The sequence below is a fragment of the Dreissena polymorpha genome, chromosome 8, assembly GCF_020536995.1.
Source record: "Dreissena polymorpha isolate Duluth1 chromosome 8, UMN_Dpol_1.0, whole genome shotgun sequence".
In the NCBI taxonomy this organism is placed as follows: domain Eukaryota; kingdom Metazoa; phylum Mollusca; class Bivalvia; order Myida; family Dreissenidae; genus Dreissena; species Dreissena polymorpha.
Genome location: NC_068362.1, coordinates 51565489 through 51709667, shown reverse-complemented (window position 1 = coordinate 51709667; position 144179 = coordinate 51565489). Strand labels below are relative to the sequence as shown.

General features: G+C 35.3%; 3 protein-coding genes and 1 long non-coding RNA gene across 4 annotated transcripts in view; 3 read left to right on the top strand and 1 right to left on the bottom strand.

Moving 5' to 3' along the window:
* The window catches only part of LOC127840824 (uncharacterized), a 1736-nt gene extending 1179 nt beyond the window's left edge, over positions 1-557 (top strand). The window contains exons 1-2 of the long non-coding RNA XR_008030570.1: positions 1-199; positions 336-557. The exon at positions 1-199 is cut by the window's left edge and continues 1179 nt beyond it. This is a non-coding gene — a long non-coding RNA (uncharacterized LOC127840824). The remainder of the gene's footprint in view (positions 200-335) is intronic.
* Positions 558-4278: 3721 nt separating this feature from the next.
* On the top strand, positions 4279-13043 carry LOC127840529 (ficolin-1-like). Its single transcript, XM_052368944.1, has 2 exons — positions 4279-4348; positions 12502-13043. Exons 1-2 carry the CDS (start codon positions 4279-4281, stop codon positions 13041-13043), a joined length of 612 nt encoding a protein of 203 aa, XP_052224904.1.
* Positions 13044-28119: 15076 nt separating this feature from the next.
* LOC127840821 (BLOC-1-related complex subunit 7-like) lies at positions 28120-41801 on the bottom strand. Its single transcript, XM_052369238.1, has 5 exons — positions 41646-41801; positions 39261-39323; positions 37008-37051; positions 32590-32610; positions 28120-30631 (listed from the first exon to the last, which is right to left on the bottom strand). Exons 1-5 carry the CDS (start codon positions 41763-41765, stop codon positions 30580-30582), a joined length of 300 nt encoding a protein of 99 aa, XP_052225198.1. The 5' UTR covers positions 41766-41801; the 3' UTR covers positions 28120-30579.
* A 201-nt stretch (positions 41802-42002) lies between these two features.
* LOC127840528 (UV-stimulated scaffold protein A-like) lies at positions 42003-85232 on the top strand. The gene is made up of 14 exons (XM_052368943.1): positions 42003-42052; positions 43796-43945; positions 44382-44557; positions 45251-45405; positions 47139-47259; positions 49688-50310; positions 64357-64495; positions 67658-67735; positions 68794-68908; positions 72932-73219; positions 78124-78319; positions 80809-80911; positions 83222-83375; positions 85125-85232. The coding sequence occupies exons 2-14, from the start codon at positions 43824-43826 to the stop codon at positions 85219-85221; spliced, it is 2367 nt and encodes a 788-aa protein (XP_052224903.1). The 5' UTR covers positions 42003-42052; positions 43796-43823; the 3' UTR covers positions 85222-85232.
* The last annotated feature ends 58947 nt before the right edge of the window (positions 85233-144179 follow it).

The window sequence follows — 144179 nt, the reverse complement described above, 5'->3', positions numbered from 1 at the left end:
ACAGACAGACAAACAGACAGACAGACAGACTTTTTTATTCAAGACTTGCACATTGTACATCGTCTAAACACATATATTTACAACTTATATGTCAACATGTTTTCATCAAATATGTATGAAATTAAGTCAGAATGTTATCTTGATGAAATCTGGGTTGGATTGTATTTGGGTCATTTGGGGTCAAAAACTAGGTCACTAGGTCAAATAATAGAAAAACATTGTGTAGGCAATAGAGGTCACAGTTTTCATATATAATTCGATGAGAATGTTTATTTTGATGATATCTGGGTTGGGATTGTATTTGGGTCATCTGGGGTCAAAAACTAGGTCACTAGGTCAAATGATAGAAAAACCTTGTGTAGACAATACAGGTCACAGTTTTCATCCAATCTTTATGAAATTTAACCGGAATGTTTATCTTGATGATATCTGGATTGGTGGTTTATTTAGTTCAAATAGGGTTAAAAACTAGGTCAAATCAACAACGACGGGTAAGACACCCCCGAACTCAGAGTTTCGGTTCGAGGGTGGGGAGGTGCCGATGTGTCACTCCTTAATGTGGCTTCCTGTGAACGCTTTGTTCTCAGGGAACGGTCCAAAGCCCGTGTAAACACAGATGGGGGAGAACACAATTTATGTGAGTAGGAATATAAACATACTAATGAAACATTTCCAATCGATGTTTACATTTAGCATTTGTTATGCGTTATTTTGCGATTTACAGGCGACTTTTCACCCAAGAAAAACTACATCGCAGTCAGCGCACCAGGTAAAAGGCCTGGTAAATGGCCCAAATATCAGCCTCAGCGTAGTTTCTTTTCCTGTTCTTCTTAACTTTAATTTTATTTGATATTGAAATATATGTATTATATATAATATGTTTTTTACACATTTTATATAAATTCATAGATATTTAACAAAATCGTATAATCTCGCTTTAAAATTCTTGTTGTTAGTTTAGAAGTTATTTAGCAGTTTTAAAGTTGTTCTGTTGACTCAAGTTGATGGTGTTTCTCCAACTGATGAGTCCCGGAAACACGGTACGAGTCGACAAAACATTAACAGTAAGTAAAATTTGTAACTTCTGGTCATAAGCATTATTTCAATATGACCTACTGTAAGAGAAAGACGTATGGGAACCTTTTTATGCCCTCAAAGGGTGGCATATAGTTTTTGAACTGTCTGTCTCTCTGTCAGTCTATCTGTCCGTCCGAAAACTTTAACATTGGTCAATATTTTTGCAAATTTGAAGATAGCAACTTGATATATGGCATGCATGTCTATCTCATGGACCTGCAAATTTTGACAGGTGAAATGTCAAGGTCATTCTTCAAGGTCAAAGGTCAAATATATGGCTTCAAAGTGGTGCAGAAGGGGGCATTGTGTTTCTGACTAACACATCTTTTCTTATACCCTACTTATAAGCAATTATTAATTAATGTAATTATTGTGCTTCATCCAGAAGTTCACAAGTTTACTTTCTGTAATATTGGGCAGTCTGCAAAATTAACCCAAAGCCTGATTGCCAATGCGATGAAATCTCGGCACTAGCGATAGAAAAATTGAATATATATTGCCTGAATTGCAATGAAAAAAATTCAGAGCAAATAAACCAATTACATGTTATAATCAATTACGCATTCCAGGTGTAAATTCTTACAGTGACAACGCTTAATTACTTCCCTTAGTTTTCTATCATTAGTCATATCCATTAGATATTATAGAGAGTGTAAAGTCTGGCTCGCCTATTTAAAAGTAATACTTTTGGTAAACTGAACTTGTATTCTACGCCGATAAATAAAATAATAGTGCGAGGGGTTTTATACATTAAGTAAAACGTTTAAATGTCTTTATTACAATAGCTTTGAAATAACGAAATAACCGTAACAGTGTTTATCATTCATATCATAAATAATGAAAATAATATTTCAAAATATTATATTGTAAAAATCTCTCAGTGTCAGATGTGATGGAATAAAAGTTTAAAACCTGGGATACTGATTAGTATGCAATCTTACCCCCCCCCCCCCCCCCAATTGCAATTGATATATAACGACTGTTGATATTACTTTCATAATAATGTCACTGTAAATTATTTTTTCTGGACATGAAACTCTTCTGGCTATGACATTTTCAAAGATTCATAGCCACATTGGCTATGAAGACAAAAAACTTAGTTTTGCAGACTGATATTGGGACGAAACACACCAGACGTTCGGGTCCATAATTTTCAAAATCCTCAAATATGAAATAGTTAATACGCAAATTTACTTAAGGTTTTCCAAAATTTAGCAATTATAAATGTTTAATCATGAATTTGGTAAGTGTCTGGGGTGTCTTGGAGAGTACTTTTCTGTCAATAAGATAATAGAGCCAATGTTAGCACTAATGGTTTTATTTTCCCTAAGTATACACTGATGAAATTGAACACTTATCATAACTTATGGTTATAATAATAATATATTGTGTAGGTTGTTTAAAAAAAAGATATATACAGTCTAATAATCATATTAAGTCATAAGACATGTATTTCTTAAAAAAGAATGACATTATGTGTGTTCGCTGTAAAAATATTTTACAGAAAAAATCGACTTAAGCTCAATGTCACCCGGGTTGTTAAAGTGCATTTTGACGGTATTGCCCTTGACTTTTGCCCAATTTGTAACAATGCCCTATTTTGAGAGCCCATTCTGAATTAAGTTCATGTCAAAGGGAAAAGTTATGCCTAAATAAATGAATATTACGAAACTAAACATTGTTACACTGTCGCTAATTTTTGATATAATTTTTATGACACTTGATTGTTTATGGCTTTAAAAAGCTAGTGGTTCGGCCGAAATAACAACATCTGTAATTAAGTGGCCTAGGCTTAAATATAAACAATCTCTGCAAGAAGTACTGTATAGTTGCAATCATCATTTGCACAGAAAAAAATCTCAAATTTATTTGAACTCCACACTCATTCCATCACGCGAAACCCTTAAGGTGTCGCAATACTGGTACAAAAAACAACTCGTTTTAATCCTATTATCATGGGGGTGTTCCTTACATTTTAAGAGCTGCAATACCCCGTCCCCTGAGTCCCGCATTCCTATTTGTATAACCCGTTAGACCCGAATGACATTTTAAAGACACAATAATCGGCGGCGGCTGCTAAAATGTCCCTATGTTTTACTTTTAACGTCACCTTACATAATAGAATGTCAAAGTTGTATTAGTACAGCCACTATTGAAAGAAAGAACAGGACGAAAGGAGAATAAATATATAAAAAATGTTTTAATCTTATGGAACGGTAAAGTGCAAGGTGTCTAATATATAATTTCCAATTCGTTCGATTAATAACAAATACATGTTGCATTTAACAACTGCATTGTGATATGTCTAGTGATTTTAGCTCTTAAACAAGAGTTATAACCAAACACCTTATATGAAACCGCTTTGCGCTTGAAGAAAATGAAATGAAATTAAATATAATTAATAAATATACCAATTTAATAACTTATTAAACAACATATTTAATGTTCCTGAAAGAGCGCCCAAGATTAAGTAATTGCTAACAAGATATGTACATTCCAATGATATTATAACGCCGCTTAATACTTTTTCCTTTAAACGTTACGTTACTTAAAGAAGGCGAATATCATGCGTCACGCCTATAGAATCTACTTGCACTCGTTGAAATGTTCCGTTTATGACCTCGGTTGTCTCCTAAAATGAAACTCGAATTCCATTATAGAAAAGTGTTTACATTTGTAACAATACGCATATGATTTGCTGAGTCAATGATATACATGAGGAGCGCGCCATCAAGCTTTCGCTTGCACGATCTGTTAAAGTACATTTATAAGTCGAAAAGTGTATTATTTTATTCGTTTTATACACATCCAGTTCATTTTAACAGTCCTTCACAAATTGGACAAAATCTGTTCACCAAACAAAAACGTTATTAAAACTAAGTAAATAAATTTGTAGCAACGTCAGAGTTGTAACTTATAAAATAAAATCCATTGACATGTTCTAAACTTAGCGTTGATTTTTCTGTTATTTGAATGATGTGTTCTCGCAAAGAGTTTCAAATGATTTTATAATCGTTATAAGCAAATTTTCTTTATTCTTAAAAGGGCGGAGTACCAAATATAATCATGCTGATAAAATTTAAAAAGAACTCAGTGCGTGAACCGATAGCTTTATAACAACATAAATTGTTACATTCAGGACCAGTGTCGCACCCTACATTTGCCATTTGTTGCAAATCACTGTTTCGATGCAAGAACTGCATGGACACCTGGTATGAGACCCCACCGCCAGCCAGTTACCTGAAGTGTATGAGCCAGGACGGCACACGACGTGCCATGACTGGGCTTTATGAGGCCGTGCATGCTCTTAGGAATAATTCACCATACTAATTGAATGTACATGTGTATATATTTAGCAATAATGTGGATTTTTATTTCATTTCTTAAACAGATATGAATACAGTGTAGTAAATAATTCGATTGTTGTTTATTACTTGAAGAGAAAGGCTACGCCGAACAAAGATATTTTATTGTGCAATGCTTATTGTAAAACATTTTGTATATTAAATCAAATCCAATGACTTGAAACAAAAGCAGGCATTTATATTGGTATCGTTATATAACTTTACTGTTGATCTATTCATTATTCTATTAGACTAGCCAAAAAGAGCTGTTCCAAGACTCGTCTTTTCTTCCTCTATAATACATGTAATAGTGAACATTTTATTATGCAAAATAATAGTTTCCAAAGGGAGGAAACTGCGCACTAAGATTAATCATGAGTTATCATCCAAATAAAGCTGCGCAGCGCCCCTCGTTTACCGTTTTCCGTGTATCGTTTTATCAAATCAAGAACGATAAATGAGAGCAGGCGCTTTGTTTCAATTTTCAAATATTGATTTTTTGTAATATAAATTGAAACGAAATAGGAATAGACATACACGTTTCGTGTTTTGTTTTGTAATTAGTAAAACGAAAAACGATATAAATAACTCGATTTGTTCTTTGTTTTTTGTATTTTTGTTTCGGTTATAAGAAAATCGGAATATGAACTAATATGCGTTTATTTTCGTGTTTCGTGTTGTCGAATGCAAAACGAAAAACGAAAAGACGGTATGTACACGGACCTTCGTAATATCTTTAATCCTTGAAACTGTCCATGATATAAACATTAAAAAATGTCGACAATTTCTAACCAATGACATGCCTTTTTATACTTTTGACAGGTTTGTTAAGTCACAGACTTTCCATCATGTTTTTTGGATGTCAACTCAACTGCTGTATACACAGTTTCTAACAAAATTGATAACACGAATGATTCGGCACTTGTTGGCTCTTGCTTTTTTGATTCGAAAAAGTTTGCGATCGGCTGATAATTTGGCGCAACAATCTCGGACGTCTTTCGACCTCTCTTAGCTATTTTTATTTCGCATCGTAATAGAAACTGAAAGTACAGACGCTTTACAAATACATGCACAATGAGCGACGAATTAGGTCAGATTGAAAACGCATAGCGTTCGAATAAATATGACCGTTTGCTGAGCTTGCTGAATGTAAGCGTCACCGCGTTACGATAATAATTCCAAAGAGAAAATACCTAAAATGAGCAAAGCATTTTTAATCGAAGTTTTGTATTGTTAATTTGACGAATTTGCGTAAAAGTTAAATTGGATGCGTTTTCAATACTCATGATATTGTATTTCTTTGCATTTTTAAACATTTTAATAGGGTGAAAGAGGCAGATACGTAGCTTATCTGGGGCACTGAGAACTGGTTAACAGACATGATATTTTGGATCATTGTAAAAGTTAGGACAGCAGATATACATGTATGGGGAGAACGAGAAACGTAAACAATGTTAACCAGAAAGGCACAATCACAGGCAATCGGCACCTGTGTCAGAAGCAATTATTAAGAATCATTAAGAATTATTACACTTGCGCACCCATTGATCAGTCATCGTCGTGATTTTCGCAAAAGTTTTAACAGCCGTTAGACATTTATGATCGATTTTCTTATTAAGCAAATGGCAACAATTTTTTGATCGACTAGTTTGCAGCCAAAATATAAAGCACTTACCGCGTGTCAATGTTAAACTTTAAACAGGTCGTCACATAAACTTGCAGAAGATGTGAAAAAGGCACCATCGTGGCGGCAGCCATTTTTTCCAAACAAACCATTTTCGTACCAAATGGCAAATATAACAAGAGTTCTGATTGGCTTATGCCATAATCTAAAAATAAATGCTGGTCGAGCAGGATTTTTCTGCTCGAGCAGAAAAATGCTGGTCGAGCAGTAAATTTGCTGCTCGAGCAGCATTTTTTTCTGCTCGAGCAGAAGTTAAAGTTTCGACCCCTTTGGTATCCCATAGAACGGGATGTGAACATGCTTGAACGTGTAGTTTTGGTCAGAAAAAAATCTACAATATGATTGAATACACAGTTCGCACTACGTGCAGCTCGCTCCTATCCCGTCCTATCCCGTTGCCAGTTCGTCTTTATCCAGTTCAAATCGGATCTATTTTCGCATTGTCCCCGTTGGTATACCGTTTCCAGTCAGACCGAGCCCGTCCTCAGCCAGTTCGATCACGTTCGTACGCAGTTATTCTTTATTCGTTGTACAGTGGTAACTCGTTTAAAGGCAGTTCTCACTCCGTCCTACTACGTTCTTAGTACGATAAGGACGGAGTTGCAGCCCCTTTCTGCACGGCGATTATAAAACCGACTACGTTCCTGCCAGTTCTCATTTATGTTTCACGCTTTGAGCCGACCAGTCGTGCAGTTGTAATGCCTCCAAGAAATAATTCCGCCAAATTGGCAGTGCGACTTAAGGCTGACGCAATTAAAAAAAAAAAAAATCAATATCTCAACTGAAAAACGTCATGAAAATGCAGAAGGTATTGAAAATCCTGAATCTGCCAAAACTTAAAATAAAAAGGAGCGCGCTGTGTCTCCGGTAGCTTCAGATGAAGGACCTACGGCTATTCTTCTCTCTGGCTTTAACCAATTTCTCACCCAACAAGTTCTGTGTCGTCTCCGCCTTCTTTTTCGGCCCAACAAAACATTATATTGCTGCTCTGCTTCTAACATTAATTGCACGAAGGCAACATTAAACAAAATTTGATACAACGACCTCTATTTATATGCACATTGTCTGAACGTATTGTATTTATGGTTTGAACGTTGTAACAACTGCATTGAACGTGACAACGTACTTTGAACCTACTCCTAACTCCTTAAAACGAGTACAACGTACTAAGCACTTACTGAGAACTTATAGAACGTGTTGCAAACGTTGTAAGAACTTATCTTTTAGTTTCTATTCATTTACACGAAACAAGATCGTATTTGAGACGTAGTGCGGACGGGATCGGTCTGTCTGAGAACAGATTTGACGGACTAGAAACGGACTCGATCGGTGTGGCATCGTACAGGTAATTTCGGTCCAATCGCACTCATTCTGGCACGTTCATAACCCAATTAGCTCCGTTCCCATTTTAACAATCGACAATTCCCGGGGAGTAACTTCCTATATACGGGTATATAGGAGTGAGCCAAAAATATGTGGTGTGTTTTTCGACTAAAATTATAGACATGGGTATGATTTTGAGCATCTAAGTACAGATATGGGTATTGAAATCTGAAATTTGCTTGTATATAAATGCATATACAGCATGTAGACTTGAAAGCATCAGTATCAAAATGGGTATGATAAATTTCATTTTTCTATATAAATGGGTATCAAAAAATAAAATTTCGCCCAGCTGTATCCGCAATCACATAACCTGTAAATATACAGGTGTAACTTGGAACATTACCGGGGTGACAATAGAACCTATTGCATCCAGTAATGGTACACGAAAGTCTGTCCGCAAGAGGAAGGCAATAATTTACGAATCGGTGTAGCAATAATAGCCACATTATATAAGTATAAAGCTACATGATATATTAAATGTGTTTTGAAAATCACAATATGATAATGAGGACTGAGTTGACCTTTGAAAATTAAACACTTATTGTGTTGTATGACTACAATATACAGACATATTTTTGGCAAAGTTGTATGATACATATATAAAATTTATAAATAAACATATAATGGCAAATTCAATAAGTATACTGTATTGATATGATAGAGATTAAAATTCTAGTATGAAATGTGTCCACTTTATCAAATTCTAGTATTGAAATGGGTCCAGTTTATCAAAATTATTGTATTGAAATGGGTCCACTTTCTAAATGGTATCGTATACAAATGGGTCTGCTTTTTCAAAAATCTTGTATCAAAATGGGTCTACTTTATCTGAGTTCCCATATAAAAATGGGATACATTTCTGAAGTCTTAGTGGGACACCCCTACCCTTAAATTTGGGAAGTTACCCTCCCCCCCCCCCTCCCCCCGGGGGACAAACATGGCCGCTGTTTGTTATTATTGTCAGGAAAGCAACTGGTTATTTATTATAACATATACTGAGCAGCTCCGTTTGGAACTGTTCTAAAATTACGAGAATGTGTACTTAGCTATATACCTCGCTTTCTGTCATCCGGAGTGGTTGATGTTTGAATTACCAAGGAAATTTCGTTTGAAAAGTATTAGGGAAGATTGGCAGTTGCTCCGAAAAAAAGTCGGGGTTTATATACCCTACGAATCACTGCGGATGACGTCATCAAAGTTATGACGTGTACGAAGCTCTCTAGAATAGGAGTTTACGGTCTTAACCGATGTTCGTAGCGCACGGAACATGCCGAAGCGTATATTTTGAAGTCAACATGTATATTTAAAGATAATCTATTCTTAACAATTATTTATATAACAATAATAAAGCAACATAAACTCCGCCATCTAGCTAGTTAGAGTGAAAACAGTAGAATATAATTTAACATCCATTATACTCAAAATGAGGGAACGCCCATGACGACAATTCGATTCGTCTCGGAATTACTTACTATTTTTAGAACGAGGTCTTCCGGACATGCAGGTTGTTTAGCAGTTGTAATGACAATTGACCTTTCGACAGCCGATTGATTGACAGGCTTATTAACCAATCAGATTACAGCATAGATTAGGCCCGTTACTATCCGCCATTTTGTCCGTCAAACTCGCCGTTGTCCGACACATAAGCTTATACGTAATTCTGTGTTTTAAACAAAGAAAATGGTTGAAAGGTGCTGTTATGGCACTTGTTATTCAGACACAAGGTATCCAGAACGGTTAAAAGATGGAAGTACGTTTTTTCCGTTCCCTCAACCGGGTACTAATCTTGAAAAATTCAAACGTTGGATTCGTCTTTGTGGTCGTCCACACGAACAGCTTAATCTCAACATATTAAGCGATCGCCCGAAAGCAAAACACAGTCGTTATAATAAGATACTACGCGAAAATAGAAAATGTAAGTTTTGCAACGGACACGTTATAAAAAAGAGTATAACTTTGTACTTGTTTATCCTCTATATAGACAAATTAGAAAGGAACATTTAAAACCATTTTTCAAAGGTGGCCAACGTTAAATAAATTTGACATTCTAATGCAGTCGGCAAATAAATAAGACATTATAAACTTTGCTAGATTTTTTTTAATGCTAATGAAATCGTAATAATAAAGACAATCAGTTATTATTTTTAATAATATCACATAGAATAAAACATTTTTTATTTCTTTCGGTTTAAGTCTTCCAAATTTAATGTAAGTTAAGAAACTATTTTCAAATGCGCAAGTAATTATCAATAGGGGCCAATAAGTGTCATTTTACACCATATGTGGGCTTTCTACTAATCCGTTATCAAAACAGATGCCGCAAACTGTGAATGACCCTTTGAAAACCCGGTCTGATTAGCGAGTTTTTTTGTACATGAAAATTCTTTCAACTTTTTATATTTTAAACATTGCAGAAGATAGTTTTCGAGGAAATAATAATATATAATAATATATTGTGTATGTTACTTTTTTGACGACTTTGACTTTGTTATACGATTATAACAATGCGCATGGGTCATTTTGACCAAACGCATTGTAGATATGTGTTATATCGGATTTCAATAGAAACGTTCTTCGTCTTCTATTATAATAAATTTACTTACCTGTGCCACATTTGCGATGTTGCCATCGGTTGCAAAAATTAACGGCTTTTAATTAAAAAACTGAAACATCTATTACTCAAGGAAAAATATTGTGACTAACGAACAATTCATACTGTATGCGATAATTGGCGATAATTTTGCCGACTTTGATGATAAATTTAACGGCTTTTAAGTAGACTAATAAAAAAGTTTTGACTATTTAATAGATATGATAATTATATTCAGCACCACTATTCAATGATAATAAAAACTAGTGTATGGCCTTTCTGGTATACCATGAGGCCTTTTTGGTTCACTTATGCGGCCGATTCGCGTAGCCATTTTTATGACGGACTTCGGCGGAGTGACCCCCCTTGAAATCGGTGGGCGTGGCTTCACTCTCGCTGTCGAAAGGTCAATTAATTATGCGTAGTAGCATTTCATGACGAAAACTTTCTAACAATATAATAAGAAATATCTTTTAATAGATATTCGGCGAACATGCTGACTTTGAAATAAAGTTTGAAATTTATGTTTCTAAATAATTAAATTGAAAAACCAAAAGTTTAACAATTGTGTGTGTGTTTTTACTTGTTTGTCGCATGTTCACCGCATGAAATGTGTATTACTATAGTCCAACCACAGATTAGTGTTATTAGATAAAAATTATACTACGGGAATTCACATCACATGTGTCCTCACATGGCTTATTATGAGTTTATTTCTCCACCATCGAAATATATCGTGGTGTAAACAAATAACACGGATTTCCTAATATTAATCAATGGTACGATCGACTAGTCTAGATTCACACCAACTCCGCGGCATTGGCAGTATGCGGGGAAAACAAAACACTTATCAAGGGTACAAAAAAGCTGACACATTTATTTTAAATTAGGAAATACCAGATTACAACAAATGTGCACACGTCTTTTTATTCAGTTTTCAACAACGAAGAAGAATTTACCAGTTGCAATAAAGTTTATTCGCTGACTTCCATTTTAAGAGCTCAATACGTTATTAACTATGGCCACACCTTATCTACGCGAACTTGACGTTAAATATAAATGTGATGGAAAGCTTTTGGGAACTTGTCCGTCAATGCATATCTCGCTCAAAAGATCTTCCGCATCAATTTGAATTAATTGCATTATTTAGCGTATTTAAACACCACATCCATCATCTTACTGCATTGTCTACGTCATAACCAATGCACAATCATCACCACTAATCAGTCACAATTATCATTTTAAATACCATTTTGTTTTGTATAACTTGATATATAAATAAAACTATGTATCTACATTCATAGTATGTATGTCTCGTTCTGCACCGTAGCTAGGCGCACACGCCGAAGTCTCAAATGGGAATATGTATGTCTGTCTGTGTATCTGGTTCTCACACACCTTTCTCCCTATATATAAATTATCGACTGTGAACGAGTATCTATTAATAGATCCTGGAAATAGGAAATGTCGTTGTTGTGAAATATAATTATCTCCCTGTTAATACACAAATATATTCATAATTTTACTGTATCTTCTAGATCCAACGGATTTCCGCGGTGTCTCTAACATAGTGTAAGGGTAGTTTAGAATCCTTATCGGATCTTGCCCTAATGCAACTATGGTTTCATGTTTGTAAATAAGTGTCTATGTATGTAACATTGTCCATTCTGTGTATGTAAAAAATTGTTCCCACGTCGAGATGTGTTGCGGTGTAAATGCGATGTATATAGCTGTGAATGAACCATCCTTTTTAGGGGAGTAGCGGATCCGTGGTCTAGTGGTAACACACTGGCTTCACAATCCAGAGATCGCTGGTTCGATCCCCCGCTGCACCTAACCTACTAACTCGTCTTTCGCATGAGACATTAAACCGAGGTGCAGTGTACTAGGTGCTATACACCTGGCACTAAAAGACCCAGGGTCACCTCTGGAACGGGGTGTCTCCTGTATCTTGCACTATCCCCCGTAACCAACTAACACGTCTTTCTGGGGGCGATGGCCATATGGGAGACAATCCCGGTGCACTCGATAAAAAAAGAAAAACACACACACCTTTTTAGGGGATGGGGATTTGATAGTATGTATGTCTCGTTCTGCACCGTAGCTAGACGCACACGCCGAAGTCTCAAATGGGAATATGTATGTCTGTCTGTTGTATCTGGATGTTCACACACCCTTGTCCCTTTATATATGTATATATAGGTTGTATAACATTTACTAGTTTGTTTCTGGTATGATAACCATGGCCAGAATATGTTATTTATGTTTTGTCTTAACTCTTGTAAACATATCAGCTAATTAAATCAACACTGTAAGACTTCACATGGACTTCACCGATTGTTCCGACTTGCTCTGACACGGATTTACTGCTAATGGTGTTTACACCATCAGGCCATCGACTCTCTGGCGACCACTTCAAGTCTACTGCGATCAAACGACGGCTGGGGGTGGCTGGACTGTGATTCAAAGGAGACAAGACGGTTCAGAAAACTTCACCAGGCCCTGGATCGATTATGCTTATGGATTTGGGTCCCTGGAAGGTGAATTCTGGCTGGGTAATGAGTTCATACACCGACTTACTTCAACCGTACCCAATAAGCTGAGAATTGAGTTGCAGGATTTTGAAAACGACTTTCGCGTTGCTCAGTACGGACGCTTCGTTGTGGCACCAGAATCCGATCTGTATAGATCAACGATTGCATTCTTCAGCGGGAACGTCACAGATTCTTTGATTTCTCATCACAACAACAAGCAGTTTTCCACTGTCGATTACGGCCCGAATAGCACCTGTTCACATCAGTACAAAGGCGGTTTCTGGTACGGAGCGTGTCATCTTGTGAACATAAACGGGTTATATCTTAAAGGGAAACACGAAACATTCGCGGACGGTGTAAACTGGAAGGATTTTAAGGGATATCATTACTCTCTCAAATTCACCGAGATGAAAATCAGACCTTATTAAACTTTAACAAGAGTTAAACGCATGCCACAACCCAAAACAATGGTCTGATCATGTGTTTGTTTTGTTTTTCAGTTATAAAGTAATAAATATTTTATTAAATGATAAATTAGTCGGGAAGTGTTTTGTTTGTATGTCTTCACTAGAAATTAATTTTAAAAAATGTTAAAGAATAGCACTGGCATAATTCGTTTAAATTCGTGTTGAAAATAGCAGCATAAATCGACACATACAAATTCATAAATGTATTGATTATATTTGTGATGTTAATTTATCATCGGAATGTTATATTCGTTGACCTAAATATATTACTCATATTTTATTAATACTTAAAAAGCGACACTTTCTATAAAAAGCTATTTTCATGCTGCAGTTGACCGGTTGAGGGATAGTTGATCACGTGCGGATTCTCTCTTTCCATGTGTTGTCATGATGTTTATTTTTGTTTAAATAATACAGTATAAATGGCAGATTTCTGTATTTGTTTGGCTAAATAAATCACAGGTCATATTAACCAATTCAAATATAATAGTAAGGAAACAATAAGTTCTGATCACGCTTTTTGGTGTAATCACTTCAGGAACTCTTCAGGAACAAGTGTATTGATTATAAAAATTGGCAATTCATTCATAAGTGTCAATTCACAATTCAATGATCTGCAGCTGACTATGCGATCCTACTGAAATGTGCAACATTCTCACCGTTGTTACTGTGTCAAACTTCAATGTTTTATAGACTATGGAATAGAAATGACCACTTTTTGTTTCGGTTCAAATTAAAAGAAGTTGTCAACTTCATTCATCTAAACATCGTACTATTTTGTCAATGTACACCATTGAAATTTCTTTCGGTAAAGTCACGTCAAACACAATGGCTAATTTAAATTAATGTCATACATTTTCTGGGAAATAATACTAAACGCCGTGGTTGATGCATGCACATGCTAATATGCATAGTTTTTGTTATGCACATGGATATAGGAATCTCCAATTTATTAGGTATAATGAAAATAGTTCTTAGTTTCTTAATTTTTTGACACAACAAACAGAAAACTAAGATTAATGACGGTCTATGCATTTGAAAGTCCCGATATGAATTGACCTTATCGCAAAGTCCCGATATGAATTGACCTTATCGATGGCTTTGTTGACAAAGTCCCGATACGAATTGACCTTATCGATGGCTTTGTTGACAAAGTCCCGATACGAATTGACCTTATCGATGGCTTTGTTGACAAAGTCCCGATACGAATTGACCTTATCGATGGCTTTGTTGACAATGTCCGGATATGAATTGACCTTATCGATGGCTTTGTTGACAATGTCCGGATATGAATTGACCTTATCGATGGCTTTGTTGACAAAGTCCCGATACGAATTGACCTTATCAATGGCTTTGTTGACAAAGTCCCGATACGAATTGACCTTATCGATGGCTTTGTTGACAAAGTCCCGATACGAATTGACCTTATCGATGGCTTTGTTGACAAAGTCCCGATACGAATTGACCTTATCAATGGCTTTGTTGACAATGTCCGGATATAAATTGACCTTATCGATGGCTTTGTTGACAATGTCCGGATATAAATTGACCTTATCGATGGCTTTGTTGACAATTCCGGATATGAATTGACCTAATCGATGGCTTTGTTGACAATGTCCGGATATGAATTGACCTTATCGATGGCTTTGTTGACAATGTCCCGATATGAAGTGACCTCATCGCAATGTCCCGATATGAATTGACCTTATCGGTGGCTTTGATGTATTAGTATGTTAATTGTTTAAGCCAATGTATTAACGGCGACACGATAACGAATGGCACATTGCCTCTTAAGGTTTAGTGCATCAATTTATAAGTTGTCATTTTGCGTTTTGATTGTGATGTGTATTTGTTACCCAGCCAGAAATTATGAATGAGACTATAATAAACTTTAAACTTTAAACTTTCAAAAATATTCACTCCATATGTCTGTCCGCTGTTCATCCGTTCATCTGTCTGACCGTCGACAGAAAAAAAGAAATAATTCGTGCACGAATTATTTAATTAATTAGTGCAGGAGTTAATTAATTCATTCATGCACGAATTATATAATTTATAAACGGATTAATTAATTAATGCACGAATTGCTTAATTAATTGCACGAATTAATTAATTAATTAATCTTGACTGAAAACAAATCACATTATCTATTATTTCAAATATTTTCTTCTCTAAATATTTCATTTTTGTTGACGGTCAGACAGATTGACGGATGAACAGCGGACAGACATATGGAGTGAATATTTTGGAATGAGTACAACAATTTTCATGAAAACATCATGTTCACAATCGGAGTTATTACAAGTTTAACTTATGCCTAATTTACTACCTATGACCTGAAAGTTTACATAACCAAATATCATCCACTTATCGTGATTTTTTATTAATTAATAAGATTTTGTATATCATTGAACACGCAATAAACTGTCTTTCACTCTCTTGAATGGTGATACATTTTAGGGAAAATATGTGTTTTAATGTCCGAGATTTTATTAATTATTTGTTCACGAATATTCCTCCATTGTCCTTGTCTGTCGTAATATATTCGGTTTCACAAGCCAAGTCAACCCTAAATGACTTTGTTTGGGGCATTATCATGCATATACACATCCAAAATACTTAAAAAATTATAAAAATAAATAAATTTGACACAATATAAAATTCAACATAGTATGGGTTTTTTTATATTAAAATATGCGTCTTATCGAAAACAAATGTAGTATTTAAATTCCAAAAGTACTACTATATTATGTTGTTAAAATACGTAAATTTCATCAAACAACAATTGCGGAGAATGTTGTCTAGAGTAATGTCTTCAATTGATCGATTATACTAATGTACTATTTGACGTATGTGTAGAGAAATGTGATGACTATCACGCTTGATAAAGAGTATTGTTCACACATCAGAATTCGGTTAGTGTTATTGAAATTGATTTGTTTTGAATGCTGGTTTGTTTTTGAACGACGCCATTTATTAGCTGAAGGTACTTAAAAGTCGAAATTTACTAGTGTTTCGATTCATCTTTCACAGGCAGATAAACTGCAAACAATCATTTTGTGTACCTAGCCCCTTAACACAAGTACACATTGGTTAAAACCAAAATACTGGTCGTGATGTTTGCGAATAAAAACGTTTTGGTTTTGCTGAGATTATCTTGTAACCAAGGCAAACTGTTACTTAAAAAAATTGGCAACCGCATTAACCCATTGGATTCTCCCATCCTTCTAGATTGGATCAATTTATTTCCAAACTTAGGGATGTCTAGAATATTATTTCTATATTTAGAATATTTCTTACAGCAATTCCTTTAAGCAAACTGCGCAAGCCCTGATGAGACGCCGCATCCTGCGGCGTCTCATCTGGGTCTACGCTGTTTGCAAATGACTTTTATCTAGACGTTAGGCATAAATGGGTTAAATATTGTGTTCGGCTTTAACACATATTTCCCATAATCAAATATTAAGCATTATCTTGCTTCTTGGTAACAACGACCCAATTCCTTTACCTCGACCAAGACATTATAATTTATCTCAATTGTAATCTCAATCATGTTAATACCTATCATTGTTTTTTCGCCTTTAGAAATAAAGTTATTGTACTAATGTGTCACACTTAAGCACTCAATAATGACGAAAATGTCATAAACATTGCATGATTGTTTTGGACACGAACATATATAATCAATGAACTTACAAAAACGATCCATATTTGCTAACAGCGTTAATGGGCTAAATTATACCCTATTTGATTTGCACCAACATCTATCCATATCGTCATGAAGAGTTTATGTTTGTGTAAGGATGCTATAAATGCTTTACATTATAAATAGTTACATACTTAAATTTGAATAAATATTAAAATGTGAAATGTATTTTGACATTATGTGAATTCGAATACATATTTCACATTCAACTCTATCTAACACTTTTCACATTGTGAAATACAGCACCACTTACCGTCGTGTATACATCCATTAAAGAACCCCACAAAGTCACGTGATCATGCACCCTGGTTAATTGTTTTGTACATTTAAGATGGAAAGCAGCTAAAATATGTTGAAGACGTGCACTATCGATGTTCCAGTTTTTTGTTATAGTGCATGAATTATATTCGAAAGGTATTGCAATTCGAGTTTACTATTTCGCAGGATTTGCAATACGAGTTCGCTGTATTGTTGCACGTCTAGCAATTTATATTTTTATGGGCTACAGATGTTTCAAAGTACGTATCTAAGTGGAAAAGTGATAAAGCATGTCACGCTTGACTTATAATATACTTGTTTTCAAATGCGTTTTTCTTTTTCATTCTGGTAAATTGCGTTCTGAAAATTTTAATTAAATACTTTTCTTGCTAAATTAAAGTTTTAAATGCCTTATTTCCAACCCTCAGCTGTTTTCCATTTGTCAGAGATGAAGATAATAAAAAGAGGATATTTGTTCATGTCAGTGTAAGATCGTTTGTTAGTTCACGAGTGATCATAGAAATTATATTTTCACGAGTGGCGCAGAAATATATTTTCTTTGATCACGAGTGAAATAACAAACGATCTTACACTGACATGAACAAATTTTATGTTTCTTGTATGCCCCTTTTTCAAAAAAAAAAATTAACAGCTGTTTCCCTTTCGCTGGAAAGTAAACCTTTCTCCCGTGGCGTGCCTCAATACATTTCAAAACACAAAATGACGTCATTATACCAGCAAAATTCTCCAGTTAAACTCTTTTACAATTATATATATATATATACTAATACATAGTGCCAGTAACGCGGTATCGGTAGTTTTCAGACTATACTTACGAGGTCAATATAAAAAAACGGGGTCTGTATACAACCCCGCGTTCTAGGCACCTTTAATAACTATGAGGGGGTGCAGGGGAGGTAATGCATCAAATGTCACAATAAGGTCTTAAATCGAGTACCACAATCACGTCTGAAATTGAAATGTTATATACTCGCAATTAATTTCGCTATATATTTCCTTGTATAAGACGTTAAATAAATGACGTATTTATATATAATAATATATAAGGTACCCCTATATACCTTAATTCGTGTTTATATCGGATAAAAAAGGGTATGGAGATACATGTGTTTAAAGTGGGAACCCCATGACCTATTTCTAAATCAGAGACCCTGTAACTGACAATATATGTGTGAATATATAAATATATATATATATCTGATTTAGATACAATGAACAGATTCACCGTGATATAAACATCATTATTTTTTTAAAGGTACAAATAGATAAATGTGTATAATAATCATAAATATAAACAGTTTTTGTGATGTATTAAAATGTCATCGCAGGCTTTGGCAGTGTATTTAACAAAGGACTCATAAAACATTAACTGACAAAATTGTTACGTATCTAACGATAAGACATCAGGTTCAAAAGTCATAACATTATCAAACATATTTTAGCTAATTCTGTCATACCAGTTGCTGTGCATTAACACATGTTCTTTATTCATTTGCTATATAATCGAGGCAGTGAAATCAAGTCCGTTAATGTTCGGATAGTCCCTCGTATGTCTGATTCTATTCTAAGAGGTGCAACCCCGCATCTTAATTAAGACAGTTCACTTCTTCTCGCCATCGACATACTATAACATTTAAGATAGGATTCAGTCTCAAAATTAGTTTTAAATGTCTTTTAAGTTCTTAATTTATTCCGTCCGCCTATCGCGCGTCAAAGCCAACAACTTATTTGGCACAGTAAATTTAAGTATTAATATGAAGCATAATGTATCTATGCCAGTTAGAATATATATGGTGGTTACGAGGTAGAACTCTGTCTTTTTGCGCTTTAAAACATAAACAATAATAATGTTTGTCGAATTGGACGTATACGTCTAGAAATCCTACTTCCGGTTTTAAAAGCGGTACCGTTTGAAAAATAATAAATTACTTGCTAACTAGGCTATACATTTAATTTATCTATGCCAATTAGACTATATTTGGTGGTTACAAGGTAGAAATCCGTCTTTTTTGCGCTTTAAAACTTAATAATCACGTTTGTCGAAATGGACGTAAACGTATAGAAATCCTACTTTCGGGTTTAAAAGCGGTTCCGTTTGAATAATAATAAATTACTTGCTAACTATGCTATAGATTTAATGACAATTTTGCACACTTTCAAATAGCATCTATATGTATTGATTAACATGTATTTCATTTCAAGGTCAGAGGCTTTAACGCATGTTTTCCAGTTGTTTTTATATTGTTCAAAAAGTAAAGTCACTACTTGATCGCTTATTCGTTTGCATGTAGAGTTTGGTATAACATTGTCAGTATATATTCCCTCGATGTTGTTTGATGACAATACATTGTCTATGTCTATGTTAATATTTTCAAACGTTTTACGGTTACGATACGACCAAATGAAAACTCGTTTGTTCAGTCGCGTGCTGTCCATGTTCACACAGCGGAAATGGTGTCCCATTATGCACTTCTACTTACGGACGATTGGAGGTTCCGAGCCCATACCGCCATTGACAGCCGCATTCGGTGTGTACCAGCCGACGCCAATGACGTATTGTAATATGCGGTGCTGTACATCGTTGACGCAGAAGATTTGCTTAGCTCCCCATATAGCGGCGCAATAGTTGACGATCCGTCATACTTTTGAATCGTAGAGCTTGCTGGTGACATCAACCGGCATCCCTCCGAACACTTTATCTTTGGAGATGAGTAACCCCAGGGCACGTTTTGCTGAGTTAGCTACAAATTTAGCTGTAATATAAAAAGTATAAATGTTCTGCCAGTACGAGTCATAGACACATGTAATGGTCTGTAAATTCAATACTTGACTCACAACAAATGAAGACGGAGTTTGAGCATTCTGCGTTTGGACAGCGGAAGTGCATTATTGTAGTTTTCGCTGTATAATTGTCATGAAATTTCCCTTACACAATTTACTTTCGATTTCTAATAGTGTTTTTAATATCTTTTTCGCTTTCAGCAATAAGAAAGAGGTCATCGGCATAGAAGAGATGGTTGATCAGGTAGTTGTCGATATCTATTCCAACGTAACTGGCGTTGAAGCTGTGACTCAAGTCATTTATGGACAAGTTAAAGGGAAGGCGTAGAGAGCAAACACCCTTGTTTCAGACCAGATTCTATACAGAAAGTGTCAATTATGTAGCGATTCACTTTAGCAAAGTATTGCACATTCAAATCCAGGGAGAAATTAAAAAATCAACTTAATGATAATGGAATGTCATTTCAGCAGAAATAATCTTTGTACAAGTAACTGCTAAGGAAACACACCCTATGGTATGCCGCTTGCTACAGCATATTTCTAGTCACGCAATCAAAATATTTTAGTTTTTTGCAAACAAAGCGAGCGTAATATATCATAATATATTTCATCGACCTGATTATCAATACAATTGGGATCGCATCGGTCATTCTTCAAATAAAAATAAAACGCCGACATAAACTAATGATATATACCCTACTTCCTTGATTGATTTCGGGTTAATTGCGGTTTAAGGTTAGAACAATACTATATATAGGAAAAAGCGCTGGCAAAACACGAGAGGTATGTACTTTATCTTGTATAAGAAAATATATTATGAGTTGCATTTTGAGAAAACACGGCAGAATGCATGTGCATAAAGTGTCGTCCCAGATTAGCCTCAGCAGTCCGCACAGGCTAATCAGTCCGAACAGGCTAATAAGGGACGACACTTTCCGCCTGAGTTGGATTTTTACTAAGAAGAGACTTCATTTAAACGAAAAATGTTATAAAAGCGGAAAGTGTCATCCCTGATTAGCCTGTGCGGCCTGCACAGGCTTATCTGGGATGACACTTTACGCGCATGCATTATGCCCCGTTTTCTCAGAACACGACTCCTTATATATTTTGTTTAATCACATGTTGTTAGTACTTTCTTTTTTTATAAACAGGTAAAGTCGTTTTACCTTTAGAGATGAGTAAAATCACAAGTATAAAATCTAGCATTTATCATTGTAATGCGTACTTTATTTATAAACTTTACATTACATGGACAATATATATGTATAATACTTTATTCATAATTAACGATAAATTCGTTTATTATGTATATTGTGTTCGCTTTAAAATAAATTCTGTATTTTGTTGCATATTTAATGGTTCGTAAATCTTTTCGTTCAACAGGTTCTTGGTCAAGTATTTAAACTAGCCACTTACACTTAAGATGTTTGTATTTGTTTATGCAACATGTTACAGTTTGTTGAAAGATTGTTAATCTTATATAAACGACTTCTATGGCATTCTGACGTTTCAACAAGACAAAATATGTCATTCGCATTACTGATTCAAAAACCGCACAAAACATCATCAAAGAAATGGTTATTTGCCGATTGACAATGCAAAAGATGTTTAATGATTTTTTTAGAATTTACTTTGCGATTGCAATTAAAATTACATTTTCAAAATATGTTTTAGTGATTCGTGACCTTAATAGTTGCTCCAAAATATGTTTTCTTATTTTCTGATCAATGTTGAAAACACAACTTTGTACTTTATTGACAGCTATTCAACCATGAACGCAAATCTGCTCGTATCACTGCTGATCGCAGCTGTTAAAGCTCATCCTTGTGGCGCGGGTTCCGGCTATGGATATGGAAGCAGCTATGGCGGAGATTATGGCGGTGACTATGGCGGGGATTATGGTGGACTAGGAAGCTGTGGCGGAGGTTGAGGTGGACTTGGAGGAGGTTATGGTGGCGGAAAATGGGGTGGAATAGGAGGCTATGGCGGAGATTGGGTGGACTAGGAGGAGGAGGTTATGGCGGCGGAGTTTGGGGTGGACTAGCAAACTATGGCGGAGGTTGGGGTGGATATGGCGGAGGATTTGGCGGGTAAAAAGAATTTAAATGTTTTATATGTTGTTTATACTAACGCTAGATTCGTTTATTTGTGTTAATAACTTGAAATTAATTTCTTTTTAAATATAACATACGCGTTTGCAGATACAACAAATGGCGCCCGAACTACAAAAAGTGGCGTCCGCAGTACAAAAAGTGGCCGCGATTCAAGAAATGGCGCCCGAACTTTAAGAAATGGCGCCCACAAAAAATGTATTAACACGTATGTGCACAATGGTATGCTTCCAATACATTTAAGACTATAATTTTGCTGATTATATTTAAACTTAACGCACATGCTTGCTATGTTTTTGATATATAAAACCGAATTTATCATTTCCCATTCTATAAAGCGCCTGAATATAAGTATTGTGTTTAACCCCTATATTTTTATTTTTACTATTTATTTTCATAGTCAACATGTTCTGTCTGTGCTTTTCAGAATTTGAGTCATAAACTAACAACGACTGCTTCAACGGACTGTGGACAACGATGCATGTACCCGTTCTTTCTGTTCTTGACTTTATACTAGATTATGAAAATAAACAAACTTTTTGGTATTCTATTTTCGTGTGGCTTATATTGTACAGGCAAATGGTAAACCGGTTTTAACATCAGGCAATTTTCTAGTGTTACACATTTTACTGTTGATTTTTTTTTCGATTGTTTATATTATATCAATACATGAAACGTGCTTTACTTTACCAATACATATATATGAGCAGTTCAATGTGAAAATGGGGTTTATTGCATGTGCGTCAAACGTCGTCCCAGATTAGCCTACACAGTCCGCAAAGGCTAATCAGGGACGACACTTTCCGCCTAAATTGGATTTTTGCAAAAAAATACTTTCTGTAAAAATACCATACAAGTGGAAAGTGTAGTGCCAGATTAACCTGTGCAGTCCGAACAGGCTTTTCTGGGACGACTCTTTACGCAAATGCATTAAACCCCCTTTTCACAGAGCACGCCTTATATATATAGGATCTGGCACGAGTTGTCATATCATACCATATTTTATTAAACGAGCTCAGGAATTGTGTTACTAAGCGAGCCTTTGGCGAGCTTACCAACGAATTATCTGGACGAGTTTAATAAAATATGGTATGATATGACAACGAGTGTCAGATCCTTTTTATCACATGCTTTTAGATGAGCAAATGAAATAAATATTTACGCAAACATAATGATAAATCCCGAATGTCGTTTACATTTCGTGACGTCATTTGACGTTGCAACGTCATTTCAGCAAAATAACAAAATGCGATTGGTCAATAAACAAAAACTAAGCCAATGAAAACGCTTAAAATGTTGTATTACACATGTGTAATAAAAAAAAATATGTAATGGTTATATTACATGGGAAACAGGGTATGGCATGTGATAAATATATTCCTTATATAAAGGTGCCTGATATTATTGCTTATAACACGTCAACGTGGTTTATATCTGTCATTGATTTTAGGCAGGTAATATTACTTTTTTTGGTAAAATATAATCAGATTTTACTAAGCAAGCAATTTGCTACCAATAAGTAATATAAAGTGCAGGCACAAAAAGCAACACAGATATCAAACAAAAACATATTCAACAAATAGTGCTTATAACGTCATGATAAACAGGTCGAACGTAGTACAACGTATTTATTCCATTATATTTCAGTATTTCTTTTAAAAATGGGAACGTAGAGGTGTGATAAATAGAACAAGACTATTGCCAAGCAATATATGCCCCTACCGGCTCCACCATTGTCAGAAATTCCACTATTGTCAGAATTAAAAAATATATATATATTTGTTTCCATAGCACCCAGAATTTTTGACGTAGGAACAAAATGAAATGACGTGCATAATGTCCATATTGTCATCTATACATGTTTCAAGTTTCATGAGAAAATAGTTAGCATAATAGATTGCAGTAAATCGTTCGTGTTGAGCCTTGTCAACATATTGCACCTTTTGTTACGTTATATTGCACACACACACGCACGCACGCGGCGCGCGCGCGCACACACACCAGGCCCGTACCCAGGCACTGGGCCCAGGGGCCCGGGCCCCCCCAGCTGGCTGTCGAGTAATGATTTTTTAATAATGGGCCTACTGCAAATTTTCTCACATAAAAGGGCCCACAGTACACTTCCCTGCAATACAAATGTGCAGATGTGTTTTATTGCCCCTGATACACAAGGGGATTAGCGCTAATTTACTCGCCAGTGGAGATAAGCCCCTAGGCATTATTTTCTTATCACCTTGTACACACATCCCCGATCTGTCAATTACCTATTGTGCTCAATGCTTCATCTTTTGATGGTGGGTGTAACACGTCTTTTGATTGGACAAGGAAAGAGAAACAGCGAATGGATGGAACTGATACAGAAGTTCGTAGGTCTGAACGATAATAGTGTTTTCTCTTTTGAATTCAAACCTCCTCTAGAATCATAGCTTATTAAACATTTCTGTGAAAACTGTGTTGTAGATGATGAACATTTTATAATGAATTTACTTTGAAATTTTATATAGAGGAGGTTTGATTTCAAAGAGAAAATACTAGTAGGTTATATGTCAGTTACTGACATATAACCATAGTAGTATTTTCTCTCTGAAATCAAACCTTCTCTACAGTCATACTTTATGTCACATTTCATAATAAAGTTTTTTTTAGTTTCAAAGGTTGCTTTTACTTCTTTATAAAGTGTAATACATTTCTGAAATCTAAAGCTTTATACATGTGTGTGAATTTCACACCAAGGGGTCGTTGATAAAGCATGTCACGCTTTTTTTACCATTTTTACCCCGGCATGTCACAAACTGTTACAAAATCTTGGACCCCCCTCCCCTAAGGGACGTCACAAACTCACACTTTCGAACATTTTTTTAAAAGTAATACTTAATTTAAATTTAATCTTAAACTAAATTCACTATTAAACCGTATTAAAATTTCACTTACCGGTAAAAGAACTATTACATCACAGGCTTTTATAACTGTAGGGTTGTTACGATGAGCAGTATGAATATTTATCCACGTGTTAACGTCTAATAAAAACGAAATTATAATTAAGATTTTCTTTCAACCCTTTACTAACTAAATATGGAACAGTCCAATTATTTCGTCATTGAAATCTGTGTGGAGGTTGTGCCTATTGAATAAGCCGGCTCAGCCAAGTTGCCTATAAAACATTCGAACAACAGAATCAGGAGATACGCAATTCGTCTTATTTTGACATAAAACTAATTCAAATGTTTCACAAATTTTTGAAAATTATTTTTTAATTCTACTAAAGAAATAATAAATAAATTATACAATTTTTTTAAAATAAATGTGTGACATCACACATGGCCTGACTCCCCTCCCCCATGTCACAAACTGTCACTTTCTTACTCACCCTCCCCCCACCTGGAGCGTGACATACTTTATGGACGGCCCGTAATGGTTAAAGCTTTAGACTTCAGAAAGGTGCTGATTTACTTGTTATATATCCATAAATTTATAACACAACATATGTTTCTATATGCATTAAAATTTACCTTGAACAGTGCCTAATAAAAAAAATCTATTCCGGAGGGGCAACCCCTCCCGCACCCTCCCCGTTTGGGCCCCCCCAGTCAACATTTCCTGGGTACGGCCCTGCACACACACACACACACACACACACGCGCACACACACACACACACACCACACAAACACAAATTAATAGCTCTATTTAAAGGGTCTGTCAACCACGACGACGAAGAAAGAAAAGTTGTAAAATACCGTGTGTTTTTTTTACAATTATTAGTTTATATTGATTGAAATATTACGACTGGTATATTACAATACTTGAAAAAAGTCAATATTTTCAGTATATTCGGTAATAAAATTTCGCGATGTGAAATCGAAAGTACATCGCGAAAATAGGTGACATAACGCTATACACACTATAAATAACGAAATTTGATTGATCATTTTATATATAATATATAAACAATTCACTACACATGCACAATTTGCATTCCTGTATTTACCACGTGACGATGATCAATCTACTGGCGTTATTTATAGTTAACTGGTAGTTACCTGGTAGACATACCTAGTACAATTTATTACCGACTATACTGAAAATATGAAAACTTAACCACTTTTTTTCAAGTAATGTAATATACCAGTCGTGATATTTTAATCAATATAAACTAATGATTGTAAAAAAAACGGTATTTTACAACTTTTCTTTTCTTCTTCGTCGTGGTTGACAGTCCCTTTAAGTCTTCTATGTCCTTACAGCATGTCATTCCAAATAGGCATTTCTACGGCGAGGTGCGATGGGCAGATCATAAGTACTGACCTTGTATAGTCTCAATAGTCGCCTTGGTGATCGTGTAGATGTTTAAACCTATCATACCTCTGTCAAAGTTGAAATTGTTCATAAATGCTTATACAGACTTTAAATTTGTCATTTGTGTGCCCACTCCATCCTAAGACCCCCCATTTGTGTGCCCACTCCATCCCCTGAACCCCCCCCCCCCGATTTGTGTGCCAACTCCATCCTCTGAAACCCCCCCCCCCACATTTGTGTGCCCACTCCATCCTCTGAGCCCCCCCCCATTTGTGTGCCCACTCCATCCTCTGAACCCCCCCCCCCCTCCCATTTGTGTGCCCACTCCATCCTCTGAACCCCCCCCCATTTGTGTGGCCACTCGATCCTCTGACCCCCCCCCCCATTTGTGTGCCCACTCGATCCTCTGAACCCCCCCCCCATTTGTGTGCCCACTCCATCCTCTGACCCCCCCCCCCCATTTGTGTGCCCACTCCATCCTCTGAACCCCCCCCCCATTTGTGCCCACTCCATCCACTGAACCCCCCCCCCCCATTTGTGTGCTCACTCCATCCTCTGAACCCCCCCCCATTTGTGTGCCCACTTCATCCTCTGAACCCCCCCCCCATTTGTGTGCCCACTCCATCCTCTGAACCCCCCCCATTTGTGTGCCCACTCCATCCTCTGAACCACCCCATTTGTGTGCCCACTCCATCCTCTGAACCCCCCCCCTCCATTTGTGTGCCCACTCCATCCTCTGAACCCCCCCCCATGTGTGTGCCCACTCCATCCTCTGAACCCCCCTCCCATTTGTATGCCCACTCCATCCTCTGACCCCCCCCCCCGCCCCATTTGTGTGCCCACTCCATCCTCTGAACCCCTCCCCATGTGTGTGCCCACTCCATCCTCTGAACTTCCCCCCCCCCATTTGTATGCCCACTCCATCCTCTGAACCCCCCCCCCCATTTGTGTGCCCACTCCATCCTCTGACCCCCCCCCCCATTTGTGTGCCCACTCCATCCTCTGAACCCCCCCCATTTGTGTGCCCACTCCATCCTCTGAACTCCCCCCCCCCCCCTATTTGTGTGCCCACTCCATCCTCTGAACCCCCCCCCATTTGTGTGCCCACTCCATCCTCTGAACCCCCCCCCATTTGTGTGCCCACTCCATCCTCTGACCCCCCCCCCCCCATTTGTGTGCCCACTCCATCCTCTGAACCCCCCCCCCCCCTCCCAAAAAAAAAAGAAAAATGGACGTCCGTTCGACCGAATGGAAACTTATGCGACTACTACATAAATAACCTTTAGCCTTTAGATTGCCGTAGCGTAGTAAATATGGTGTACGCCTAGCGACCGGGAGGTCACGGGTTCGATCCCCACTGGGAGCGTTCCATCGACTGGTTCTAGTCCCAGGAAACGGACTCGAGAGTGTTTCAATAAACCAAAGTCAATGCAGTCTAGCTAAAATAAATAGGTTTAAACTCTAATGCCTAAAAGAGGAATAATTTAGCCTTTCACATAGTGTTCTCTTACACATGTTAATCAATAATTAACAAGGGTTCCACGTGGCTTAATAATTGTAGTAGCGAATATTTAAGCCAAATTGATTTTTTCATAGACAAATTTAAGAAACTGTAGTCAAAGGTTAAGCCATGCATTTATGACCTTTTTTAAGTGTAGGGCTGTAAGAGAACACATAACTATGTAACAATACAACACTTTAATATATTAATTACTATAATCATCATTTTATTGTGCATAACCGAATCTCATTTTGCAATCAAAAAACATATTTAGATATACATACATCATACACATATTCTATAATTGTACATGAACGAATCACATTTTTTAACAAAAAAAAGATATAAATATATATAACTCAAGTACATGTTCAAGCAACATGACAGATGATCGAAACAATACAAACATCAAATTTATGTTCATAACAGAATGCATGCAGCACATAAACAGTAACATAATATACAAGGACTAACATATTCAACGTTCTGTAAGTATCCTGAACAACATACATGTACATGTTTAACAGAATTTCACCATTTGAAATGACTCCATGCCAGCCCAAATTTAGAAAGCAAACTGTTTCATTGCTGGGCTGTCAATAGGAAAAAATCATTTAATTGTCCAGGTTTTCAATTTGTATGGAATTTATGAGAGCTCTTTTTATAAGGTTTTGCTTGCTAAATACTTCTCGCAGTCAGCTGTGGCCACATGAGCTTCCAGCAATTTACATGCTTATTCAGAATGGCCTGTTTATGTGTCTTAGTTTCTTATGGCAAAATTGCCTCAGTTGTAATGTTGTTTACTGACTTATTTTCACTCAAAACACTGGCCCTGCAGAATTTTGAAAAAGGTTTTTTATCCAGTTTTGATCCCTCATGACCAATATTATCACCAGATTTGCCATTCTTAATTCTGTAGAAAAAAAGTCAATGGTGGCTGTAAGAAGTGGGTGAATTTCTGAAAAGTTAAGATCTTGATTGTGAAAGGATTTTGAAAGTAATGCCAATGGTGCCAAATAGTCAGCAAAAAATGAGATACATAAATGAAATTGTATGTTGTTATTCGTTTTTGAAGTGAAAGTGCTTTGCCAGCCATTTCTTTTACAAAAAAATATGTCAAACTTTTTAAATTAGCAATAATGGCATCAACTGACACTTCAAAACTAACCACGCACAATGAAACATGTTCTTGAATGTTTTTGTACCTATTAAGAATCATCTGAATTTGAGAAAGTGTAGCCTTGTTCTTTTGTTAATTTTGAAAGAATTTATAACACACATTCAGAATTTCTAGATATTTTAACAAATATGGAATAGTATCAGCCTTCCAAGCACAACTTAAAGCCATATGCAGTGCTATGCAGAGTGTAACCAAAAACACATGTTTCAGATGGCTGAAATAAACTGAAACATAAGTTACAAATAGGATATAATATAAAGAGGGAAATGACAAAACATGAAAAAGGGGAAAATGTCACATGTTGAGTATTTAAAAAACTACAGTTTTCATCATAGCAAAATCTATTTTTGACTTGTGTTTGTGCTATTTTCAGCAATAACCAAAGATTATAGGTGTGTTATTTAACTTATTTATTGCTCATTTTTGTTTTAAGTTACATTATTAGGACTTACCGTTTTTGTAACTATAACATCTCTTCTGCCAACATTTAATTTTGCAAAAAACAAATACATAGAATCGACCAAAAATATATATTTTCTTGTAGACTGAACTTGACATTACAATTGGGGAAAAGGTGACATGGTCCTTCAGATGGAAACATTTTAAGACAAAAGGGGCATTACATGTTTGTTGATAAGCCTCATCATATGTGCATATTATCTGTTTTTATAAAACATTCATAAAATGATGTTCTTAACATGCTTACTGGTGTTACCCTCAAACTTAGTAAGCTGAAAAAAAACTTGGAACATACAAGTATACGAAAATGCTTCTATCTTAGTCACATTTTCCACAAATTAAGTCCATTTTATAGAAAATTAAGCTAACTGGTACATACGGAGAGGAATTTAAAACTCATAAATATATACCTTTACAGCAAGGAAATTGTGCATAATTTTTTCCGCCGTAAATAAGCTTAACAAAAATCGGTCTTCACACCGTCCTAAAATTAAACAAGAGTTCTGCGGTCAGAGACATATGCCCCCAAAACAGTGCTTTGAACTAGTGACCCCAATTTCAATAGGGGTCATCTACTGTCCAAGGCCTATGCACATGTGAAGTATAAAGCCAATCAATGAGTTTATTGGAAACAATTTTCACACTGAGTGTGACAGTGACCTTGACCTTTGACATAATGACCCAAATTTCTGTAGGGGTCATCTACTGTCCAAGGCCAATGCACATGTGAAGTATCAAGCCAATTTGTCAATTTGTTGATGAGTTATTGATTGGAAACAAACTGGTCTACCGACAGACAGCAGACCGACTGACATCCAGCAAAACAATATACACCCTCTTCTTTAAAGGGGGGGGGGGGGGGGGGGCATTAACAAACTTTGGTAGTTGGCTAATAAGTTGGTAATAACTCATTCACCAGTCTCAATTATTTTGAAACACAAAATGATTAGTTGCAATAAATGAATTAGGCCTGTAAAGAAGCCTTAAGTAAACTAAGCATGCTAATTAAAATGTGGTAAAAGCAAACAAATTATATTGTGTAAATTTCATACTGCATTTGTGGACATTTGCCAATGTGACTGTTTGAGAAAGTTTATTGCACATGTAATTTGGAATAAATAGACTCCATCCGTCATAAATGGCGAGGCAGATGACAAATCGCAGTCATAGCATCCATTGTTTCCATCACCTTTGGATTGTCTTGAGTTGATCTTGAATTTCTTCTAGACTTGACACACTGTTATTTGAACGAAATTAAAATTCTATTCCATGATTAACTGTTAATGACTCAAAACACTACTTGTATTACAAATTTTGATTAACATAGCATCATAAAAATATAGCAAACAGGTACTTAATTGAATCGAAGCAAATGCATATGTTTACAATAATAATTTATGAGTTAACATGTTCAACCACAGTACATGTACAACTTTTTTAACTTGAGGTCACAAAAGGATGACAAAATTGTTGAGGTATCAACGAGATGAGTAATAGAAGTTATTACTAAATGAACAAGATAATGTAAGTAGTTAAAAGACATGACTAAACAAGAAATGTGTCTACACAACATAAATACCCCCAACTCCAACTTTGTCACTACATAAAAGCATAACCGTGTTAGTGACCCTGTGACCTAGTTTTTTGCCCGGCATGGCCCATGTTCTAACTTGGCCTAGAAATCATCTAAATTCAACTTCTGACAAAGTTTGGTGAAGATCGGATAAAAACTGCTAGAATTAGAGAGCGGATACCATGCTCAAAATGTAAAATGCACTAAGTGACCCTGTGACCTAGTTTTTGGCCCGGCATGGTCCATGTTCGAACATGGCCTAGAGATCATCTAAATAAAACTTCTGACCAAGTTTGGTCAAGATCTGATGACAACTACTTGAATAAGAGAGCGGACACCATGCTGAATGTTTAAACCGCACTAAGTGACCCTCTGGCCTAGTTTTTGACCCGGAATGGCCCATGTTGGAACATGGACTAGACATCATCTAGATACAACTTTTTGTCAAGTTTGGTGAAGATTGGATGAAAACTAGTTAAATTAGAGAGCAGACACCATGCTGAATGTTTAAAACGCACTACGTGACCCCATGAACTAGTTTTTGACCTGGCCTGACCCATCTTCGAACTTGGCCTAGACATCATCTAGATACAACTTCTGACCAAGTTTGGTGAAGATCAGATGAGAACTACTTGAATTTGAGAGCGGACACAAAAAGTGTGACAGACAGACAGACTGACCGACAGACGGACAGTGCAAAAACTATATGCCTCCCGTTGGGGGCATAAAAACTTTGAATGTTCTGCAATTGTTATACCTTGTTCTTAAAATAATAAACATTCAATATAGCTGTTTTCTGTTTAAATTTGTAAACCAAATTTTAAGATAATACATAAAATAATATTGCAGAGGATAGAAATTTTGCTATTTAAGCTAATATCAGCCTTCTAAATGACATGTGTTGAAAACACAAACCCTCAGTCTGTTGGCAGCTATGTTATGGTGCAAATGATTTCCCCTAGCAAAAGCTATCACTAGAACAATTTACGAATTTGATTTTGCTACGACTATAAGAATTGTTTGAGTTAACAAAGGTATAGAAGATATATGTTGGATTGGGTTGAATAACGATTTTAATTCACGAGTGATCATAGAAAATGATATTTTTACGAGTGACGCAGCCAGAAGTAAAATATATTTTTTCTATGAACACGAGTAAATAAAATCGATATTCTACTAAATCCAACATATTTTTTCTTTTTCTTTTATGCTTACAAATGATTATTTTTGTATTTTTTGCCATTCCATACACTACAATTCCCTGTTGGGTCCATCAAAATGTTATTGCATATATGTTCAATGGAAACTTATCACTATGTATTTATAAACATTCAATGCAGAGTAATCGCCCTTGGATACATTGAGGGAGGGGGTCACAATGGGAAATGAAAGATATCTAAAAATAGTTCAGGTCAAACAATGAAAATTATCAATAATTTTCACTGTTATTTTTCACGGTTTGAAACAGTTTTAATTTACTGTTTATATATCTCTATAAACCATTGGAAAACATAAAATCAATATTAATTAATGATGCATGATTTAAAGATGTTATACTGTATATTATTTGCAAAATATTTAGGTACTAAGTTGTATTTTTTGCACCACAATGGTGAACTTACCTTCTTTCAATTGCCGATTGTCTGAAAAGAACAAGAAAAGGTTTCATCAAGACATATACGGTAAAATTCTGGCATGTATGCATATACCCCATATATAATCATTTTTTATTTTGTTTGTATTGTCATTTATTGTTTTTGCAATTTGCTACAATCCTAAAATAATAAAAGACAATTTATCACTTGCAGGTGTTGATAAAAATTACTCCTCAGATAATGTTTTGTGGAGTTTCATTCAGTGTTCCAGCTAGGCCTAAATTGAAGGGCGCCCCTCCCTGCCCTCCTGATGCTCCGCTCTGCCCAACCAAAGCCCCGCCCTGCCCTTTATTTAGATTTTTTTTTTTTTTTTTTTTTATAAAGACATATTATAATTTATAAATCTCTTATTACATTTTAATTAATGTATTCCTCATTGTAGACATTTTATTTGCATGGTTTAATAATAATGGAAATAATATGTTCTAACCATTATTAATAACATAAAAATAAATATTCAACATGGAGCATTACTGATACAACCACGCGCTCGAAAGTGCCCTTTTGACAAAATTCTGCGCATTGAAAGTGCCCTTTTTACAAAATAGCCCCCTCTGCCCTTTTCAAATCTGAGCTGGAGAACTGTCATTATTTATAAAACATTTATCAAATAATCTGATTGATCCTTACTAATTAACTACACATGATGAGTATATATCAATGGACAAATATGTATAACCAGGCCTTGACATTATTTTGTTTGAACTGGTGACCTTCCTAAACAATCTTGGTGCTAGACAAAACCTGTATGAAATGGAATAACATCAAAATACTAATTCTCAGTAGGAGAATGTTCACGATGTACACAGATCATAAATTGAAATTGTATTCAGTCAGACTGATTTTGACCTCGGCACAAAACTGAACTAACATTTGAATCTTTAATACAAAATGTTAAGCAATAAGTTCTTTACAATGGATTTAGTCCAAAACGATGACCACTTATGTACCAAGTTGGAATATTCATGTCAGAAAGCATGACTTCAGCATTTTATTACTTTGGACAATTAAAATTATATATGCACAACTTTATTGCATAAGAGACTATGCATGTAAGTTTGTATGTAAACTATGAGGAAGTACATTGTTCGACATGTTTGTGTCTGCACAAACAGACATCCAAGGTGAATCCAGCACTAGCATACCCCCTCTATTGCAATCCAGCACTAGCATACCCCCTCTATTGCAATCCAGCACTAGCATACCCCCTCTATTGCAATCCAGCACTAGCATACCCCCTCTATTGCAATCCAGCACTAGCATACCCCCTCTAGAATCCAGCACTAGCATACCCCCTCTATTGCAATCCAGCACTAGCATACCCCCTCTATTGCAATCCAGCACTAGCATACCCCCTCTATTGCAATCCAGCACTAGCATACCCCCTCTAGAATCCAGCACTAGCATACCCCCTCTATTGCAATCCAGCACTAGCATACCCCCTCTATTGCAATCCAGCACTAGCATACCCCCTCTAGAATCCAGCACTAGCATACCCCCTCTATTGCAATCCAGCACTAGCATACCCCCTCTAGAAGCCAGCATTAGCATACCCCCTCTATTGCAATCCAGCACTAGCATACCCCCTCTATTGCAATCCAGCACCAGCATACCCCCTCTATTGCAATCCAGCACTAGCATACCCCCTCTATTGCAATCCAGCACTAGCATACCCCCTCTAGAATCCAGCACTAGCATACCCCCTCTATTGCAATCCAGCACTAGCATACCCCCTCTATTGCAATCCAGCACTAGCATACCCCCTCTATTGCAATCCAGCACTAGCATACCCCCTCTATTGCAATCCAGCACCAGCATACCCCCTCTATTGCAATCCAGCACTAGCATACCCCCTCTATTGCAATCCAGCACTAGCATACCCCCTCTAGAATCCAGCACTAGCATACCCCCTCTATTGCAATCCAGCACTAGCATACCCCCTCTATTGCAATCCAGCACTAGCATACCCCCTCTAGAATCCAGCACTAGCATACCCCCTCTATTGCAATCCAGCACTAGCATACCCCCTCTAGAATCCAGCACTAGCATACCCCCTCTATTGCAATCCAGCACTAGCATACCCCCTCTATTGCAATCCAGCACTAGCATACCCCCTCTATTGCAATCCAGCACTAGCATACCCCCTCTATTGCAATCCAGCACAAGAATACCCCCTCTTTTGCAATCCAGCACTAGCATACCCCCTCTATTGCAATCCAGCACTAGCATACCCCCTCTATTGCAATCCAGCACTAGCATACCCCCTCTATTGCAATCCAGCACTAGCATATCCCTTCTATTGCAATCCAGCACTAGCATACCCCCTCTAGAATCCAGCACTAGCATACCCCCTCTATTGCAATCCAGCACTAGCATACCCCCTCTATTGCAATCCAGCACTAGCATACCCCCTCTATTGCAATCCAGCACTAGCATACCCCCTCTATTGCAATCCAGCACTAGCATACCCCCTCTATTGCAATCCAGCACTAGCATACCCCCTCTATTGCAGGAGTTAAAGGGGTGTATATTAAACATGCAACAAATGGAAGCTTAAAATTCACTGGGATTTATTTGGACTTGATATTCATTTGTTATGAATAATACAGCATCCCTTAAATACTATTAACATAAAATAATATACAGTCATAAATCCTTCTCTTTACATGTGTTTTATAAACACATAAATCCTTGAAATTTATTGAGCGCATACACATATAAGTCATTCATAATAATTAATAATTCAGTTTATATATCGTATACTTGCCAAAGCAAGTAAATAAAAACTTGACTGCCATTATAATTTTCTTAAATAAAACATACTACAAACAAGCAAATTTTTTTATTTGATATTTGGTGCAAATCCCTTGATTTACAGTATAATCATTAAGAGTAGGGTAATAATGCATAGGTAATAATTAAGTGTAGGGTAATTGTTCTTGTGAAATGCAATTCTCCTCATTGAAATCTGCACACCCATGAAGTTTGATGTTCAAATCTTGTAGATATTTGTGAGATATAGCCTTACATCATACAAAAACAACAAAGGGCAATAGCACTTAGTTAAAAAAGTGCAGGGTTATGGTTCTTGTGCATGGTACTTCTTCCCATTGATTTCTACACACCCATGAAGTTTCATGTTGACATGTTGTATCATATCTTGAGATATAGTCCTGAAAAATTCCATCATATAAATACATCAAAGGGATGTAACTCTTCTTTAAGAAAGTGAACGTTAATGGTTATTACACATGACACTTCTCCTCATTAATATTAAGAAGAGCTGGAGGCAATCAACCAACACGCAGTGACTGGTCATCACTGTGGGCCCACCGCTATCAGAATGTTCATGGAATTAAAAGGGCCGAAACATTCTAAGACGGCGGCATCCATGCTGATTATGTTGGTAGAGGAGCAGTCTTCAACCAAGCACAGATTGGTTAGACTGTATTCAATCAAATACATCCATGAAGTTTCATTTTGCATAGTATCTGAGATATAACCCTGAAAAAATGCATCATATAAAAAACAAAGTGCAATAACTCGTGTTAAAGAAAGTGTAGGGTTATCGTTCTTGTGCTGGGCACTTCTAATTGATATCTATAAACCTATGAAGTTTCATGTTGATATCTTATATTATAGTTCCTGAGATATAGCCCAAAATGTTATGTGACAGACAGATGGACGGACTGACAGACTGACAGGGAAGCCCAATTCTATATCCCTCAACTTTTAGCGCAGGATTAAAGTCAGGGATTTTAATTGGATCAGAATCATGCCTTTTGATGCAAGCATATTGTGTTTTACATTTTTTTCTACTATAATGTTTATAAGTCATGAGGTCAAACCTTAGAAAAAGCTTCATTCTTCTACAAAACTTGATCAGAATGTACATTCACAAGATAGAATTCAGGTTCTGTACTTCCAGAAGCTAGGTCACAATCATTTTGAAGCACTTATTGGTATTTATAAACTGTCCCCATTATAAAACTAAAAACTTACTTTTTAATGTAACTTTGTCAGAAAAACCAAATACCTTCACACCAAATTACACATCCATTTAGAAACAAAACAGCTATCAAGCAGCTCAATACTTTGACCCTTCACATGTTTACCATCTACTGAAATCCCTATATGCTCTTTTGAAAGAAGCTTCTTAAGCAATCAGAATATAATTTTAAGTTCTAACATAACAGCCAATACATGTCCAATTTAGCAACATTTGAAAAAATTGCCATTTTGTATGAAAAAGAAAAACATGCAAATTTTTTAAAATAATAAAAACATTTTTCAAGCTGTACGTGCACTTTTTTTTGGTTTATTTAAACTAAAACTAAAGGTTTAAAAATTTAAAGCATGAATATTATACCTTTAAAGATACTTACTGGAACTCAAACTGTGCTTTTATCAAACCCATCTTCATAAGAGTCTGCAAAATAATAACAACAACAAAACATCATTCTCATTATAAAAAGAGGGCCATGAACGAGGTCGCCGTGGAGTAGTGGATATGGTGTCCGCCTCGGAGGTCACGGGTTCGAACCCCACTGGGAGCATTCCTTCCATCTCCCCAAAACCACCAAGTACTGGTTGTAGCCCCAGGAAACGAACTCGAGAGTTTCAATAAGCCAATACCGGTACGTAATCCAGTTAAAATAAATAGATTTGAACAAAGTACTCTCCCAAGATCAAATACACAAAATGTTAAAGACTTGAACTGGAAATGTTAACCCTACTTGACAAAAAGCCAAACATGGCCTTTAAAAGGACTGCATTATAAAGATAAACATTCTAACACATTTAGCTTTAGCTTTTTTATGCACCTGACCCAAATTCACAATTAGCCTAGATATTGTCACAATTAATATTCTGACCAAGTTTTTTTGTGTGAGCCAAGCTCACAAATAATGCAGACGCAATTGTGCAAATCAGTATGGATCAGTATGGGTTTAGCTACGGCAGGAACCGTAACCCGTGACTGCCTGTGTGGATAACTCCAGTAAACTTTAGCAGGCAATAATGCTAAAAGCGTCTGCTTTAATCACCGCATCTACCTGTTCTCACTGGTACAGTACATAGAGTGTATTTAACAACTAGTAGTAAGACAACGTTGGCCAGTCTAGTGTTTATCTTTGAAATCTGTACATATAGGCTGCTTTCAGGGAAAACGGGGCTTAAAGGGGCCTTTTCACAGATTTTGGCATTTTTTAACTTATTCATTAAATGCTTTATATCGATAAATGTAAGCATTGGATCGTAACAGCTCCAGTAAAAAATCAAGAATAAAATTTAAAAAAGGAAAAGAACATTGCCCGGTCCAGGTTTCGAACCAGTGACCCCTGGAGTCCTGCCAGAGTCCTGAAGTAAAAACGCCTTAGCCTACTGAGCTATTCCGCCGAGTACACATACTTGACGTATTTTATACCTTATATAAGCAATCTTCGTAGTTTCACAAAATTTAACGACAAAAACAGAACTCTCCAAATTATTCAATCGTTTCGCGTTGCAACGCTTTATAATTTTTAGGTTTTAAAATCGTCAAAAGATGCATATAATGGCTATATTAAACCATGGTAAATGTTCAGTATTACTGTTTCCTCACAAATATCATAACTAAAACAAAAATTTGCGAATCTGAAACAACTTTTTTCAATTTTGTCAATTTACCAAAGCGTGAAAAGATCCCTTTAATGCATGTCAAATAAGATTAGCCTGTGCACACTGATTAGCTGTATCAATGATTTGAAAAAAAAGCAAAAAACATCTCGACCTGTGTTTTAAGACACACTCTTTATAAATTTGAATGGGTTGTGATCATTTCAAACTTGCGATATAAAAAGCTATAACATAATTTTGAAAACTGAGTTGCGTCTAAGATTATACAACAGCGAACAAATTCAGTACCTTCAGCGCTTTGATTTATCAAGGTGAAGACAAAAAATGTTGCTACGTGACAGTGGTAAGATTTAAAAAAAAATTGGCCTGATGACCTAGCTTCTGGGGGCACAAAAAACAAATTCTATCTTGTGTACATTCTGATCAAGTTTGATCAGAGAGAAAAGCTTTTTCTAATATTTGACCTGGTGACCTTGTTTTTGCGTATGCAATACACCAGATTTGAATCAACGTCCTAGATTTGGTTCAAATAAACATTCAAACACAGCTTCACTAAGATTGGATTAAAAAGCTGGCCTCTAGAATTGTAACAAGCTAAAAATTTAGATGCACATCACATTCACACACGCCAGTTCACACAATGCCTGATGCCAGACTAGATGCACATCACATTCACACACGCCAGTTCACACAATGCCTGATGCCAGACTAGATGCACATCACATTCACACACGCCAGTTCACACGATGCCTCATGCCAGACTAGATGCACATCACATTCACACACGCCAGTTCACAGGATGCCTCATGCCAGACTAGATGCACATCACATTCACACACGCCAGTTCACAGGATGCCTCATGCCAGACTTTGGATGATTACAATAGCTCACCTTGAGAACTTGCGATCATATAGCTACACAAATCTAACAATCTAAATGCTCTTTTTTTTAAATCGTCTTTTTAAAATGTAACTTGCACTATGAGCATGCTGTTTGACAAATTGACACACAATGTAACTAACCTCAGAGGAGTTCTGTATGTAGTGTTCTTGAGAACAAAAATTCCTGGCTGCTTGGCCCAGCATCTAAAACAATTCAGACACATATCTAAAACATGACAACCGTAATTACTCTTAATTTTCTTACACTTAAAAACAATTAATGCTTTTCATGTCCAAAAATTTAGAATTTAGATACAAGATATATTTTAAAGAATGAAGAGACAAAAAATGCAGGTGTTTGAAAATTTAGAGACAGTATACAAAGTACTGAATTGACGATCGTACATGAATGTGCTGTATAATGATTTTAATGTCAAATTTTTTCAACGAATAATACAAATGTATCACCTTCTTGTGAAATACTAAGTCGTATAATATAAAATACTTTTATATATATATGTTTCACTTTAAGCTGTTGAGTGAAACCATTGGCTAAAACCCGTATACCTAGAATATCACCAAGGCTTTATCATTATATTAATCTGGTTGTAAAACCCCATTATCAGAGTGTCCCTAGATAAGCGCAACAGGGCAACATTCTGGTAAATTTTTTTTTTTTTTTAGATCAACATTTATTTAATCTCCCATCCAGCTTAACAAGTCAGGGAATAATCTAAAGTTTACTATCTATGGGTCCCTGAACTCCCAGATTTTAGACCAATGAGTCCCAGGCCAAAACTAATGAGTCCACCTTGAAAAAGAATGGGTCCCAATTCCCAAATATCGAAAGATACCAAGTAGAAGAAAATATGTCTAAATCAAACTAGCTTAATAACTATACTTGCATTAAACTTTTAATAATCTCAAAAACTTGTTGAAACCAAAAAAACTAATTTAGGGTTATCACTATCTTGTTTGCCTTCACATAGGCTATAACATTATCTGTTACATGAATGTAACTTGTTACAACATTTCAATTTGATTCAAATCGATGATAATATTATTGTTAACATCCGAATTGCGAGCTTGATAATATTATTGTTTACGTCCGAATTGCGAGCCGTTGACCTACCATTATTAAAGTTTAGATTTGTTTGTTTTGGATTTAGCTTCAACACCTTATTTCAGAGGCATTTTATTTTTTTCTGTATTATTTATGACTAAGTTACACAAAGTTAAAGCAGGTTTTCATCCGGGGACTCTAGAAAATATCATAACACATTCTATTTAAAAGGTTGATTCTAATTGGTTCGTATTATACAGCAGCGGCTCGACTAGAGCCAATCAAAAGACTTGTTGGAGTCTTCAAGCCTCATTCCGTTAAACTCAGCGTTATTTGCTACACTTTTGACTCGTACACAAGATGGTTCGTACTTATCGTGATTCGCGTATGCGTTAACGGATACAGTTCAGCAATGCGTCCGAGTGAACGCACATATTTCAAAACGATGCGTCTATTTCGATATTTGTGAGTCATAGACGCGGGACGCACATGTAGATTATTCCCTGCAAGTTACACTTTATTTAATTCAATATTTAAAACACTTTAATTCGCATTTTTGAAGCATTTTTTTGCAAAACAGCAACAACACTTATAACCAAATTTTGGTCAAAACACTGCAATTTTTCCCAATCCAAAGGGACCCTGACCCATTTCCAAAACAGTGAAAAAAACACTGCTTTAGTTGGGTAAATAGATACATGTTACTGACAGATGATTGTAAATCTGCTCTCTAAATATTCAGCAACATCACTTTGATCTTTAAAGATACTCCTGGATACCGAGGGCGCAAATGTTCTTGCTTAAATGCTGAAAATATGTGCGATCTTTGGAAAGACAGCTTTTTTCGCGCAATTGCAGGGTCTTGAAATAGACACTGGCGTAATGACCTACTTAACATTTGGCAAAATCTTCAATTTACAAGAAACTTAAATACATGATATGGCTTATGACTAGTGATAAAATAATTTACATGGATGATTTCCCATATTGATATACACCTCTTAAAATAAGATTTCTTGTTTACCCTTCATGTTTAGTTCTGATCAGCTTCTGAATTTGCCATAAGCACAGACCGTAAGCTGATAGGTTTGGCAGTCGGACATGTTTGTTAATGCATGTTTTTAGGATTGTCTTTTCTTCTACCATCAAGTGTTTATAGCTTTTTTATTGAAAGTCTTGTGATGTTTTGTACACAATAATTTCCATATATATATTACAAAACATGGAAATAAAATATCTAAGCTTTTCCCCATAAATTAGGTAGCACCTATTATCACATTAAAACCAATTTCATTAAAAAGGAAAACTTTTTAGAGCTGTTTTCGTCTTATTATTCGACCGAAAAACGTAACAAAATATATATATTTCACTTGAATTTGATTGTGTGTAACCTACAATAAAAATTTCAAGATACAAACATTTCATGTATACGATTCATGTCTCAAAGTTGTTCGGTAACTTACCTCTGGCGATTTGGAAGATCTTACAACATGCCTTAAAAGTGAGCCCATATCGTTTACACTGGCAGAAACCTTGTCATTTAATTTTAGTTTAGTCTCTTGATTCCAACTAGAAGAATACATGGTCGTTTTGGTTAGCTGTAACCAATCTGGTTAAACCAGTTAATATAAGCTAAAAGGCTATTTAATATTTTCTGATAAAACACATTTTAAATTAACTAACGTTTAATCAACGTATGTATGATTGTGTGCTTTGAAAAAGAAGCAACATTACAGTAACTGTAACATCGAAAAAGTAAATAATCGAATATTTATCGGGCACATACCGACTCCAACAACTAAAACTATTTGTGTCTTCACCGTGTAAATAAAAGATTTATCAATCGCTTGTGAAATATTGCTTAAAAGAGGTACACAAATAAAATATCAATATGTTTTACTTAAATTTCATACAATCCGAATTATTGCTTATCTCAAACACGATAAAAGTCGTGACAATGTAGGAACGTACGTGCACATCACAAGTAATGAAGTTGGCGTACATATCGGATAATTTTACTTCGGATACTACATTCACCTTCCTGACGCGAGCTGATTGTGCTTAGGGTTGTTTAGTGATAAATGTTTCCAAACAATCGCACAACATTAACATAGTAGTTGAACACGTGGTTTACAGTATTATGTCTGAAATTGGTGTCACTCTAGTTCTACTTGATTGCTTTGAGCTTCCATGAGTACACGAGTACATCACCCAGAGAGTTCATTCCATCTTTTTGAATTGCAAAAGTCCCCACTCAAATTTGGACCACATCAATCATGATGTCTGATACTTAAAATGAGTGAAAATTAAATGCTCAAAACAAATCGAATTTAACTTCTGAATATTGTATATTCAGAGCATTTTTAATCCGATATAAAATCTTGTTGCAAATGTGGATTTAAACCATTGGAAAAATTGATGTTGAATTATAAACATTTATGTTGGTTTGTAGGTAAAATAATCATGTTTCAAATATATGCTCTCATATGTAATAAAGAAAATGTATGTACAAATAAGAAATAAGAAACCAAAATAATACTAAGTGGTAACCTAACAGAAGATATAATTAAAAAAAAAATTGCTGTAAAGATACTATACCCAATTGTAGCCAACTTATTTCATAATGCTAAATATGCAAAAAGTTACCTCTGAGAAAATAATCTGTGGAGGTCTTTTATTTTGCTATGAAATGTGAATGCTAGTATTACCATAATATCAGTGTTTTTTTTCACTTATAGGGGAATGGCGGCGGGGCCCGTCCAAAGGGGAAAAAATGCGTCGTTTTTTAGGAAAAGGGGAAAATTAAAAATTCACTATTTTATATGTTATGATATTTATTATATGAATACACATGATTGTATGGATATTATATTCACAGCAGAATGTCTCTGTCCTTTTTCTGAAATATATATCAATGATTTTTTCAACATTAGTTTCAGACAGTTCAGCCTTCATGCACAGTCTCAGTTTTCTTAGCCATTTTGAGTTGAATTTAGTTTGTTTTTTTATTAAATGGCAAATTTGAGCAATTTTTATCAATAAAATGGACCAAATTGGAATGTTTTTATCAACAAATATTGACACAATATAGATACATCAGGCCTTTTCCTGGCCATTTTGGGAGAAAAATGCAATTCATGTAAAAAGTCCACTGATTTGGAAAAAACTAATCTAATTTAATATAACACTATATAATAATTAAAAATCATATAAAATATAGTTATATACTTTGTTAGTTATTTATGAAATAAATTTGAGATACATTTGTCATGATTATGAAACAGTTCTTTCTAAAAAAAAAAAAAAAAAAAATTTTTTTTTTTTTTTTTACTTCTGGAGGGGATTTTTTTTACAAAATAGGGGAAAAATATATACTCTTTTTTGAGGGGAATGGGGCCGAATATCGGCCCCGAAATTGCCATAAAAAAACACTGAATATTACCATAATATACTTTTCATTGTGTTTACAGACAGGACTTTCAGCATTCACATTTATTTTGAACACAAACTATTTCAATAAATAACTGTACTGCACATTATTTAAAATGTGTGCACTGAGCTATATTTTGTTATTGACTAAATATATCAACTTGTAATACCATAATTTTTGTAGGTAAAAAGTTAGTAAGGACGGCATTATCATGGCAGAGGAGCTAGATGAAACTCTCTGCAAACAGATTTCTGGACTTGTGCAGATCCTGACAACATCTGGAAAGCCAGCACTTAATCAAGAGGTCATGAAAAAGTTCAAGAAACTTTGCAGGTAGCCAAAGAAGTCAATTAGTTTTGTGTTGCTGTGTCTGTTCAATATGAAACCTTTATACTGCCTAGACCTTATGTTTACAAAAATCATGAGCTAATTATTGATCACTCCAAGCGTTTTTTGCTTGTGTCAGATATCAATATCATAATCTTTCATTCCATAAATAATTTCATACCATCTTTTATTGAACAACTTAATGAAATTTCTTGATGATTTTTTAAAAAAACATTTCCATAAATCGTCAGTTGTGTTGTTACATGCATTTATGATGGATGTCATTTCATATTGGCAACTACTTTTCAACTAAGTAATGTCATACAAATTTGTCAGTTAAAGACTTTTGGCATGTGCATGCAGCTACATGTAACAAAAACATGCAAAATGTTATATTACTTGCCTGTTATATATGCAAGATAAGCACATTTATTCATTTCAGGAATTCTGATGGCTATGTGAAATATGCATTCGACATCATGATGAAGCAACTGCATATAAAGCATTCTGAGGTTCGTCTGTCCGTCTGTCAGATGATTGATGAGCTGTTTAGCCGTTCCCACGTCTTCAGAGAGTTGTTGCTGGAAAATATTCACACTTACTTCGAATTATCCACAGGTACTTGTTAATATAGACCTTTTTATACACCCTTTAAAAAAATAGGATATATGAGAACACTTTCATCACACAGGCAGGCATTCAGTTCCCAGCACAATTTTGTCAGGCATTTATATAAAAAAGTTTATATATGAGCATAATGAAATCTGATGACAATGTTTATAAAACTAATATCTCTAAGAAAGTTGAATGACCAGATTTTAAAATAAATTTCAACAAAGGACACCATTGGGAAAATAATTTTTCGTCTGTAACACCAGTCCCAAAACATCAAAGTTAAAGCACACACTTAAAGGTCAATTTTGAAATTTTCCCATTAAACTGTAACTTTGTCTTTCATGATGCCAGAGGTCAAATGTCAAATTTGAATTGACCATAAAACAATTCCACACTCCATACTTCATCGTTCATTATGCAACTTTAAAATAATGTTCCATAATTGTTCACCATATTGAGAACGTGTAACAGACACCATTCAAACTTCCTGCATGCAGTGTTCCTGTTTATAAGAAATTTCGCATTTCCTATGTCATCATATGTGAAAAATTGCCAAGGTTATGTTACTTTTTCACCTCACAAATTGTATATCACATGCAGCATGGAAGGATAGTGTCATTTATTAAAAAGAAAATGTTTTTAGTTTGGTTTAATGCAAATTAATTCAGTGATGATCCTTTCATATATTGATTTCAGGGCTAGACAAATCTCTGCCTCTTCCTCCACCAAAACAGGTTGCCAAGGTGATGAAAGAAAATGTTCTCAGGAACTTCTACCTATGGTTCGAGAAGTATGGGCCGGCATACAAGAAGCTTGCCCTTGGATATGATTTTATGAAAACATGCAAAAAGGTTCATTTTTTGTTTGCTTTAGTTATTTGAAAAATTTTGCTGCACTGAAAAATGCAACAGGTGGGCGTGGGGTCAAAGGTTGACATCCATTGTAAGAATTGGTTGGAAAGCAAAGTGTGTTCATTTTAAGTGACATTGTTATGCTGTTTGCTCTTAATAAACTTATATTCACTCATCCAATCAGCTTATATTCCATGTGGTACATTTATATATTGTTTTTTTAAGATAATTGTATGTTTATTATGTTCTGTCACTGTGTGTTGGTATTTAAAAAGGTATATTAATAATGAAAAAGGGAATTAAAAGGTTGGGTATAAAAACAAAAAGGGGTTTGGGCACAAATTTTAAACTGATGGGGCATTAAATGGAAATTTGGCCCCAATTATATTCCGCTGTAGCTTAATCCCTTTTATTGTGTAGTTTTCTAAAGATACTGTGTATTTATAAACATTCCTACAGCAATGTTTATGTTTTATATGTATTATACGATATAAATGTTGTATAAGGAGCTAAGTTTGTGCAGCTCACCTGATAAAGCATAGGTGTATATGAATTTTTTGGGACATGCCATGGGTGCATAAATTTAACCCTTTGCATGCTGGGAAATTGTCGTCTGCTAAAATGTTGTCTGCTGAATTTCTAAAATAAGCATTTTCTTCATTTTTTTTTCCAAAGAATACTATCAGAATTGCAAACAGTTTGGATCCTGATGAGACGCCATGTTCTGTGGCGTCTCATCTGGATTCAAACTGTTTGCAAAGACCTTCAAAATTTGATTCCAGCACTGAAAGAGTTAAGATTCAAATGCAGATACTTAAACAGGATTAAAAATGAGCTGTTTTACTGCAGTTTGGATTTTAATGATTAAGTGTCATTATTCAAAGCTATTGTTTTAATGTGCTGCTACTAGATCAAATTAGATGGTAATCTTTAACAAGTCAATAACATGATTAAATTTGAGAAAAGCTCAATATTGCCCAGGATGCTTATCATCGATTGATATAAGGTTTTTCTAATACATACCTGTGATAAAATTTAGGAGCAAAACTTGGTCATTACCATGCTGTGCTTGATGTGTATGAATTAATGTTGAGTATCTGTTTGAAATTGAGAAACACTGAATACTGCAACAGTGATTTATTAGCACAAATGATAAACTAAAATTTATTTAGAAATAGGTTTGCAAAGAATTTGATGTCATTTCAATATTTGTGTAGATAAAAACAATAATAAATAAACAGAAACAATATAAAAGTGTATAAAAAATAAATAAAATGCAAAATACCACCAATCTGTACAAGTATTGGTATCAGTATGTGTTTATTGCATATATAAGCGATTTATCATTAATTACTGTTATTGATGCGCCTAACAGTATTTTTTTAAGTGATTCTGTTACATTACTAGTATCATATTTAATATTTATTGGTAATGGATTATTAATGTTAAGAACTAGTTCATCTAAAATAATTTAATACATCTTTTAATTAGTGTGCACTGATTTACACTTTAAATAAAAACTAAATAAATTGCAAACTTGTTGGTTGCTAAAAACTTGAAACATGCAGTATTCATTTTACTCCTCAAAATGTCAAATTTGTGAGCGTTTTGATTTTGTGAGGACATTCCTTATCAAGGCTGTCATACAGAATTTAAAAAAAAGCATTTTGAGATGGATAAAAGTTGCTAAAGAATGATTTTTTTTTTAATCAAACAAAGCGTTTGTCCTGCAGGTTGATTTTGATGGTATATCAGCCACTGTACAGCAAGAACGCGAACTACAGGCTGATACAGACAGGAAAATGGAGGCCATAAGATGTGAAAAACTCCAGAATGCTGCCAAACAGTGGCTGGGTATGTGGTGGGATTTGTTACATGTAGCATTGGGCTTGCATTAACACAATTTTGGGAGTCTGCTTTATTGGAGTTTTTTTCATAACAAAATCCAGGTAAGGCCAAGAGTGTTTAACCCTTTAAGCGCTGGAACCGGATTTTGAAGGCCTTTGCAAACAGTTTGGATCCTGATGAGACGCCACAGAACATGGCGTCTCATCAGGATCCAAACTGTTTGCTATTCTGATAGTATTCTTTGAAAAAAATCGAAGAAAATGCTAATTTTAGAAATTCAGCAGACGACATCTTAGCAGACGACAAATTTCCCAGCATGCAAAGGGTTAAATCCAGTTTCCAAAGAGCATATTTATCCCAAACGTTGATCACAGGATTGCCAAGCTGTTGATGTTTCAGAACTTCCAAAAGAATTGTCATGGGGGTTCCATGGTTTATAAATGAACACAAAGTGAAGGTTTACCTGCATCAGCAGGGGAGAAAACTTATGATAGCGTATGGTCCTTGATTAATGGAAAGGTGAAAGGAAAGGAGGCGCAAACAAATATAGTACAGAAGATACACCATTGCATGAGCAGGAGAGAAAACTTATTATACCATCCTGTACTTTATTAATGACAAGAAACCAATGGCCAAACAATGAGGCACAAGGTAAATGTAGTAGACAAGACACACATGTACACAAAAAACATACAAAATCACAGAGAAAATGTAGTAGACAAGACACACATGTACACAAAAACATACAAAATTACAAAGAAAATATAGTAGACAAGACACACATGTACACAAAAAACATACAAAATCACCGAGTAAATGTAGTAGACAAAACACACATGTACACAAAAAACAAACAAAATCACAAAGTAAATATAGTAGACAAGACACACATGTACACAAAAACATACAAAATCACAGAGTAAATGTAGAAGACAAGACACACATGTACACAAAAAACAAACAAAATCACAGAGTAAATGTAGTAGACAAGACACACATGTACACAAAAACATACACAAGTCCACAATACTATGGCCAGCCTCTTGGTAGGTCAGTGCAAAGCATTTGGCGTTTAAACTGTAATCTATGAGCTCAAAAACTCGCACATGGCCCAGATTTGTTAATGACACATTAAAGTTTCAACCAGTTTCAAAAGAGAAGTCAATTCAATTTAATTACTGTTGAGCTACTTGATACTTGTGTACTGACCAAAAAACCAGAAGAGTAACTTTCTGAGGCCTGATGAAATAAAACCAAAACAACTATAAATTACATTTCATAATATTACATAAAATAGCTCAGGAGACATATTATCATATAATTTTACATTCATATCATCATCATGTAATTTAGGCAGAAGCAATTATAAGGTTGTTAAAACCAGATTAACAAGCTAAGTTTTGTAATTCTTGTTACGGTTGATGGTGACTCAAACAAATTTGTCACCACTACCTACCTGACAGGAAATCCAAGGAAAATAACCACTATAGACTTATAGGGAAAATCAAAGCACAGTTGGTTACCCTGTTACAAATGCAAGTAAATCATCCTGTATTAACAATTTCTTTTTGATGAATTTCCCATTATTGATTGACGATAGATTTCAATTTGGCCAACAGCACGGCGTAAGTGTTGAAAGCAGCATTTTCAAATTGTAGCAAGTGGCCATAAATAAAGGACATAATTCTGTAGTAAGATTTCTGCCCTGCTGGTGCATCAGAAGTTTTACTGAGCTTTTTAAGTATAGTTTTAGTTGAAGCATTCTATTTATTAACCCTTTCCCACTTAGAAGCAAAGTAAAAATGGCTATGTGCAAACAGCATAAAAACCATAACAGCCTGCAAGTTTGCTGCTCATCAGTATCTAAGGTTTGGAGATGAAGCCTTAAATACTTGAATCAAGTAAGAAAGGTCTTAAATTATTATTACTTTCTAAGGGACTACAAATGCATGAAAATACGTATTTAAGTGGTTAAAGGGATAAGATAAGACAGTTTGTTTCAGTCTGCAATGTATTACAAGTTAAAACTTGTCTAGAGCCCATCATAGTGACTCTAACGTCAGACAAGCAATAAAAAGAAGCTCTTTGTTTTTTCCTTGAATGAGTGATTTAATGCAAATGTTTTGTTATCTATAAGTATAAGTAAAATGTGATTAAACTTAAACTGTTGTACCGGTAAGCTATTTCCTGAGATAAGCCATTTTCTGTTACTGATGTCATCTATTTAATTTGTGAATGTGGTTGCGTACCAGTACAAACAATATAATGTATTTGTATTAATATGCCATTGACAAAATTTCCATTTTGATAACAATGGTATCATTTGTTTAGCGCAGGAAGGAAAAATTAATTACCTGATTTATTTTTAAAAACGCTTACAATTTTACATTACATATTTAAGCTGAATGTGTTATAATTCTTTGTTCTATTACAGAAAGTGAAGCTGAAATTGAGATATGTGTGACTCAGGTTGAAAATGGTTTAGAGCTTCTGTTACCAAAGCCAGATGAGTTCTTCATACCTGTTGATGTGCATGAGGTGACACAATCAAAACAGGAAGTGACATCAACAGAGACTATGACATCATCAGTGGACATATCATCTCAAAACTTATCAGGATCTTCAGCTTGTATCAACAAGAAAGCTGAGCATTCAGAGGATATCAGTGAGATAAATAATTCTGTGGTAGATAGTGTCAGTGGGACTGACAGTTACTGTACAAACGGTATGATCAAACGGCTGGAAAGTGACAGCCAATCCCAAACGGCTACATCTCATGATTCTAGTCCCATTTCTACTAGTGCTAAATATATTGAACCTGATTATCCTCTTGGCTCAGACAGTGAGAATGACTCTGAAGGAGGTGTAGAAGACTCAAGTCTTGGTCAGCAACACGGTGTGTTCTCTCGCCAGTTTGCACTCACAATATCCATAGGAGGTCCCGAGAACACAACAGTGCAAGAGACAGAAGATAATGCTGCTATTATAGAGGGAATACAGGGCCAGTATCGCCTGATCAAGAACAAGTACCTGCCAAGAGTGAAAACATGGCTACAGGTATGTGTTCATTATCTAAGTGAAAAAATATAGCTTAAACATGATACAAAGTAATGTAAGGCCATGTCTTCAGTTTTTGACTGTCTCCCATTGTATATGGGTAAAACATGCTATTGGTGTTCTTAAAGGGGCCTTTTCACATATTTTGGCATATTTTGAAGTTTGCCAGTAAAAAATCAAGAAAAAAAAAAGTAAACCTCAGCAGGGCTCAAACCAGTGACCCCTGGAGTCCTGGAGTAAAAAACCAATTGGACCGCTCGGCCATCCTGCCAAGCATGTATGACGGACGTATTTTATACTTTATATATGCAATCTTCGTAGTTTCACAAAATTAAACGACAACAACAGAACTCTCCAAATTATTCAATCGTTTCGCGTTGCAAAGCTTTATAATTTTCAGGTTTTTAAATCGTCAAAAGATGCATAAAATGGATATATTAGAGCATGGTAAATGTTCAGTTTTACTGTTTCCTCACAAATATCATAACTAAAATGAAAATTTGCAAATCTGAAACAACTTTTTTCAATTTTGTCTATTTGCCTAAATGTGAGAAGGCCCCTTTGATGGTATACTGGTAAAAATGCTACTGGTGTTCTTAATGGTATACTGGTAAAACATGCTATTGGTGTTCTTAATGGTATACGGGTAAAACATGCTATTGGTGTTCTTAATGGTATACGGGTAAAACATGCTATTGGTGTTCTTAATGGTATACGGGTAAAACATGCTATTAGTGTTCTTAATGGTATACGGGTAAAACATGCTATTGGTGTTCTTAATGGTATACTGGTAAAAATGCTATTGGTGTTCTTAATGGTATACTGGTAAAAATGCTTTTGGTGTTCTTAATGGTATACTGGTAAAACATGCTATTGGTATTCTGCATAGTATATCGGTAAACACGCTATTGGTGTTTTTCATGGTATATCAAATGGGTAAAACACGCTATTGATGTTCTTTAAGGGACCGTCGACCACAAATGATGAAAAAAGAAAAGTTCTAAATTACCGTATTTTTGTATAATTATTAGTTTATATTGATTGAAATATCACAACTGGTATATTACATTACTTGAAAAAAGTTCATATTTTCAGTATATTCGGTAATTAAATTTCGCGATGTGAAATTGAAAGTACATCGCGAAAATAGGTGACATAACCATAGACACACTATAAATAATGCAAGTAGATTGATCATTTTATATAAAAAAAATTATACAATTCACTACGCATGCACAATTTGCATTCCTGGCTTTACCACATGACGATGATGATCAATCTACTGGCGTTATTTATAGTTAACTGGTAGTTACCTGGTAGTCATACCAAGTAAAATTTAATACCGAATATACTGAAAATATGAAAACTTAATAACATTTTTCAAGTAATGTAATATACCAGTCGTGTTATTTTAATCAATATAAACTAATAATTGTAAAAAAATACCGTATTTTACAACTTTTCTTCAAAATCGTGGTTGATGGTACCTTTAATGGTATATGGGTAAAAATGTTATTGGTGTTCTTCATGGTATACGGGTAAAACACTCTATTGGTTTCTTAATGGTGTACGGGTAAAACATGCTATTGGTGCTCTTAATGGTATACAGGTAGAACATGCTATTGGTGTTCTCAATGGTATACAAGTAGGACATGTTATTGGTGTTCTTCATGGTATACAGGTAAAACATGCTATTGGTGTTCTTAATGGTATACAAGTAGGACATGTTATTGGTGCTCTTAATGGTATACAGGTAGAACATGCTACATGTATTGGTGTTCTTCATGGTATACAGGTAAAACATGCTATTGGTGCTCTTAATGGTATACAGGTAGAACATGCTATTGGTGCTCTTAATGGTATACAAGTAGGACATGTTATTGGTGTTCTTCATGGTATACAGGTAAAACATGCTATTGGTGCTCTTAATGGTATACAGGTAGAACATGCTATTGGTGTTCTTCATGGTATACAGGTAGAACATGCTATTGGTGTTCTTCATGGTATACAGGTAAAACATGCTATTGGTGTTCTTCATGGTATACAGGTAGAACATGCTATTGGTGTTCTTCATGGTATACAGGTAGAACATGCTATTGGTGTTCTTCATGGTATACAGATACAACATGCTATTGGTGTTCTTAATGGTATACAGGTAGAACATGCTATTGGTGCTCTTCATGGTATACAGGTAGAACATGCTATTGGTGTTCTTAATGGTATACAGGTAGAACATGCTATTGGTGTTCTTCATGGTATACAGGTAAAACATGCTATTGGTGCTCTTAATGGTATACGGATAAAACATGCTATTGGTGTTCTTAATGGTATACAGGTAGAACATGCTATTGGTGTTCTTCATGGTATACAGGTAGAACATGCTATTGGTGATCTTAATGGTATACAGGTAAAACATGCTATTGGTGTTCTTCATGGTTTATGGATAAAACATGCTATTGGTGTTCTTCATGGTATACCGATAAAACATGCTATTGGTGTTCTTAATGGTATACAGGTACAACATGCTATTGGTGTTCTTAATGGTATACAGGTACAACATGCTATTGGTGTTCTTCATGGTATACAGGTAGAACATGCTATTGGTGTTCTTCATGGTATACAGGTAGAACATCCTATTGGTGTTCTTAATGGTATACAGGTAGAACATGCTATTGGTGTTCTTAATGGTATACAGGTACAACATGCTATTGGTGTTCTTCATGGTATACAGGTACAACATGCTATTGGTGTTCTTCATGGTATACAGGTAGAACATGCTATTGGTGTTCTTCATGGTATAAAGGTAAAACATGCTATTGGTGTTCTTAATGGTATACTGGTAAAAATGCTATTGGTGTTCTTAATGGTATACTGGTAAAAATGCTTTTGGTGTTCTTAATGGTATACTGGTAAAACATGCTATTGGTATTCTGCATAGTATATCGGTAAACACGCTATTGGTGTTTTTCATGGTATATCAAATGGGTAAAACACGCTATTGATGTTCTTTAAGGGACCGTCGACCACAAATGATGAAAAAAGAAAAGTTCTAAATTACCGTATTTTTGTATAATTATTAGTTTATATTGATTGAAATATCACAACTGGTATATTACATTACTTGAAAAAAGTTCATATTTTCAGTATATTCGGTAATTAAATTTCGCGATGTGAAATTGAAAGTACATCGCGAAAATAGGTGACATAACCATAGACACACTATAAATAATGCAAGTAGATTGATCATTTTATATAAAAAATTTTATACAATTCACTACGCATGCACAATTTGCATTCCTGGCTTTACCACATGACGATGATGATCAATCTACTGGCGTTATTTATAGTTAACTGGTAGTTACCTGGTAGTCATACCAAGTAAAATTTAATACCGAATATACTGAAAATATGAAAACTTAATAACATTTTTCAAGTAATGTAATATACCAGTCGTGTTATTTTAATCAATATAAACTAATAATTGTAAAAAAATACCGTATTTTACAACTTTTCTTTTCTTCAAAATCGTGGTTGATGGTACCTTTAATGGTATATGGGTAAAAATGTTATTGGTGTTCTTCATGGTATACGGGTAAAACACTCTATTGGTTTCTTAATGGTGTACGGGTAAAACATGCTATTGGTGCTCTTAATGGTATACAGGTAGAACATGCTATTGGTGTTCTCAATGGTATACAAGTAGGACATGTTATTGGTGTTCTTCATGGTATAAAGGTAAAACATGCTATTGGTGTTCTTAATGGTATACAAGTAGGACATGTTATTGGTGCTCTTAATGGTATACAGGTAGAACATGCTACATGTATTGGTGTTCTTCATGGTATACAGGTAAAACATGCTATTGGTGCTCTTAATGGTATACAGGTAGAACATGCTATTGGTGCTCTTAATGGTATACAAGTAGGACATGTTATTGGTGTTCTTCATGGTATACAGGTAAAACATGCTATTGGTGCTCTTAATGGTATACAGGTAGAACATGCTATTGGTGTTCTTCATGGTATACAGGTAGAACATGCTATTGGTGTTCTTCATGGTATACAGGTAAAACATGCTATTGGTGTTCTTCATGGTATACAGGTAGAACATGCTATTGGTGTTCTTCATGGTTTACGGATAAAACATGCTATTGGTGTTCTTCATGGTATACCGATAAAACATGCTATTGGTGTTCTTAATGGTATACAGGTACAACATGCTATTGGTGTTCTTAATGGTATACAGGTACAACATGCTATTGGTGTTCTTCATGGTATACAGGTAGAACATGCTATTGGTGTTCTTCATGGAATACAGGTAGAACATCCTATTGGTGTTCTTAATGGTATACAGGTACAACATGCTATTGGTGTTCTTCATGGTATACAGGTATAACATGCTATTGGTGTTCTTAATGGTATACAGGTACAACATGCTATTGGTGTTCTTAATGGTATACAGGTAAAACATGCTATTGGTGTTCTTCATGGTATACAGGTAAAACATGCTATTGGTGTTCTAAATGGTATACAGGTAGAACATGCTATTGGTGTTCTTAATGGTATACATGTAGAACATGCTATTGGTGCTCTTCATGGTATACAGGTAGAACATGCTATTTGTGTTCTTAATGGTATACAGGTAGAACATGCTATTGGTGTTCTTCATGGTATACGGATAAAACATGCTATTGGTGTTCTTAATGGTATACAGGTAGAACATGCTATTGGTGTTCTTCATGGTATACAGGTAGAACATGCTATTGGTGTTCTTCATGGTATACGGATAAAACATGCTATTGGTGTTCTTAATGGTATACAGGTACAACATGCTATTGGTGTTCTTCATGGTATACAGGTAGAACATGCTATTGGTGTTCTTCATGGTATACAGGTAAAACATGCTATTGGTGTACTTAATGGTATACAGGTAGAACATGCTATTGGTGCTCTTCATGGTATACAGGTAGAACATGCTATTGGTGCTCTTAATGGTATACAGGTAGAACATGCTATTGGTGTTCTTCATGGTATACAGGTAGAACATGCTATTGGTGTTCTTCATGGTATACAGGTAGAACATGCTATTGGTGTTCTTCATGGTATATAGGTAGAACATGCTATTGGTGTTCTTCATGATATACAGGTAGAACATGCTATTGGTGTTCTTCATGGTATACAGGTAGAACATGCTATTGGTGTGCTTAATGGTATACAGGTAAAACATGCTATTGGTGTTCTTAATGGTATACAGGTAGAACATGCTATTGGTGTTCTTAATGGTATACAGGTACAACATGCTATTGGTGTTCTTCATGGTATACAGGTACAACATGCTATTGGTGTTCTTCATGGTATACAGGTAGAACATGCTATTGGTGTTCTTCATGGTATACAGGTAAAACATGCTATTGGTGCTCTTAATGGTATACGGATAAAACATGCTATTGGTGTTCTTAATGGTATACAGGTAGAACATGCTATTGGTGTTCTTCATGGTATACAGGTAGAACATGCTATTGGTGATCTTAATGGTATACAGGTAAAACATGCTATTGGTGTTCTTCATGGTTTACGGATAAAACATGCTATTGGTGTTCTTCATGGTATACCGATAAAACATGCTATTGGTGTTCTTAATGGTATACAGGTACAACATGCTATTGGTGTTCTTAATGGTATACAGGTACAACATGCTATTGGTGTTCTTCATGGTATACAGGTAGAACATGCTATTGGTGTTCTTCATGGAATACAGGTAGAACATCCTATTGGTGTTCTTAATGGTATACAGGTACAACATGCTATTGGTGTTCTTCATGGTATACAGGTATAACATGCTATTGGTGTTCTTAATGGTATACAGGTACAACATGCTATTGGTGTTCTTAATGGTATACAGGTAAAACATGCTATTGGTGTTCTTCATGGTATACAGGTAAAACATGCTATTGGTGTTCTTAATGGTATACAGGTAGAACATGCTATTGGTGTTCTTAATGGTATACATGTAGAACATGCTATTGGTGCTCTTCATGGTATACAGGTAGAACATGCTATTTGTGTTCTTAATGGTATACAGGTAGAACATGCTATTGGTGTTCTTCATGGTATACGGATAAAACATGCTATTGGTGTTCTTAATGGTATACAGGTAGAACATGCTATTGGTGTTCTTCATGGTATACAGGTAGAACATGCTATTGGTGTTCTTCATGGTATACGGATAAAACATGCTATTGGTGTTCTTAATGGTATACAGGTACAACATGCTATTGGTGTTCTTCATGGTATACAGGTAGAACATGCTATTGGTGTTCTTCATGGTATACAGGTAAAACATGCTATTGGTGTACTTAATGGTATACAGGTAGAACATGCTATTGGTGCTCTTCATGGTATACAGGTAGAACATGCTATTGGTGCTCTTAATGGTATACAGGTAGAACATGCTATTGGTGTTCTTCATGGTATACAGGTAGAACATGCTATTGGTGTTCTTCATGGTATACAGGTAGAACATGCTATTGGTGTTCTTCATGGTATATAGGTAGAACATGCTATTGGTGTTCTTCATGGAATACAGGTAGAACATGCTATTGGTGTTCTTCATGGTATACAGGTAGAACATGCTATTGGTGTGCTTAATGGTATACAGGTAAAACATGCTATTGGTGTTCTTAATGGTATACAGGTAGAACATGCTATTGGTGTTCTTAATGGTATACAGGTACAACATGCTATTGGTGTTCTTCATGGTATACAGGTACAACATGCTATTGGTGTTCTTCATGGTATACAGGTAGAACATGCTATTGGTGTTCTTCATGGTATACAGGTAAAACATGCTATTGGTGTACTTAATGGTATACAGGTAGAACATGCTATTGGTGCTCTTCATGGTATACAGGTAGAACATGCTATTGGTGCTCTTAATGGTATACAGGTAGAACATGCTATTGGTGTTCTTCATGGTATACAGGTAGAACATGCTATTGGTGTTCTTCATGGTATACAGGTAGAACATGCTATTGGTGTTCTTCATGGTATACAGGTAGAACATGCTATTGGTGTTCTTCATGGTATACAGGTAGAACATGCTATTGGTGTTCTTCATGGTATACAGGTAGAACATGCTATTGGTGTGCTTAATGGTATACAGGTAAAACATGCTATTGGTGTTCTTAATGGTATACAGGTAGAACATGCTATTGGTGTTCTTAATGGTATACAGGTTCAACATACTATTGGTGTTTTTCATGGTATACAGGTACAACATGCTATTGGTGTTCTTAATGGTATACAGGTAAAACATGCTATTGGTGTTCTTAATGGTATACGGATAAAACATGCTATTGGTGTTCTTCATGGTATACAGGTAGAACATGCTATTGGTGTTCTTAATGGTATACAGGTAGAACATGCTATTGGTGTTCTTCATGGTATACAGGTAGGACATGTTATTGGTGTTCTTCATGGTATAAAGGTAAAACATGCTATTGGTGTTCTTAATGGTATACAGGTAGAACATGCTATTGAAGTTCTTAACGGTATACAGGTAAAACATGCTATTGGTGTTCTTAATGGTATACATGTAGAACATGCTATTGGTGTTCTTCATGGAATACAGGTAAAACATGCTATTGGTGTACTTAATGGTATACAGGTAAAACATGCTATTGGTGTACTTAATGGTATACAGGTAGAACATGCTATTGGTGTTCTTCATGGTATACAGGTAAAACATGCTATTGGTGTACTTAATGGTATACAGGTAGAACATGCTATTGGTGTTCTTCATGGTATACAGGTAGAACATGCTATTGGTGTTCTTAATGGTATACAGGTACAACATGCTATTGGTGTTCTTAATGGTATACAGGTAGAACATGCTATTGGTGTTCTTCATGGTATACAAGTAGGACATGTTATTGGTGTTCTTCATGGTATACAGGTACAACATGCTATTGGTGTTCTTAATGGTATACAGGTAGAACATGCTATTGGTGTTCTTAATGGTATACAGGTAGAACATGCTATTGGTGTTCTTTATGGTATACAGGTATAACATGCTATTGGTGTTCTTCATGGTATACAGGTAGAACATGCTATTGGTGTTCTTCATGGTATACAGGTAGAACATGCTATTGGTGTTCTTAATGGTATACAGGTACAACATGGTATTGGTGTTCTTAATGGTATACAGGTAGAACATGCTATTGGTGTTCTTCATGGTATACAGGTAGAACATGCTATTGGTGTTCTTAATGGTATACAGGTACAACATGATATTGGTGTTCTTAATGGTATACAGGTATAACATGCTATTGGTGTTCTTCATGGTATACAGGTAGAACATGCTATTGGTGTTCTTAATGGTATACAGGTACAACATGCTATTGGTGTTCTTCATGGTATACATGTAGAACATGCTATTAGTGTTCTTAATGGTATACAGGTACAACATGCTATTGGTGTTCTTAATGGTATACAGGTAGAACATGCTATTGGTGTTCTTCATGGTATACAGCTACAACATGCTATTGGTGTTCTTAATGGTATACAGGTAGAACATGTTATTGGTGTTCTTCATGGTATACGGATAAAACATGCTATTGGTGTTCTTAATGGTATACGGATAAAACATGCTATTGGTGTTCTTCATGGTATACGGATAAAACATGCTATTGGTGTTCTTCATGGTATACGGATAAAACATGCTATTGGTGTTCTTCATGGTATACAGGTACAACATGCTATTGGTGTTCTTAATGGTATACAGGTAAAACATGCTATTGGTGTACTTAATGGTATACAAGAAGGACATGTTATTGGTGCTCTTAATGGTATACAGGTAGAACATGCTACATGTATTGGTGTTCTTCATGGTATACAGGTAAAACATGCTATTGGTGCTCTTAATGGTATACAGGTAGAACATGCTATTGGTGCTCTTAATGGTATACAAGTAGGACATGTTATTGGTGTTCTTCATGGTATACAGGTAAAACATGCTATTGGTGCTCTTAATGGTATACAGGTAGAACATGCTATTGGTGTTCTTCATGGTATACAGGTAGAACATGCTATTGGTGTTCTTCATGGTATACAGGTAAAACATGCTATTGGTGTTCTTCATGGTATACAGGTAGAACATGCTATTGGTGTTCTTCATGGTATACAGGTAGAACATGCTATTGGTGATCTTAATGGTATACAGGTAAAACATGCTATTGGTGTTCTTCATGGTTTATGGATAAAACATGCTATTGGTGTTCTTCATGGTATACCGATAAAACATGCTATTGGTGTTCTTAATGGTATACAGGTACAACATGCTATTGGTGTTGTTAATGGTATACAGGTACAACATGCTATTGGTGTTCTTCATGGTTTACGGATAAAACATGCTATTGGTGTTCTTCATGGTATACCGATAAAACATGCTATTGGTGTTCTTAATGGTATACAGGTACAACATGCTATTGGTGTTCTTCATGGTATACAGGTAGAACATGCTATTGGTGTTCTTCATGGAATACAGGTAGAACATCCTATTGGTGTTCTTAATGGTATACAGGTACAACATGCTATTGGTGTTCTTCATGGTATACAGGTATAACATGCTATTGGTGTTCTTAATGGTATACAGGTACAACATGCTATTGGTGTTCTTAATGGTATACAGGTAAAACATGCTATTGGTGTTCTTAATGGTATACAGAAAGAACATGCTATTAGTTTTCTTAATGGTATACAGGTAGAACATGCTATTGGTGTTCTTAATGGTATACAGGTAAAACATGCTATTGGTGTACTTAATGGTATACAGGTAGAACATGCTATTGGTGTTCTTCATGGTATACAGGTAGAACATGCTATTGGTGTTCTTAATGGTATACAGGTAAAACATGCTATTGGTGTTCTTCATGGTATACAGGTAGAACATGCTATTGGTGTTCTTAATGGTATACAGGTAGAACATGCTATTGTGTTCTTAATGGTATACAGGTAAAACATGCTATTGGTGCTTTTCATGGTATACAGGTAGAACATGCTATTTGTGTTCTTAATGGTATACAGGTAGAACATGCTATTGGTGTTCTTAATGGTATACATGTAGAACATGCTATTGGTGCTCTTCATGGTATACAGGTAGAACATGCTATTGGTGTTCTTCATGGTATACGGATAAAACATGCTATTGGTGTTCTTAATTGTATACAGGTAGAACATGCTATTGGTGTTCTTCATGGTATACAGGTAGAACATGCTATTGGTGTTCTTAATGGTATACAGGTACAACATGCTATTGGTGCTCTTAATGGTATACAGGTAAAACATGCTATTGGTGTTCTTAATGGTATACAGATAGAACATGCTATTAGTTTTCTTAATGGTATACAGGTAGAATATGCTATTGGTGCTCTTCATGGTATACAGGTAGAACATGCTATTTGTGTTCTTAATGGTATACAGGTAGAACATGCTATTGGTGTTCTTAATGGTATACATGTAGAACATGCTATTGGTGCTCTTCATGGTATACAGGTAGAACATGCTATTTGTGTTCTTAATGGTATACAGGTAGAACATGCTATTGGTGTTCTTCATGGTATACGGATAAAACATGCTATTGGTGTTCTTAATGGTATACAGGTAGAACATGCTATTGGTGTTCTTCATGGTATACAGGTAGAACATGCTATTGGTGTTCTTCATGGTATACGGATAAAACATGCTATTGGTGTTCTTAATGGTATACAGGTACAACATGCTATTGGTGTTCTTCATGGTATACAGGTAGAACATGCTATTGGTGTTCTTCATGGTATACAGGTAAAGCATGCTATTGGTGTACTTAATGGTATACAGGTAGAACATGCTATTGGTGCTCTTCATGGTATACAGGTAGAACATGCTATTGGTGCTCTTAATGGTATACAGGTAGAACATGCTATTGGTGTTCTTCATGGTATACATGTAGAACATGCTATTGGTGTTCTTCATGGTATACAGGTAGAACATGCTATTGGTGTTCTTCATGGTATATATGTAGAACATGCTATTGGTGTTCTTCATGGTATACAGGTAGAACATGCTATTGGTGTTCTTCATGGTATACAGGTAGAACATGCTATTGGTGTGCTTAATGGTATACAGGTAAAACATGCTATTGGTGTTCTTAATGGTATACAGGTAGAACATGCTATTGGTGTTCTTAATGGTATACAGGTACAACATGCTATTGGTGTTCTTCATGGTATACAGGTACAACATGCTATTGGTGTTCTTCATGGTATACAGGTAGAACATGCTATTGGTGTTCTTCATGGTATACAGGTAAAACATGCTATTGGTGTACTTAATGGTATACAGGTAGAACATGCTATTGGTGCTCTTCATGGTATACAGGTAGAACATGCTATTGGTGCTCTTAATGGTATACAGGTAGAACATGCTATTGGTGTTCTTCATGGTATACAGGTAGAACATGCTATTGGTGTTCTTCATGGTATACAGGTAGAACATGCTATTGGTGTTCTTCATGGTATACAGGTAGAACATGCTATTGGTGTTCTTCATGGTATACAGGTAGAACATGCTATTGGTGTTCTTCATGGTATACAGGTAGAACATGCTGTTGGTGTGCTTAATGGTATACAGGTAAAACATGCTATTGGTGTTCTTAATGGTATACAGGTAGAACATGCTATTGGTGTTCTTAATGGTATACAGGTACAACATACTATTGGTGTTTTTCATGGTATACAGGTACAACATGCTATTGGTGTTCTTAATGGTATACAGGTAGAACATGCTATTGGTGTTCTTAATGGTATACGGATAAAACATGCTATTGGTGTTCTTCATGGTATACAGGTAGAACATGCTATTGGTGTTCTTAATGGTATACAGGTAGAACATGCTATTGGTGTTCTTCATGGTATACAGGTAGGACATGTTATTGGTGTTCTTCATGGTATACAGGTAAAACATGCTATTGGTGTTCTTAATGGTATACAGGTAGAACATGCTATTGAAGTTCTTAACGGTATACAGGTAAAACATGCTATTGGTGTTCTTAATGGTATACATGTAGAACATGCTATTGGTGTTCTTCATGGTATACAGGTAAAACATGCTATTGGTGTACTTAATGGTATACAGGTAAAACATGCTATTGGTGTACTTAATGGTATACAGGTAGAACATGCTATTGGTGTCCTTCATGGTATACAGGTAAAACATGCTATTGGTGTACTTAATGGTATACAGGTAGAACATGCTATTGGTGTTCTTCATGGTATACAGGTAGAACATGCTATTGGTGTTCTTCATGGTATACAGGTAGAACATGCTATTGGTGTTCTTAATGGTATACAGGTAGAACATGCTATTGGTGTTCTTAATGGTATACAGGTAGAACATGCTATTGGTGTTCTTCATGGTATACAAGTAGGACATGCTATTGGTGTTCTTCATGGTATACAGGTACAACATGCTATTGGTGTTCTTAATGGTATACAGGTAGAACATGCTATTGGTGTTCTTTATGGTATACAGGTAGAACATGCTATTGGTGTTCTTTATGGTATACAGGTAGAACATGCTATTGGTGTTCTTCATGGTATACAGGTAGAACATGCTATTGGTGTTCTTAATGGTATACAGGTACAACATGGTATTGGTGTTCTTAATGGTATACAGGTAGAACATGCTATTGGTGTTCTTCATGGTATACAGGTAGAACATGCTATTGGTGTTCTTAATGGTATACAGGTACAACATGATATTGGTGTTCTTAATGGTATACAGGTATAACATGCTATTGGTGTTCTTCATGGTATACAGGTAGAACATGCTATTGGTGTTCTTAATGGTATACAGGTACAACATGCTATTGGTGTTCTTCATGGTATACATGTAGAACATGCTATTAGTGTTCTTAATGGTATACAGGTACAACATGCTATTGGTGTTCTTAATGGTATACAGGTAGAACATGCTATTGGTGTTCTTCATGGTATACAGCTACAACATGCTATTGGTGTTCTTAATGGTATACAGGTAGAACATGTTATTGGTGTTCTTCATGGTATACGGATAAAACATGCTATTGGTGTTCTTAATGGTATACGGATAAAACATGCTATTGGTGTTCTTCATGGTATACGGATAAAACATGCTATTGGTGTTCTTCATGGTATACGGATAAAACATGCTATTGGTGTTCTTCATGGTATACAGGTACAACATGCTATTGGTGTTCTTAATGGTATACAGGTAAAACATGCTATTGGTGTACTTAATGGTATACAGGTAGAACATGCTATTGGTGCTCTTAATGGTATACAGGTAGAACATGCTATTGGTGTTCTTAATGGTATACGGATAAAACATGCTATTGGTGTTCTTAATGGTATACGGCTAAAACATGCTATTGGTGTTCTTCATGGTATACAGATAAAACATGCTATTGGTGTTCTTCATGGTATACAGGTAAAACATGCTATTGGTGCTCTTAATGGTATACATGTAGAACATGCTATTGGTGTTCTTCATGGTATACTGGTAGAATATGCTATTGGTGTTCTTCATGGTATACGGGTAAAACACTCTATTGGTGTTCTTAATGGTATACAGGTAGAACATGCTATTGGTGTTCTTCATGGTATAAAGGTAGAACATGCTATTGGTGTTCTTAATGGTATACAAGTAGGACATGTTATTGGTGTTCTTCATGGTATACAGGTACAACATGCTATTGGTGTTCTTAATGGTATACAGGTAGAACATGCTATTGGTGTTCTTAATTGTATACAGGTAAAACATGCTATTTGTGTTTTTCATGGTATACTGGTAAAACATGCTATTGGTGCTGGTGGTAGTGTCACTTACCAAAAAAAGTGAATGTAAAGATAAGAGTTTAAAAAGTGAATTTAAAGATAACATAAACTCTTTGGTTCAATCACTAAGTCTAGCGTATTTCTACACAATTCAATTTTACAGTTCATTGTCATGAAAGTGTCTTATCCTACTTCAGACCTTGATGGACCACAAAGGTGAGGCCCCCAATATTCAGATGCTCACTGCCTGGAGGGACCGACTGGAGACTGCAGTGAGGAAGTGTGTAGAGCTGGAGATCAAGGCCTCGAGAAGGAACAGGGAGGACAGTGAAACTGGTAAATCTATGGCATTGTCCCCTACCGGAGGGGACTTATGGTTTGCGCTCTGTGCGTCTGTGAGTTTGTCTGTGAGTCTGTCTGTCACACTTTTCTGGATCCTGCGATAACTTAAAAAGTTCTTCATATTTTTTCATGAAACTTGAAACATGGTCAGTTGGCAATATGGAGATTACGCAAGTCTTTTCATTTTGTTGCTCTGCAAGAATTCTGGTTGCTATGGCAACAAATAAAAAATAAAAAATCTGACAATGTTGGAGCCGGTAGGGGACATATTTTCCTTGGCAATAGTCTTGTTATTATTTGTTTTGTTTTTTTTATATATTTCATGTAACATACTGCGATCTGGGCAAATATATGTAAAAAAAAAGTTGACTTGTAAAGTTTGTAAATAAAATTACTACTTGCTTTAGAGTAGGTCTGTACTACATTACACCTTGATTAATACATAGTTGTGAAATGCCTTTATTAGTATAATTATTTTTTATATCAGGAATCACAAAACTAGCCAGATTCTGCGTAGGAGCAAAGTACCCTCCCTATGTTTTACAAAATCAAAACTTAAATTTAACTTACTAAAATTACAACTAAACATTGTGTGTTTTTATTAACCAGGTTTTCCGAAGGAAAAAACTGGTTATTAGATTGGCGAATGCGGGCGGGCTGGCTGGCTGGCGGGCGGGCGGAACAAGCTTGTCCGGGCCATAACTATGTCGTTCATTGTCAGATTTTAAAATCATTTGGCACATTTGTTCACCATCATTGGACGGTGTGTCGCGTGAAATAATTACGTCGATATCTCCAAGGTCAAGGTCACACTTTGAGTTCAAAGGTCAAAAATGGCCATAAATGAGCTTGTCCTGGCCATAACTATGTCATTCATTGTGAGATTTTAAAATCATTTGGCACATTTGTTCACCATCATGGGACGGTGTGTCGCACGAAAGAATCACGTCAATATCTCCAATGTCAAGGTCGCCACGACTAAAAATAGATTTTTTTTTAAAACAAACTTACAAAGGGGGTTAATTTTGTTTGTTCATTTCAAAAGTTCAGTTTGAGTTTTCTCCCTTTATCAGATTTTTTTTTCACAATGAAAACCTGGTTTTGTGACAATTTTGTCCCTTGTTCACATATTATTTTGATTAAATTGAGCCGTTCTCAGTTAGCTGAAGGTTTGTGTGTTATCACTTTTAAATTAAGTTTGGTAATGAACGGAAAAGTGTGAAATAATCCGCTTTGAAAATATTTTCTTATTGTCATGCTTCTTGTCATGGTTTTATTTCTTAATATAACATTTGCAACTAGATGATATTTTTTAAGCAAAGGATGATCTTTACTTTGTAAGATCAACAGCCTTTATAATTAATACTTTAAAAGTGTACTGAACAATGTTAATCTGTGTTCAATCTTATTAGAGCTTGTATTATAGACATGAGAAGTATCTATGGAAGTATTATGATACTGCAGCCAATTAAGCTTCAGAAGGAATAATCAAATGTTCAAATAATAAAATCCGTTTGTAGCATTAAATATAATTGCCCTTATTGACACCACATTAGAAGAATCTATGGAAGTATTATGATACTGCAGCCAATTAAGCTTCAGAAGGAATAATCAAATGTTCAAATAATAAAATCCGTTTGTAGCATTAAATATAATTGCCCTTATTGACACCACATTAGACTGGTTCACCTATTCATTGCAGTTCAAGCATACATTCATCGTTGAATAATTGATAAGCAGTCATTGTTTTGAACAAAAGTGATACATACAGTTTTCTGTTGCAGTATTGATTCCTTTAACAAAAATTGGATTAGCATGGACAAGAAAGATCATTTAAAAAGATACATGGCGTTACAGGGGCCTTTTCACAGATTTTGGCATGTTTTGAAGTTTGTCATTAAAATCTTTATATTGATAAATGTAAACATTGAATCTAAAAAGCTCCAGTAAAATATAAAGAATAAAATTAAAAAAAGGAAAATAAAGTAGCCCGCATCAGGGCTCGAACCAGTGACCCCCAGAAACCTGGAGTAAAAAAACCAATTAGACCACTTGGCCATCCTTCCAACTATATATGGGCGACGTATTTTATACTTTATATAAGCAATCTTTGTAGTTTTACAAAATTAAACAACAACAACAGAACTTTCCAAATTATTCAATCGTTTCGCGTTGCAACGCTTTATAATTTTCAGGTTTTTAAATCGTCAAAAGATGTATATAATGGCTATATTAGACCATGGTAAATGTTCAGTATTACTGTTTCCTCACAAATATCATAACTTAAACGAAAATTTGCGAATCTGAAAGAACTTTTTCAATTTTGTCAATTTACCAATACGTGAAAAGATCCCTTTAAAGTTGGTTTGTGTTGGTGAAAAATGATCTGTTAGATAAATTATAGTGCATTCCTAGTGAATTCTGTGTAGTGCCTAGCTGCATCACACCAACACCAAGTACAGGGTTTTCTGCCAGTTTTAGTGACTTATATCTCATTATTAGATACTTTTGATAATGAATCAATAGGTAATACTCATAAAAACTGTGGCGCGCTAGATAAAAAGTGCATATCATGCTCGCTCTGGTTAACGTTTTACCACTTTGATATGTATTTTGATGCATTTGTAGTCCCTTAGAAAGTTAATTTAATTAAAGACCTTTTTTACTAGATTAAAGCTTTAAAGACTTTATTTTCAACCCTTAGATACTGATGAGCAGCAAACAGCATAAAACCTAAACAGACTGTGAGTTACTCGCAGGCTGTTCTGGTTTTATGCTGGTTGCAAAAGCCATTTTCACTTTGCTTCTTATGGGGGAAAGGGTAAAACTTGGCTTAATGTATGTGTGTAAAGTGTTGTCCCCCAGATAAGCCTCTGCAGTCCGCGTAGGCTGATCAGGGACCACTGCAGTCCGCATAGGCTGATCAGGGACCACTTCAGTCCGCATAGGCTGATCAGGGACCACTGCAGTCTGCATAGGCTGATCAGAGACCACTTTTCTGCTTTACATGGATTTTTATTAAAAAGACTTCCTTCCACAAATTCAATAAATATGGAAAGTGTTTCCCCTCATTTGCCTTTGCCAACTATGAACATTCATATAGGCCCATTTTTTCCGCAGTGAGACTCATATTTTGTCTGCTCTGTTTCTTGCCAGATGATGATGACTTTGAGGAGGTGCCAGACAAGTGTGGTTATGAGGAGGACATCCCAGAACACGTGAAGCTCGAGGCAGGTCTGTGAGCACTTTCTTACCTTAGACCTTTACTGCTCAGATGCACATTCCGACACATTTGTAGTTCCTATGGAAATCAAATGAGACGCATTCTGAGAAAACAGGGCTTAATGCATGTGCTTAAAGTTTCATCACAGATTAGCCTGCACAGGCTGATCAGGGACGACACTTTCCGCTATTATGGTATTTTTCGTTTAAAGGAAGTCTCTTCTACACGAAAATCCAGTTAAGGCGGAAAGTGTCGTCCCTGAATAGCCTGTGCAGACTGCACAGGCTAATCTGGAACAACACTTTACGCTCAGGATTAGGCCCTGTTTTCTCACAACTCGACCTGAATACAATCTAAGACCTTTCTAACTAGATGCAAGTTTTAAAGACTTCCCTTCCAACCCCAAGTTAAATTACTAAAGAATGAATTATTTATTGTTTTCATGGGACACCTTAGTCCTTGCTTAGTAAATAATATTGGGGACCACTTATGTAACTCAGGTTTCCTTGTATTATTTATTTAAGTGTATTAATAAGTGATAAATATTAGCTCCACTGACTGTTTTTCAAAATGGCAATCAACATTTGCACTGTTTGTTTTTTTCAAATTTATTTCCAAAACAATGCCATGTTTCCCATTGCAAAAAAGAAATGTTTTCCCTACATGACTGCCTTTAAATTCTCAATTGCTTTAAATAATTTGAAAGCAAAAAAAACACACACCAGAAACTTAACTTTCCAATTTTAGTCAAAGAAACATGATGGTTCACAATGCAAAGGGACCCAGGCGGCCCATTCCCAAACTGTTGCAAAAGAAACAGTGGTTTAAAACCCACAATTCATGTTAAGATTGTGCTATATTTTCTTTCATATCAATGAAACAATAAATTGCAGTTGTCTTGAATGGATGTGATATTATGAATTAATGGTTTGAAAGTCAGTTATTTTCAATTTTAGTAGATTTGCCTAGTGTAGTAAACACTGTTTGTTAGAAGTGTGTCATATTTTATGTCTCAGTAGCCATACGTATGTATAAAATGTTAAAAACATGTTATTTGTTCTTTTTCCAGCCATGACATCTACTGGAAAGCAGAATGGTTCCAAGAAACGGTTTAAAAGGAAGTCAGCGGCTGAGAAGAAAAAGCTGAAACAATCTGCTGTGAAAATGCTTACGCCACAACCAAGGTCATATTGAAATATAAATACTTTGTTGAGGTTAAAGTAATAGTGCACAATTATGAGTTCTTATTATGAGGCTTATTACAGATGTTAACAACTGAACAAGGTTTATTCTTGTTTAAATTGTAAGCAAAACATACCGGTACATTTGGTTGAATGAAATTAAAACAAATGGGTCATTTCGTCCGCAAAAAATTATTATCCCCACGCTTTTTGAAAAGCGTGGGGATATTGTGGTTATCTCTGCCGTCCGTCCGTCCTGGCCACTATCTCCTCCTACACTATTAGCACTAGATCCTTGAAACTTACACACTTGGTAGCTATGAGCATATGTGAGACCATGCACTGTTTGGAATTTTGATCTGACTCCTGGGTCAAAAATTATGGGGGTTGGGGTGGGGCCGCGTCATAGATTTTCTCTTTTTAAAAAATGTTATTTTACATTAACTTTTTCATTTCTACACCAATTTACTTCAAAATGATACTGAACCTCTCTTAAGACAATACGGTCAATCTCAACTATGCAAGGCCCCATCACCAACCCTGGGTCAAACATGCAGCGTTGGGAAACAGGTTGGCCTCTGTCGCGCCATTTCTAGTTAGATGTTTGTATTTTTATGCTCCCCCAAAATTTATTTTGGGGGGAGCATATAGTCGCCGCTTCGTCCGTCCGTGCGTGTTTCATGCACAATTTTTGTCCGGGCTATTTCTCAGCAACTAATGACTGGAATTCAATGAAACTTTATGGGAAACTTCACTACCAAGAGGAGATACATGTGCATATTATCAGCGGGTTCTGGTCGGATGATTTATCACAGAGTTATGGCCCTTTTAAATTTTCTATAAAAAAATTCTTGTCCCCCCAACTACTGTGCCCTCAAGACGTTTCCTTTTATCTGAATATATAGCGCAATATTGTGACAAAAAAAAACTTTGGGGAGCATCACCTGTCTCTGACGGTTTCTTGTTTTTTATTGTGCAAAAATTGCCCTGCACCCAACTTATTTTCACCGCAGAGCTATTTTCTATTCACTTTGGTTAAGCCTACATATCTGATGACATAGACTCTTTTTTTTTTGTTAAACAGTTAATGATACAAAATTGCAGCACTTAAATGCTTGGTTGTAGGTTTAGCGACAATGTCATTTTTTTCTATTTACTCTTAATCACTTATTGTTGAACAAATATACATGTATAGTTGTTGAAACAGTATACATGTACAGTTGTTGAAACAATATACATGTATATTTGCTGAAACAGTATACATGTATATTTGTTGAAACAGTATACATGTATAATTATTGAACCAATATACATGTATAGTTGTTGAAACAGTATACATCAGGACATCTGTAATATACTTTTTAAGCCTTTTCATTGGGTTAGTTTTTGTTTGATTGACCAATCGCATTTTGTTATTTTATTAAAATGACGTTGCAACGTCAAATGACGTCACGAAATGTAAACAACATTCGATATTTAACATTATGTTTGCGTAAATATTTATTTAATTTTCTCATTTAAAAGCATGTGATAAAAAGATCTGACACTCGTTGTCATATCATACCATATTTTATTAAACTCGTCCAGGTAATTCATTAGTAAGCTCGCCTTATGACAACTCGTGCCAGATCCTATATCTCTACATTTATCATTCCTAAGTGGCAAAGGAAAGTATACATAAGCACACGCCAAGGGTTGTTTTTAACAATCACTAACAAAACTTAAGGACAACCACTGGGACAGATTATACTATTGAAAGGACATATAGGCAATATACAATGTATTCAGTATTGAATGTGTTTTGCAAAAACTTTAAATTAATATGTATTTTATATTTAAGAAATAATATTTTTATATCATGGTTTGTTGTCGAATAACCAACAGTTAGGAGTATAGATGCGTAGGAATTAAATCACGAGTGTGAAGCAGGAGTGATTTGATAACACGCATATATACTCATTACTGTGGGTTATTCGACAACAAACCATCATAGAAAAATATTATTTCGATTCTAACATGGGTCTGATTGATTTGATTCCGAATTCAACATTTTGGACGTGAACTATATTTTTCAATACTCCGCCCTTCTTTGTACAAAGTTCACTATTTAGTGACGTCATTTAATTGAACAAACATATGACGTCGTTTTCATTCATAAATATTTTGAAAATGACGTAACTTTTATTGAGAACAACAATCGTAGAAATTAAATGACGTCACGTTTATAGTTTTCTTAATTACGTTTCTTAACAAATAACATTTTTTGCAGGCGTGATTATTCCACTTATCACCAAATAAACAATTTCTTGTTTCATTACATTTATATACATGCTACATTTATTACATATCTTTTAGAGTGGGTTTTAGCACATGCATTTTACTGCAATGGTTTCTTTATTTATTCGGAACTATTTTCGAAACATTAAGCTCCGCCCATAATTATTGCAGAATAACCCACACTTGATTTCCTTCTTTGTCTATAGAAAGCAAGTCGCGTGCCATGTTAGAATCTGTTCTTTTTGTCCAACTCTGATAATATCAAGAATCAAATTAAAATATTATTGCATGCCCATGTCTAGGTTTAGAGACCCTATACATATTTGCAAGCTTCTGACAATGTCTTTTAATTAAAATGCTCTTGAAAAATGTTGCTGTTTTTCTTTATATCAGAGGTCAAAAAGCTGGTCATGCAACTACCAATTTGTTTTGACTGTGAATACAACCTTTTTCATTTTATCAAATGTGTCTTGTTCTGTGAAAATTGGACAAAATGCATGTGCGTAAAGTGTCGTGTCAGATAAGCCTGTGCAGTCAGCACAGGCTAATCAGGGATGACGCTTTTGGCTTTAATGGTATTTTTCGATTAAAGGAAGACCCTTTTTTCCGAAAATCTAGTTTAAGCGGAAAGTTTCATCCCTGATTAGCGTGTGCGGACTGCACAGGCTAATCTGGGACGACACTTTACGCACATGCCTTATGCCCAGTTTTCTCAGAACAAGACACATATTATTTCTCAGAAATATCTGCTAAAAAAAATAAACCTATTCATAATTTCTGTTATGCGAAGCTTTATGGCTTTAAGCACGTTTTTATTGACTATAAAACAGTCAGTTTGAAGAGCATCAAGGGACTTTGATGGAATGTTGAATTTTTAAAGTGTTTTCAGTGTTATGAATAGTAAATTATGAATGTTTCGAAGATAAAAATCACATTACATCAAATCCCATGGGAAATGTAATGAATCAGCTAAAAATACTTGGTGATATTGACTCTTAAATAAAGTGAATAATACACCTCTTTTGTTGATAACTGTTCACTTAATACATAGCCAGAACAGACCTAAAATATAACAAGGTTTTATAAATTTATTTTAGTTGAAAGATTTTGTTTATAGGAATAATTGGACATAACACAGAGAACACATATTTTACCAAGATACCCGCATTAAACGGTTATATAAAAGCTTCCTAAATGACAAAAGAAAACATTGTAAATCAAAAATAAAGATGATTGGTCGATTTTTAAAATGGCTTTGTATTGTCAGCAATAAATTAAATGTTTTTTTGGTCAGTAATGACAGTCAAAAAGCAAAAGTTGTTTAATACCTAGGTTTTTATTTATGTATTTTGCCCTTTAAAAATATAAGACTTTATTGTTTGGCAATAAAATATTGCAAAAAGAATATTCATTTGGATTATTCTGTCAACAGTATTTATTGAAGTTTGACCTTAGAAGACATGTTTTAAATAATATATAGCATTTCATTAGTTTATTATCGTCCTCCTGTTCTTTTGTTCTTTTGGCATGTCATCAGTTTACTAAAATGCTGTACCTAATTTGGAGAGGACTGAAATCTTAAAGTCCCAGAAACACTGATTTTTTATGGGTTTACCTTATTTAATGAAATAGTTTACAAAATATTTGTTGATTTTGAATGTTTAATGTATATGTAGCTTAAAGGGGATTGAAGCAGTTACTTTTAAATAGTGAATTAATTATGAAATTTCCTAAATCTTTAATTTACAGAATTTCCTCTACCATCACATATGACGTTGCAAACGATAATTCAGAAGCACAAGAAAAGCCTGATGATGAAGCCCAAGAACCCTCCATCAGTCAAGCTGGTTCCCTTCAAGATGACAAACAGTCCAGTTCAAGCGCTTCAAGTCATTCAACATCACATATTGGTACCACGTCCAGCCATATGTCGGATAGAAAGCAGTCACTGTTTAAGAAAGCGCCCATCGTACCTTTTGGAATTGATATTGAACACTGGGAAAATCCTGACCAGATAAAAGCACCTTCAAAAGTCAAGTGAGTATTTTGTGTGTCTCTTTTTTGTGTACTGAAAGTTTGATTTTGGTTATAATCGCTGCTTCTGTCTTCGGAGATATAAGCCTACTTTTGCAAATACTGTTATATTACTCTCTATTTTATTTTATTTTATGCAAATGAGCATAATTATTGGAAAATGTGTGATAAATTGTTGTATTATACAGTCAAGGCAGAGAATTTGTAAAGCAATAGGCAAATATCTAGTATGATCTAATCAACTACTGGTTTTAACCCATTACATTATGTATGATTTATAGCTGTGTTTTTGTTTTATATTCGAAAACAAAAAAAGTTTTCTATGAACTCAATCATTTATTAAGCATAAAAATGATAACAACCATTGTCAAGGCGGTAACTACTATTTGTCATTGCAATTCAAGGACCTTTGGGATCAAATGCCTACTTAAATATGTCATAAAATATGTGGTTTCTTGGTATATTGAAGCAATCCAACTATGGCCTTCCTGACAGCATTCAAGTACACTATTGTTAATCAATCCATCATTTATATTTTTATGCCCCCCTTCGAAGAAGAGGGGGTATATTGCTTTGCTCATGTCGGTCGGTCGGTCGGTCGGTCGGTAGGTCGGTCGGTCCGTCCACCAGGTGGTTGTCGTATGATAAGTCAAGAACGCATACGCCTAGGATCATGAAACTTCATAGGTAGATTGATCATGACTCGCAGATGACCCCTATTGATTTTGAGGTCACTAGGTCAAAATTCAAGGTCACGGTGACCCGAAATAGTAAAATGGTTTTCGGATGATAACTCAAGAACGCATACGCCTAGGATCATGAAACTTCATGGGTAGATTGATCATGACTTGCAGATGACCCCTATTGATTTTGAGGTCACTAGGTCAAAGGTCAAGGTCACGGTGACCCGCATTAGTAAAATGGTTTCCGGATGATAACTCAAGAATGCATACGCCTAGGATCATGAAACTTCATGGGTAGATTGATCATGAGTCGCAGATGACCCCTATTGATTTTGAGGTCACTAGGTCAAAGGTCAAGGTCACGGTGACCCGAAATAGTAAAATGGTTTCCCAATGATAACTCAAGAATGCATGCACCTAGGATCATGAAACTTCATGGGTAGATTGATCAAGACTCGCAGATGACCCCTATTGATTTTGAGGTCACTAGGTCAAAGGTCAAGGTCACGGTGACCCGAAATAGTAAAATGGTTTTCGGATGATAACTCAAGAACGCATATGCCTAGGATCATGAAACTTCATAGGTAGATTGATCATGACTCGCAGATGACCCCTATTGATTTTGAGGTCACAAGGTCAAAGGTCAAGGTCACGGTGACCCAAAATAGTAAAATGATTTTTGGATGATAACTCAAGAACGCTTTTGCCTAGGATCATGACACTTCATAGGTACATTGATCGTGACTCGCAGATGACCCCTATTGATTTTCAGGTCACTAGTTTATTCTGTTTTCACACTGTCCAGTAAAGAGACTTACAAATTGAATTTTTGACACATATTAATTCATAATGATGTATAAGCCTTTGTTTCTGTGCCAGTAAATACTATGTTTATGGAAATGACGTGAGAATTCAACATTTAAAAAACCAATGTAATATGATATGTAATATTATATGGCAACAGGACAGTTGTGATTTGCTGGGTCAATTCTATTTAGCTTGACCATCCAAGCGGTTGATAGCTTTGACAAACTGGTGGTCTGAAACATTGAGAAAATGTCACGATTCACTGACAATAAATCAAACATGTAATTCTTGCTACGCAACTTGCATTTAATTTTGTCAATTCAAATTATACATAAAAATATAAAATTAATTTTTAATCTGCTTGTTAATTGAAAAACAGCAACACAGTTTGTATGTATAAAACAATGTTAATACATAAATAGGATCCAGCATATTAAAATATCAACTTAGATTTAGTTTCCTTTACTGTACAGGATTTGTAAAGTTAGGTTAATATTTGTGTATTGAACAAAAATAACAACAGTGTAAAGAAAAGTTAATTTGGGGATGTTCTATCCAAACCCTGCGAGTTCAGATTTCCTCAAATGCCAAGTAAAGATTGTAAATTTCAACCCACTCGTCTGGTTAGTTTTCAGAGGCACATATAATTAACTTTTAGGCTTAGTGTCTCATTTGTACATGCATTACTGTATTAACTCCAAATCAACTAGTACAAGTGGTAGGCCAGTATTACATGGACTGGTGTTCACTGTTTACACAGTTTCACAACCCCATCTGAAACTGGTCAGTATCTTGGCAAGTGGCCAAAGTTGGGAGTGGAATTAATGGTCTATTACATAACTGACTTCTGTGTGTGGTAAACACATGATACTGGTCATGTGGTCAAGTTGCACTTATATACATTTGCCCAATACTAAACACTAGCCTTGGCTATTTTTAATCAGATTGCATTGCTATCTATGGTGGTCATTGACTAGGGGAGTTAACTGCTATAAATAACATGTTTCATTACCATTAATAAATAAAACATAACAAATTGTGTGCACGTTTCACATATTGTCAAATAAGTCAAAATGTGTGAAAGGAATCCAAAAAATCAAAGACTCAATCATATAATGGATATAATTGATTAGTATAGGTCCTGATTGGTTTTTGCACTATTAATTGGATACATTTCACATGTCATTGACATACAGTGACAAAAAACATATTCACACAATGGCTGTCACTACAACGGAGAGCCCATATGGGGGGCATGCATGTTTTACAAACAGCCCTTGTTCCCATTAAATTCCCGGAAGGCAGTGGCTGTGTTTTAAATCATGTACCGGTAACTTGATGGTCATAATGACTCTAAATACGTCATGGTTCATTTGAGATCTGAATCAATGACTTGATGCAAATAAGTAAAATTAATACAATCATCAATATGAATAGAATAGAAATATGTTTCTAATAAACAATAATCCCCATATATTCATTTGAACAGATGTCAGTAAGTGAAGAACTATAATGGAGTAAAGAACAAATAGGTCACTATGTTGCCTTGACTTGGTAGAATAACCGTAGGATGTCCAAGTCATTTGATTTTGGCTCGACTCTTAACCGAATGGTCAGACCTATGCTAATTACCCACATGTCATCAGCATTGTTGTCTGATTAATTCTCTGGTATACACTTATCTACTCCAGGTACTCAATTTAAACGTCACACATGTGTTGGAAGTCATTTTGTGAGATCAAGGGAGAAGTTCCATAACTCTCACCTACCGTTTGGCAAAAATATGCCCCTTTTTTGTACTTAGAAATATAGTTAAGGTAAACATGGAGTATCTCTGGTTCTGTTAAACGTATTGAATTGAAATTTCACTGGTGTCTTGGTCATTGTGTGAGGTCACTGACCGATTTTCATCATTCTGACCAGAACTTAAGCAGTATTACATGTATGCCTTCTTTTCTGTGCGAAAGGGCACTTGTTGCTGACGGAACTTTTAGAAAGTACCTGATTGGTCCATTTTTGTGCCGTGTTATTATGTGACAAATGCGGTTCAGGATGGTCCCAATTCATGACAGCCTAGTGCGTTACAAGATTGTCTGTGCAATCTGGTCTTGGCTGTCAATATCCAGGGATGAGAAAGGCTGTTGGTTATTTATCTAAGCCTTTGTTGGTTTAAGCTGTCTTGACCAGACTCTTAGCTGACATGCGCATTCAGACTATAAGGATCGCAGTGTTTTTTTCACCATTTGGGAATGGGGCCGGGTCCCTTTGGATTGGGAAATATTGCATCTTTTTAATAAAATTGTAAAATTGATGTTGTTAATTTTATGCTTACAAATATTTAAAAATTGATGATAAAAGTGATTTCAATATTATATTTTCTAAGATTCAACTTATAGAGATGGATATGGAGATAATGGACATGTTTAGACTTATTAACCCATTTATGCCTAGTGGACTCTCCCATCCTTCTAAATTGGATCAATTTATTTCTGAAATTAGGGATGTCTAGTATATTTGTTTATATTTAGAATATTTCTTACAGAAATTCCTTTAAGCAAACAGCGGAGACCCAGATGAGACACCGCATTATGCGGCGTCTCATCTGGGTCTACGCTGTTTGCAATGTCCTTTTTTCTGGACGCTAGGCATTAATGTGTTAAAAAAATCTTTTTTTGGAAACTTCCAATTGGGAATGTGTAAGGTCCCATTTGGGAAAAATATATGCCTATTTCCATTGGAAATGGGTCTCCCTACCAGACATAAATTTGAACGATAAAAAACACTGGATTGGGTACTTGTTTTTGGAACACTTACATGTTCTTGAATTATAACATGGTGCAAAACCAGGTTTCAATAGTTTGAATGTTATATTTTGTAGCTGATAGTAGGCCCTTAAAAATAAAGAGAGGAGGTCCTGTATTTGTTCCCATTTTTAAGGACCTTCTGTACCTTTACTGAGAGTACAGGGTGTTTATGAATCAGAATATCTATAACATAGGATTTTGAATTGCTTATTGGAAATTTTGGTTGACAAAACTTAATGAGAGCTAGGCAGTTATACGTTCACAGGGCTCTTTTAGGTGATTATAGTCATACATAGTCATATAGTGATATAGTCATTATTGATTTATATTACCAATGACAAAACATATCTTTTTTCTCAATACCATCCCAAATGTTCCAACATTTGATGGTTTGCCTATAAGACGTTTGGTTAGAAAGGTGTTCAAACATAAGTTGTTGTAACAATTTTACTGATTCATTTTTTTCAGGATTTCTATTTTATCAGTAGTTCTTAAAATGTTATTTATCAAAGAATGATACATTTTCCTAATTGAATGTAAAATTACCCTATCATTCCCAAGATAACGGCTATTGGTCAAGTACCCAAAATGTTGAAAAGACGCTCTGTCATAGGTATGAAAACGCCGGTAGATTCTGGGTGCCCGAGAGGGAGCAAGACGAGGGTCTGGAGAGTGCTGGTCCCTCGGAGGAAGTCGCTTCTCTCACCCGCAGAACGTTCACTTACGTCGGCCACCTGGAGCCAATCAAGTGGAAGTGCAGGGCACTGCTTGCAAATGGGAAACTGTGTGAACGCATGGACAGGGAGAAGGTAGTACAGTATTCCTTGATAAGGAATTTTTTTTTTTTGGGGGGGGGGGGGATTTTATGCATTCGGATATAAGTTACATATATGTCATTAAATACATGTGTATGCTACTGTTAGGAGTGTTAAATCATTTTATTTTTTTGAAAGTTCAAGTATATGCGTTTAAAAGTTTTTTAGCTCACCTGAGCACAACGTGCTCATGGTGAGCTTTTGTGACCGCCTTTTGTCCGTCGTGCATCGTCCGTCGTCAACATTTTGCCTTGTGAACACTCTAGAGGCCACATTTATTGTCTGATCTTCATGAAAGTTGATCAGAACATTTGTCCCATTGACACCTCGACTGAGTTCGAAACTGGGTCAAGCTGGGTAAAAAACTAGGTCACTAGGTCAAAAAAAAAAGAAAAACCTTGTGAACACTGTAGAAGTTTTATGCCCAATCTTCACGTAACTTTGTCAAAATGTTTGTCTTAATTATATGTTTGCTGAGTTCAAAAATGGTTCAGGTCCGTTGAAAAACATGGCCGCCAGGGGGCGGGGCAGTATTCCTTATATGGCTATAGAGAAACATTGTGAACACTCTAGAAGTCACAATTTTTGCCCAATCATCACAAAACTTAGTCAAAACATTGGTTTCATTGATACCTCAGACGAGTTTGAAAATGGTCCAGATCGGTGAAAAAACATGGCCGCCAGGGGGTGGGGTAGTTTTCCTTATATGGCTATAGTAAAACCTTGTTAACACTCTAGAGGCCACATTTATTTCCAATCTTCATGAAATTTGGTCAGAAGAATGGTCTGTATGATATCTTGGTTATGTTCGCAAATGGTTATGTTTGCTTGAAAAACATGACTGCCAAGGTGCAGGGCATTTTTCCGTATATTGCTATAGTAAAACATTATGAACACTCTAGAGGCCACATTAATTGTCTAATCTTCATGAAATTTGGTCAGAAGATTGGTCTCAATGATATCTTGGATGAGTTCGAAAATGATTTCGTTTGCTTGTAAAACATGGCTTCCAAGGGGAGGGGCATTTTTCCTTATTTGGCTATACATGTATATGGCTATAGTAAAATCTTGTTAACACTCTAGAGGCCACATTTATTGTCCAATCTTCATAAACTTGGTCAGAAGATTCATCCCAATAATATCTTGGATGAGTTCAAAAATGATGCCGGTTGGTTGAAAAACATGGCCGCCAGGGGGCGGAGCATTTTTCCTTTTATGGCTATAGTAAAACCTTGTTAACACTCTAGAGGCCACATTAATTGTCTAATCTTCATGAAATTTGGTCAGAAGATTGGTCTCAATGATATCTTGGATGAGTTCGAAAATGATTTCGTTTGCTTGTAAAACATGGCTTCCAAGGGGAGGGGCATTTTTCCTTATTTGGCTATACATGTATATGGCTATAGTAAAATCTTGTTAACACTCTAGAGGCCACATTTATTGTCCAATCTTCATAAACTTGGTCAGAAGATTCATCCCAATAATATCTTGGATGAGTTCAAAAATGATGCCGGTTGGTTGAAAAACATGGCCGCCAGGGGGCGGAGCATTTTTCCTTTTATGGCTATAGTAAAACCTTGTTAACACTCTAGAGGCCACATTTATTTTCTGATCTTCATGAATCTTGGTCAGAAGATTTGTCCTAATGATATCTTGGATGAATTTGAAAATGGTTTCGGTTGCTTAAAAAACATGGCCACCAGGGGGCAGGGCATTTTTCCTAATATGGCTATATATCATGCTTTTGTACATGTAAAACCTTGTTAACACTGTAAAAGCCACATTTATTGTCCGATCATCATGAAACTTGGTCAGATGATTTGTCCCAATGATATCTTGGATGAGTTCGAAAATGATTCCGGTTGGTGGAAAAACATGGCCGCCAAGGGGGTGTGGCATTTTTCCTTATATAGCTATAGTTAAACCTTGTTAACACTCTAGAAGCTGTATTTATTGTACGATCATCATGAAACTTTGTCAGAAATTATATTTTGGACAAGTTCGAAAATGGCTTGAAAAACATGGACACCAGTGGGCGGGGCATTTTTTCTTATATGGACTTATGAATCTTCATGACACTTTGTCAGTATATTTGTTTAAATGATATCTTGGATGTGTATGAAAATGGTTCTGGTCTGTTGAAAAACGTGGCTGCCAGGGTGTTCACTAGTCATGAAAGTTGGTAAGAACATTTTGTTCTAATGACATCTTGGGCTGCACAGAACAGGTCAGTTCCTTTGAATCTCAGATGAGCGACTTTGGGCCTTTCAGGCCCTCTTGTTTATATTTAATCCTGCATTGTATAGGAAAAAAGGTCACCAGAATAAAATAAAACATATAATGAATGGTAAAAAAGGATTATTCTCGTGATAATGTATCTGCAGTTTCATTATTCCTATATTGTTTGTAAGGAAGTAATTTCTTGATGTAAAACAGAGCTCCTGATTGGCTGCTTAAGCCAAACCAATTTACTAATCATTCAGTGTCCATTCCATGGTCGAATCATTGGCCGTGACAAGGGAGGTCAGCCTACTGAAGCAGATGATATCGAGAGGCTTTCAAGGGAGAGAATTCTCAAACAGATAGGTACACTGTGCTATTTGTTTATAGACATATTAAATGTCAAAGATGAAACGTTTCAATATTTGCATTGACGAACAGTTGAAGTATCTAACTGAAATTTTGACTTGTTAAAATAATAAATAATATTTAATTTTCTGTTAAGTCTTTGTCTGTAAATTATAATGCCCCCCTCCAAAGAAGAGGGGGTATATTGCTTTGCTGGATGTCCGTCTGTCGTTAGACCAGTTCTTTTCCAATCAATAACTCATCAACGAATTGACTGATTGGCTTAAAACTTCACATGTGCATTGGCCTTGGACAGTAGATGACCCTTATTGAAATTTCACTGTCACAATAAGTGGGAAAATCGTTTCCGATCAATAACTCATCATTGAATTGATTGATGGGCTTAATACTTCCCATGTGAATTGGACTTGGACAGTAGTTGACCCCTATTGATATTGGGGTCACTTGGTCAAAGGTCATAGTCACTATAAGTGGAAAAATCGTTTCTGATCAATAACTCATCAAAGAATCGACCAAGTGGCTTGATACTTCCCATGTGGATTGGCCTTGGACAGTAGATGACCCCTACTGAAATGGGGGTCACAAGGTCAAAGGTCAAGGTCACTGTAACAATAAGTATGAAAATTGTTTCCCATCAATAACTCGTCAACAAATTGAACAATTGAGTTGATACTTCACATGTGCATCAACCTTGGACAGTAGATGACCCCTATTGAAGTTGGGGTCACTAGTTCAAAGCCTTGTTTGGGGGGCATATGTCTACGAGGGAACTCTTGTTTCATTATTGTTTTGAAAAAAAAAAGCTGCATAATATAATATTTATCATAACACATTTCTTTGTAAATATTTTTAGCCAGATTTATTGCCAAAAGAGGACATACAATCATACACAAATACATTTCTTTGATGGAAACCTTTATGGAAATGGTCCAGTCTGAATAAGGGCATGATCACTTCATCAGGAAATGCTAATGAAAGTTTTAAAAAAAAAAACACTTATGTAAATGATTCTCTTTAAGTTCTTTTTCAAGAAGCATTATCATATTTAGTTTTTGACGTAACTTACAACTTGATCAATTATTTCCTTAATTAACAATTAACAAAAGGATGTTCCTCATGCCAGAGTTTTCAAACTTACAGTATTTCATTGCAGCATTTATAATACAAAGTTTATACTCAAAATTATCAGTTAGGGTTACAAAATTATGTGTTTCAAAATGCACTTTGGAATTATGGCTACTTTCACTATCAATACCATGGAAGCAAAGCTCTGATTGGATGCCTGGAAGGTCATCTTAGAGTGACCTTCTACTGGTTTTCCTCAGATCTTATTGTTTTTGTTCATTTTATTGATTTCTTTAAAGCGGGTATATACGATTTTGTCAAATATTTATGAATTTATATAAACTGTGTAAAAAACTTATTATATATATATTTCAATATAAATTAAAATAAAAGTTAAGAAGAACATGTTTCGAAAAATGCGAAATAAGCCAGATATTTAATTCTGAAACTGAAAACGGCTGTACAGCCGAATTCGCCAGCATGTATACCATACATGTACGATGTGCATCTTAACTTAGTTTAACGGTTTATTTGAATTCCTGCAACGATATCTATTCATACGACACACGAACACTATCTCCGATCCTAATACAAAGACGAATGCTTCGGTTATTGTAGGAAAATATGTACGTCACTATCGGCTCGGGGCGCTAATTTGTCTTTGCTGCATTTTATGAAATTCGGCTTTAATGTATAATTTTTCTTGCCTATTTTGTGTTATTGTAACATATTTTATCAATATATTACAATTAAACACATATAAAAAATCGTATATACCCGCTTTAATAAAGATGTATCTTAGAATTGAGTCTTGCTCTGGGAAAACGGGGCTTAATGAATGTGGGTAAATCAATGTCCCATCGATGTCCCAGATAAGCCTGTTGCATGCTGGGAAATTTGTCGTCTGCTAAAATGTTGTCTGCTAAATTTCTAAAATTAGCATTTTTTTCGATTTTTTTCAAAGAATACTATTAGAATAGCAAACAGTTTGGATCCTGATGAGACGCCACGTTCTGTGGCGTCTCATCTGGATCCAAACTGTTTGCACAGGCCTTCAAAATTCGGTTCCCGCACTGAAAGATTTAAGCCCAAAAATACCATAAAAGTGGAAAGTGTTGTCCCTGGTAAGCCTGTACAGACTGCGTAGGCTTATCTGGGACTATATGTTAGGCACATGCATGAAACCTCCTTGTGTCAGAGTGTGGCTAAATAATACAAATATGGCCCCTTGTTGTGATACAGAGGAGGGCTTTGAAGACAGTGACACTGATGGGGCCCAAGGATCCAAGGGGAAGGGAAAAGGCAAGAGGACCCGTAAACGAAAGTACCCAAATCTTACCGACGTCCGAGAAAAGGAAACTAGCCGGACCCGACTGGAGGCCAAGATATTTAACAGGTAAAGTTCATGAATACATAACGGGTCTTTTATTAAAGATCTTAGGACTTAACTTGAACTTTTTTGCATAGCAAATAGATGTATGTGGTCAGTTTGTTGCTGGAAATTAAGGTCATGTAAAAAATTACAAGGAAATGAATGGAACATTTAACAAAAGATATATTTTGGTGCTTAGACATTATGCATCTTAAAAATTTGTCATTTGAATGCACTCTAGATTTTCAAATAGAATTTATATACAATTGTTTTGTTGAGTAACATAAACAAAATGGAATCAATTTGTACAAACAACCTATGAAGTAAGTCTGTTAAGCAAATTATTTGGAAAGAGTGAACACTTTTCTCTGTATTAAATTAGTATTATAAATGCCTCCTGCGCTGTATTCAGTGTACATTTGATATTAAATACACTGTATATGTGTGTTTTTTGTTGCATGTTTTTCTCATAATATATTTGAATCATCTATTTAAATAATAAATGAATACTTTCAGGGTATTCAAATACCATTTGCTATTTATTTTCATCCCTATATTTGGATTGACATTTAATACAAGATGTTTATACAAGTTTTTGTGTGTAACAGTAATAAACATTAAGTTTTCATACTGCTTCCATCATGTTACACGCTTGCTTGGTTTAGTATGAATATCATAGTACATCTAATCAATAACCCTCTATTCAGTATTTTATGGTTCTACAATTGAATTGTTAACCACATTTGCATAATAATTATCAGGCTGGCTAAAATAAAACCAGGAAGCAGCAAATAAAGCAACATTTAAACAGCATATGATCCCCAGATTATATTTCGTTTTTTTATTAATGCTCAATATGCCCCATCAGATAAAAGACACCGTCAGGACAGATTGTGTTTTTGCGTGCTATTTGTTTCCAGAATATTGATGAGAATGCAGTTTGAAGACCGAACACTAATTGAATATTGTTAGTATGAATAATGTACATAAAAATGAAGTTAATGGTTGTTCTGTACTGACACAACATAATTATGGTATTCAAAATATTCATGATCTGCAGAAACCATTACCAAATGTGAAGGAAGAAGGTACTGACATAATCCAAGAAATAGTATATCATTTATTGAACGTAATTATACACAACATGTATATAGTGGAGGTTGAACATGGAATGCATGCGAGTATTACTATTTATTTGTTGCATTGAAGAGGCACTTGGTAAACATATAACCTATCAATTTTTTAGTTCTACCAATCATAAATCAGTCAAGCAAAAATTTTATCATTGGAAATACGGTTAGAATATTTCATAGGAATATCCTTTGTTTTTAGGGCGGTGTGATTTGGCTTCTAAGAGTACATGCTAAACATCAATTTGGTGTTTCTTAAATATGATTTCTTACAAATGTCCTTGTCCGATATTTCCCCTATATTTTAGGGGGTGTTAAAAATATGTTTGAAAATGATGGTAATTGCAAACATTAACAACTTTAACTCTTTCAGTGCTGGAACCGAATTTTAAAGGCCTTTGCAAACAGTTTTGGTCCTGATCAGACGCCACAAAACGTGGCGTCTGATCAGGATCCAAACTGTTTGCTATTGTGATAGTATTCTTTGAAAAAAATCGTAGAAAATGCTTATTTTAGAAATTCAGCAGACAACATTTTAGCAGTAGACAAATTTCCCAGCATGCAAAGGGTTAAAAGGGTTTATTTCCCCTTTATTGAACATAGTAAATTAAACACTGTTCACCATATTGATCTCTGTTTGCAGGGCCACATTAAGGAAGGTCAGCAATGCCCTTGATTCTGATGCTTTGAAAAAAATCTCCGAGAAATTTGGAAACCAGTTTAACTACAGCCTCAAATAGCTTGTATTGGTATGCAGGGATGTGTATGCATGCAATGAGTACAGCAAACTGAGTCTGGACTTACAACATATGAGTTTGATGTACACACAATTATTTAAAGGTGTTGATATAAATTGGGCATCAATTAACACTTAAGTAGTGTGACAATTCAATTATGAATAATTAAGGTAGAATTGGCCCTTTTAAAGCAGGGCTCCCCCTGGCTCAATTTTGTTTTGGACAAATTTACTATATTTCTTAAGAATTCTTCATATTTTAGTTATTTTATTAGGGTTTTAAGAAGAAAAAAAGTGTAACCCAATGGATATTTCTTTAGCCTGATACTTAATTGTAGCCAGTGGCTCAAATGGCAATTGGAAATAACGTATTTTTAAGAATAAAAAAACACTAGCAATACCAACTTGAATTAAAATAGTTGACATGCCATATAAAGACAGTAAGATAATACGGTAAAGAACCCATTTGCTGTGCTGCTACCATGAAACTTTCCTCCATAATTTTGTTGCTTAAACAAGTTAAATACTGCTTTATTCAACCACAGTATATTCTGCAGTATTTGAATAAGGTCATTTTGATGGGAAACTTAAAAAAAAATAATGCTTGACAATAATTTGATATTATACAACTTAAGAAATTGTTTGATATTTACATAATGTGATTTTTATATTATATGTGAAAACTATTTTTAACCTATATATGCAGATGTTGATCAGTATGTAAAAATTATTTTGCTGTTGTTATTGTCTGTCAAGATTTTATCCCACATGGTGTTAAGGTCATTTTACGACAGTGAAACCATTAGTAGTACTTTATTTAATTATTTTATTTATTAGTAATGATTGGAATTGCCAAATGTGTTATTGAAGCAGATGCAAGTGCTTTAAAGCAGATATTCTGTATTTGATAGACACAGGATTGGATAGACACAGGGGAAAACTACTTACAATCTCACAAAATATCAGGTTTAAAAAATAAATTATAAGTGTTATCTTATTTATTATTTATGTTGTTTATTTATTATTGTTTTATAGTCTTATGCTACCTCTTATGTTGAAGTCTCATGTCAACATTCTAGCCTTAAAAGGCCATGAACACTCAAAATCAACAAAGATTTCGTACAATATCTCAAAAAATAAAGTCAACACATAAAACTCTATGTTCCTTATAGCAATAGCCAAAGTTTCAATGCTAGATGTGGTCTGGTAACATATATTTAACAAGATACAAAAAGCTCTTTTTTGTGTGGGACAATATATATTAAACACATGTTCAAGTACTAAGTTAGTGTTTGTGTGTCGTATGAATAGATATTGCTGCAGGAAATTAAAATGGAATATATTGTTCGAAAAAAAATTTTTGTTTAAACAAGCATTTAATATCTTGTTAAGTCTATGTTACCATACCACATCTAGCGTTGAAAGTTAGGCTGTATGTATAAGGAACACTGACTTTTTATGGGTTAAATATATTTTACAAAATATTTTGCAAAATATTCGTTGATTTTGAGTATTGATGTTACTTTAATTACTTATTGTATTTAGTGCATGCATTTACAACACTCAGGTGTATAAATTATAATTTTGAATTGTATAAATATTATCAATGAAAAACAGTGTATAAATCATAAAATTGTGCTTTTGCTGTTGTTTTAGCCTTAGGAATGTTTTATGAGGCTGCCTAACTTTGGAAATTCACGCACTGTTTAAAAGGAAATATAGACCTTTTTAAGTGAGGCCAAAACTTGGTTTACCATTTGATTTTGTATTAATTGAAATGGAAGTATTGACAGCTTGTGCGCATTAAAAAAAATACAGAACCTGAAAATAGTGTTGATATTGCTTAAACAAATTGGCCATACATTATATGTGTATGTACTTGTATTAATAAACTGTGCCCTTAATAAGTTGTTAAATAATTTAGTAGCCTTGCTGCATGGGGAGTCTAAATTAAGCTGCAAGCATGTATTCTAATGTTCAAACATGAATAATGTATGGCAATTTCAATATGTTTGATTCTACAGTATATTGTATGCAAAGCACTTAATGCATTTGGATTAAAATCTTGTTCAGACTTTAAAAGGTTGAAATTAAGTTGTTGTTTTTTATGCCACCGGATCGAAAGATCAGGGGCATATTGTTTTTGGCCTGTCTGTCTGTCATTCATTCATTGAGTGTGTCCCAAAACTTTAACCTTGGTTAAAGTTTTGCAATAACTTTTGCATTATTGAAGATAGCAACTTGATATTTGGCATGCATGTGTATCTCATGGAGCTGCACATTTTGAGTGGTGAAAGGTCAAGGTCATCCTTCAAGGTCAAAGGTCAAATATATGGCTTCAAAGCGGCGCAATAGGGGGCATTGTGTTTCTGACAAACACATCTCTTGTTATTTAAAATAAAGATAATGTGTACTTATCACAAACTATGATATGTTGGCAATTGTTTGCAAAACTTATTTTCAGGAACAATATATAGAAATTATGAGCCTACATAAACTATATAAGGAAATAAACTGTTGTTGATACCCATTTGACTGTTATTTTTAGCAGGTAACCAATTACCTATTAAATCATGGCGATACATACACATTTCTCATCGTATTGACTTGTATACAAAGTACTTACTTTTATTGGCTTTGTGTGTTTTTATGTAAATGTTTTTTATGCCCCCCTTCGAAGAAGAGGGGGTATATTACTTTGCACATGTCGGTCGGTCGGTCTGTCTGTCGGTCGGTCTGTCCACCAGGTGGTTTCCGGATGATAACTCAAGAACGCTTGGGGCTAGGATCATGAAACTTCATAGGTACATTGATCATGACTCACAGATGACCCCTATTGATTTTCAGGTCACTAGGTCAAAGGTCAAGGTCACGGTGACCCGAAAGAGTAAAATGGTTTCCGGATGATAACTCAAGAACGCTTATGCCTAGGATCATAGTTAAATGGTTTCCGGATGATAACTCAAGAACGCTAATGGCTACAATCATGAAACTTCATTGGTACATTGATCATGACTCGCAGATGACCCCTATTGATTTTGAGGTCACTAGGTCAAAGGTCAAGGTCATGGTGACCCTAAATAGTAAAATGGTTTTGGGATGATAACTCAAGATCGCTTATGCCTAGGATCATGAAACTTCATAGGTACATTGATCATGACTTGCAGATGACCCCTATCGATTTTGAGGTCACTAAGTCAAAGGTCAAGTTCACGGTGACCCAAAATAGTAAAATGGTTTCCTGATGATAACTGAAGAACGCTTATTCCTAGGATCATGAAACTTGATAGGTAGGTTTATCATGACTCGCAGATGACCTAAATTGATTTTCAGGTCACTAGGTCAAAGGTCTAGGTCACGGTGACCCGAAATAGTAAAATGGTTTCCGGATGATAACTCAAGAACGCTTATGGCTAGGATCATGAAACTTCATAGGTACATTGATCATGACTGGCAGATGACCCCTATTGATTTTCAGGTCACTAGGTCAAAGGTCAAGGTCACAGTGACAAAAAACTATTTACACAATGGCTGTCACTACAACGGAGAGCCCATATGGGGGGCATGCATGTTTTACAAACAGCCCTTGTTTAAATATGCAATTATTAAAGTGCTGAGGGTTTATAACAGTAACATGTCGCTTGTACATTTACCTAGGGATAAGTTGAGACCCGAATTGTTTATACGAAATTGAATGCTGGTGAAAATTTTTGGCATGAATAATGAGAATTCGAAACACAACGCATTTGATAAAAACAAAAAAAGATACTGTTAGAGTGTAAGTGAGCTGTTTTGCAACGTTATTTGCGTCTGAAAAAACATACAATCGGATATAGAAAACTATATCATTGAAAACTCTGGGTGCGTACAAACCCACGCTTACCCGGAATTCTTGTCAGGACTGCAACGTCCTTATTTTCCAACTGTTAAATAAGTTGTCGTTAATGTACAGTTATCGGAGGCTGCATGCCGCTTTAAACAGTTGTCACAAATTGGAAGATCATGGTTTTAGTAAGAGGCCTGATATCAATATTGCTAATCGAGGGCTGAACGGAGAACTGTTACAACAGTCTTCCGTTCACCTATCGATTTCTGATTGTGACGGAGGCCAATTGCTTGCTACACCTGCTATCTCGGTTGAGGTCACACAGAGTTGACGAATGTCAAATATGGGCATTTTGCATATTATATCATGATTAATTTGTACTTTATACATTTTAATAAACACTTGTTTTATGTAAATGATCTTTTGTGAGCACGCAAGTGACATTTCATCTGCTATAACTATACTAAGATTATTTCAATTATGCTTAAACAATTCCCTTTAATCTTCTTAATTTTTCTTTGGAAACTTTCTTTGGGCATGCTATCCTGTTTGACAAATGCAAGTTTTCCGATCGATATTTTAGTTATGAACACTTCACTTACTATTCTCTCTGCCTCCGCCAAGCAACCAATGATAAAGCATCCTATGTTTCGTCTCTGTGATGTGTATTGTGCAGTAAATAATTGAAGAAATCAACTTGTCAATTTACTGCAAATCTCTTTAGCAAGACTGTATCCACCGTTTGGACTGCTCAAGCCAAGTGTAAAATTGGTACCCATGAGGATAACACGACAATGTTCAGTGGCTGCGCACTGCATTCGGTAGACGGTTTATCCTGTTACACGCATTTGACCCGTTTAAAGTTCCTTAAAATCATATTTAATTAAAAACCTTTCTAAATGAAATCAAGTTTTAAAGGCGGCTTTATTTCCAATCTTAAGATACATAAAAACTGAACAGACTGCGAGTTATTCGCATGATGTTCTGGTTTTATGCTGGTTGCATCATGATGTTCTGGTTCTATGCTGGTTGCATCATGATGTTCTGGTTCTATGCTGGTTGCATCAGCCGTTTTCACTTTGCTTCTGAGCGGGACGGTTTATGCCTCAGTGAACTTGGGAGATAGAATAATTGAAAGTAGACCGAGCACGTATGTGTATGTCAATATCAAAATATTACCATGACTTAAATGTTTGTGTTTTAGTTTAAGAAGTTACTCTGTTCGCATACCCGGTACAAATGTACCCAAGAGCTGATTGTGTATGCAGAACGTTGAAGGTTGAATAAACATGCCAAAAACCTAATATAATTTCCGATTAGCTTTATTTAACGGTAATGAAAGCGGCGTTTTAGTACGGCATTACCATAACCCACTTTCCGCATTTATCAAGAAGCTTATCAATGACGTCATCGACTATTCGTCAGTTTTTTCTGTTCAATATGTAGAATCCATCTCTGATGGTATGAATATGGAAAAAACATAAACATTTGAAAGACGATGGATCAAATACTTCAAAGAAACGTTCTGGCATAGCGACATTTAGTTTAAATGAAAAGCCTTTCAACATTGTAAATCAATAACGTTGCATGAAAACTAACACTATCGATTATATTTCGCGTTGCTTAGCGTTTATTCTTTAGTTTTATTCCAAATAATCATACACACATTTTGTATATTCTATTTTTTATTTTTGACCTCATAAAATATGTATTTATTTACTTAGAAAAAAGCAATATTTAGTTATATTGCTCACGTGGATAATTATCTCAAATTATCACCTTAATATTCGATACAATAGTTGTGCATGTAATATAACAGTAATTGATTTTTCTAATAAATCAAAATTTAATATTATGATTGTATCTTTATCATTTCTGAGAACTAATTTAAAGAGAGGTCAGTGTCGGAAATGAAATGTGTTGTGTTGTTTTTCAAGTATGTGGAAAAAATATATAAATACTGAAAATTTAAGTTAGTTCTAAAATCGTCCAAACTTTCGCGAGTCTAGTACGATTGATTTATAGCTTCTTGTGCAAAAAACACTCCATGAAAACACATAAACAATCCACAGCAGCGGAAAAACGTCGTAGACTTCGAAATACGTGCGCTCGGTATCGATCTGATGCCCGCCTGATTTGAACTTCTTTGTTTTCAAGCTGGCTTATTATGTTGAACATTTCCTAGCTTTAAAAAAGTGCAAGAAAACTCGATTCGCTCATGCCACTGACATCGATCAAGCCCGTATAAATGGTATAAACGGAATTCGTTATTATGCAATAGAGTTATAATCAATGTTCATCTCATTTATCATCTTGATATGGCAGTGGCAGGGAAAATGGGTATTATGGTTCAAAAATCACATTTTCAGGTTTTTACATATTTTATTTCCACTATCTTTTAGAAACAAAATGCAAAAAAAATAGATATTGACCTCAACGTAATACCGCTGTTTAGTGCAAAAGGAATCATATTTCCGCAAATATGCTGAAAAAAGCATTAATATAAGACAAACACTAGCAAGTGAACAATATGCAGCAATAGTATGCCATTTTATTCCATAAAAGCATTGGATACTTATTTCGACACATACAAACATTTTATTTGTGTCATTTTACAACATTTTAAAATACGGTTTCCATGGTTACATAATTTGAAATTGGATTATTTTTCAAAAGAATGATTTTTCTGTCGTTATTTAATATACTATACAAAAATAAAAATTGCAAATGTAAATTGTATACTTTTTTAATTTTCATTTTTCAGATGTACCTTCTGAAACTATAAGTAAAGCAATGAAAATAATACTACAGCATTTTGTGTGTAGACAGTAATGCACAAACATACCATGCTCACTTAAGGTGTTCGACTTCACTTTGCAACATATGCTAATGATGTAATACATATTGGAACTGTACACAGACAAGCTGTGGTCAAGCATGTTTAAAAGACTATGTTTAATTTTGAAATGACCATGTTTTATACAAGGTCAACCATGCTGTGGCATATTGCCGGTTTGGTGATATTTTGAAGGCCGTGATTATTCTTTTAGTCTGGTCATGCAATATTTTCTATGTTAAACATTGGACATTGAACCGTGGTTTGATGCCGCCCTAATTCCATTTCCACACAGGTTGACACGATTATAATGACCAAGAGAATTCATGGTCATAGGATTTCATAGAATCATGGTGAACCATGATTGTGATCATCATAGGGCTAATATTGATGGTTAACCATGATTCTGATCATCATAGGGCTAATATTGATGGAAATGGGCAATTAGCCATGCATTTTTATAATGTAAATGAACAATAATAAAACACATGAAATTTAATAATTCGAAAGATTATAATACTGCTTGGACTGGATGATGATGATGATGATGATGATGATGATGATGATGATGATGATGATGATGATGATGATGATGATGATGCTGATGCTGATGTTGATGATGATGATGATGATGATGATGATGATGATGATGATGATGATGATTTATTTCGGTTGTTGGGAATGCACACAAATAAAAAAACATTAAGAAAATTTTAAAATGTTATTGAAACGAATATTGAATACATAATCTTAAAATTAGTCACTACCTAAACACTCTTATTCCGACCTTGTCATTAAAACAATGGTTTAATGTTTATCATAAACCAAATATAATATTACCATGGACAGCAGTGCTTTCCAACTATTGTGATATATATTGACATGTTTTATCATTCAACAAAGCAAGGTCCACACCCTCGATTATTAATGGCTGTCTGGGCCTTCTCTTGCCTTGTTAACAATATGCATATTCAATGACGTACCTTTCACTTGATTGTTCGTGTGTCAACAACCATGCAGATTTATGCTTGAAATGCTTTTGAATGAATGTGTCAAAGCAAGTGTGGAATGAGTTTAGACTTTAGTCAATTCACACAGAGCTTTCATGGCGTGTTTTCTTTTCATCAATAAGCTTTAGAAACTCATAATATCAAATAAAATACATAAATACTAATTTAAACCGTTTGCATAGCCTTATTTTACATGTTTAACAATTTTGAATAAATACGCAGTTCCTTCCTAAATACTAAAAGGGTGGTAATGTTCAAACCAATTTTTCTGAGGTTGGGCGCATTCCCCATGCTGGGACTTTTAGTATGGTATAGAAGAGGTACCTAAGAAGCAAAAAAGTATAAATGAAAAACTTTTGCAATTTTGTCTAGGTTGTTACTTTTTTTCGGCTACGCTGACTGGACTATAGACGCCTGTCGTCAACGTGTAAAGTCAGTTGTCAATAACGTCATGCATAGTGTAATTATGAGTATAGCATTGGCTTCTTAGCTGAGTACAAGTATATTGCGCGCATTTTGTCCTCATACAAGGATGACCTTAACGATTTAGGCAGGGATGTGGTTTTCATAGATGATAATTGTTCGCGCTGTACAGACGATTTTAACGTTCAATCTAAACATTCAGGCTTATAAGCTCCAAGTATCAGACATATATTTTTTTTTGGATAAATTTAGGGTAAAAACATCGGAAAGAGACAGGATTGTAGCCGCTGTATAATGATTTCCCCTAACTAAAAAAAAATGGTTTGTTCATGTTAAACAGATTGTATTTGTTTATGGCAAATAATTATAGTCCAAATCATAATTGTGTACATTGTATATCCATTCTTCCTGTGCAAGAGCGATTGTGATCACAGATAATTACGTCAGAATGGTTTCATTAATTGTGAAGCAGACGACATCAAATAGTGCATCGATTACATTTAAAGCTAACGTCCACTTCTTATTACACGCGCTTAATACTATAAAATGCAGTAATTTGCTTTAATCCGGGTTTTAAATGATTTAAAATAAACTTTGTAAGTATCACATCTATATTTGAAATTGAATATAAAGTTTAAAAAACAAACAAACACGCTTTATTTGCCAATCCAGAGGGAAAACTAAGGGAAAAAAGGATTAGCGTGCGCTAGTCTTTTTCCGTTGATATCTTCTCCATGTTTAATGTTTTGCACATACATGTATTAACCCATTTATGCAAAGCGTCTAGAAAAAGGCCTTTGCAAACAGCGTAGACCCAGATGAGACGCCGCATGATGCGGCGTCTCATTACGGTCTGCGCTGTTTGCTTAAATAATTTCTGTAAGATATATTGTAAACTTATAAATAAATGTACAAGACATCCCTAATTTTGGAAATAAATTGATCCAATTAAGAAGGATGGGAGAGTCCACTAGGCATAAATGGGTTAAGCGGTATCCATACATTTGTTCCTAAGGTCAATGGTATCTACGCTTATTGGACACAGGGGTGCGTTAGTGTGACGACCAGGGCATGATCGAGACATTTAGACAATCAGAATTGGATACTGCTGATAATTGTCACGTATTTGTTTTAGCATATTTTAAGAGGCGTAAGAATAGACGAAAACAGATGCAAAGTGCTAGATTTTTTAACTTGTTTTGCACAAATTAGAAAATCACCGAATTTAATATCCGACGAATATGCCATTTTAACGAATCCACGAATGATCATGTAAACGAAAATAAATTAATCTTCAGTATTAATGTGCCTTTATCACATACAGTGACAACACATGGTTAGCGAATGTTATTAACTTTTATTAATTTAAAGAAATTAGTACAATTATTAAGTATATAAAAGAAAAACAACCATCCCTTTTCGATTAGTTTCAAACCTCTGACCCATGTCCTAAATATCCTAAATGTAAATTAACTGTTAAACATTCATTTAAATTCTATCAGTAAATACGATTCTTATGATAATGGCTTTGAGAATTAAATTATTGATGTTGGCAATTAGATGTAAAGGACTCTTCGTGGGAAGGGCTAAGTCGATGACGATCATTATACAAATAATCTTTCCGGTAAATTTGCTCCTTTGTCTGTATTGATGGTTAGTAAAAATAGTGTGATCAAATTAGTCGTGTTCTAAGAAAACTGGGTATTATGCATGTGCGTAAAAATTCGTCCATGATTAGCCTGTGCAGTGCGCACAGGCTAATCAGGGACGACAATTCCGCTTTTATGACCTTTTGCCGTTTAAATGAAGTCTCTTCTTAGCAAACATCCAATATAGGCGGAATGTGTTGTAATCTGGGACGACACTTTACGCACATGCATTATGCCCAGTTTTCTCAGCACGCGACTCAATTAATCTCTCTGTCAGATATTGGCTTTTGAGCTAGTAATTCTAGTTGAATGCTCATTCGAAATTTTAAATACGTTTGGGAATTTATTTTAAAATTGCCACGTGAATAATGGACACTATATAATGCGAAAATATTAGATATACGTGTTTTACCTTGACCTTTGAAATCAGCATACATTTATTGAGCGCTGCATGCATGTTTTCACATATCACGTGTTTAGTTTAATTATGTATTGATTTAACATTAAATAACGTTCTTATGGTATAATTGCTCATCAGTATTTGACAAACAATGGAATTGATTATGAAATGTTCATTGTGGAGAATTTTATGGAATAATGGCTTATAACAACTACGTTTTTTGCAGGCAAAAAAAAAACAAATAAAATTAATTTCCTTACTAATCTAGGGCGCAAATTAGAAATAAAAGATCCATGGCATGTCCCAAGTAAATCTCGAACAAGACAGTTGTTAAGCCACGATTTAAAATTATAACAAACTTCAAGCACAATACGTAGTGTTTAACATGAAAAGCATACATCTCTGTACTATTTAAAATCGTCACTAATTGAAATCGTTACTTATGAGAAAATTACCGTCAGTAAAATGTGTCCAAAGACCCTTGGCAGATATAAAGTAATTATGTAGGAGAGATGCTATTCATTTGCTTCATTAAATTGCTGCGTTCATAAAAAAAATTCATATCAAAAGCTTGAGTAATATGCTTGGCTAATCTAACATGATACGTCTTTCCTTTCATATTTAATAAATTAACGAAATTAAATATGCTATAATTACCCTGTGTGATAAAACAGACTGTATATATTTGTAAATGTTTGTAGGGGCTGTTCATCAACAGGACATAGTACCCGCCTTCTATTTCTTTGCGGAACGCAAACGTGTGGTTTTTTTCGCAATATATTACAATGCCTTCCTTGTCCAATCAAAATGTATGCGAAGGCAGAGTCTGTACGTGATTTATGTTATCTATAATCTCTACATTCTCAGAATTTTCGAATATGGTTTTAAAGAGAAAAAATGCAAACTTGTACTCAATATTTCTAATGTGTTGTTAATTCAACCAGGTGTATGTCTATCAGACGTGTTGTTAGAAATAACTTGACGTGAATGCAATAGTTTGTGAAGACTCATTAACCATTTCTTTTCCAAAGTTGCTTGCCACTTGACATTCAGTTAGTCAGCGTTTCACATTCGTTGAGCACATTTATGTATGAATTATATAACATATTAATTATGCTGTAAATATTTATAAACTTATACCAATACTTCACAGTTGTTGAATCTCTGATTGTTATATGGTGAATCGTCCTGTTTTGTATTACAATGCTAACGTGGGGGTTGAATGTTTGCATTGAGTGTTGATTTAAAGTAATTTCGATGTATTCGTACTGTATGTCATGCCAGTAAAAACCCTTTGTTTTAAGCAGTATGTAGGTACAGTGAAAACTAAGTCGAACGCTATTAAGTTGCACGTAATGCGTGGAAGAGCGAATATTGACCTTAACGCTTCACCGATTATGAGTACACAGTTAAAGGCATACAACTTAATTGGCATCGTAAATTTACTTATAAATAAGAAAAAAACATATTTTATCTATGCCAATTAGAATACATCTGTTGGTTACACGGAAGAAATCCGTCATTTTTGCGCTTTAAAACTAAAAATAATCGCGTTTGTCGAAATGGACGTATACGTCTAGAAATCCTACTTTCGGTTTTAAAAGCGGTACCGTTTGAAAAATAATAAATTACTTGCTAACTAGGCTATAGATTTAATTTTATCTACCCGGGTATGCCATTTAGAATAAATCTGGTGGTAACAAGGTAGAAATCCGTCTTTTTGCGTTTAAAAACTTAAATATAATTGCGTTTGTCCAAATGGACGTATACGTATAGAAATCCGTTTTTTGCTGTTTAAAACTTAAAAATAATCGCGCTCGTCGGAATGAACGTATACGTATAGAAATCCTTCTTTCGGTGTTAAAAGCGGTACCGTATGAAAAATAAGTAATTACTTGCTAACTAGGCTATAGATTTAATGACAATTTTGCACACTTTCAAATTGCATCTATATGATTAATATGTATTTTATTTCAAGGTCATATGCAAGTGTTTTGTTTTAAAGGACAAATATCACCATGCCCTGTCATGGATTAACGACACAAACTGGTCTTTGTCAAACAAGAGTTAATGGAATGCGACTACAATCAAAGGTGAACCACACATTCCTTCCTGTATACCAGAGCATTTTGTTTGCTCTTCATTAATTCATTTCAACTGTCGAACATCCTGTGACATATGACCACAGAGCACATTGTCTACCTGTCTATTCTAAGCAACACAATATTGTTTTGACAAAACGTATTGATCGTGTGTCTTGAAACTGGAAACCGAGCAATTTGTTAATGCAATAAAGAAATATAGGAGTCACTTTCACAAAAGACAAAACGACATTGACTTTATACTTTAAAATGTTCAAATAACTGACGCCAATAATGTTATTTGCTGCAAGATGCTGGAATATGTTACCAGCTTAATGTACTTGGGAGCAACCCTGTTCAAGGATGGCACCATTATCGCTGAGGTCTGAATAAAAATTGACATGGCAATCGCAGCGATGGCCAGACTGAGCGGGTTGTGAACAAGAAGGTCCATCGGCTGTCCCACTAAGTACAGGTTCTACACATCCGTCGTAGTAGCCAACCTTATGTACGGCTACGAGACCTAGACGCTTCGCTCTTCATGACTGCAACACTTCTTGGCTCACAAGAGCCCCTACTGACGACCGTCAAACGACGAAAGCTGGCTCGTTTTGGACACGTCATCAGGTAAGACTCTCTGAGAGAGACTGTGCGCAAAGAAGGACAGCTAGACAAAATTGTAAAGAGTTGACATCCTTCCAGATGGATGAATTAATCTAAGCAGCCCACAGCAGACCTGACTGGACGAGGATTTCTGTATCGTCATCCATCTTTCCCCTCCTCCAAACGGTCTTACCAGTCAAGGGAATGTTGATGATGATTATAAGGACCCGGACTATATCTTCCTAGCTCGTCATATATTTTTTGGGCAATTGAAATGTTGCATTATAAGTAATGGTCACCTTTTATTCAACGAGGTTTTAAATACCACGTTGAATCCAATCAATACTTAATGTACGTATTCAACAATACTTGCCATGGCAAGACAATGAATATGAATGATTCGTTGAAGAATGTAATTCATTCACAATGTAATTCTAAACCTTGAAAAATGCAGCGAATGTAATAATCAGATAGGCCCCATAACGCTACATGATATCAAAAATATTTGTTTTGTCATCATCATCATCATCATCATCATCATCATCATCATCATCATCATCATAATCATCATCATCGTCATCATCATCGTCGTCGTCTTCATCATCATCATCATCATCACCACCACCATCATCATCATCATCACCACCACTGCAATGATTATCTTCATCATTATCACCACCACTACCAGTCTAATCAGCCGAGGCGTGTATGTCATGATAAATTGTAAATACGACCAATAAAGAGATTGAAAACAAAAAACATATACATGTCTCAATTATATGGCTTGCTTTCTCCGTAATGGTATTTTTATAATTTAAATATTACACTAGGAAGGTGTATCACCATTACAATATTTGATTCACGGAATGCAAGAACATTTTAAACTGCTGGCGCTCGCGGACTCAATGCTGAAGCATATAAGCAACCAGTTCAATAGTAGAAGTGTTGATACACATTATTAAGGTCTCCACTGTTTGTTTGCATGTTAAGGGCCACTTCAACTAACACTGCCGGCTTTTGAATTGTGTATCAGTGTTTAAACTTGCTGTGGGGTATACACATTTTTGCTACATTATCTATTAAAAGCTTTAATGATTTTCTGTGTTTTCTATTATCAATAAAAGAATATGTATTTTTAAAATGTTTCATAGTCAGTGATGTTTTGTTTTTGATATAATTCATACATCCCTTTTCAAACTATGATAATATCTTGTGATTATGCTAGTTTATCAATGACGCAGCACCTGTTTTAGAAAATTCACAATCACCCTCTGCGAATGCAATCATTTAAGAAAATCAGCATGCAAGTGTCAGTGAAGATATTGGCTAGTCCAAAATATCAACGATATTCAGAATATATATGAGCCGCGCTCTGTGAGAATAGAGTTTAATGCATCTGCGTAAAGTGTCGTCCCAGATTAGCATGTATATTCTGCACAGGCTAATCAGGGACGACATTTTTCGCCTTTGCAGGATGTTATCTAAGAAGAGACTTCCTCAAAACAGAAAATACCATAAAAGCTGAAAGTTTCGTCCCTGATCATCCTGTGCGGTCTGGGAGACACTTTGTGCACATGTTTTCGACCCCATTTTCTGAAAGCGCGGCTCAATTATTTTTGGAATTAATGCAAGCAATATGTTCATATATCACATTTTTAATTCACTGTTAATCAATTTTACAAAAATAAATTAATTATGGCTAAATTTGTAATGCGTGTTTGAATATGAATGGAAATTGATCACTGAACAGTCACTTGGTAGAATGCTTTGAAACATTACAATTGATCCATAGCACAATCCGGGCATGAAATAACATTTCTTGTTAATCTAAGCATTAAGTGCTTGACGTGCTCAAAGGAGAGCTTTTTGTGCTGTGGTAAAAAAAGATATAAGCCAACCTTTTCTCTGTTTCAGGCATCTGTAACCTAAATATGAAAACTACACATGAACTACTTCTTCTCGATCGACATGACTTTTTCATGAGCGGTAATTTCCATGCATACACGGAGGATGTATTTAGTCGTTAAATCGGCTTCTCCACAACGGAACCTGAAAAAAAAAACGGCACGAGGTGGAATCTGTCGAGGATGTGTAAGTTAAGTCTAGTGTGGCCTATTTGTAGTAGGAAGATGATCACCTGATCTAGTCTGCAGAGGTGATCATAGCTTTAATGTGGCTGTGTAATTAAGAACAGTCCCCTGCAGATGTTGGGAATTTATTCTTAATTGACCTTGTTCTCTTCTAGGTCTTCTTCCGCCTACAGCTATGTCATTCAGTCTGTCTCATCATTTCCGTGAATCCCGCAGTAAGAGAGAACCGCTTCGGGGAACTCTGTAGGTGGTGTCGTTAATGTAAATAAGCAAATTTTTCCAATGATTTAAATCATAAGAGCAAATAAGATTCTCAGAAGATCTGCTTCGGGAATTTCATTTATCGATATAGGCAATTAGATTCAATCGACTTTTCGAGGGAAGGGAAACATTAATGAAAGTCATATAATGTTATTTGCTTGATCAATATGATCCTTCGTCTCTATGGTTGGTTACAAACAAATGGTAAAGCTTAAGTATTTTTAATAAGCACACGCATAATAATCATGATTAACTTATTTTATTTACATTTTGTTAATTGTGTCGCGTTCTGAAATAACTGGGCATAATGCTTATGTGTATATTGTCATCCCAGATTAGCCTGTGCAGTCCGCAAAGGCTAATCAGGGACGACAATTTCCGCTTTTATAGAATAAATGATGTCTCTTCTTAGCGAAAATCCAGTTTAGGCAGAAAGTGTCGTCCCGGATTAGCCTGTGCGGACTGTACAGGCTGATCTGGGACGAGACTTTACGCACATTCATTATGCCCAGCTTTCTCAGAACGCGGCTCTATTGATGGGCTGGATGGGTTTTAGCTGCTTGACTATAATGATGTCCGTATAAACAGTAACATGAACTTGTATTTACTGTTGTTCGTTTTTTATACGAAATATTGGTGGTTTAAAAAACGACAATTAACTGTTAAAAACTTCGCCGTTCGTAAAAATATCATTGTATTATTCAGTCGTTACTTAAGATCGACAATCTACCAAAAACCAATCCACTTTTATTGCTAATATATATATATATATATATATATATATATATATATAAATATATATATATATATATATATATATATATATATATATATATATAAATATATATATATATATTGCAGAATGTGCATTAGTCCTAAGTCAGCAATACCACCTAAATGTCAAGGTCGGTCTTGAAGGTCGAAAAGATTACAGCAGGCCTTGTGACAGATGTGTATATAATTATTATTGACGAAGTGGGTTAATGGCAATTTCCGTTGAGTGCACTCATTAATTGCCCACTGTTTCTCACCCTCGTGTGCTTATATTTCGTATTGGTGTAAGAATTTCCGTTTGTGTGGATTTTAAGTCGAAAATCTTATGAAAGCAGACTGGGTCCAACAAGAGGTGATTTGAATACACAATGTATCAGCTTGAACGATAAAGGTTTCATACACATTTCGAGGATGTTACAGCTCGTGTACATGTCCAGGGCCACTTTAATTGTTAATGACATAAATAAAAATTAATTATTATTATACTAGCGTAGAAACATGCATTTATCAACATAAAATAGAAACGTATGTGTATTATATCACATTGTCATATTAGTTTCGTGTAGTGTAACCTTATCATAGCCGTTAATTGAAGCTGTTTTTTTAAACATAAATCTGTATTATTTTAGATTTGTATTTTTATCATTGCGTATAAATTATTTAAGTGATGTCAGTCTCAGAAATGAAATGGTTCTAAATTCTGTGGATTAAAAACATATTTAACTTCCTTAAATGTTATCTTTAAATCTTGTGAAGACCCATTTTAACGTTATCTCAACGTGATTGGCCGACATAATTTTATTGACTAACAAGAGCTGTATTTGTGAAACACAATGCCCCTACTGCACTTTGAAGCAGCACGGCAGCTATTGTATAATATCTGATGATATTGCATTATTTACTACAAATCAAGAAAGTCTACAATTACAATTAAATTCTATTTATCAATACTCTTGTAAATGGGGATTAAAAATAAATGTAAACAAAACTAAAATTTGCATATTTGAAAAAAGGATAAGTACATGTTTGTATAGTTGGACTATTAATCAACAGGCTCTCGAAATTGTTGATGAATTCTGCTACTTGGGCCTTAAACTTTACTACACTGGTAATATATCTAAAGCTATTAAGGCAAATAATGAACAAGCCTTAAAGGGGCCTTTTCACAGATTTTGGCATTTTTTAACTTATTCATTAAATGCTTTATATTGATAAATGTAAACATTGGATCGTAAAAGCTCCAGTAAAAAATCAAGAATAAAATTTAAAAAAGGAAAAGAACATTGCTCGGAGCAGGTTTCGAACCAGTAACCCATGGAGTCCTGCCAGAGTCCTGAAGTAAAAACGCTTTAGCCTACTGAGCTATTCCGCCGAGTACACATACTTCACGTATTTTATACCTTATATAAGCAATCTTCGTAGTTATACAAAATTTAACGACAAAAACAGAACTCTCCAAATTATTCAATCGTTTCGCGTTGCAACGCTTTATAATTTTTAGGTTTTAAAATCGTCAAAAGATGCATATAATGGCTATATTAGACCATGGTAAATGTTCAGTATTACTGTTTCCTCACAAATATCATAACTAAAACGAAAATTTGCGAATCTGAAACAACTTTTTTCAATTTTGTCAATTTACCAAAGCGTGAAAATATCCCTTTAAAAGCTTACAATCATTTATTGTCAATTTTTAGTAAAGTGAAGCTTAGCACTAAAACAAAACTCTCTCTATTTGACTCCCTAGTTGTTCCAATTATTCTATATGGATCTGAAATATGGGGAATTTACAACATTAAAGAAGTAGATAAACTTGATTTCAAATTTTGTAAAACTATTCTTGGTGTACGCTCACAGACTTCTAATGCTGCTGTTTTGGGTGAATTAGGCAGATTTCCTCTTTCTATAATATGTAAACAACGTGCACTCAGTTATTGGGTTAAAATTAAGCAAAACCCGAACTCTTTGATGCACACGGTTTATAACGAACAATGTAATATTTACAATGAGAATAATAATAATAACACAAATATGTGGTGTGCATTTGTAAAACAACAATTAGATCAACTAGGGCATGGGATATTTTACAATAACTTAAATGACAACTGTAATTATTCTTATGAAATTAATCAAAGAATAAAAGATCAGTTTATACAAAATTGGCATGATACAATTAAAAGCCAACCGAAATTAGAATACTACAAAATGTTTAAGACTGAATTCGCTTATGAAAAATATTTAGATTGCATTTATAATAGAAATAATAAACAACAGTTATCCAGATGTAGACTTAGCGCCCATAAATTAGAAATAGAGACTGGTAGATATAATAACATGCCCAGAGTTGAACGTAAATGTAAACTATGTAAGGCAAACACTGTTGAATCGGAATATCACTTCTTTCTTACTTGCTCCATCTATAAAGATCTACGAACAAAATATTGTATTCGTTCTAACTGGCCAAACTTAGTCAAATTTAAAAATATACTATCTTGTCAAAATACTACAGTAATTAACAATGTTGCAAGATTCATTACTGAGGCAATGAAACTCAGTGATGAAAAATTAGAAGTATTTGCTGCTTCTTAAATTAATGGTGTATGTAATCGTTAATATATTGTTTATTTACTACTTGTTTCTTCTTACATAATTGTCAATACATTTACTTTTGTGAATGATGTTTGAACACTTTACATAGTTATCTATGTGTACAATTATGTATGTTCTTTGTATTGTACTGATGTACTTCGACCATAATGTTCGAATGATGTTTGAACACTTTACATAGTTATCTATGTGTACAATTATGTATGTTCTTTGTATTGTACTGATGTACTTCGACCATAATTTGTTAACTTGAATATGTAAATGGTCAAAGGCATTTTGCCGATGTTCCAATAAAAAAACTTGAAACTTGAAACTATAAAAAAGTTACCTTTGACCTTGAAGGATTACCTTGACCTTTCACCACTCAAAATGTGCAGCTCCATGAGATACACATTCATGTTAAATTTCAAGTTGCTATCTTCATCATTGCAAAAGGTATGACCAAGGTTAAAGCTTTGAGACGGACACACACACACATACAATGACAGACAGGCCACTGATGTGAGTTTGGTAAGTGGTCACCATACCGAACAGATGGGGTTTCCTCCGGGTACTCAGGTTTTCTCCCACAACAAAAGGCCATGATGATGATAATGCTGCTGCTGCTGCTGCTGATGATGATGATGATGCTGCTGATGATGATGATGGTGATGGTGATGATGATGTTGTTGCTGCTGCTGCTGCTGCCGATGATGATGATGATGATGATGATGATGATGATGATGATGATGATGATGATGATGATGATGATGATAATATTAACATGGGCATATTTTCAAAGTGGTAAGTTGTATATTTACATGATTATAATTCAACCATGACAGGTATCTCTCATCGATAGTTGCAATAATCCAACTCCCAGCTATTGACCCTCCGGGTTCTGAGCTGTACGTATGTACTCATAAAAGCTCAGAGCATTCAAGAAGAACTACTCTCATTGATTATTTATAGCTGTCTTTGCCCTCACTGTCGTTGTTAACAATGAATATTCAATACCATAACATTGATTGGATTGTTTTTCTGTCAAAACAACCATGCCGTTTCAGAACTTATGTCTTGTAGATCTTTGTCAAAGTACTAAAGATATAGGAGATTGATTACAGACTTTAGACGCCTCAATCGTGATACATCGACTATCTCCGGAATTCTCCGTAAGATAGGCAATGTAAGCAACATATCGTCTGCTGATCCAGCACTCTGGACCCAACCGGCTTTTTATTGCATATCCACTCTTTACGGAGACTCCGGAGATGGACGAAGTATTACGATTGCTGATCCAGAGTGGTGAAGCTTGTCGAAAATGTGTTTGTTATGACATTGACCTTTAAGATTTGGAAACAAATATTGCGCTAACCATGTCCTCACGCCTGGTTGACGATACGAGGAATATTGCTTCAACGAAGAAGTTGCGATCTGCAAAAGTTAATTGCCGTTGTTAGGTTTTGACTATTTTAAGGGACTTATTCGACAGAATTTCGTTCTGAAAAAAGCATGCAATGTATTTGCAAACAAAACTATAATATGTTTTTTAATAAATAATAATTCGAACCCGGACTTTTGTGGGCAAAATGTAATGCACTGCCACTTTTCCATGTAGGTTTAAGAACTTAATGGCGTTTTAAGTCTGTTTGAGTGCTGTATGTAAATTTAAAATAATTGGTCAAATCGAGATATTGACATTTCCAGAAAGGACATTGATTTCTGCGTTTAACAAGACCGAGTTCATGGAAATCGCTGCATAATTGATGAAGTAATGGCTGTTCAAAGCGATGCACAATATTGCCGGATCATTTTGAGTTGAACACCTTGTTATATATATATATTTGATAATGAAATTGTTTATCATAGAAGTTGTTTTTTCGTTATAATTTGATTTTTTTTCATTCAAAATGTTTTAACTATTTAATATCATAACCACAAGCTTCCCACCTGTGATTCATTGTGGAACGGACGACATAAAACAGTGTTTCGCTAACATTAAAAGCTAAATTTTCACATCTTAATAATGTCAAATGCATTAATTTGGTTTAATCAAAGTATTAAAATGGTTTTAAGTAAAGTTTCTAAGCATTATCTCTATATTTGCAAATAAATATAAAGTAAACAAGATGTGTTTTTGAAACACTATGTCCCCCCCCCCCATATATTTGACCTTTGACCTTGAAGGATGACATAGAACTTTCACCACTCAAAATGTGCAGCTCCATGAGATACACATGCATGCCAAATATTAAGTTGCTTTCTTCAATATTGCAAAAGTTATGGTCACAATGTTCTAGTTTGATGCAAACAAACCAATAAACAAACACACAGGGCAAAAACAATATGTCCCCCAGTATAGACTATAGACTATAGAGTATAGTATGGACATACAAATAAATAAACATAAATTTAATTTGACGGCCCAGAGGGACAAGGGAAAAGACAAACGAAGAATCGTGCGGTAGTTTTGTTGTTGTTATTTTTTTACCGTGGATTAGTCCGAACATATCGCGACATTTTTAAGACGATAAGAATTAGACACATCGGATAATTGACACGTTGTTGTTTTAGCCAATTTTAACCCATTTAAGCCTAGTGGACTCTCGCGTCCTTCTAAATTGGATCAATTTATTTTCAAAATAAGGGATGTATAGTATATATTTATTTCTATATTTAGAATATTTCTTACAGAAATTCCTGTCAGCAAACAGCACAGACCCTGATCAGACGCCGCATCATGCGGCGTCTCATCTGGGACTACGCTGTTTGCAAAGGCCCCTTTTCTAGACGCTGGGTATGAGTGGGGCATAAATGCAAAATGTATTTTCAAGCTTTTTGCAAAAAATAGGAATCACATATTTTAATATCTGGAAAATATGCCATTTGTTTCGAATCCAAGGTATTTCATGTCAACGGAAATGCATAAAACGCTAGTAAATTATGGGGCCTGCATCACATACAGTTCTAATGCTTGCTTAGTGTTTGGCATTGAATTTCTTACACAAAAATTTAAGCATTATTTTTAAGTAAAATAAAACAAAAAAATCATAAAACATTTACCCCAGTAGGTGAAGCTATTGCACATTGATCCACTGTCTTGCTATATAATTGGGCCGTACTCTGCGAGAAGGGGGTTTAATGCATGTGCGTAAAGTGTCGTCCCAGATAAGCATGTGCAGTCTGCACAGGCTAATCAGGGACGACACTTTCCGCCTCAACTGGATTTTTGATAAGAAGAGACTTTCTTGAAACGAGAGATATAATACAAGCGAAAAGTGTCGTCCCTGATTAGCCTGTGCAGACTGCACATGCTAATCTGGGACGACACTTTACGCACATGCATTAAACCCCCTTCTCACAGCGCACGGCACAATTAATAAAAATAATCAGTTTGTCAATCTACAATAAGATCCATATAAGAGAAACAATGTTCTAAATATCCTACATGCAAATGAGATGTTTCTATAATACGTCGAATTCTGGGACCAAATACTATTCTCGTGGGATTGGCTTTGGGGCTTTAACTTATTTATATTGGCAATTAGATATAATGGATTGTTGCTGTTGTTTAATTATGTAATCGCTGCATAATTGATGAAGTAATGGCTGTTCAAAGCGATGCACAATATTGCCGGATCATTTTGAGTTGAACACCTTGTTATATATATATATATTTGATAATGAAATTGTTTTTCATAGTTGTTTTTTCGTTATAATTTGATTTTTTTTTTCATTCAAAATGTTTTAACTATTTAATATCATAACCACAAGCATCCCACCTGTGATTCATTGTGGAACGGACGACATAAAACAGTGTATCGCTAACATTAAAAGCTAAATTTTCACATCTTAATAATGTCAAATGCATTAATTTGGTTTAATCAAAGTATTAAAATGGTTTTAAGTAAAGTTTCTAAGCATCATCTCTATATTTGCAAATAAATATAAAGTAAACAAGATGTGTTTTTGAAACACTATGTCTCCCCCCCCCCCATATATTTGACCTTTGACCTTGAAGGATGACATAGAACTTTCATCACTCAAAATGTGCAGCTCCATGAGATACACATGCATGCCAAATATTAAGTTGCTTTCTTCAATATTGCAAAAGTTATGGTCACAATGTTCTAGTTTGACGCAAACAAACCAACAAACAAACACACAGGGCAAAAACAATATGTCCCCCAGTATAGACTATAGACTATAGAGTATAGTATGGACATACACATAAATAAACATAAATTTAATTTGACGGCCCAGAGGGACAAGGGAAAAGACAAACGAAGAATCGTGCGGTAGTTTTGTTGTTGTTTTTTTTTTACCGTGGATTAGTCCGAACATATCGCGACATTTTTAAGACGATAAGAATTAGACACATCGGATAATTGACACGTTGTGGTTTTAGCCAATTTTAACCCATTTAAGCCTAGTGGACACTCGCGTCCTTCTAAATTGGATCAATTTTTTTTCAAAATTAGGGATGTATAGTATATATTTATTTCTATATTTAGAATATTTCTTACAGAAATTCCTGTCAGCAAACAGCACAGACCCTGATCAGACGCCGCATCATGCGGCGTCTCATCTGGGTCTACGCTGTTTGCAAAGGCCCCTTTTCTAGACGCTGGGTATGAATGGGGCATAAATGCAAAATGTATTTTCAAGCTTTTTGCAAAAAATAGGAATCACATATTTTAATATCTGGAAAATATGCCATTTGTTTCGAATCCAAGGTATTTCATGTCAACGGAAATGCATAAAACGCTAGTAAATTATGGGGCCTGTATCACATACAGTTACAATACTTGCTTAGTGTTTGGCATTGAATTTCTTAAACAAAAATTTAAGCATTATTTTTAAGTAAAATAAAACAAAAAAATCATTAAACATTTACCCCAGTAGGTGAAGCTAGTGCACATTGATCCACTGTCTTGCTATATAATTGGGCCGTACTCTGCGAGAAGGGGGTTTAATGCATGTGCGTAAAGTGTCGTCCCAGATTAGCATGTGCAGTCTGCACAGGCTAATCAGGGACGACACTTTCCGCCTCAACTGGATTTTTGATAAGAAGAGACTTTCTTGAAACGAGAGATATAATACAAGCGAAAAGTGTCGTCCCTGATTAGCCTGTGCAGACTGCACATGCTAATCTGGGACGACACTTTACGCACATGCATTAAACCCCCTTCTCACAGCGCACGGCACAATTAATAAAAATAATCAGTTTGTCAATCTACAATAAGATCCATATAAGAGAAACAATGTTCTAAATATCCTACATGCAAATGAGATGTTTCTATAATACGTCGAATTCTGGGACCAAATACTATTCTCGTGGGATTGGCTTTGGGGCTTTAACTTATTTATATTGGCAATTAGATATAATGGATTGTTGCTGTTCTTTAATTATGTTCATGTCAACAGTAACGTACACTTTTAATAAATATTCTCCAGTGGTTTACCTGAAATATTGGTGATTTAAAAACGATTATTCACTGTTTTAATTTCCTCCACTCATGGAAGTATATTTTTTTTTATAACTCGTGGATTAAAATCGATAAAATATAAAAACAATTTCTGCCATTTAATACTGTTTAAACAGAAAAATAGTGTTGTATATTCTTCGATATTTTCTATTCACCACTGAAAATAATGAAATAATCTATCCCGTCCCCTTCCCCAACCGTGTGGCGACCATGTACCACATCTCAAGATCGATATCATCCGTGTAGGTTAAATTCCTGAGTTGTTTGTGTCTGGTCATAGTATCCTATACATTTTGGAAGCATTTTTAAATAAACAAGCTTGTTTGCTCATTTTGGCATGAGTTCATTTCCATGTCTGTTGAGTGCACTCATCAACTGACGACTGTCTGTATTTCAACTTGTTGTGCTTATATTGAGCACTTGTATACACGTTTTTCATGTGCATTGATTGTACGTCATGGCATTTGCTGGAAAAGCAGACTGGTTTCAACAAATGGTTTAAATGTAAGACAGCAGCAGGAAAGATTCAACTAAAACAGTCTGCACGAATTGCTGGTCCCTACTCTGAGATGAGACGATACGGAAACACAATATGTGTGCTGTAACCCATTTATGTCTAGTGGACTCTCCCATCCTTCTAAATTGGATCAATTTATTTCCAAAATTAGGGATGTCTAGTATACTTATTTTTATATTTAGAATATTTCTTACAGAAATGCCTTTAAGCAAACAGCGCAGACCCTGATGAGACGCCGCATCATGCTGTTCGCCAAGGCCTTTTTTCTATACGCTAGACATATATGGGTTAAAGTTAAAGGATTCATACACGCTTGTGAGGTCGTTAATTCTGTGTAAAGGGCCTTTTTAAATGTTTAAGACAGAATACAAATATTAATACTCATTATAAAATTGTTAAAGCATTAATTTATCAACGTGAATTTGAAACGTAATTCACTGTAGTGTAACCTAATAAAAACCACACGCGAATACAAAATAAACAACAGTTTTGAATGAAATTTAAAATGATTGATATGGAGTGTCTGGTTGTATCTTCAAAATAAAGCTTTATTGAACGAACGTTTTTCTTTGCTGCATACCGTAATTGCTCTAAATTTTCAGACATGTAACACTAATTAATTTCTCCCGACAATTTAGATACACAAATGTACGCTCAAAACATGTGTCCGAATATTTAGAGACAATATGACACAATATCGATTGAATTTGAATATTCTTCATGCAGATATGTTACACAATATTATTGTTAACATTAAAGATATTATTAAAAAAATACTTTATATTATTAAAACAAAATAAACTGTTGAAAAAAGATTTTCGTTGACTTATATTTTCAAACGCAATCAGATTATTTAAAAAAAGCCCTACTTGACATAACAATTCGGACTCTGCGATATCTATGAACGTATTTAAGCTTGGTTGGTTCAACGTGGCATTTTTAAACTCTTGAAAATGGTTTAAAACAAACTAATTGATTCCTTTTTAATCTATGACAATTTCTGCCAACTTTGAACACGCACTGGGGGAGCTAGCAAAGTACTAATAATTATATAAAATTATCAGGCAAGCGCCAAGTGAAGGTATTGACTTGTCCTCAAAAATCAACGGTACGAAAAATTCATATTAATATTGTACTTTATCCAAACATAGAACATGTTTTATTCAAGTATTAATCAATTTAAGATAAAAGAAAGTAATTATAATGACATTTTCGATTCTAGTTTTTCAATAAATGGTAATTGATCATTCAACCGTCAAATGGGGAGAATACAATGAAAATGCCTTTTGACGCCTAGGGTATATTCTTTGAATTGAACGAAGTGCTCGGAGTGCCCAAAGGTAAGCTTGTTGATCATTGTTAAAGAAATAGATAAGCCAACATTTTCTCTGTGTTTCTGTCATCTTTCCCGTTCTTATGGCAACGTCACATGGCATACTTCTTCTCGATCGACGCTATTTTTGATCGGGGCATTAACTTTCCCTTAATGGTATGTGTCCATGCATTCCTGGATTATATATTAACCCGGAAAGTCGGCTTCTCCACAAGGGTTCTTTGGAAATGGCACGAGTTGGAAACTTATATCGATATGTTACTTTAGTCTATTGGGCCCTGTTCGAAGTAGGAAGACGACCACCTTATCAAGTCTTGACAGGTGATGAGAGTTGATGAGTCATACACAGGCACTTGACGATCTTGTACATTTATTCTGAACTAACTATGTTCTCATCTTAGTCTTCCTCCGCTCAAAGCATGCCATTTTCTCTGCCTCATGTATTCTTCAGTGAGAGAGCATTAGTGGTGAGTTGATTAATCAGATCGTCGACGCGTCATCGACGAATTGCTGCTGACGTGACGATGACGATGAAAATTTAGAGTCGACGAAAAGTTGACGATTTTTTTTACCGCACGGATCATTCGATATATATATTTTTTTTTGCGTGCAAAAGTTTAAATCTTTAAAAATATACTTTAAGCACTCAGCCCTTAGCATATTCAGCTCCATTTTTTGACAATAACAATAGTGCAGTGTAACCACAACAGTAAGGTTCAATATTTCAGCGTACATAAATAATGTATCTTTACTATTTTCCAGGTAAAACTTAACACGTGCCAAAATATATAACGATTTAATACAAATAATCATAAGCTAATTTCACTGAGTGTTCGTTCGTAAACAGTCGGACTGGCTCCGGGCGTCTCCTCTAAGCGCATGCGCAACGCGCTTCCGATGGGTCAGACGCAACTCTCCAGGTCAGCCACAACACTCCCCCCGTCTTTATTGTTGGAACCGCTCCCCGGACCAGGTACCACAGCCCGAAACAATATTCTGCCATTTGTCTGGTTGTGGTTTGTTGTGCCAATCCTGGATTGCCAAACTGGCGTATATTGGGGACCATCCATTTCCAAGGTAGATCTACAGGGCAACCTGCCATGTGGAGATCGCACCAAACAGGTTGACTGCGTTTCTCGTGGTGACATCCAGGATGTGCTGCGTTGTCACCCCCCGAAGTTCCGCAAACATCGCAGTCACATCCCCATCTTCCGTTGGCGCCGGAAATCGATGATAGGGCCTAGTGAAGTAAGGAGCGTGAATTCACTCCTGTTGTAACTAAAGTGGGTGTTGGGAAAAACTTCCAGCCAACACCCGACACGACTGAGTGAACGGCTCGCCCCCGGGATCCCACGGATATGAATCAGGCTGACTAGCCGATTCCATTCGATTGAATACATGAGCTGACTGGCCGCTTGGATCGTCCAACTGTCCATCGGAAACTGTTGGCGCATGGACCTTTTCGAATTTAACCCCCACGCTGTCACACCCAGGGACACGACAGGTGTGGTTTCTTCTACACCTATCCACCTGGCGCTGGCTCTCCAAGCTCTTCTGGACCTGGGACAAACTGTCCGTTCTTGTGGTCATGCGACTCCGTAAAGGACTTGTATCCTCGGACTGGTCGCCCTCGATCCCGTCTCTTCTGGTGGTCATGTGACTCCGAACAGGACTTGTATCCTCGGACTGATCGCCCTCGACCCCTACCAAAGGTAGACATCCAACCGCCCCGGACTCGGTATGACCTCTTGCCTTCTTGTCTGAGAAGTGACACTCTTGGATCCCAACAGTAGCTTCTACCTTGTCACCGCTGGGAGAACTGACATCCATCGGGCAAACTGCCGTCGATGACTTTTTATGACCCTTTCTCGGACTCAGCGTTCCTAACAGGATATCCGGATCCAGACCTATGTCCACTGTTCGTTTGAACATGATAACTTTTGCTACCATCGGTTTATCTCTGAATGTTGTATTCAAAGGTATACTTTCGCCATTGATTAATAGGCAGTCCGAGTGCAGATCAATCAATGCCTTGAAGTGCCGCAGCAGGTCATGTCTCAGCATCATCTGATTGGCGCTACACATACCCCTTCCCTGGAAGACTGCTTTCCAAGCTGTACGTGTAAAGGCTGTGTCACAAATCCTTTGAGAACCGAATTCTTATCAGCAAGCTGCATGTTGATTTCCCTGACCTTGCCTGGTTTCCGCTCTAACTGGTCATAGATTGCTGAAGACAGTATAGATATATCCGCTCCAGAGTCTACCCGAGCCCTAACCTAACGGTCTCCTACAAACATATTCACATACGAAGACCCTGCCGTCACAACCATGACTGCTATGGTCTCCACTCCACTTGCTAACACGGATTTGTCCCCTTCCTTTTCAGCCGCCAATCCAGATGAAGCATCCTGCTGCACTTCAACCGGCGCTAACAAATGGCCTCTTGCTACATCGGGCTGCGGTGCCTGGCCTACGCTATCGGCCCTTCGGAGTTTAAAGTCTTCTGTGGACTCTTTTCAGCCACTTGACCTTCAGACGTTAATTTAAGGGATTCCTGGTACACCTTAATTTCTTTTTCATATGGCCCCTGCCACTACAAGGAAAACATCTGAAAATCCTCTGTGGGAACGTCATATCCTCGTTATTTCTTGCACCATTTGATGCTAAACTAGCTTCAAACTTACAAGTCAGCTGCTCGATCACCTTTTCCAGTTTCTGTATTCTCACATCACCCGGGGACTGAACCGCATTGACCGCTATTTCTTGATCATATTTCTTTGCCTTCTTGCCATCCACCATTTGAGTGACATACTTATGGTGTCGTACCAGATCAACAGCATGTTGAAGAGATCATGGTCGTTCAAAACAGGCGTGCTTCCCTGCTTCCCTGTCAATACAACCTTGACAGAACTTTGAAACTGCCTCCCTTTGACCAAACTGATCTGGAAGGTCCCTAAAAGCAGGTGTTGCCAGAGTTAACACTCTATCCGCCCAATCTTCTAACGATTTCCCCGGTTGCTGTGTAGCCTGCTGGAACTTAGCTCTACTTGTCTCAGGTAGTTCGTTTGAACCAAAGCGCCTTTCCATCTTTCGCATAATGTCACGGAAAGAAAAACTTTCTCCCATATGCGTCTCGATGGTGAAGTAATCGAGAGCCTTCCCCTCTAGGCACCAGTTCAGGTAATAACGGCATTCATGATCAGACCATTTGTAGACTTTCCGATAGCTGTTGAACTTTTGCTTGAATGACAGCCAACTGGTTCGTCCATCATGGATCACCGTGGACTCTAGAGTGATATTCATTCTCTGATAAACTCAGATTCTGAACTGGAACTGTAATAGAACTTTGATTGTGATGACCTTGCCCTGTGACGACCTTGTACATGACGATGCCGCCTCCTTGAAACACCGTGTCTTGACCTTGATCTTGAACTGGAATCGCTAGAGTGATTCCTGTGCTTTGGCTTTTGTGATGACCTACCACCAGATGGAGCATGACTGTAGCGGGAATGTTTACGAACTGACCGTCTGTTGTCGTCTTCACTTCCCGAGCCACTGTCGTCGTCTTCCTCTGATACCCTATCCTGTGACCGACGACGCCTAAAATGATCATAAGTCTTGGAGTGATTTCCCTTTTGCCCCTTTTCCATTCGCACCGGTGATTCATTGTCCGAGTCACTGCTCTCATTTCTTCTGAATTGTGAACCGCTTTGTTTCTTCACCGGCTGTTCAACCCCCTGGCTATAAATGTTGGGCTTATAGGGTCTTTCATCTCGTCTTGACTGCTTTTTCTTATCTTTTTTAATGGGCTGCTGCTCTTCATCGTCATATCTACCGCTACTGATTCCGCTTTGAATATCAGAAACTATTTGTTTTTCAGATACATCTTCAAGGCAATACCGGGCCTTGCATAAAACTTCTGAGTATTTATTGCATCTTACACAGTTCGGATTACTGCAGAAGTTTAAATCATCGTTATCACGTGCCGATTGTGACTGAGCTCTTGTGGGAATTGTCAAGAATTTAAACCCACATTTTTTATTATGGAAAAACAATAAGGCGAATATGATGAGACCAATGTAAAATGAATACTCGGATAACCACGTTAAACCATCCATGATTCGTTATTACAATAGTTTTTCCTTAGATGGTACACAACGGAACCGAAAATAGAGTTTTATTGTTTCCGTTTTATTGTATTCTTATTTTCAAATTAGAAATGACCTAAATAGTCCAAACAATGTATTTAAAACAAATTATGTTGAATAATGTTGTTAACCAATGTTCACTCAATTAATTGCAACAAAAGCCCACCATACCAACCAAACTGGTCAGAAGTATACGGACAGCCAAGTTCACCTCCCTCCGTCTTTACAACTGCAGCACAGTATCTGTTTGCAAACTGCAACAAACCCCTGTGTGCCCCCGAAAACTGCAATGGCGAGAAGTCCCTGTGTGCAAACTGCGACGTACCCCTGTGCGCCTCCGCAAACTGCGAAAACGGCTAGTACATGTTCACCTGTGTGCTCATAAACTCGTGACGTCACAGCAACAATTTTCTTTTCAAGAGAAACACTTCTTAAACAAATTAATACTGCCAAACTGGCTCAAATTTGTTTAAAACTACTCTGTGCTGGTCGATCTGCACCGACGAACGTACTCTAAACGATCTCAGTTGTGAAATACGATGTTTCAATAGCATGTGGTTGCCAAACTGGCAAATGCAAAAAAGTTCTTATTTACCCGGAATCCGCTGTTCTTTCAGTATTCGCCTCGTCGCCAATAATGTATCTTTACTATTTTCCAGGTAAAACTTAACACGTGCTAAAATATATAACGATTTAATACAAATAATCACAAGCTAATTTCACTGAGTGTTCGTTCGTATACAGTTGGACTGGCTCCGGGCGTCTCCTCTAAGCGCATGCGCAACGCGCTTCCGATGGGTCAGACGCAACTCTCCAGGTCAGCCACAACATAAATAACATCTTTCAATGTTTTCAATGAGCGACAAGTACAAGTACAACGAACGCAGACAGCAAACTTAATTCGAAATCATTGAGGATTTACACATTACAAATGCAATTCCTAATGGCAATAAGTAAGTTTTCAATCCTTATTGTCTTTCTGAGTTGTATCAAAAACAACGATAGTGGATCCAGTGTGGCTGAAATGTTATCATGGTTATTCAGGTAAATTTAACATAATTTCGCGACCTGTCAAATTGTGTTCCTGCATCATGTAATGTCTAGGAATCATCTTTCGTCATATACTTAGTTTAAATGCTATTGTTTCTGTTCACCAATAAGTTGTATAGAACAGAAATTTTCCTATTTTTCAAAACTTCATCCTTAATTAAATAGCAAAAAACTGTAAATTTGTGATTCGAAAGTGAAATTCAAGCTTTTTTTGCTGAATAATATTAAGTTGATTAATAAAATTGTCATAAATTAGTTGAATTCATATTGGCTTTGTTATTGAGCCTGCGGCCTCAGGCCAATACGGCTGTGTTCAGCTCAATAACAAAGCAAATATGAATCAGCGATCGTAATACGGATGTGTATAGCAGCTATAGCCAATTTATTCAAGATGTCGGTCAGAGAAGAATTTGTTCCCTTTCGTTGTCAAGAAACTATTATCATAAGGTCCATATTTAAGTAGATATTTTCATATTCTTCTGATAATGATCATACAAGTTGTTCTTTTGAAATAAAATTACTTTTTAAAGGTCTGTTTTTATTTAATAATCTGTATTACTCTTCACTCTGTACAAGATTTGTTGAAGTTATTGGGGTTAAAGCCTTTTTCACACTGTACGTAACATTGCAGCCACAATATTTCAAACACAAAGCAAGATTTTTAAGCATGTATTCATTATTAAATCACAAAATACATAAGGAATAGTCATGATAAAGTTCTTTTTGAAAAAATATAGTAATATAATGATAATATCAACAAAAACATTGGTTAAATATAAAAAACGTATTTTTTTTGTTGAAAAAGCTGATTAATCGATTAATCGCTGATGGCCTCCGATTAATCGACTCCGTTTTGGGGAACCGATTCCAAACACTAGAGAGCATCCATTGGAGTACCATTCGGAAGCACAATGTTTTGTTGTCTATTAAAATTCACCGACATGTGTGGATTTATGAATGAAGTGTCCTGCTAGTTTGTTTATTCTTAACCAAAATACAAGTTTCTTTCGTAAGGTAGTGTACAGTCACAATTATATTTCTATTAATAAATTTGTAATATTGATTTTGGTTTTATGCATATTTTTATTATATATATTATATTATATTTCTTGTTACTTGACATGTCTATTACTCTCTTGAGAAATGTCAAACTAATGTATTATTGACTTTTGTCTAATCATTTACACTTTTTGTTCACAATCCACATTTACTCTATCACATTATTCACTGTATTTGTATGCCTTAATAAAATTAATATTGAAAGAAGTTTTATACTTGTGTACGTCTATGCAACAAAGTCAGGAAAAGCAGAAAAAATAAATAAATGTAACACCTCTTTCTGATATTGACCTTTGAGCTAGACTAGGCATAAGAGTTCTGCGCGTGACAAGCTTGCTCGAAATTGTAAATACGTTTGGAAAGCTACTTTGAAATTGCATTGTGAATAATGATCAGGAAAAGCTGTTTTATGCGAAAATACATACTAAGACATCCATGTCTTACCTCGACCTTCGAGTTTACCATACATATCTTGCACGAAATACACAATTTTTCAAATATCACATGTTTTATCAATTTTTATCAATGTAAAAAAGTACGAACTTAAAATAAAATTGTAAAGCCATTATTTTCCGAAGTGAACTTGATATTTCCTTTGCATTTTCCATTCAGACATGTTTATGCCTTTTAGTCACGTCGTACAGTCTGTTAGAAATAATTGATATTTATGACAGATTTGAAGACCACCCTTACGTCGTTAATATCATGCCATTTGACATAGGTTTTTTCTGTGTTTCACATTTTGTTGATGATTTAAAAACACTGTAAAAGAATGAAGATTAAGTCATATTTGCAGATCTCTGGCTTCAATGTCAAATGAACATGTATGTAGCATTTTAAATATTATCAACTCTCCAACTATGTATTAAAGAGAAACAATATTTCACAATTGTTTAATCTCTGGGTATTGTGAAAGGGAATCACAATGTTTACCGTAGAATTTTTACGTGTGAGTCGACATTGTTTCATTAGGTGTTTGTTTTAGGTATTTTGTTCTGTACTGACGAAATATAAAGGTCAAATACTAGTGAGTCGAATGCCATTTAACTAACAAGTAAGGCTTGAACGAGCGAACGTTGACTGCAATGCTTTACCGGCTTGGTGTAAATTGAACGAGCGAACGTTGACTGCAATGCTTTACCGGCTTGCTGTTCATTGAACGAGCGAACGTTGACTGCAATGCTTCACCGGCTTGGTGTATATTGAACAACGAACGTTGACTGCAATGCTTTACCGGCTTGGTGTACAACGAGCGAACGATGACTGCAATGCTTTACCGGCTTGGTGTACAACGAGCGAACGTTGACTGCAATGCTTTACCGGCTTGGTGTACAACGAGCGAACGTTGACTGCAATGCTTTACCGGCTTGGTGTACAACGAGCGAACGTTGACTGCAATGCTTTACCGGCTTGGTGTACAACGAGCGAACGTTGACTGCAATGCTTTACCGGCTTGGTGTACAACGAGCGAACGTTGACTGCAATGCTTTACCGGCTTGATGTACAATTTAGAAGACAAATATAACCATTCGCTTACATAGTTTACACACAATTAAGTGTCCTTTTCCAAACAAGAGTTAATGGAAGGTGACTTCAATCAAAGGTTAACCACTCATTCCTTTCTGTATACCAGAGGATTTTATTTATTTTGTGTAACTTCGTTCAAACAGTCCTCGATCCTGTGACATATGACCTTAGAACACATTGTCTTACTTTCTATTCTAAGCAATACAATATGTTCTGACAATTCTTATTGATCGTGTGTCTTGAAACTAGATAACAAGCTCTGTTTTTATTGCAATAAAGAAATAAAAGTCTTACTGTTAAAAAGCAGAAAATCATGTTTTCCTTTTACTTTTAAAAACGCCAAAAACAACCGTAAACAAACGATTGTAATTTGAGGTTAGCCATTAAAAAAGAAAAATAACTGTCTTGGCATGGACGTCGGCATCTTGACTATTACGTGATTCACCCTCTGTACTTCTCCGTTATAACCGAAAACAAGAAAGTAAACCAACTTGTATCAGGAAAGTTATGTGATTTGTTATGTGTAAATCTTGATCGCATTGATCATTAAACTAAATAACCACGTGTGTTTTGCGTGTGTAATATTTGTTAACGTTAAAAGAGCGTGCCTATATGCGTTATAGTCGCCGTTTTTTATTAAATGTTAATAATGATCTTCAACTTAATATAACTTGTGTTTTAAAAGTGGCCGAAGCATGAATTACACACAGAGTCCAAAAATCAACCTTAACCTGAGTGTATTACGACCAATTAAGGTATTAAACATAAACACATATAGATATCTTATTTGTATTACTTGCCTTCTCCGTAATGGTATTTTTTTTAATTCAAATATTTTGCGAGAAAGGTTCGCCGCCATTACAATAACCGATTCAACGAATGCTCATTTTCAACAGCTAGCACGCGTTTACTCTCTGCTCCTACACATAAGCAATTATTTCATGTTCAATGTTTAAAAATGTTTACTTTTCAGGATCCAATTGTACAAAACATGCAAAAACCTTTTGACAATGTTTACTTAAATTCAGAAAGTGGCCAAGGCATCGAATAGAAAACCGGAACTGGATAACTGTCTATTGTTACTGAATAAAGAAGAATTCAATAGCATTTCAAATGCATAGTACCATTAAATGGCCTTTTCGCCGACCGAATTTTTTTTATATTTGTACAAACCAGGTGAAGGTTTAGACGAATCTTGTGTTTAATCAGTATGCAGCATGCAGAGTATTTGTGGTAATCAAGCACCACTCAAAACATCCGCATTCACTGCAATGCGTTCTCAACCAATAGTAATTACTTGCTTATAGAAAGTATCTTTTTGAAGTTTTAATTAAGACATATAAGGATAATGATAAACGCTCCAGATATATTTCAATATCGCAATTATAAAATTGATTCGACAATTGTAAATCGATAGCTATTCAATTCATGGATTGTCTGTGTTTTATTCAAACGATGAATATCGCATCAAATTAACTTAATGAGTGTTCTTGATGCAATATTGATAGGTAATATCGGGTAAACATAGCGGAACGGATAATACAATTAAAATATGTGTGTGTGGCAATCTCTCGGTTTTAAGACACTATGTATCACATCAGAGAACAACATAAGTATTGATGCAAAGCATCAAAGGGCGTCGTGAATTTCAGTGTTAAAGGCACTCAATGAAGTTACATGGAACGGTTTTTTTCTACTATTAATATTAATATATTGGCCGATTATTTTCAACAAAATAGAAAAAGATACTGGTATAATCATTATCTATAATTTTGTGTTATAACCCCCAAATAACCATTATTTATGATGTTGTGTTATAACCCCCAAATAACCATTATCTATGATTTTGTGTTGTAACCCCCAAATATTTCATAGTTCATTTTATTTACATTGGTTTCCTTTTTTACTGGCATCCGTGTGCAGTTTTCATTAATTGAACAGAACTGTGCAGGTTTTAAAAAATCTACTTCATCTTGTAAGCGTACTTTCATATTTTGTTCAACTTCAAGTGGAGATGATTCTGAACTTATTCTTACGTTGCTCATTTACGATAGGCGTTGAGTACTCATTGATATGAAAACACTGTACAAGTTTGAAAAAAAAATGAATGAAATCTGTAAATGGCATAAAGAAGCTGCATTTCACAATACTTTGAAATTCAGTAAAAGATCATTATCGATTTATTGCTCCGATATTCATCATTTTCAATAGGGTTCGAGTAATACTGATATAAAAACACTTTACAAGTTTGGAAAGATTCAGACGAAAGTTGTGAAATCTTTTAAACAAGTAGAAATTGTTTATTTTGTCAAATTTAATAGAAAAAAATGGACTTATTGTCCCGATGTTTCTCATTTTAAATGAGGTAAAAATGCTCATTGATATGAAGACACTGTAAGTTTGGAAAGAATCTGATGAAAATGTTGACATAATCACCTAACCAAGCAGTTTTTCACTTTTATTTTTAAATTCAAAGAGACATAATTCGGGACTTATGGTCCGATATTGCTCATATAGAGTTTGGGTTGGGTCCTCATTGATAAAAAAACCTGTGCAAGTTTGGGAACAATCGGATGAAAATTTTGGACTTCAAAAAACAATTTCAAAATTTCTCAACTTCTAAGAAAGATAACTATGGACGTAATGGTCGGATAATGCTAAAGGGCCCATACCACCAGTAATACGTGTCGCGCTTCGCGCTCTATATGTGGTTCTTAAAAAAAATCCGAGGAGTGCTTGACTCTAGGGAAACGGGTTGCTGGGACACAGCTCCTCCTTGATAATCGGCTGCTTCCTTTATCGCTACTCATTGTTACAATCAATAACACGTGTCGCGCTTCGCGCTCTTTATGTGGTAGGGATAGTACTTAGGGCCTATGATAGACAACCTTAAAAATACATGGATAATAGATGTGTTGTTTGCATTTATTTTTTAATATAAAAACATGTGTATTTTTATAACATATTTAAGTGATTTAAGAAATTTTAATTTACGTTGTCACCACGCTGCATCCATTAATTTTAATAAAAATGTCCAATTGTAGTAAAATGGATTTTAAAATGTCTACATAAAATAACCCTTTATTATATTTATTAACCTGACTGAAAAAAATTGCCGGCCGCCGAACTGTTCCGTTCGTGCCGGAACCCGGGATTGAATCGATGCCTTTAGATTATTGTTGCGTAAACAACTTCAGTCTAACGCTCTCCCAACTGAGCTTGCCGGCTGACATCGTTTGTGTATTGCTATTTGGTAAAGTTGTGTATAGCGATCGTTATTATATGTCTATTAATAAACTAATACATTGTAAGTTTTCGTACTACTACGCCTTCCAATAAACTTGCTCGCGCGATAGGTCGTCAAATATCGTACTACATTGATTCTCCACTAAATAAGCAATTTAGAAAAACCACAAAACAAATATATTTTGAATATGTTTTGTTTTTATACAAAACCAGAAAGTTTCCCGTATTTGCCCAGTCCCTTTGATCTTTCCCCTTTGATCAGTTGTGGATCAGTTATTAATTAAAACAATAAGCTTTACATTATTGGCAATAAATGTTTTAATACATGTAATAGGCACAAATGCAGTACTTATTTGCACTAATTTACACAAAAAACACCACTATGCAAGATATTCTTAAAACAAAAATATATACATTGATCCGTAAAATAACTTCTCCTCCCATAAGCGAAAAACAGCATTACATACTAGTTGCCGCTCTCCAGAGCGACGCCAATAATGTTTCTATCGAGAGATAGGATTAAGCTGTAACACAAATAATGTATAGTCTAAAGCGAATGCCTGTGTATAATGTCTCAACTATTAAACGCATTTATACATGCCATCGATTATCGTAATTGTAAAATTATATTTCTGTCCGATGAACCTGTCACTCTTACACAGATATCGTTTTTGCTAATACATACAGCGTGACCGATCTTCACTGTAATAACAACGGTTTTCGATGATTTAAATATCTTGGTGTTTTCGCATGTACAAAGTACCACTTTAACATTATTTAGCTTAATGGGCGGACCTACAATTGTCCAAATAAGTTGAACAGTATGGGCACGAGCAAAGCTTTTGTTTACGCAATCTTAAAATAAGCTAGATTTTATCAGGGACGTGAAGCATAACAGCAGATCTCTATGTCTATCTTAAGCGATGTTACATATACTACTCAACACGGTGTTCGGTGCCATGAACAAAATTGACGATGGAGAGCGCTATACCCAAGAAACATGCGCAGATGTGCTTCGCTTTATCGGATGTTTGGGATTTTCTCCACGTTTTCTAAAATATACTGCATTTATTTATACATGTATAACAAATATGTAAGCGCAGTTTTGTTCATTCGTAATATCAAATAAGGTGGAAATGTTTAGATCGCATGTGGAAGAAAATAAACTGCTTTATAATAAAAGCGTGCAAATACTATCGCATTTAATAATTTTTAGTTATAAATTAAGACTTGATTTGCATATAAATGTGAGTCATGCTCTGTGAAAAGGGGGTTTCATGCATAAATGTAGCGATTGTTTTCAACAATATCTAAGCCATGAGTGCTTTATCGCTTTGATATTTTTTATGGTTATGATCGTTTCCTTAATCCATGACAATTTGTTTAACTGTCGTTCCGACAACATGGTCATTTAATAATAGTATATATGTATTAACGATTATGACAACATCCTCATATGCAACTTGTCTTTACCAAGTTGCTTCCATTTGATGACAACTTTTTAAAATTATCAATGGCAACATTTTAAGCAAAGTATTTACAACTGTCCAATAAATGAAGAAATTCCGGTTTCCATGGGGTCCCACTGTAAAAGTGCAAACTTTTAAAGCATTGTCCATGCCTTTTGTTTATATCAAACTTTGAAAGCCTGGTATCATTTTAAAAATAAATATGTTTTCTTTCAATAAGTGCAGTCAAAATAATACGTTTTCCAACTTGTGAGAAAGTAGAGTTCGCACAAGGGCATACAACAACGGAAAACAGAATTATGAAATGGAAATTTCGACGAAAGCTCCGTACTCTAATAAACGCACCTCAACAATCAGCTTGCAATGTAGTCCGCAATGAAATGCACCAAAATTAACCCATTTATGCCCAGTGGACTCTTCCATCCTTCAAAATTGGATCAATTTATTTCCAAAATTAGGGATGTCTGGTATATTTATTTCTGGTTTTAGAATATTTCTTACAGAATTTCGTTTAAGCAAACAGTGTAGACCCTGATGAGACGCCGCATTATGCGGCGTCTCATCTGGGTCTACGCTGTTTGCAATGTCCTTTTTTCAGGACGCTAGGCATAAATGGGTTAAGCAGACATACATAGCTTACATGATATAATCGTAAAAAGCTAAAAACAATTCCTGATGGTTAACAGTCTTGCCTTTGACTTATTACCTCTAATTTGGACGTTGACCTTGAACTTGTTTTATGTAGGGGCATGTAAAACGCCGTATCCACGTGTTGACTTTTTGAGATAATTTAATTCACACGCATAAAGAATGAATTTAAGGTTAAGGCAAGCTGGAATAAGATAAATCAGGCATATTTACAATCAACCTTTATAACAATCAAATATGGCATTTTGCCAGTGCGTTCGACAGAAAATAATACTTTTCCTTGTACTCATGCATTAATAAGCAATACATAATTATCGTCGTCATGTTTCAAACAAAATACAACGAACATGTCATTGGTATATGAAAATGCTGATTCATGGCAATGGCATTTAAACAAAGCACGTGATGAAAAACATCACAGGGATCAGCTTCATGAATATCTAAGTTAGTTTCGTCCACGTGTTCCTTTGTATTGTTATTGTGTTCTATTATAAAGAGACGTTCGTGTGCCGGCAACATGTTACAATTGTATGTGTTATTGTCATAACAAATAAACGACTCAGTGGAAACAAGAAAAAAATGATCTTGTTTAAAATATGCCTTGAGCAGATTCGAACATGCCAGTTAGGGTAAAATACAAATATTTGTTTGGTTATTTTGTATTCCTTGTAGACAGATACCCCGCAATGCATTGTATGTCGAACATGTGCAAATATTTAATAATCGCAAAGATATTGAGAAATAGTAAACATAAATGTTACAACGCTTGTAAAGCAATTCTGTCGAAACAAAATATAATTTAGAAGAAATAATGACGCAAAAATGTCTTTGTTTTTAAACCAACGTAAATATTTGTGACTATTACAGCGGGTTTATTTATTTTATGTTACCCATTATAATTGCTCAGGATTCAGGTTTAATTTGTCATTACACCAAATAATTTAGTATTAGAGCATGGAATATTTTAAGAAATATTCACGTTTCACTGGACGAGCGTTCATGTTATTCCACAGCCAATCCAAGCGTATGAATGCACTTTACAATATGTATTCGTCACAAGCCCAGAATAAATGCGAATATTTCATTCAAAGGACAATATTTCGCAACGTCTGCAGTACACAAAGCGGTTCCTAAAATAATAAAAAGTTACTTGTTTCACTGATTAATACAGGCTTTTACTGATATTAATAGGAAAACAAAGTGTAAAATGCGAATAATCGTATCATGATTTGATCATGCTGCTGAATTGCATTTTAAAGCCTCTATAACGTTCAAAATCAACGAAAATTTCGTAAAGTATTTCGTTAAAAAAGTTAAACAATTAAAAGTCAGTGTTCCTTATGGCGATTGCCGAAATTTTAACACCAGATGTGGTGTGGTAAAATAGATACTATTGAACTGTAAAACACATGTTCACAGTACTTCTAACGCGGGTTTGGATAGGTTTTTATGACATGTTGAAGCAAAAAAAAGGTGAATACAAAAACATAGAGTATCTCGCAATTTTAAAAACGGTATTGCTTTAAGTGAATGCTATGCGTGTGAAGATTTTTTAATGCAGATATTTTATCGAACATTTAAATACGAATGTGAACATAAAAGTATAATCCTGGTGTGGGAATTGATGTTGAGAAAGATTTTAATCGTAATCGAGGTCCTTTTTACGGAAAACAATTTTATTTTCACTTTGGCCCTGTCACAAACTTACACAATTCACAGATTATATGGGCATCGCTCTGTGAAAAGGGGGTTTAATGCATGTGTGTAAAGTGTTCGCACTGGCTCATAATGGACGACACTTTCCGCTTTAACTGGATTTTTGCTAAGAAAATACTTTCTTTAACGAAAAATACTATAAAGGCGGAAAGTGTCATCCCTGATTATCCTGTGCCGACTGCACAGGCTAATCTGTGACGACACTTGACGCACATGCATTAAACCCCCTTTCCACAGAGCACGGCTCATATATTGGAAGTAACAGGAGAATATTGAAATAAAACACTGCATTATTTAAGCAAATCTTCTGCCATTTCAGAACTAAACGTTATTATATACAAAACCATTGTAGCATGCATACAAACACGTTTTGATGAGAGAGCATAGCAAAAAATGGTTGCTCAAGAAAGGTTTCAAATGTCAGGTGTACGTTTTCATGTTGATTTAAAAAATATCATCAAAACTACTTAAATGATAGGATAACCAATACATTAACATTTTGGAGAAAAAAATATGTTATACTTCCATAAGCAAAATAACTGTTTTAGAAACTTTTTTGATTTCTTTGTTTAACCACTTGTTTAAATAACTTACAAATCCACCACATTATTTTATTAACCTCTTATATATCATGTCAACTAACTATGTATTGAATGTACAGAGTAGATTCAAAGTATACGTTTTCACCAACGATCGCTGTAATTATGGCCTAACAATGGTGAACACGTTTACTCAGTCTAATACATGTTCAAGAGCAATTGCTTTAAAATAAGAAATAAATGTCGCACCAGTCACTGTTTTATAATGCAAGCCTTTCCATGGGAGACATAGAGGATATTTGTTGGATGTGGTCGATTTTAATTCACGAGTGATCATAGAAAAATAAATTCACGAGTGGCGCAGCGTCCTTTGATCACGAGTGAGTTAAAATCATATTCCAACAGATCTAAAACAAAATTGTATTTTATGCTAACACTGAATATTTTTGTATTTATACTGGAGAATAACGCTAAAAATCTTGTGAGCAGTGTAATACCATCGGAGCAGTGATCGTTATTTTAGCATGAACTAACAATGGGTAAGTAAATTGGAAAAAATGAAATTTTCTAAGTCTAATTTGAAACAACTGTGTATTAACATTGATAACAACATTATTGGCCTACATGTAGAAAAATCCTGACAAATTTTCTTTAAAAAAGAACTAAATGTGGCTACCTGAAGTAGAAGATCGGGCAAAATGGGCCATGTTCAGGCATTAAGGGGAGAAACACTGCTTTAATTTGCAAGCCACTACGATAAATAAAGGATTTATACCAACTTACACATGTCTGCCATAACCTCTCAGATGGTATCCATGTGTTCCCAACATGGTCATTAAAAACGCAAATTTCTCCACAAAGAATAGTTTTTTGGAGAAACCCTGCTGATATTTCTCTATACACGGTTGGTTGCATTAAAGACATTTATGCACATGAAACTTGGCATAAAATCATCGCTTACAGCATCACTATGCATCTTTGTTTTTGAGAAGACACGTCTATTTTTATATAATCGATAAGTAAGGTAAAAAGGTGTTCAATTAAATATTTTGAAAAAGAGCATGTTCAAAATATTTTGAATCGTTTCCTCACTACTTTTCTAAAATATCCACTCGGAAGAATGTGTAAGATATATCTATCAAAGTTAACGAAAACAACTTTATTTTAAACATCTATAGCACAGGTGGTTGGCGTGTGACTATGATAATAATTAGTAATAACATCATTTTGAATGACAAAATAATAAATTATAACGAAAAATCAACTTCTCTGAACAAAATGCACTACTAAATATATAAATAACAAGGTATTTAACTCAAAATGACCCGAAAACAGGGTCAATCGCTTTAAGCAGCCATAACTAAATCAATTGTTCAGCGATTTCCATGAACTCGGTCTTATTCAAATCTTTGCCTGCAGATGAATTACCCAATACCAATATGTTTTGTTTCATTGATAGACCGCAGAGCTATGTTTTAGTTAAGGAATATATATTTGTTTATTTTATTTGTTCGTTGCTAACTATAACGTCTACGAAGATACTAAAATTTCAAGTTATTTAAGTGTAAGTCTCAGATCTAATACTGATGAATACCAATGAAAGATGGTAAATAAGGAGGAGAGACAGAGCTCGGTTACATTGCACTGATTGGTTGAGAGCGCATCACAATATTCAGCCAGCAGCTGTCACATGGCTTGGACGATTTGCCAATATCAGACAGTCATGAACAGAGGTCCGGATAACAATCTCGAGTTATATAAGCTAAAGGCCAATATTGCTTAGAAGTAGGGAACAACATTTGTGCATAGTTATCATAATTTGAGTTTAAGCAGTTAAACAGTAGATTTTACCACACGCGCAAGCGCAATTGATATTATCGGTGAATCTCTTCTGGCACTAATATAACATGTCTCTTTCACGTGGATGTTGCATACATGGAATAGAAAAGGACGTGAAATTTAAGACTTAGTTGTTGAATACTCTGTGACAAATACTGTTGTGTATTCGGGAACGTTTGATCATAGTCAACAAGAATTGCTAGTGTTGCTGTGTTTACACATTTTACGGCAAATTCTGAAAGGTTCTACGAAATACTGTTAGTTTATTTTAAAATAAGTTAAAACTAACGAAAGTGTTATTGATCTTAATAGATATTTATTGATAATATTGTAAATTTATTATAATTAGAAAAGCCCACAAGCTTCTCAGTGTGTGACAATTTCGATCAGTTATTCACAAGAAACTTGGATACATACGAAGTAAGCAAAAAATACTTTGATATAAATTTTCTAGCTACAGAATCTATGAATCATTTATGAACTATTTTGAGAAATTTTAAACGGGATTACTTTTCATGGTTTTAATAACAAGTTGTCATAACTATATTCAAATCATAAGAAAAGATGAATACCAAGAAAGATTTCAACCAATTTGCAGCAAGTGTATTTGGTGATACATTTGGACAGAATGGCAAAGGACTGGATTTCCATCCGCAACCAAACGAGCTTAGCACCGTCTCTGATGGTCAAGTTAAACAAAAGTGTAGATCTAGTAATCGCTTTGAAAAACAAAAACAATCTCAAGAACTATCGTCAAAACGAAAACACGCGCAACCAATTGATGTTGTGGCAATTGAAAAGGACAAAACCGTAAAAGACTTAAGAAGCCACAAAGACTATGCACATGGTTGGTCGAAAGAAAAGAAGGCTTTTTTAAAATCTTACCATGATAATAACGGGAGCATACGTCACGTCTCGCCAGTATTAGATTGTATAATTGAAGACGAAAGATCAAGAACAATCAAAGCGCCTAAAAGTAATAAACATAAAGCTTTCCAAACTCGGACAGACTCTGGCATCAGCATGGGGACCGAAAGCATCGAAAGCTCAATTACGGAACATATTGACATTGATCTTGTATCAATTTCATCGCAAAAACAAAAAAAGCATTACCTCGAACATGGCATTGCATATCTTGCGGATGACTCCGATTCTGAAGTAGATATTAAATATTTTTGTGTTGATCATATGAAGATGTGTGATTCTAAAGCAGAACAATACAGACACAGCAAATGTCATAGAGAAGTGGCCACGCCGCCGAGAATGTCAGCCTCCCCATGTTTATCCCGAAATGCGTCGTCAAATAGTCCAACGAAGCAAGTATGTTTGACAAGCAACCGTTGCATGCCAGAGTACCGCCATGTCGACATTCATAAAGTCAGAGAAGCCCGTCCTGATTCGGGATGTGAGTATATAAATTAGGATATACATGTACTTTATATTCAATTAAAATACAGTAGTGATTTAGATTATTTATTAAGAAACAGTCGTTGATGCGTATTGCACTACCGACGTATATATTGTGAATGAATTCCGAACATTGACATAAAGGGTTTGTCGATAATAAAACCTGTTCGTTGGCAAAATGTTGGATTACAAATATTTCCCCCCTATATCACTAGCACGCACTGGGGCGCAACATGTATGGTAACATAATTTGTGGCATAATTTGGCATAAACAGCAAATGACGAGGCAAACTAAATGAATTCAGATGCTATCTACCACAAGCTAATTATTATTTTTTCACTTTTCCTATATGCAATATCGCACTATTTACATCAAATAATTAACCCATTTATGCCTAGCGTCTAGAAAAAAGGCATTGGCAAACAGCGTAGACTTGCCTTGTGGACTCTCCCGTCCTTCTTAATTGGCTCAATTTATTTCCAAAATTAGAGATGTCTAGTATATTTATTTCTATATTTAGAATATTTCTTACAGAAATTCCTTTCAGCAAACAGCGCAGACCCTGATGAGACGCCGCTTCATGTGGCGTCTCATCTGGGTCTACGCTGTTTGCCAAGGCCTTTTTTCTAGACGCTAGGCATAAATGGGTTAAAGAAATATCGATGACGTTATGGGGCCCTTGAACACATTTTCCTTTATCTCACATATTGCGTGTTAAGTTTCTCTTTTATTTATACAATACAAGGAACCTAGCATGGTTGACGTCATTGCTGTCATATTGACCCCTTGTTTGTTTTGTAGTATTTTTATTTTTCATTTATACTTCTTCAGCGCCATTTGGCGAGACGTCTTTGGCGTCAAGGGCAATGCACAGCATTTACAATGAGATGTTGGTGAAATTGAACGACTACTCTGGGGTGATGGTAAAGGATCGTGAGGACCTGAAGAGAGATCTGGCGACACGCAAACTGCAAATGGAGGCACACATGCAAGCTGACATGGACCTCATGATAGCAAAGATACTTGAGGTGAGACATCCGTTATGCACATATCTAGTTGCTGTAATACAACACACGCAAAGGACGATTCCTCTTTGTATATATTCAGCTGAATATGCATGTAAGACAACATGGATAAATGACCTAAATATTGAATAATACATTTATTTTTGAGGATTATTCCTGACAGAATAAGTACTTTGTTTGTTGAACGGTTAAGCAAAGCGCGTTTTGTTGAGAGCTAAAGTCAACAATGGGAACACAAGCTGCATTGCTTGTAAAGCATTTAAACAGGAGAAGTGAACTGATGCCCATAACAACATACCCTTCTTTATCTATTTAATATGCTACGAAGAAATACATGGACTTTATGTAATTTGAAATATTTTTATCTAGAAAATACTTTTATTTATATTAATTTATTAATTATTAATTAAAGCGAGATTATACGATTTTGTCAAATATTTATTTATTTATATAAAATGCGTAAAAAACTTATTAAACATTTATTTTAATATAAATTAAAATAAACGTTAAGAAGAACATGTGTCGAAAATGCGAAATAAGCTATATATTTAATTCTGAAATCGAAAAAGGCTGTACAGTCGAATTCGTCAGCATGTATATCATGCATGTAACGATGTGAATCTAAATTTAGTTTAAAGCCACACACCTTGAAATAAAATACGTGTTAATCAATACATATAGATGCAATTTGAAAATGTGCAAAATTGTCGTTAAATCTAAAGCCTAGTAAGCAAGTAATTTTTTTTTTTAATTTTAAAACCGAAAGTAGGATTTCTATACGTTTACGTCTATTTCGACAAACGCAATTGTTTTTAAGTTTTAAAGCGCAAAAAAGACAGATTACTACCTTGTTACCACCAGATATAATCTAATTGGCATACATAAAGGTAAATCTTAAGCCTAGTTAGCAAGTAATTTATTATTTAACAAACGGTACCGCTTTTAAAACGAAAATAGGATTTCTAGACGTTTACATCCGTTTCGACGAACGCGATTATTGTTAAGTTTTAAAGCGTTAAAGAGACGGATTTCTACATTGTAACCACCAGATATATTCTAATTGGAACAGATAAAATATGTTTCTTATTTATACTTAAATTTACTACGCCATGTATTTCATTTCAAGGTGTGTGGCTTTAACGGTCATTTTAAATTTCTTCAACGATATCTATTCATACGACACACGAACACTAACTATAAAGACGAATGCTTCGGTTAATTTGTCTTTGCTGAATTTTATGAAATTCGTCTTCAATGTATAATTTTTCTTGTCTATTTTGTGTTTTTGTTACATATTTTATCAATATATTAGAATTTAACACATATATTAAATCGTATAATCTCGCTTTAATACAAAAAACGCTGATAGTGTACAATATATTTCACAAGACCGGGCTATCAAACAATCAGTTCGTGAATCTTAAACTGGTCAAAACAGTGTCACAAAATCCTGTCGTGACGTCAGTTGCCCTTGTAAGACTATAAACGGATACTTGCAAAAAGGTCACTTTCGATTCTGGATTTTTAATTTTTCTTATTAAAACACGCATATTGAATGGCCACGATAGTTGCCTGTGTAAATTGAACTGTATCTGTTGTAGTTGAAGGACGCATTTTTGAAACAGTTTGAAGAATCCCACCGGTCAAACCTCGATCGCGTGGAGCGCTGGATATCTAGACTGAACAGAATCCGCATTGAGTCCCGAGAGGCTATTAACTCTCTGCAGGTAAGCATTTACGACATCAGCAAAAATCCAAACATGCAAGTACATTTTTAACTAAAGAGGTATTAATTCAAGGTAAAGTTGTCATAACTGAAACCAAGCGATAATTCTCAAAGATCAACAGCGATTTATATGCTAAATATTCGATAAATATTTAAATAAGTATATGTTATGGCTTAAGCATTGTGTACCAAAATGAAATAATTTCCGATTGTTTTAAAGAAATTGCCATTAAATTTCCTTTTCGATAACAAACCTTCTCACTAAATACTATATGAGTTCTTTAGAAAACTGGGTTTAATGCATGTGCGTAAAGTGTCATCCCAGATTAGCCTGTGCAGTCCGCACGGGCTACTCAGGGACAACACTTTCCGCTTTAACTGGATTTTCGTGTCGGAGATGCTTTCTTTAAACGAAAAATGCAATAAGAGCGGAAAGTGTCGTCCCTGATTAGCCTGTGCGGACTGCACAGGCTAATCTGGGATGACACTTTACACACATACATTAAGCCCAGTTTTCTCAGAACACGACTCATATTGTTAAAGGTACCGATGGACTTCGATAACTTCAACGAATACAAGCGCATCGTAAGCCGCGCTGAAACGAAGACTGACGTCTTGAAAAAGAACCTCAAGAAATATTACGATGCGAGTTCAAACTATAACTACGATTTCGAAACCTCGCCAAGTGTTGACGCCATTTATAAATTAGACACACTAGCTTCTATCGAACCAACCGTTACTACACCTAGTCTTCCGCCCTTTTTATCAAGTACAGAAACGTCGGATAATTATGGATCAGACGTCATTTCTAAGCAAAGTTGTTTGAAGGGGAGCGAGTTCCTTGCGTTGGTCAATGACACGGAATGTTTGAAAAAAGCACGCAGTTTCACGGGCTGTGCCTATGTCGGAAGCGATGCCATTTTACTCGCAGATTGGATGAATGGTGAGTTATGTCAGATAAACAAATTCGGAATAGTTGCCGATATTTTAAAATTCGATCGATGTCCTTGGGACGTAGCGTATGTATGCGCAGACAAAGCGGCGGTGACAGTTCCCAAGTTGCACAAAGTGTTCTTTGTTGAAACGAAACCACTCAGAATCGTAGGGAAATTTGATACTGGTTGTGACTGTTTCGGGATTTGCAAAGTAGGCGACAAATTTGCGGTGATATGTGCGCCGTGGAGTAAGTCCCCATCGCTCCGAATGTTCTCAAACGACGGACACTTTCTATCTGTGATTTGGCATGACGACGTTGGGCATCCGTTTTTCAAATGCCCTTTGTATGTGTGTGCTGATATGTTCGACACAACTTTATATGTAAGCGACTCAGGTGCAAATTGCATTCTCGGCATTTCCATGTCCGGTGAACGCCTGTTCTGCTACGAGAATAATCAACTACAGTATCCTGCAGGCATGGCTTCAGACAGGAATAATCGACTCTACGTTTGCTCAAAGGCAACCGGAATACACGTACTTTCAAATAAAGGGGTTTTGCAAGAAATTTTGTACCCGGAAGAAACAGGTCAGTCGAGTCCAGGCGCCCTTTGTTTCCATCCCAACGGGGATCACGCTGCCGTTACTGATATGTCATCAACATATGCCGATGGATTTTGGAAAATGGCTATGTTATAAACAACGTTGACAGCGATAAAATGGCAAATATTGATGATAAATCAAAATCTTCAATTTTGTTATGGAATTGTTTTTTTAGTTTCAATTGTAAGCTGTTTGTATCGATCTGTGTATGACATATGACCCGCATCTAGTGAACATGGGCGTTAAGACATATGCGGCCAGCGTAACTCGAGATCACGATGCACATTTGCGCCGTCAATTCAAACGTTTTTCCGTCCGCAAATAAAACACGAAACCTTGTTTAACCCATTTTTGCCTGGCGTCTAGAAAAAGGGCATTGGAAAACAGCGTAGACCCAGATGAGACGCCGCATGATGCGGCGTCTCATCTGGGTCTTCTCTGTTTGCTTTAATGAATTTCTGTAAGAAATATTCTAAATATAGAAATAAATATACTAGACATCCCTAATTTTGGAAATAAATTGATCCAATTTAGAAGGATGGGAGAGTCATCTTAGCATAAATGGGTTGATGTTATAGCGGACAGCGTACCCCCTGACCAGACTGCGCGATTTCGCTGACATTCGATCCATTTTCGCATGGCGCGGGTCGTATGTTTATTGCTATAATAACGGGTTTTATTATTAACCCATTTAAGCCTAGTGGACTCTCCCATCCATCTAAATTGGATCAATTTATTTCCAAAATTAGAGATGTCTAGTATATTTATTTCTATATTTAGAATATTTATTTCAAATAGCCATTTAAGCAAATAGCGCAGACCCTGATGAGACGCCGTATGATGCGGCGTCTCATCTGGGTCTACGCTGTTTGCCAAGGCTTTTTTGTAGACGCTATGCATTAATGGGTTAAATATGTTTATTTTTGTTTAATGGTTGTTTACTGTTGTTGTTTTTTTATATCAAAATGATCTTTCTAGTATTTCTCTGATATAAAATATTTTGACCATTCCAGAATGTTTCTGGGACATAATGCACACTGGTATATGTTTTTTACTTACTGTGACACTGTGTGACATAATCTTTGACACACATAATCATAAACATACACAAGTCCTTTTCAATGTTCATAAAGATTTATTTCTATTGATTTAACTTCAACACAACGTTTCCAATGTTTGTAAAATAATCTAAATTGTAAATTAAATGTAATGGCCTATTGGCTCGATGACAATAACAAATCTTGTGACCGTTACGTCCGGCCGAATCTCCTACTCTAATTACCCTCTACTGACGAACAGTGTATTAATATAGATTGGAACACCCAATGCTGACGTGTCAATTTCCGACGGGATCTCGTGCAAAACCACGTGCCCAAAGCTAGCGAAGTAACTTGACATGCGACAGTCAAATAAGGATGCTAAGCCCGCCATTTATATTCCCTGCATACTCCACATCATGTCATATTAGTGAGATAAGCAGTGATAATTAACTTTGTGTGTTCTTCTATATTATCATCTTGCATCGCTCTCCAACATGTATCATCAATTAGCTTAGCCATTTTATAATTAGATCGGTATTGATTCAATATTGACACTGCTCCAAAGCATATATAGGAATATTTGTCAATTGAATTTCGGTTGTTTATAATTTTCCAATGCGTATAATATTTTGTATACTAATATTTAATATAATATTTAACTTGTTACGTCGCATTACTTATCATCATCATTCCTAGCAACGAACAATGAAATAAATGAAATAGATATTTACTGTGTCTCTTTATATATACAATAATATTTTATTATTAAACTTCCTAAAACAGTGTGGCACTTAAATTATGTGAGCGTTATAAAATATTTGAAATATGGCATATTACGCCATCGAAAAAAGGTTTTAGAAAGTACACCAAAATGTTTTGAGTGTAATTTAGAGAAAGACTTTCTACCAATACACAATCAGCCGATGCTCGTACGGTATTATTTTATTAATAAATATATTATACGTCATAAAAGTATAAAAACATTGTAAATTGTAAATCTTTCTAAATTTAATGTATGTATTTTTTATCGAAACCGCGAAGAAGCCTCAATCTTTCTGTTTTGTGAAATATAAGTGTATTTGTTTGTCTGCATTTTGTTGAAAACGTAAGTGTGAATACCATCAGGCCGAATGTAGTATACAATTTTGTTATTTTAAGGTTTAAAGTTGTTTCCTGAAAATAATATACAATAACACTTAGGTTTTATATGTCACCCTTAAATGCTGCTATTAACCCATTTAAGCCTGGTGGACTCTCCCATCCTTCTAAATTGGATCAAGTTATTTCCAAAATTAGGGATGTCTAGTATATTTATTTTTATATTTAAAATATTTCTTACAGAAATTCCTGTAAGCAAACAGCGCAGACCCTGATGAGGCCTCTCATCTGGGTCTTAGCTGTTTGCCTAGGCCTTTTTTTCCAGACGCTAGGCATAAATGGGTTAAACTATGTTAATAAATACAATACAATTATATTGCTCATGTGAAACATAAATACAAAACAATTATATTGCTCATGTGTAACAAGTGCAATTGCAACGGCTCAAATCACAAGTATGTGGTTGAAATGTGTACTTAAACCAAAAATGTACTTGTTATGAAAATCAAATATAACTGTGAATAAGTCTTCACACTAACTTTTCAGAATCAAATTTTAAATACATTGAACTCCATTCCGACCTGTAGGCAATAGTCAGAAACCCTGCTGCATGGCTGCTTTACCACTGATCTAGTTTTAAACATTACAACCATTGATCCGTCGAAGATATGCTCACATTTACTTATACAAAATCCAGAAAATAATGCAAATGGTACATTTGTCTTAAATTGTGACCAATAAAGTATTAACACGTCTGCATACATGGTTAAAGCTCTATTCATTTAATCAAATGTACATTCAAGCATTATAGAACAAACAAACTGTTTTAATTTAACAACACTACACAAATCATAGCTTGCTATGAATATGCATATTTGTTAACATTTGGTTGAATTTAGAAATTTACACCATACTTATGAGCAATTGTTAACCTAAATTGGACTTATAATATTCAATTGAATATATGAGTCGTGTTCTGACAAAACTGGGTATAATGCATGTATGTAAAGTGTCGTCCCTGATTAGCCTGTGCAGTCCGCACAGGCTAATCAGGGACGACACTTTCCGCCTAAATTGGATTTTTGTTAAGAAGAGAATTCATTTAAATGTAAATATAAAAGCGGAAAGTGTCGTCCCTGATTAGCCTGTGCGGACTGCACATGCTAATCTGGGACAACACTTTACGCACATGCATTATGCCCAGTTTTCTCAGAACACGACTCATATATATCAAATATCTCGACCTAGTTTGATAGCAAGCATTTCTATACGCAGTAAAATGACTCCGATATTGATGCATGGCTGTACAACTTTGAAAAAAAACAAACACTATTTAATCAATATAAGTCCGTACGCAAAAGTCAATGGAATCGATAAACCATCTTCATTTACTCGCTGTTAGAAAGACACGTATTAAACATGTTTACAAACAACATCATGTGAATCAATATCGGACGTTTTTCCAGTGTTTGTATGCGCTAAATCATATAAGTGTCAGTATGTTCTATTGGCCATGTAAGTAAAAAGTCCATTGTAGACACGAGGTCATACATATATAATGACGCGAAATAATAAAGGAAAACTGATCTTAACAATGCAGGAAAATGAAAGCCATCAAAGGTTTATCCTAAAAGTGTGTCGTTTTTATCAGTCGGATGAGGGATTATATTACAAGAAGAGCAATGAACTGAAATAATGCGATAAAGCTCTTTGACATGTTATACCTGCGTTTTACACGTGCATGCTTCCCATTTATTTTCAAAACATCCGATAGTTTCTATTGGTTTGCTTTATCACTAAAATGATTAATTAGAGCTCAAACAGGTGTTGTAATCGATTTGTACAAGAATTTAAACGATATGTTTTATTTCTTACCAAAACTTCAATTATAACGATACGATTATTTCAAAAAGCAGTCACTTTTTTCTATCTCGACCCTTTTATTGTTCCACTCGCAAATCACATTCGAACAATATTTATGTTATGTTTAACCCATTCATGCCTAGCGTCCTGAAAAAAGGACATTGCAAACAGCGTAGACCCAGATGAGATGCCGCATGATGCGGCGTCTCAACCTGGTCTGCGCTGTTTGCTTAAAGGAATTTCAGTAAGTAATATTCTAAATATAGAAATAAATATACTAGACATCCCTAATTTTGGAAATAAATTGATCCAATTTAGAAGAATGGGAGAGTCCACTAGTCATAAATGGGTTAATTATAATATTACCTGTTCCACATGCATGAATCACTTTGAAACATGTATAGAGGAATATTCAGACGCCTACATGAATGAAACAGCTGGGTGAATATATAAACATATTGCCTTGTTCTGAGAAAACTGGGCTTAATGCATGTGCGTAAAGTGTCATCCCAGATTAGCCTGTGCAGTCCGCACAGGCTAATAAGGGACGACACTTTCCGCCTAAACTTGATTTTCGGAACTACCTTGAATTTAAAGATACCATAAAAGCGGAAAGTGTCGTCCCCGATTAGCCTGTGCGGACCACACAGGCTAATCTGGGACGACACTTTACGCACATGCATTAAGCCCAGTTTTCTCAGAACGCGGCTCATATGAAGAACTGTCGAACTGTTGCTCTATAGTTACAGGATAAGTAATTGTGTTATTGTTAAAAAAACATGCGCATCACGAGATATATGACGAGTTTAAACATACATAGATATTAACAGCTACACTAACAAAAAGATATTCATGGCAATTCTTAGTAAAGATTTATAAATAAAAACAAAATGATATTTTAAACACATAAAAGTTAACTTTTTTTCAGGAAAAGAAAATGTAAGTTCATAAAATATTTTAAATATAACTTTATTTTGCAACAGCACAGATCCAATAATTATTTGTTATCAAATGCATTAGTGTTTGTTTTAGCTCATATATGGGCCGCGCTCTGTAAAAAGGGGTTTAATGCATGTGCGCAAAGTTTCGTCCCAGATTAGCCTGTGCAGTCCGCACAGGCTTATCAGGGAAGACGCTTTTCGCCTAAACTGGATTTTTGCTAAGATGAGACAATCTGTAAACGAAAAAATACCATAAAAGTGTCGTCCCTGACTAGCCTGTGCGGACAGCACAGGCTAATATCACATTGTCGCCCTCTGTATTTTAATGTGTAACCACGATGGCACTAACGGTATTCCATAGATAAGTGCCAAGTAATTTCGAAATTCTTTTACACATATGAAATCAAGTCCGAAAAATGTTTTTTTTTACATACCGAAAGACGGACTTAAAACTACTAAAAAGTACTGAGTTACTCCAATACCCCCCCCCACATAATAACCGGAAGTTATGGTATAATAACACATTGTTTCACTGCCTGTCATATTAAATTGTAATTCTATTGCCCATATGCGTATGTTTTTATGCTTAAATGATTGTCCTGATCTGTGCACCTAACATGGTGATATTTAAAGCATGTAAAATAAAGCATGCACTGTTAATATTGAGGGATGGACATGCTGATGTGCAATATAAATTTAGGACTCCATGACGCACTGAACTAGTTGAACCCATTTGTATAACCCGGTCAAGGATTGTTTTCCCTGGAAACAAACCTACATGCTTAAAATGCCTGACACCTGCCAAGTTGCAACTATAGAAACTTTATCTACGAGTAATCTCCAAACGGAAATGGAATGAGAAAGGTTTCGAAAAGCAAACAGTTCGTGTTAAAAAAAAAAGTTGAAAACTAATGAAACCATTCATAAAAGCTCATAGCCGTACATGTGTTTGTTGATAGACTGGATTTACAGGCGTATTTACAAATACAAATTGACGCCACGATGTATTTTGAAAAAATCTCGGGTTAGATCAATTATTTCACACCTGCCAAATTGATATGTTGTAATCACATGCCAGTTTTTACGACCTTTGAATAATCAAACAGTTCGATTATGTGAAGATACATATTACATTAGTTACTACAATAATGTGCTACGTAAAATTAGAACACGTTGAAACGAATTTTACGTGATAATTTATAATATGATGGAACAGTAATTCCTGTATTAATCAAATAATCAAATAATAATCAACTAATTACGATATCCACCTAATATAGAAACACTTTTGCCGCTGTTAGGCTTGTGGTTTGTATAAATAATCGACTTGCGAATGATAAAATGAGCCGTGCTCTATGGATGCATGTGCGTAAAGTGTCGTCCCAGATTAGCCTTGCAGTCCGCACAAGCCAATCAGGGACGACACTTTCCGCTTTTATGAAAGTTTTCGTTTAAAGAAAGTCGCTTCTTAGCAAAAATCAAGTTTAGGCGGAAAGTGTCGTCCCTGATTAGCCTGTGTGGACTGCACAAGCTAATATGGAATGACAATTCGCACATGCATAAACCCCTTTTCAAAGAGCACGACTCAAATATTTTCCCTCCTGATAATATTTTCGGGGTATTATGGTTGCTTTATTTTAGAATAAAACACACCTTAGGAGTAATAAAACGGAAATGGTCAGTTAACTTAAAAACGTTTATTTTATCCGAAATATTTCAATTGATTTTTATTTTTCATCTTTCAGACACAAAAGCCCAAAATTATTAGCATTTTACTTCAATTATAAAAATTCCATAAAATATTTCCCGCTTTTATTCCTAAACAAACCCAAATATTTTATATGTTGTTGATGTTTTATATGCATGAAAATTTTGTTTTATCCCATTCGTACCGTTGCAAGACAGTCCAATGAGTTTTACTTAATTCCTCCATTACTCGTACATAGTTTTTTTTTCGGTTTTAACCCGCGTTATAACATTATAAAAAAGGGTGATAAATTATAGTGGTATAGCATCATTGTAAAGGGCGACACATAATTGTACTACAGCATCATGGTAAATATAGACAAATGATCGTTTTATAGGATCATTGTAAAAGGCGTCACATCATCGAATTTTAGAACCATGTGAAAGAAATTATCGTGTCACATAACAATATCAAAGTGACACATATTCGTGTTATATCATGATTGCTAAGGGCGATAAAAGATAATGTTATATCATTACAGGAGATGGTAACATACAAAAGTATCATAGCAGTATTAGGATAACAAAGGATAACGCAAAAACGAATGAAAAAAGTGTCTTTTTCCGAATATAATATAAAGAGCGATCATACTCAGCATATCAAATTCGTTAATATTATTTTTAATTTAAACGATGCCAATTCAGCGAGATATATACTATAACCATGCATCTCTCTGGGCAATACTCTCATTTGTTCTATAAATATTTGGATCGATACGGATGGTTTACTTCGATTACTGTTGTGTGACATATATCGGATCCTGCATACAATAAGCAATATACCAGTAACCAACAGTGGATCTGTTACTTCCTTCGCGTTTAGTAGCAGCATATCTGATTAAGTTATTTCCAAACTAAAATAATAAGTATATAATGTTCATATTCATCAATCGGGTTTCAAAAAAGGTACTGGTGTCTCACGTTAAGACATGTAGCGGTAGCCATTTTCTAATTGGATTTTAATAATTACATGTAAGTGTGAGATAAATTGAAAAGCGCTAAGGCCAGAGTTTAAATATTTTCTGTTTAACGGAATTTTTTTTGAAAGTTTGAGTGGGGGGAGGAAAAAAAATCAAAAAAGTTCCGTAGGAAAAAAAAAATTAAAAAAATTAAATATAATAAAAAACAAAATATTTTATTTTTGAGAGTTACTCAAAAACAGTTAAAAAAACTATCTGTAAACTTGCCTGGTAATGCCAGACAGTCCCCAGTCAGTATAAAGTGTGAGGGGTCTCAATAAAGTTCAAAAACATGAAAAGAAGTTAAATGTTTAAAGTAGCAACCCCCTATATAAATTTCAACTCACAAACATCTTTAATGTTTTGATACTAACTAACTTAAAGATTTCATTAAATCCTGCTCAGAATCAGATGGAATTATTAATTTATCTCAACTACTTTAAAAGTTACATGTATGGCAATTTGAAACTTAGGAAAAATAGCCATTTTGGTGATTTTTTTCCTTATATTAAGCTTCCAAGTTGTTAGTCGATTCGCGGATCCGCGTTTTATAACTTTAGGTTTCTTTTTTCTGTATTTTTTATACATGGTACACATTTGAAATTTGGCATACTGATGGCATTTTTTCTTTAGATTACAATAAAACTAAAAGCATTATTTTCTTGATCAGAAATGGGTATAGTTCCCGAATTTTCATTGAGTGACCATTTGGGTGTTTTTTCCATACATATATTGTCGAAAAGCATTACATGATAACATGTGCTTTTAAATGGTGAAAATCTTTAATAAGTCAATACCACTTTACACAAATAAACTGCAATAATTTCAAGTGCTTACATATGTATGTCACGATTCAAAAAACATCTCAATATTTCAATATAAAACATTCAAGGACAATTTAGAGAAGAATTTTTTTAGTTCCTTTAATTAGAAATAACCCTTCCTCGTTCGTAACGGCATATATTTGCTCAGAGCCAATAGCAGTTTGCACTGAGTCGACTGACTCACCAATTGTTTAAACAGTTTTCTTTTTTACACACAAGTCTTTTCTCAGTAATTGTTCAACATTTTGAAAACTAGGAGCGTTCATCTTGCTACTAACTTCTTTTAACACTCAAGAACACTGTTTTCTTTTGATGTCAGAGTTGATGGGAACACATTCTTACAGTCATTATTTAACATACAGAGCAATTCTACAAAATGTCTTAAGGTATAACCATTCTTCTTCGTGCAGTTGAATATTTCAACAACGATTCCATTTGTCAATAAACTGAGTTTTTTAACTTGCTTGGTTCTGGATGGGTACTTTGCCGGGACCTTCGGCATCGGCACAACGGTAGAGAGGCTGGTCAGGTTAGTCCCACGGTAGGACAGTTGACCTGAATCTGCAAACTGTGTCTGCGCCTAATTAACTTTCTTCTAGATAATTCCATTCTATTAATGTCTTAGGGAAAGAATAGTTTTTATATAGTAGGGTTTAACACTTGATTTGTATGAAACACTTAGAGTTTTTGCTAGAGTTCTGAGTAATTTTCAACAATGTTATCTGCTTTTAAATCTGAGAAAGTCTTAGGGGTAACTCTGCGTTTAGATTGCTGGACTGGGGTAAAGAAGTCTTGGCTAGGCATGGCTGGTACCTGCCCTCTACCACCCTATAGAAGAAGATAAGTCTGTTGGCCTTTCTTCTCTCCTGGAGGGGTTATGATGGAGTTGCAGCAGAGTCCCACTTCCTGCAGAAGGGACCTGGATACTCCATCGTTACTGTGTGCAGTCTTTCACCTTTGAAACAGCCGGACACACTGGAAAAATAACACAACATATCAAATATTTATTAAATAATAAAATGCATATAAAACTCGTTTTGATGTAGTTTTCCTCCATTATCTTGCAGCTTTGTAGAATCGCGAAAAAAATGGTACGAACAAGTGAATAAAATGTTAAGTTCGAAGTACTTCGTACCCGATTCAAACAATCCATTTATTTACGTAAATACGAATAGAAAAACGTATTCATTTATTGTTTGATTTGTTTTTATATAAACAGCCATTTCAATGCGATGATTTGAAGCATACATAACACGATACTGAAATATTCATTCAGATAATGGTTATACGATTTGCGTGTCAAATTGACAAATATCGAACATTGCCATCGATCCAAAAAGCTGGTTTTAATATTTATATAATGATTTTTTAATACTACCCCATAATTAATCAGAAAATGATCATAACAAACCTTTTCTGGTGTTTTCTGTATAGTTAACGCGAGTATGGTTTAATTAATATTCACTATTATGAACGATACCGATTAGCGAAGCAAAAAAAAAATGGCGCCTCCCTCTTGCAGGTAAATCGAGGTCGAATGGTATAAATGCGTCTTTGTTTAAAGATGCGGATACCTAATTCTCATTTGCGGACAATAATTTTGGTAATTTAAGTTAGACTTTCTAGTTTTTAGAACTACTTTCGAAATTTTGATCGGTCCATCTAAAGTCATTTTAT

Coding starts and splice junctions, on each gene's coding strand:
- LOC127840529 (XM_052368944.1), top strand. CDS start 4,279: ATGGACACCTGGTATGAGACCCCACCGCCAGCCAGTTACCTGAAGTGT. Junction 4,349..12,501: donor GAGCCAGGACGGCACACGAC/GTGCCATGACTG, acceptor GACCACTTCAAG/TCTACTGCGATCAAACGACG.
- LOC127840821 (XM_052369238.1), bottom strand. CDS start 41,765: ATGTATTCTTCTAGTTGGAATCAAGAGACTAAACTAAAATTAAATGAC. Junction 39,324..41,645: donor GATCTTCCAAATCGCCAGAG/GTAAGTTACCGA, acceptor GAATTGTTTTAG/ATGCTGGGCCAAGCAGCCAG. Junction 30,632..32,589: donor CAATCGGCAATTGAAAGAAG/GTAAGTTCACCA, acceptor TTCAAATAACAG/TGTGTCAAGTCTAGAAGAAA.
- LOC127840528 (XM_052368943.1), top strand. CDS start 43,824: ATGGCAGAGGAGCTAGATGAAACTCTCTGCAAACAGATTTCTGGACTT. Junction 50,311..64,356: donor GAGTGAAAACATGGCTACAG/GTATGTGTTCAT, acceptor ATCCTACTTCAG/ACCTTGATGGACCACAAAGG. Junction 83,376..85,124: donor GAGGCCAAGATATTTAACAG/GTAAAGTTCATG, acceptor CTCTGTTTGCAG/GGCCACATTAAGGAAGGTCA.